At 38.2% G+C, this 131,336-nt stretch overlaps 2 protein-coding genes across 2 annotated transcripts; one reads left to right on the top strand and one right to left on the bottom strand.

The window, feature by feature from the left end:
- Window positions 1-18,275: 18,275 nt before the first annotated feature.
- Window positions 18,276-42,231, top strand: LOC145786499 (Golgi apparatus protein 1-like). Its single transcript, XM_082598164.1, has 27 exons — window positions 18,276-18,403; window positions 20,370-20,613; window positions 21,987-22,123; window positions 22,894-22,923; window positions 23,678-23,764; window positions 24,754-24,890; window positions 26,509-26,596; window positions 27,380-27,580; window positions 28,208-28,330; window positions 28,974-29,109; window positions 29,620-29,831; window positions 30,081-30,202; window positions 30,739-30,840; window positions 31,303-31,507; window positions 31,965-32,117; window positions 32,683-32,838; window positions 33,539-33,646; window positions 35,525-35,619; window positions 36,257-36,371; window positions 36,698-36,862; window positions 37,324-37,475; window positions 38,277-38,487; window positions 38,936-39,037; window positions 39,416-39,517; window positions 39,839-39,959; window positions 40,553-40,659; window positions 41,031-42,231. Exons 1-27 carry the CDS (start codon window positions 18,287-18,289, stop codon window positions 41,193-41,195), a joined length of 3,693 nt encoding a protein of 1,230 aa, XP_082454290.1. The 5' UTR covers window positions 18,276-18,286; the 3' UTR covers window positions 41,196-42,231.
- A 4,757-nt stretch (window positions 42,232-46,988) lies between these two features.
- On the bottom strand, window positions 46,989-108,563 carry LOC145786860 (sodium channel protein type 5 subunit alpha-like). Its single transcript, XM_082598600.1, has 44 exons — window positions 108,372-108,563; window positions 107,189-107,375; window positions 91,587-91,804; window positions 80,863-81,074; window positions 79,851-79,979; window positions 79,356-79,468; window positions 78,024-79,092; window positions 77,154-77,298; window positions 76,001-76,144; window positions 75,654-75,692; window positions 74,561-74,865; window positions 73,540-73,835; window positions 73,105-73,187; window positions 72,478-72,724; window positions 72,117-72,265; window positions 71,532-71,640; window positions 70,894-71,006; window positions 70,206-70,346; window positions 69,629-69,802; window positions 68,976-69,149; window positions 67,972-68,139; window positions 67,260-67,415; window positions 66,952-67,156; window positions 65,449-65,577; window positions 64,816-65,033; window positions 64,660-64,722; window positions 64,205-64,357; window positions 63,916-64,089; window positions 63,428-63,550; window positions 62,348-62,430; window positions 61,132-61,401; window positions 60,589-60,670; window positions 60,014-60,215; window positions 59,419-59,540; window positions 58,547-58,691; window positions 55,036-55,143; window positions 53,756-53,880; window positions 53,052-53,246; window positions 52,084-52,201; window positions 51,425-51,570; window positions 50,996-51,187; window positions 49,885-50,087; window positions 48,799-48,996; window positions 46,989-47,304 (listed from the first exon to the last, which is right to left on the bottom strand). Exons 1-44 carry the CDS (start codon window positions 108,561-108,563, stop codon window positions 47,256-47,258), a joined length of 7,866 nt encoding a protein of 2,621 aa, XP_082454726.1. The 3' UTR covers window positions 46,989-47,255.
- Window positions 108,564-131,336: the final 22,773 nt, after the last annotated feature.

Here is a 131,336-nt window from a genome sequence, read left to right as displayed (position 1 = left end):
GGGGCATGCCCCCGGACCCCCCTAGAAAACACGTGCCTTCGGCACTCTCTGATTCCCCACGAATTTTATTGCTTTCCTTGCTCAACCAACCAGGATACGCCACTGCATGTTACACTCTACTTTTTAACAGCCTGTGGCTATTCTTCGCTGAAATGCAATTGTGAAAGGATTTTTTCAGAAAAGTGTTTCTTTAGGTCATCGCATACAGACGAAGGATTTGGGAATTTTGTCCTACAACTTTCTTACGGAGATGACTACTGAATGACTGAAGTAGCTGGCTTTATGGCAGCGAAACCTTACTTAAAATAACTTGTTACCAAACCTGACTGTTTTTGTTCATGGATAGTCATTCTAACAAGTACAAAAAAAATCGTTTGACCTTGATAATATTAATTACAAAAATTAAATTCGGGGCAAAGCAGACATATACAAGGCCAGTGGCGTACGCAGGATTTTCTCAAGGGGGGGCCATTGACAGTAGCGTAGCCAGGAATTTTGAAAGGGAGGGGTTGACGACCGGCGGGCGAATCCCGACGGCGTTTTCTCCTAAGACGACACCCAGCAGCGGGGGATCTGGGGGGCCTCCCCCAGAAAATTTTGAAAAATTACTTTGAATTTGGTGCATTCTGAGAGCATTTTCAACAAAAATGTGGGTATGAATATTCCTGTAAAATGGTGCTGTCAGGTGGCATAGCAAAAGGATAAGATCATGTTTTCTTCGGCATTTTTCGAAAATAAAGCTAAGTCTCTATGTTTTCTTATTGCTAATTCCTGGCTGAGATGTTTGAATGTTTGGTATTGGCAAAACTCGCTCTTTTAATGCAGTTTTGTTTAAAATCAGGCAAGTGTTTTTAGACTGTAAGCATCATTCCCAAGCATAAAGAGACTGAAAGCATCATTCTCCCTATCGTGACGTCACACGCGTGCCAAGGGGGGGGGTTGTAACCCCCAAACCCCTCCTGGCTACGCCACTGGCCATTGATATCCCAGACGTCTTCATGATATCCCAGTATGGTTTTAGTTTAGACTTTATCCATTTCTTTCTCACAATAGGCTTACAGAACACCATGTTACGTTGGCACACCTGGGGTGGGGTAAGTGGATTGGGCCATGTAGGCTATTTCGTATTGGATTAGTCTATAGAACAAGATTGTTAATTGCTTTGACAGTGCAATCCAAAACATATTAAACGCCTTAATCTACGTCGTTAACTACTAAAACATTTTTAAGGGGGGGGGGGAGAGGGCATGGCCCAATGGTCCCCCTGCATACGCTAGTGTAGGGGAAGGCGGGGCAAAACGGACATGTTTATTTTAAAGTTCTTTAATTTAATTTCTGTTTACAATATTTTGCCTTTAATGCGTTAAGTACATTGAGGCACCAAACAAGAACACATTTGCAATGTTTAAAACATGATTATTTATTCAGATCAAAAATTGTTCCAGACAATTGTTCACCTAATCAAACGTCATAAAAAAAACCGTTCAAGTCTACTGAATATTACGTCATGGAAATTCCTAAAACATGAGCCAAAATTGCACCATCGTTCGTAAGACTTGTGTCAAACCTGTTGAAACCTGTTTCGGTTTGAAACCTGTTTAAACATGAAATATTGCGTCACGCTACTGCTGACGTGCCTTTGAGTTATCACAAATTTTTCTGATTCATTCTTGAAGTTGTTTGTTGGAAGTCGGTCGCACATTTAACTGGTTTATTTAGTGCTTGCTAGCTGGACAAATTCTCCGTCTTTTATCCAAGTAATCTGTATCGTAGTGACAGTTTTTAGAGGTGTAAGGCGTTGCATCTCGATTTCGATAGCCGCGGGCTAATTTTACAGGAATACACTTATTGAATAGACGTTTCAAGGAGTGTTTCTTTTTCGGTCACTACATGCAGACAAACGGATCCGGGAACTTTATGTTACAATTTTCCCACGAAGAGATTATGGTTTACCGCTGTGACCATAAAAAATAAAAGACGAGTTCTTGTTAGCTGGTAGGCCAAGAAGCACTAGAAGCACACAAAAAATAAAAGACGATTTTTGTTAGCTGGTAGGTCAAGAAGCACTTGAAGGCATAAAAATAAACGACGTGTTTGTTGTCAGCTAGTGCAGAAGAACTACTTAGAAGTACAAGAAATAATAAAAGAAGATTTGTTGGTTGGTAGTCTACACTCTTACAGAAGCAAAGAAAAGTAAAGACATTTCTTCTCAGTTTGGTACTGAAGAAAAATAACTTTGACATTCATTGGCAAGAAAGAAGATTAAAGACAATCCATCTGTGCTTGTAGATTCAAGTGGAAGAATCCAAGCAAGTTTTGTGGACTTTAGGACTTCATACTCGTACAGCTACGGTATCGTGCATTTAAATTCATTTTTGTATTTTTTACGGTCTTTGCAGTTAAGTTTTTTATAACTACTGTAGCCTAATAATTTTGTGTGTTTGTGTAACTTAATTTTTTTTTTAATTGTTAAATATAGCCCCAACATTTAATATGTCTACACTCGGTAGAGACAGGGACTCGACCGCCGTAGACTCGACTGAGTTTAAGCCTGATGATGTTCTTTGCGGTCGGGCAGGCCATTCTGGGGAGGGACCCAGTAACGATGAGGCTAAGTCAGTTCGAGAGGCCCGGCATCTTAGAAGGGATATTTTGACTGAAATTGGGGAACTTTCTGTAGCGCTAGGTTCTTTGAGTGATAAGCAGGAACTGTTAATTTTTCGATCTAAGTTATCTACTTTAGAAGAGGAATTACGGCATTTCCATGCTCTTTTGACTAAAATCTTTAACTCTGCAATCTTGGCAGAACTTCGTGATAGGGTAGATCCCGAATTTAACTCGTTAAAAAATAACTTTGAACAAAAAGAAAGTGAGTTCTCAGATATGTTGGATGCTGACATACATCCTGAGGATAGCGCCTCAAATGTAAGCACTAGGATGTCTAGGACTTCGTCTCGGATAGTGGCACAAATTAACCTGCAGCTAAGACGAGAGGAGCTCCAGATACAAGCTGAGGCCGAAGCGAGAGCTGCTGAGGCTGCCGCGAGAGCTGAGGCCATTCGAGCTGAGGCTGCCGCGAGAGCTGAGGCCGAAGCGAGAGCTGCTGAGGCTGCCGCGAGAGCTGAGGCCATACGAACTGAGGCTGCCGCGAGAGCTAAGGCCGAAGCGAGAGCTGCTGAGGCTGCCGCGAGAGCTGAGGCCATTCGAGCTGAGGCTGCCGCGAGAGCTGAGGCCGAAGCGAGAGCAGCTGAGGCCGCCGCGAGAGCTGCTGAGTTCGCACTCAAAGACGCTCAGTTGAGGGCTGAACAACGTAAAGAGGTAGTTTTAGCTGAATATCGATCAGAGGTGGGCTCTCGGCGTAGCTCTAAGAAGGGCTCTTCTAGGCATTCCAGAAATGAACATCAATCGCAGTTTAATTTACATAACCTTTTCCAAACGCCCGTTCAACCTGTGAGTGGACCAGGGCAATCCACACGTTTTCCAGCTGTTTCAGGAGGTCTCGGGGCCGCGGCTAAGGGTCTTCCGAATGCTGTAGAGCCAAGGTCTGCGAATTACAACCGAACTCCTCCCCCAGAGCGTACAGGTCACGGGGCCGCCATTAGTAGTAATGCTTTGCCCCCTTCACAGTTCTCTGCGCCGCTAGGTTTTGATCGCCCAGCTACACGTAATTTGGGTGGTTGTGAGAGGCGTATCGCGTCTGATCGGGCTGTGCATGTGACTGAGCCCACTCAGCCCCTTAAGGGATATAGCTTGTCTTCTCCCGCTAAATCAAGTTCTCAACGGCAGGATTGCTTTTTTGAATACCAAAATAGTAGGACGTTATTCGATAAGGCGGCCTTGATTGGTTGCGATGGTAATAATATGCCATTTATCTTCTTTAAAAATCGTGTTACGGCCTTAATGGCAGCTTCGCCCTTTAAGGGGACTTGTTTGACTTTGTTACAAGCAGCTTGTGTTAGAACAGCTGCGCAAACGATTGCTAATTTGGTTTCTGACACCCCTGGCTTGTCAGAGGAAGACAGAATAGAAATGTCGTTAGCACGCTTGTCCCAGCGTTTTGGGGTTCGTGGAGGTCTTTTCGCAGAACCAGAAATTAGAAAGTATCGCTATGGTAGCAAATTGACTTCTATCTATTCCAGTGATTTGAAAAAGTTTAAAGATGAATTGTCGCAGTGTTTGCTTTACGCGCAAGCTTACGGTCAGCGTGATAAATTAGAAGGACGTTTTGTTTTGGATTTGGCTAAGCGACTCCCGTTTGACGCTAAGCAGCGTTATCTTGACTTTTTAGGTGATCAGTATGGTGGCACTGATGAGCCTACTTTTCAGAGTTTGTTTGAATTTGTAGTACGGGAGGAAACGCGTAAGTCGACTGATTTTAGCATTATGCTAATGGGCGATTCTGGTGAGTCGCAGCAATTTAAAAAGTTTGGCAAAGGAAAATTGCCTTCATGTCCGGTTAGGCAGACGTCCGTAAAACCCCATGATGATGTGATTTCAGGGAGTTCGCAGTACTCGACTGTTGTTGGCGCACCGCGCGGTGGTGAGGCTAGACGTAAAGACCTGCCGGCATGTATTTGTTGTTCGTCACGTGGTCAAGTTGAATATCATTTTTTGTCTAATTGTAAAGAATTTTTGCGCTTGACACCTAAAGATCGGAGAGATGTCATTGTGAAAGCTGGCAAATGCTTGAATTGTTTGCGCCAGCATATGGTTAGGGATTGCGTTCATGCAAATAACTGTCGTAAGTGTGGGCCTAACAACGATAGGAAACACTATTTTCTTCTGCATGATTTTTATGTGACGTCACGTGATTCTCTGGATTCTGTTGGGAAAGATGATGCTCGTGCCAGAGTTCCTGTGCGTAATGTTAAGATTGGAAATGTTAAAGCAACTTTTAACTGCGTTACTGCTGCTAGTGTTTTGAATCCAATGACTGGCAAATCGAAGTTGGTGTATTGTCAGCATGATCCTGGTTCGCAGTTGACGTTTGTTTCGAGTGATTTGGTGTGTGAATTTGATCTTAAACCGTATGATAAAGCGTCGTTTAAAATGGATACCCTGGCTGGTCAGAAAGCTACTTGTGCTGACCTTGTCAAACTCAACATCCAGTAGTTAGAGACAGATGAACTGTTTTGTGATATAACTTCGGTGGTTAACCCAGCTTGGGCTGACGATGTTAAAACTTTACCGCATAAACAAGATTTAAATGGTTTCCGTCATTTTCATGACGTGAATATGTTTCGTTTGAATGATTGTAGTACTGTAGATGTACTGATTGGCAACGACAACGCTTATTTGATGTGTGCAAAAAAAGAGCGTGTTGGTGAAAATCGTAGTGAACCACATGCTTTGCTCACTCCTCTCGGTTGGTTGGCTTGTGGTGGTAAGTCACCCTTAGATGAAAGCGTTGCTAAAGTGTGCAGAGTGCAGACGTCTTCAGAGTCGGATGTCATCTCTGGCTTTCAGCGTAAAATTGAGTCTCGTGATATGGAAATAGCAGACCTGAATAAAGTCATTCAGGATTTGACCTTGCAAAATGAAACCTGTGAATTGTCTCGCAATGACATTTTGGCTAGAGAACTTGTTGAACCGAATATTGAGTTGAAAGATGGTCGATTTGAGATACCTGTTCCGTTGAAGGAAGATATTGATCTACCTAACAATTTTGTGTTGGCGTCAGATAGAGTTGCTGCTTTAAGGAAGAAGGCTTTAAAACAACCTGAACTTCGTGATTTCCTTACTGACACCATGAAAGATCTTAAATCAAATGGCTATATTGAGCGTACTGGTGAAGCAGGAAATGTCAAGGGATTTGAATGGTATTTACCATACTTTGTTACGTCACAATTAAAAAAGCGCATTGTTTACGATGGCAGGTCTGAATTTCGAGGAACTTGTGTTAATGATGTAATGTTTTCGGGTCCTGACTTGTTAAACCCTCTGGTAGATGTCTTGGCTAGATTTCGGCTTGGTAGATTTGGTCTCATGGCTGATGTGACTAAATGCTTCTTTCAAATAAAGTTACCGGAGTCGCAAAGGGATTTGTTTCGTATATTGTGGTTTGAAGATGATGACCTTGAAAATGGTAGGATGGTACCATTTCGTTTTTGTGTACACCCTTGGGGAATAAAGAGTAGCCCGTATATCGCTTGCTTGGCTATAAAGAAAATGATCGAGCAGAATCCCAGCAGTGCTGGTGAATTGACTCTCTGCAATATTGCAAATAATATGTACATGGATGATTTTATATTTTCGGCTGATAGCTTAGAGGAAGCTCAGCAAATCACTCATGAATCAATTGCTTTGTTTGATAGCCGTGGGTTTAAACTTGGTAAGTGGAGTGCTAACAAGGAGGCTATGATTGTCTTGTCAAATTTGGATAATGAGATGCTTTCACCTTTGATTCGTGACATTGACTTTCAGACTGAAAATATGACTTTGCCATCAGCGAAGACATTGGGTTGTGTGTGGCAAACCGAGTCTGACGAGATGCGTATCGCATGTTCCTTAAAGCCCTTAGCTAAACACACGCGCCGAAGTATGCTCAGTCAGCTTGGACAAAATTTTGATCCACTAGGCTTTGGAGCGCCATTTTTTCTAAAAGCACGCCTTATACTTCAGCAATTGGCGATAGACAAGTTTGATTGGGACACCGAGGTCCCTGATAGCTTTGTTAAAGAGTGGGAGTCGTGGCTTCGCTCTTTGGACCTGCTTAAGGATTTTTCGTTACCGAGATGGTATTTTGCAAACTCTGGTGTGTGCAGTCCGGATGATATTGTTTCATATCAATTGCATGGGTTTAGTGATGCTTCGAATCAAGCTTTCTCTTCTGTTGTTTACGTACGTAGACTGGTTAACGGAGTTCCGAGTGTGTCTTTCGTTCTGGGTAAATCTACCATTGTTGTAAAAAATCAGTTTTCTTGGCCGATAGCTAGGAAAGAGCTTGTTGCCGCTTTGAATACAGCAAGACTCGTGAAGCAGGCCTACGAGGCATTGAAGATGCCCGACTGCCTTAAGTATTTTTGGTGTGATTCTCGTACTGTGTTGCAGTGGGTTAAAAACCCTGATTTACGTTTGAATAAGTTTATTACGCGTCGAGTTGAGCATATTTTATTGTTGTCTGGAGCCCAGGATTGGCGTTTTTGCCCTACCGATATGAACCCAGCTGATGTTGGCACAAGGCCAAATCTTATTACAAAGAAAGAATTGCGAGAGTTGTGGTTAAATAGTTCTAGTCTTCTCTACCAGTGTGAGGAAATTCCATCTGTAGAAAATGCCACTCCAGTACCTGTCCATAGCCTATATCTTCGTGACGAAGAGGAGTCGCTTGACGTTGGACAGGGTGGTCTTCACAGATTGATCGAGGCCGCACCTTCTTTGTATGTTATGAAAAAGAGAATCGCTTATTTGGTTGCTTTTGTTGAATTTTTGTGCTGTAAAACGAGAAAGCGTAGCTTTGTGAAGCCAAAACTGGATGCATCTTATCTTAACAGTGCTTCAGAGTTGGCTGTGAAGTTTGTTCAGAAGAGCGTGTATGGCGATGTGGTACATTTAATGACCAAACGATCGCCGGATGCCCTTGAGGAAGTGATAAAGCGAGGTAGTGTTGGCGCTTCGCAACGTGAGAAGGAACGCTTGAAAGAATTACGTTCACTTAAAAAGTACAGACCTTGTGTAGATGACGCTGGTGTAATCCGCATTGAAGGGCGCTTAAGTAATTCTCCCGAGATCTCTCTTGAAGCAAAGCATCCGATTGTTTTACCTTCGAAGCACCCCTTCACTAGGCTTGTTGTAATGTCGCATCATAATGGAAATGCGCACTGTGGAGTACAGCACACTTTGTTGTCTACGCGACAGAAGTTTTGTGATCGCTAATGGTAATGCCTTCGTGAAGAGGTATCTTAATGATTGTGGTGTATGTGCGATTGAGAAAGCACGGCCTATAAGGCAGCTCATGTCTGATTTACCTTTGTCTCGCACAACTGCGCATAGGAAACCCTTTTTTGATTGCGGCTTAGACTATCTTGGACCTTTAACCTTTGTTGAAGGTAGAAGTCACAAAAAAGCTTGGGGACTCTTGTTCACATGTATGGCATCTCGCGCTATTCATGTTGAGCTGGTTACGTCATTGTCGCTGAGTGATTTTTTACTTGCCTTTACAAGGTTTACAGATTTACGTGGGCAGGTTAATGCTATCTATTCCGATAATGGAAGTACCTTTCAGGCAGCATCTAAGAAGTTACCCGAGTTGATAGAATCAGCTGAATTTCACAACGCCCTGAGACAGAGAGAGATAAACTGGGAATTTATACCTCCGTATGCTCCGGCGCAAGGTGGCGCCTGGGAGGCAATGGTTAAACAATTTAAAATTGCATTTTTTCACATTTTGGACTCTTCAATTCGTAAGCCCAATTTTATTGAACTGCTTACGTACACAGGCAGTGCCGTTCGGATCGTGAACGAACGCCCTTTGGTACCTTTGAGTGACGACCCTAGGGACTTTACTGTCATCACCCCTGCCTCACTTTTGACCCCATACTTAGACCCATACTGTGCTGTTGGGCAACCACATGATCGTGACCAATTAAGAAGGGATTATCGGTTCAATTTGTCACTTTCTCAGCAGTTTTGGAATAAATGGATCGATTTTTACTTGCCAGGTCTTCAGGGCCGGAAAAAATGGCTAAAAATGGCCGAGAATTTGGAGCCTGGTCAACTTGTAGTGGTAGGTTCTCTCCAGGACATTGGTAAACGTGGGAAGTATCAACTTGGGAGGGTGCATGAGGTAGTTCCACAAATTAGGAAAGGGAAGCCTGTGGTTCGTAGAGCTAAAGTTGCCGTCTGCAACTATGATGAGAGTACGGGGAAAGTGAAAGTAGACTATGTGTTGAGGGATATTTCGTGCCTCGCCCCCGTAAAGAACACCTAAGTGTTAGGGTTTGAGCCTGGTTTTGTCTGCGGTGGCCGACACTTGTCTGAGCCCAGAACAGTCGGTTATTATCGCAACCATTGTATATAGCGTCATTTTTTGCGTGTACCTACTACCTATGGTACCAATTTCATGTATCGTCGTGTTTATTCTTATTGCTGTTCATTCTTTGCATGCCCTTTGTATTTGCGTATTAACTTGAACGTGAGTGATTCAAACAATTTGTGTATCATGTGTTTTTATTCATTGGCTCACAATTGTCGTCAATTCTTTTTTAGTTATGCCATGTCAGACTGTCATAACTAGGGGCCGCTATGTTCCAGACAATTGTTCACCTAATCAAACGTCATAAAAAAAACCGTTCAAGTCTACTGAATATTACGTCATGGAAATTCCTAAAACATGAGCCAAAATTGCACCATCGTTCGTAAGACTTGTGTCAAACCTGTTGAAACCTGTTTCGGTTTGAAACCTGTTTAAACATGAAATATTGCGTCACGCTACTGCTGACGTGCCTTTGAGTTATCACAAATTTTTCTGATTCATTCTTGAAGTTGTTTGTTGGAAGTCGGTCGCACATTTAACTGGTTTATTTAGTGCTTGCTAGCTGGACAAATTCTCCGTCTTTTATCCAAGTAATCTGTATCGTAGTGACAGTTTTTAGAGGTGTAAGGCGTTGCATCTCGATTTCGATAGCCGCGGGCTAATTTTACAGGAATACACTTATTGAATAGACGTTTCAAGGAGTGTTTCTTTTTCGGTCACTACATGCAGACAAACGGATCCGGGAACTTTATGTTACAATTTTCCTACAAAGAGATTATGGTTTACCGCTGTGACCAATAATTATTTGCAATTCTTTTTTTTTTGCTTTGGTGACCGTTTTGCCCCATTATGTTTTTAGTATAAAAGGTTGGTTCTTAGCAAATGAATCTTACTCTTAGCATGCTTTTCTGACTAAAATTTGTTTTTACCTGTAAAGAAAAAATGCGAATGACGGCTAATTTTTATGAACCATATTTACCAAACAATAAAATTGTCAATAAGAAAAAAAACAAGGTCACCATGATGGCATGTGCATTACATACATTACATGTGCAAATTTTCGGGCTTTATTGATAAATTGTGCAATCAAACATGAGATATCATGTGTTTTAAACCGGCATTCTAAAAACCAAGAACTTGCTGAGTGTGTCCGTTTTGCCCCAAGCAGCACATGTCCGTTTTACCCCAATGAAGTCAGCAAAAAAAAATAGTTCTTCTGACAATACTAATAAACTTAAAGCAATATTTTTTTGCTACACACACGCAGAATTAATGCTAGTTTGAACAAATTAAAGAAAAAATTCAAACGGTGTACAAATCTCCTCAAAACACCTACTCAACCTAACGTACTTCTTTTTGAAAAACCAATGCAAAACGAACTTCGGACTATCAGTTGCTTAAAACTGGCAGCACTGTTGCTAAACATTTACACACGATTTATTGGACTTAATTCCAGCTGTTGCGCAAAACAAAACGGAACCATCAGTCATTTCAGTATAAAAATAACGGGGTGTCCGTTTTGCCCCGTATGTCCGTTTTGCCCCGCTTTCCCCTACAAGGCTATGTTCGTTTTTTTCCACGCCTGGGCAAAACAGACACCTACTTTAAAAATCATTTTTTGTAAGTAAGCGAAACACACATTAAGTTTCATGCTCTGGGCAGTTGTTAAGTGATAGCCTATGTTAATTCAAAAAACGCAATAGGTCCAGGCATAGCCTATCTGATTATTTGCTCAAAAAGAGCACTTAGGCTTAGCTGATTATTTGCACAAATAGAGCACTTTGAAGTTGACATGTCCGTTTTGCCCCGCCTATTCCTAGAGTTGGCCATTTTAAAAAAAAGTTTGCTCATATGCAACATCTTTATTATGTTTGCCAAAATTAACATGAAACACACAAAATTAATTCGTCTGCTTCTATACAAAACATATTAGGTTAGGCATGGGCCTTAGACCGGTTCAAAAATCAAAAGTTTTCAATTTTTTAACTTCTCTCATTGTTTACCATCATTTTGACCGTGATAAATCTGAAAATGACAACCATTTTTCTTTCAGATAATGTTACCCTGCCTCAAGTAGTAAGGTGCCTATACTGTCAACAGAGCCGTTTCCAGAGGATAATTTGGACCTATGGTGAGCTACCAATGAAAAATGCCAATCTAAAGGTCCAATGAAAAAAGCCATCTCAAAAACTTGCAATTAGGCCTACCACTTTTGAAACACAAAAATAAAAGCATGGAAAATAAAGGTGCGATGTATGTTTTAAAAAAAAAACCAAGACCCTGAATTGAAAGCAAAATCCTTCAACATAACAAGGTATAAACCGGTAGCTCTAAAAATTTTGGAACTGTGGAATTTCCTTTGGAATACAACCCCACTCCTGAAAAAGTATTTGAAAGTCATCTCGGATGCAAAACTATACTCTGGACATTCCTTGTCAACGCTAGGTTACTGGCTGCTAATATCAAATATATTCGCCATTTCACAAGCATTTATTATTGGACAAGTCTTATTGTATGATCCATTGAAAGACAACTTTCAATAAAGCCAAAGGGAAGTAGTTAGGCTACGCGACATAGCCAATGCTACTCATTAAATCCCCGGGGTAGTGTCATGTCTTCTACTATAAACTCTAACAAAGTAGCATGAATTTTCTGGTTTAGTTAATTGACATTCCAAACGATGATCGACAATCCAAATACGATTCAGTCAAAGTATCCATTGAGCCTGTGCAACAGCAATGTCACGTTGTTTTTTTATTTCAAGTAGGCTAGTCGATAAAAGCTATAATCAATGTAGGCTACCACCATTCCACCTATCAACTTTACGAAAGTTACAGGGTAACCTATTTGTTTGTGTTTGTAAGCATACACAGTAAATGTTTCATTTAGTTTCATAATACATGTTGCATGTGAGTGGATTTATTGAATTATTCTCCTACCTTCATAAGGACCGCATGGTCTAAAATAGCCTATAGCCTACGATTAATAATAGGCCTAAAGTAAAATACGTAGTTCTTGTGGTACCGATGCCCATTTCTTGATCAATTTGTGCTATGAGTAAAGTTTTTGCTTTATTTAATTTTATGTTTAGTCACTTATCACTGCATTGTGTTTGCTTTTCAGCAATGTGGTTCCAGTTGCCAACTTCTTCATTTCAGCATTGTAGCCTATGTTTCTGTGGTTGAGCAGGCAGACTTTAGGCTACTTGTCTTAGCTCTCTGATAGAGTCATTCATTCATGTTTTTCTATGTTGGTCGGCTGTGGTGCGTTATCAAGAGTGCTGACGGTGAAAGAGGGAGACCAAGCTTTTGTTGCTTTTGGTTTAGCTCCTTGTGCATCAAAGAGAGAGAGAGAGAGAACTTTTATTGCGCCTGTTGCGAGAGTAGCCTACTACGGTGAAATTATAAACAACACGAATAAGATAACATCATAATAAAAAACTAGATTCCAAAACAGACAGGAAACAGCGAAAGACTTTATCAGTCATGGAATTAGCTGGTTCCCTTAAGAGCTGTGTCCCCCAACGACTCTGTTTTCATACTCTCCGAAAAGCATTAGAAATAAAGTAATTTGTCATTTTTAACATCTTGTTATAGTCCAGACAAGACTACCCTGCAGAGGCTGCAGTCACTGGAAGTGAAGGAACGCAAGAAATTTTATAAGATTTGTATTTTTTACGTTTCAGTCCCTTGTTTTTATACAGATCAGTCGACTGCGTTTGACAGCACCGTGGGAATAAGATTTAGGAAGTGTTTATTTGTGATTTGCCAACTGATTGGCATATTAGCCTCTCAAATCAAAATCAAGTCTGAAACTTTGCAGTATGGTACACTTTTGTTTGAACTTCAAGGGGTGAAAGTGATTGATGCAAAATTGCAACTAAAAGCATGATTATTATTATTGGTTTGGTTGGTTGGTTTTGAATCTTTATTTTCGGACTGACAAAGCCTTGATAGGTTATTCCTGGTTGTTTCGCATACAGGCTTTTGATGTAGGGTCGGTTACTGAGATTGACAGAGTTAAGTTTTCGATCGTTAAAGTGTTGTTGCCGGGGAACTATTCCATCTATTAGGTGCCACTGAATGGAGAGCAGTCCCTAGAATGCGTTGGTCAAGCGCACACCCCGAGAGTTGAACCAGCGCCGCTTGATCATGAAGCTTCTTCGTCCACGAAGTCACACGCTAACCAATTGAGTTATCGGGCAGACGGGTAGGGCTTTGGTAAAATTACAAGTCCACTCATGCCAAAGACATTTGTAATTGTAGCTGCTGATCATGATCTTTTTTCTATGAAGCATGACAACTCGTTCAAGCTATGAAGTAGTCACATCATAAATGTAAAAAGTTGAAAACGTACAATCATTGATAAATATACCAAAAGTATAGTACAGTAGTGACATTAGCGTGAAACGAGATTGAATTACGCAGTGTAGCCTAGCTTACTCAAACTAGGTGTTGGTTTGTATTGAGAAAGATAATATTATGTCACTACGGTACCGTACTTCATACCGTACAATAGGCTATACAATGACCAAACATGGCTTACTGGCGCAGTAGTTTTGGAGGCCATTTAACAACTTGGTCATCGGGAGCTTAAGAGGCCTGCTATAGTGACGGATGCAACCTAATTCGTACCCTAAACAATTCATACCCTCATTTTGTACCCTGAAAAAATCGAGAAAAAAATTTAAAAAAGCCAAAATAGTACACGGATCGAAGTTTTCGCTTAACTCTAACCCTAACTTTAAAATTTTTGCGGAAAATCCGATTAGCGACTTCGGCTTTGTTGTGATCAGCGACTTCGGCTTTGTGCTATTTTTTCTCTCGATCTTTTCAGGGTACGAAATGACGGTACGAATTAGGTTGCACTCATAGTGACACCTGAAGGGATCTTTGAAAAAGTGTCACAATAACAAATGTCACTATAGGCAAATTCTATTGTACTGAATTTCTACTGCTTGTTTAGTGTCTGTGCCACTGACTTTAAATGATCAAATCCTTCTTCGTGTATCATGCCTGTTCCAGGGTTAGGCATCGTTGCATAATTCTCTCCATTTATCCCAGTATTAAAAATTGTTGTGGTTGCAGTTCATCAAGGTGATCCCTGAGGTTATTGTGAAACGTTGTTTTCCACATGCTTGTTTTCCTTTTATCTTCCACAAAAAGCAGCATTCTTCCTTCCTCATGACATGGTCAAAAAAGCTTGTCTGTCATTTGATGATGTTTTTTAAGAGAGTTCTGGTTTGATTGGTTTAAGCTAGTACATCTTGCTAGTATTACCGTAGCTTAAGCTAGTGCTAGTACAAGCAAGATGTAGTTTGATTGGCACATAATTTTAAAAAAATCAACTCAAACGTTTTCAACATGTACGATTGTACGTGTGTCCTCATCAGGAGTTTCTTAAATCTGCAATATACATATTATTTTAAAATGTTTTAAAATATTTTAAATACATATTTTAAAATGAAAATTGTAAGATAAACCTGTCTATGCACTATAACTGTAATGACGCTCCAGACTGAAAACCACAAACTGTACATTGTAGAAGTGATACAAGAATGATTACGGATTACATGCGGTGTTTAGTAGCTGATTATGATATTTGTTACATTCTTACATTCCATCTTGAACTCAGAGCATTGCGCAAAAAAAAACAAAAAAAAACATTCTACTTAGAAACTACATTTCAGCATGGTTAAAATACTTCTGCATTTCTTTATTTATACCAACCATGATGTAAACACATGCTTCCTTAATTACAGAGAGAGACTGTTTACCAAGCATTTGGTATTTAAAATGACTTTTATTTCATGAGTATATTTTTGTGTAGAGCCATTTGCTGAGAGCCTAGTGTTTACTTGTTTCTGCCCCCTTGATAAAGTCAGTCGTACGAACTGAAAAAACGTCGGAAATAAATGCTGGGTATCATTTTAGCATGTGGTAACCTAGTGTAGTCACTAGAAGAACATATGCTTTCGTGTTGTGAATTCTATATTTTATTTCAAAGAATATACGGTATGCAGTGTTGTAGAGAGCTCACATGAGAGATCCCCATGACTCATTTCCTTTGCTTACAAACATCTGGCTAAAGACAATCATACGATTAAATAAATAAATTATAATATATATGTACAAGTTATAAGTGAATCATGATACATGTATCTGATGTATTCCTAAGAGTGGAATATGTTAAACCGATGAGTTCACTTAACACCAGATAGGATTTTGTTTGGGATTTCACATTTTGATGTGATAAAACGATTGATACATAAAAGTAGTAAAAGTAGTATGTGATTATTCGGTTTCATTTGTAGTAGGTGATAAGTGAGTGTTCAGAGAAAATGGTTCAAACACACTTTGAAAGTGTCCATAAAAAAGTTATCTATCAATGTCAATTCATAAGAAGACTTAGTTGTAGAACAGGGGCGGGCAACTTCTCCAGTCGGCGGGCCTGATATGGGAAAATGAAGTAGTTGGCGGGCCGGATTCACAAATCGCTACATTAAGCGTGTATTTATCTACCTAGACAAAAAATGAATTCTATTTAATGTACCGTAATGTAAACTTTAAGTTTAAAGCATAAAGACCAAAGACAGTCCTTAATGAATTTATTAACAATTAACGTAATGTAGCTTCTGAACGTTTAATAGCTTCTGAAGTAAATAGGACATCTGTGGTCGATCAAAGTTGTCACTTTCATTGCAAAGCAAACATCTACGGTAGCCTACTGCTTTCTTGCCGACTTGTGTAAAAAAGCGCTTGAGCATATTTGTTAAATTCGCTACACACTCCTTTTCAACTTTATGTTTCTTTGCAAAATCCATAGGAAAATATTTATTGTAGGCTACATTCAAAATCTAATTCTAACTGAAAACAAAGAAACTAAAAACACAAAGAACTAAAGTTTAACCAACAATCGCTATTATTTGTATACGTTCCCTGTTTAATTATTACACTAATCAGCCAAATTTCACTTTGATCTATTTTTCCGGCTTGAGACTGAAGGAGGTTCTTACAAGAGACAAAGAAAAAGGACGAAAGGCCCGTTAATGACGGAACATAACATGCTTGTCACTTGACTAAAAACCGAAAATAAATAATCAAAGAACTAAAAAAATAACCAACAGTCACTATTATTTGATGTAGTAAGCAAGTAGTGGAGGATTGCGGTAGAGTGGCCGCGGGCCACATTATGTAAAGACCGGAAACTATCTGCGGGCCGCTCAAAATCCTGTCGTGGGCCTCATGTTGCTCGTCCCTGTTGTAGAACAACCCATATGGTGCAGCGGTACATACAGTAAGTGCAGAATTAGCAAAAAAAAAACAGGGTAAGCCTACCGTACCCAATCTGTTGTCAAAATAGAAATAAGCTACTTGACCAGTGCCCCAATCAATCATCCTTCACATATACTATTGTAAAACCTTTGCAAATCGAATTTGGAATTGATTGATCAAAGTTTATTTAAACAGAACTCAGAAGTAGTATCTCTGTATTTTATTATATTTAATTATAACTCTATTTTCATTTACTTTTTTTCTGAATCCGCACGGTCACACTAAGCTGGTTTTCTGCAATTTTTACCTTGCTGAGTCTTTTATGACATGACAACTTTTTTAAATCCGAGACTCTTTAAGTAAAAAGTTCGGGAAACTTGACACTTTTTTATTTTCTTTTGTGTTAAATTACCCTTGTTGCACTTGCAAATGTTGGTTGTGGGTCTCTTTTTACAACCGACGAAACAAAAGTTTTCTTTTTCTCCTAGGTTTGGTGGCTGTGCATTTTTAAGATAGTGTTTCCAACACTGTTTTATCGATGTATATATATTTAAACCTTTTGGTTTTGTCGTCTTTCCCTTTTGCTGCTATCAAATTTGTGTGTTTACTTTATCGTTCTCTACAGTCTACATGTTCGCATTGGTAATGAAAAATAGAACGGAATTGAATTAATATTCATCCGATAACACAGACTTCAATGGACGTATTGGTAGAGCTCGACCGATATCACTTTTTCAGGCCGATACCGATATTTATGAAATTTTTAGGCTGATACCGATATATTTCAACCGATATATATCAACTACGGAAAATTTGTTACCAACAAAGTTATTAAGCAACAAACCAGTCCAAGAGAGTTTATGCATTGGTTGCTGTAATGGAAAAATCATTCTTAACACTAATCACAAAAAACACCAAACAAAAAAGAAACATCCAAATGCAATACTGTTTTGTGTTCAATTCAATAATCAAAGTTCAACAGCTTCAAATTGTAGTTCAAAAAACATAGTTTCTCAGCATTCATGCCAAGAAGACATATTTTTTCATCGTAAATCAGTCCACGACAGGAGTTTCTGCTGGGATTCGCACACAGACCGGTGTCACCGCCATGAGCCCGATAAACAGAAGCACAACCAGGCAGCACCAATTAAATAGGCAGATAGAAGAGCGCCCTTCCACGTGCACAAAACACGGAATGGCCCATTTTGGTGAGTCCGATTCGGTGAGTCTGATTCGGTGAGTCCGATTTGGTGAGTCCGATCCCTTAACGGGAGATTTTTTCAATTTTTTTTTAAAATTATTGGGTACCGTAGCCTAATTATCATTGCCATTTTAGGGTTAGGGGTTAGAGGTTAGGAACTCACCGAATCGGACTCACCGAATCGGACTCACTGAATCGGACTCACCGAATAGTAGCAGACCCCACAAAACAAGACATTCAAAAGCATACCCACGTGCTGCGTGCAAAAATGGATTGTGTGCAGCCGCTTGCACTTGCGCATAATTAAAACGAGAGAGTTTAAATGCGCATTTGAGCAACTTCTGTTTCTTCTAAAGGCAGGTATGACTGGTTTTGAGTGTGCTTTTGCTGGCCGATGTTTATCGGCGAAAAATAGCTGATGCAATATATCGGCTACTCCTGATATCGGCTGACCGATATATTGGTTGAGCTCTATGTATTGGCCTCACTAACTAAATATCAGTGTGAAGAAAACCACCAGTCACATAATCTTTGAGTGCCTTATCCATCTACCTCCTAATGGAATATCTAACTTCTGCACAAGTTTGAGATATTAAGATGTTATGAGTGATTATTGCAGACAAGTGTACATTTGTGGTCCAATATGACGATATAAATTGAGACTGGACGGTTTTGACAAAAAATAGCTTTGCTGTTGTAGAGTGAAAAAACATTATGCACGGTGATAATAGGATTCTTGTCAGATTGCCAATATGGCATAAAGTGCATTGCTTTAATCTAAGTATTTTTATAACGTGTTTATATTGCAATCTTTGCAGATATTTTTATTGTCTAAACATGGATATCAAAATATTGTTTCTTTTTTTATTTTCAATTTTGTCCTCAAGTGTTTCATATGCTCAAGTTCCATCTAATCAGCGGGATCACCCACCTCCTGCAGGCAATATACCTAATGTATGTGGTTTGTTCCTTCAATTTCATTATGTAGACACATATTGTAGAATAAACATCTTTTAGGTGATTCTGTACAATTTTACAACTTTTTTGTTCATATGAGTATTCTGGAAATAGCAGTTAGGCCATGTAGGTTTTAAGTTTTGAAACTTGTATTTCTCGGAATGGCCCGATTCGGTGAGTTCGATCCCTTAACGGGGGATTTTTTCAATTTTTTTTTTTTAATTATCGGGTACCGTGGCCTAATTATCATTGCCGTTTTAGGGTTAGGGGTTAGGAGTTAGGGTTAGAGGTTAGGAACTCACCGAATCAGACTCACCGAATCGGACTCATCGAATAGTAGCAGACCCGTATTTCTTATGCTTTTATGTGATCATCTTAGGCGGCTGCAAACCCTTCCAAGCAGTCAAATATATTTACAGCTTACACCTGGTTGGTGAAAAAACAGGATCTGCATTCATGAAACATGTTTATAAAATTTGATGTAATCCAACTAATCTGTTCGTATTGTAGGTTAGAGCTTGATTGTGATGGTGATGACTGATGCACCATATGTCATTCATTTATACCTGAATCATTAAAATTATTTCTTGTCTCATTTTTCATGTTATCAACATTTGCTGTAATATTGTTTTTTAATTTCACACAGTTACAGTTTGCTGTTTTAATGTTGTTCAGGTGATTGCTTGCTATTGCTGCAAATAAATGTGTACCTGCGTCATTTTTTTCTTTTAAAAAAAAAAAGCGTTAATCTATTATATATATATGTGCTGAAAGCATTGTAACAGTATGCTTTTCCATAAAGATTTAAATCAAGGTTGATTGGTTTAAACCGGGGCGGTTTAAACCGCCCGGTTAAAACCTGGTTTAAACCGGGCAGTTTTGACCACCTATTACTGGTCAAAACTAGTCAAAGCCCCTTTAGTGTATGAATCAAATTGCTTTTCAATTGAATTAAAAATATTACCCTCCATGTTTAGTAATGATGTTCAACTTTATTTTGTTTTGATCAACAAAAACCTAAATGCTGGATTTGGAACAAAAAATATTCAATTTCTCTGTTTATTTTTGATATTTCAATCAGTTGGTTATTTTAATTATTGAGAAAATTCAAATTCTAAAAATACGTTTCTGATGAACCAAAAAATGCTTGGTAGAACGATGAACCATTTGCACAGCCAACTGAAGTAGGTACAAGATTTTATTCCAACAAATTTTTTTTTATGAAAAACATTTGCCATAAAATTTGCGCAACATTTGCCCTCTTGTTGCGTAGCACATAAGACGTAGCACGACATGTAATTAACGTAGTAGTCTTAACGCTGTTTGATGTCTTGTTTTTGGCAGCGCTGAACCAAGAGAAAAATCCAAGATAAATATAATCTTTTAAAGACAGGTCGGTATAGATGAAATAAAGGTATAGATAAAAGACAGGTCGGTATTGGCAGCCATTAATGAAAGTTCAGGCGGCCATGGCCGCCAGCTATTTCAAGGCCTGCATATCAAAATGGTCACAACTCACGACTGCTTTTATATTTCCTAAATATATTATTTTCATAGCCCAGGTAGCCAACCATTCACCACATAAAAATATTTTTCTGGGTTTTGACCGGTTTAAACCTACGTAGTTTTCACCAGTTAAAACCAGGTTTAAACCGCTTAGTGGTCAAAACCAGTTTTGACCACTTAGAGATCAACCCTGATTTAAATGTTTGTTTTTCAGTCCAAGGATATCTTAGTGACGTTTGAAAGGATTTTGGTTCAACTCAGCTCCAGAACATGCGATTATATTTCTGAAGGACAATGAATGGCAGGCCAAAATAATGGGAGCAGTTGACTCGATGATTGTATAATGTATATGTTCGCTACCCACTGTTATTGGTTGTGCTACATTTTTAATCGCGGTTTATCTAACGTATGTTGTCGCAATGTGTCAAAGTGAAAAAAAAGTTATTATTTGTTGCAGGCAGTTCCCCAAGGAGCAGTTAATGCTCAACATCAGAAAAACATCAATGTGGATGGTAATCGTGTTCGACCAAACATACAGCTTGCTCAGGGAGTGAACCCACATGTGCAAAGCAAACTTCAACCTGCTGCTGGGAATGTAGGCGGCAGTCAGAATTTACCACAAAACAATATCAATATTCAACAAGATGTTCAAAATGTTGCACAACATGTCCAAAATCACATCAAACAAGTTGCCCCAGATGGTAAGCATACTTTGCAGAAATTTACAAGTTTTTTCTAATGTTAAAACTTAATGTGTGATTGCACTGTATTTCTCGCATGTAAAACCACAAATGAATAGAGATATTGAAATTCCCTAAATTGATATGTATACTGTTTGGTTCATAACTTGTTGATGTGCAGTCAAGATTACTTTGTTGTTGGATAGTTACGGTATTGGTTTGCTTTGTTGTGAAATTATTTTGACATCTCTACCCAATACCCATAACCAATTAGCCATACTTTACATGATAAGCCAAAAGGATTTTCCTTATTAACTATTAGCTTAACTTTTTCAATTTTCATTTATGTTGCGTTTTTAGTATTTATTGTTCACGTAAACTTTTTGCTTATTTATCTGACTTTTTATCTTTAAACAAACTACATAAAGAAGGATTGCACCATTATACCAGTTGACTCGTTGAATTGATTGGCATTATTTTTCACATCTGCCACCATATCTAATATCTTCAATCTGTAGCTGAGATAATGTAATTAGGAAGTTTCATGAAAAACATCAAGTTTTTGAGCCATTTGTGGACCTTTTAGTTGCAGATGAGGTCACTGGTGCATGTCTTAACAAACTCCGGTCATTGAATGTTTTTTGTTTTGATATTTTAAGACTAATCAGATGAAATGATTTTTCCAAGAGCATTTCATTTTGTTGCAGTTATTTTTAAACCATGCAACCTGTCGTTTTCATGTTTTTTTTTTTCAATTAAATTATTCCATAGTGTCGCAGCCAACCTTCCATTAAAAAGTATGCTTTGAAACAATTATGACTTGACATCAAAATGACTTAATGACAAAGCAAGCAGCTCCAATCTTGTTTAATGACGTTGCAATGCCAAAATGTAATGCTTAGTGTGTGCTGTTGTTTATGTAAATATTGGTAAGAATGGCCCTATATTGTATAATAATATGTATATGTGCGATTGTGCGTGAAAGTAGCGCTGATCTTTGTGCGGATGATGAAACTTAACGGAAAGAAAGTGTGTTTGTGAATGCAATAAAAATCATGGTCTTGTTGATTCATGCCGCTGTGTACTTATACAGCGGTATGAATAGCAGCAAAGTATAAGTATTACTTATACTTTGGAAGAAAGTGAACATGTTGTTAATGTTTACTACTGTTTGCTCACAAATACAAGGATAACTGTTTTGTCAAGACACTAGCAATATATTTAAAAATTCCTTCTGCATTGTTATAGTTTGAATATCAGGTGTCAGGTCTATTCTAATTGCATCCAGTGAATCATGCTTTTCATCAAAGCATGATTTTCAGAATATTATCATATATGTAATGCACTTTATTATGCTTGTATAATCTATACCGGTAATGTATTATATCCTTCAGGCAAGACTCGCTCAAGGAATGCGTTTGGGTCTATTGCTCAAAGCACCGAGTGTTCCTCTGACGTCCAACAAATATGTAGCGGCAAGAACCCAAACAACAACTTCGACATTTTGTACTGTTTAACCAATAATCAAGATGTAAGTTTTCATTGTGTACTGGTATTCCTCATATGTATGTTAATGCTTTGTTGAATTTTATTTTTCAGCTGTCTTTCATGTTTTGAAACGTTCTTTTTTGAGAGATTATTTGTATTCCTTAGTAACTTGAGTTTTTAATATCACCATCTCCACCCATAACTTTCGTGCACTTCCGATTAGAAAAACAAATCTTCCGTTTTTGATGCTTTACTCTCCTAGGTCCTGTTGTTAATGTTCTTGTAGGCCTTGTTTAGATTTGATTAGGCCTACAAATCAAATTTTGTTCACCCTATTCAATTACAAAAGTTATTTCTTGGTCATTTGACACTTGATTGGACGCTGTAGTTGACTCACTCTTTCACAACTTCATGAAATAAAGTTCAGTTGCAACAGCTTTAAAATAAAACCAAAAAGTGGATTAGAAAAGTCAGTCAAGGCTTCCGTAAATGATGGCTATTTTAAAGTTTTGTTAATTAGACATTTTTGTGTTTTTCTTGTACAATTTAAAAAGATAAATTTACATATATAAAATCTTACTTTCACTTTGCTTGTTTCATGATATATTATAATTAGTAATTGCACAACGCAAATTTTCTACCCAGTTTGTCCAATTTTCAATCTTATTTTTTAAGTCTTTAAAATGTGATTAAAATACTGAAATAGTGGTTTTGTTGTAATGTAACAATAATTATGATGAAGAAAACTATTTGCTTCTAATTGGAAGTCTATTGTAATAAGACTTGCTTTACGTTTAACGTTTTGTGTTGCAGAATTATGAAGTTTCGGACGAATGCCATCATGTATGTAGAAAAGCCATAACATTTTTATATCTTACAATAAAATTTGTGCTTTTCTGTAAATGCCATTACCATAATAGTTATTCATCTGCTTGTCAATATCGATGTGATTTTATTCAAAATGCACTGATAGCACTTGCATTTGAGTATAATTTTGCCCTATTGGCTTTTAACAGCAATCCTGCTACCAATTATCACGTTCATACCAAACCGCAAAAATATGAAAACGAAAACCTTTGCATGTAAGGCCAGCATGGACGAGTGGAAGGAATTTCCAAGACGTTTTTATTACTTTAAGTTTTAACCTTTAATTGGTCGCTGTTCCACAGATGGGAAATGTCTTCCCTTGGAAGTTATCGATGTTTTAAGGCAGCAAGTAGTCTTATTGTTTTGGCAAAATTAAATTCTATCTCTATTTTTTGAAGCAAAGCATTTCCAAGAGTAAAGACTGTTATTGTATTATTCTATGAACATCAAATTAAAAAAAAATTAGTCTTTTTGTCGTGGTTATCGTGTGTTGCACGTAGAACAAGCATATATACCTTGGGTGCAGAGTTTATGAGGTGTTTTGTGGAGTCTTACAATGGCAATTTCAGAACAAAAATCTTTTTGAATAAATATAGTTAAATGTGATGTAATTTTATGCAAGAAGTGTCACGTTCTGGTTAACTTTATTTTACTGACATAACATATTTTACCTGTGAAAGCTTCACTAAGATATAGTTCTGTGTACTAACGCATGTTTTGTTTCTTTTAGTATATCTGGAATTTCAAGCTCAACACAACTAAAGATCCAAAGTTTCACATCATCGCTCGGGAAGTCTGCAGGCAGCCGCTTAAAGTGGTAGGTCCTTGCTTGTAATTCTGTTTTTCGTACATGTTGTCATACTTCATACAGTTGTAACAATTGCTGCTGTATTCGCCTGCCAGCTGCAATTGTTGGCTAGCTGAGTGAACACTTTGAAGGACTGTTGCAATTGTTTATTTTGAATCATTGCATTCAAGAATACTATCTTTGCAAACCTGCAAATATACAAACAATGTTTTAGTTTATTAATAAGTAGGCCTAATGATTTGTTTTGATCTTTTTAATACAAGTTGACTACTTTGTTTTTAGAAATCCAAAGTTGCTTTTTACACAATTTCCCTTTCCTGTAAAATTGTGTTTAATTAATCACTGTTTACTACAAGTCAGTACATTAACTTTAGAGACAAAGGAATTTCTTTCGGCGTTGCAACCATAGCAATACTTCTAGAAACTCAATAAATCAATTGATGTAGCTTGGCAGACAACATGGAAGATTGGCTGCAAAGAACACTGCAGTGTGTTTGGCGTATGCTTCAAAATGTATGCGACCTACACGACGAAAAAACATAAACAATACCTTTGCCGATATAGCACACTTATGGCATCTTGTCAAATGTCAATGTGTTGTGTAAGTGTATACTTAGTGCGGGTTCGTAGTTTAATTCATTTGATTTCCTTGTATGGGCACTACTTTTATATTCTATTGAGGCACTTGAGCAAGATGGTGATTAGTCGGTGCTATACTTCACATGTTGCTTTGTTGAGACTTGAATTGTTGCAAGCAGGCGCAAGGCAGCGGCTCCCTGCTGTTGTTTTCTAACCAGCAAGTCAGTTACTTTTTTACGTTTATTGAACGTTGCAGACGTTAAAATCAATGTAAAAAATGGCTGATTTGTTGCCTGGTTATGCTGTAAGTCCTAAGCAGCAAGACTTGTTGAAAAGTCGAAACCGTCGTGGCAGCCCTCTACCATAATATTGTGTAATCCACAATTACATTTTGTTGAAATGATTTATCATCTGTGCAGTTGCCAGATTGTGCGAACTATAAAGACACAGATGGAAAGCTCATCCCATGTCTGTTGGACAACAAAGCTTCCATCACCGCACCAGGGTGCAAAAACTTTCTGACCAAGATCCAGACAATAATATTCAGTGATTACAGGTAAGCGAGAAGATACGTTTGTATGCCAATGTTGTTTTGTTAGTGTCGTTCGTAATTATTTTTCACTTCCAACATAAGTAGTTTAATATTGTAACCTTGTCACTGCATTGCGCGGTTGTTGTAAATCCAAATCTGTACAAATGCGTTTCATTGGACATAAATTTTTGATATATTTCCAAGCAAAAACGTGCCATTGGGGATCAAGCTATCATTGAAATGTAAATTGTGTTGCAATACTAGGAACTGGGATTTGTGTATGACGTAAATATGCAAATTACCTTTTTTCATTTATTGGAACAACAAAAATTGACTTTGGCATGCGCTGCAAGCCCCAAGAAATAGGGGAAGAAATGCATCCATAAAAAACCCATTGAAATTTCGTTATTACGTTATTGCTATCCAAGCGTACCATAATTAAAATAATTTCCCCACAGGCTTTGTCGTCACGAAATGTCGATAAATAGTGAACAATCAACAGTGATATGTGTTCTTTGTGGATTGGCCAATAATTTGAGGCGTTTATCGCTAGCTGGTGCTTTAGGAATCGTAGTGATTTGTGCATGCATTGTGATTGTATGCGAATATGTGTTTTTCTTTTAGCACTCAAGTATGAACTTTGTTCTCTGGCTAGCGTAGTATTTTTATAGTGATGCACGTTTTATTAAACCTTTCAAGGTATTTATTGGTGTGTTGGTATTTTCCATGTTGTGGTTGATGGTTCATAGAAAATAAACCTCGCTTGAAGGAAAACAAACACTTCTTGATTGTAAGCATCCTCTCAACGATGGTTGCGACGGCTAGTTGCTCAAAGCTGGCCTTTTTTGTTTACGATTTGTGCAGCATTAATGAGTTTACTTCTTCCGGTTGTGTCTATGATTCATCTTTGACCTGCAAACATTTATGTCTTGTGAAGATATCACTCATAGACTGCTTCACTCCACTTATATGTCACACTCAGGCCAAGGATTTTTATAGACGAAAAAAAAGTTATTTTTTTAAGAATCCATATTTTTCCGCGCTGCGATACCGCTGTATCTTCATTCCGCTGTAACATATGGTCAAGCTACATACAAAGCTTAAAGAAACTGTGCAGTCTTGCCGCCGATTCATCATGGCAGAGGTTTATGGTTATTTCCACACTCAACTATTTTGCGCGATGAGAGTTTTTGCAATAAAATAATTTCTCGCTCTTTCAAATTGTAAATAGAAACTGCTATTAATAGGTCGCTAGACGTGAGATCGTGAAGCGGCTTGTCAGTTTAATTTGCAACTGGCAGCATGCACAAACGCTGTAGTACTCCGATACTGGGTTGTCAATATTGTGTGACGTGTTTTCTCTAGCTATGCTGATGGCGTGGAGAATTTTACGTCACACCAAAATCTCATGTTGTCCATTTAATTTGAAATGGAAACGTGCAGTTTTATCGATAAGATCTGATTAACTGTAGTTTCATTAATTTGAAAATGGCAAAACATGCAATGAGTTTGTTCTTACAGACTTGATGTACAGGCATATTGTTTTGCGTATTTCAACCGGGTATGTTTCGTAGTTCAATGAAACCGTTCCACTTCTCATCTGCTGCTGTATCACTAAAATCTAAATCAAGTGCTTTTGCAGGTTGATATGTAACTTTGTGGATGAGTGCAGAGCCGACATTCAGAGACTGAAGTGTGGAAAAATAGGAGATACTCTGGAGCCGGATGAGGTTTGCTCAGCTTGTTTCATTAAAATCTTTCTTTTCTTTTGTGTTCAGTACTTTCTGTTGGATAGTTTATTGCAAAAAAATTGACGGTTTTTATGGTTTGAACAACACCCAGCTGTCTTAACCATATTTATCTGAGTAATTCGCCTCCTACTTCAGGTCTGTTGATATGTACAGTTCACAACGTTGAAATTATCCGTGTACAAAGTCGCCACCTCGACTTTGTGAGTGAACATTTGGTACAAACCCTGCGTCTTGTGCTTGAAAAATTTGATATACTTACTTAAAATGGAGTGGCGTTGACCTGACATAGAACGGCGTGGGTTTGCAGGTCATGGTTTGTCTAGCCTAGTGTGCGTAGAAATCTATCTGATTTTGTTGGTTATTTCACTAGCGGCTGTACCGGGGCGTTTAAGCTTCACGGTTGAACAAACCACGCGACACAGCTTTACTAGGCAATAGTTTGTCGGTTTAGCTTCGGCAAACTCGCAACTAATTGGAAAACAACACAAAATGAGGTGCTCATTGGTCACTAGAAAATTGTTCCGTTATTTTTGAGTACTCTACCTACAAACCACTAAATACTGCACGTTTTACAGCACAGCGTGAAGCTTTTATTCCTGGAATGCCACCGCTTTTATGAAGGGTGATGGGTAATGTTAGATCTTTCGTATGTAAATTATTGAATAATAATTATTATTCAATAATAATTATCGTCGACGAGAAGTTCAAAGTGAAGAAATCATATAGATGGATTGACTTGCTGAAGTGCCTGTTATGTTTTAGGAAATGATCCATTCACAAAGCGACATTATCGATTGCTTGGAGACAGCGTTCGAAAATGAAGATAGTCCGAAAGAAAACCCATTAGCCCCGAAGTGCCGCAAGCAGATCTCCCGATTGGCTGAACTGTCAGCCGATGATTATCACCTAGACAGGCATCTCTACTTCAAGTGCAAGGGCGATCGTGAGACCTTGTGCCCTGATGTAAGTTTGTGTATTGTCTCTGTGTTGAATTACCTGTGCTTTGCAGCACTATTTGCTTCTCTTGATTTATTTGCATCACAGCCATTGTTTACTGAAGCGATCATTGTGACCGCCGTCCACGTGTGACTCCTTATGACTTGGTTTCTTTGCCAACTTATCTTTTGCTGTAAAATTGATTTAATTTTTTAAAAATTTTCATGTTTGAGTTTGAAGAGTCCAGGTGCAAAACAATCAAACTAGCAAAACCAACTTATCGAGTAAACTGAAAATGAAAGTTTGAGATTGCTCGTTTTGTGGCTGAACCCTGTTATTTTAAAGCTTTATTTTGAGAGATATTGATCGTTTTGCCGCAAAAAAGGTTGCTACATAAAACTTTCGATACTACGGGGATGGTAAAATCTAAAAATCTCAAATAATGGAGTTTGATCGTTATGCACCTGAGCTCTTCATTTGTTGTCAATCATTCCAATCGGTGTTTTAGATTATGTTGAACTATCAACACAAGTTGCAATATCTCTAGACAAAGCAGTTGAAGCGAACGCGTATTGGCTGAAACGAAACTTGTCGTTTTTTTCATAATTTCTATTGTGCGAGTTTACCATCAAAACAATGCCACTACCACTGCAGGTTGTGTCCGGGCAAGGGATGGTCTACAAGTGCTTGTTTGAACACAAGTTTGACAAGAAGATGACTCATGACTGCCGGGATGCCTTGACTTCACGCCAGAAACTTGTAGCCGAAGATTATAAGGTAAAGCGGTGGTTCTCGTTGTTTTCCTTGAGTCGTTAGACAGGAAGCGGTTATTTCCGTTTTATGCGCGCTGCAGCTTACGTAGACAATTTATGCGGAAGTTTTTATAAAACCAGCCTCGCTGCTGGAGGCATATACAACCTGACGAGATATCCTAGTAAGCAAAGTTGGTCCTTTTCACATGATTCAACGTCTGCATGCGTTGTATCAATTTAAAAAAGACTAATAATTGAGACACAGTGTCCATTGTTCAGCAAGCATGTACAACATCTTTGAACCATCCTTGGTTAAATTATTATCCACGTCATGCTTTCACTGGCGCCACGTAGTGTAGATGCCAGCACAATGAGCCTGCTCTGACTGAGCTGACAGCAAGCATGCGCATCTGGTCCCACGCATTTAGAGCCAGGATATTCAAACGTTTTAGGAAAATCAACGTTTTCGAAGCTGCGAGTGCACTCCAACCAAGAAACTTTTTTTCCAAACGACAAATCATAATACTAGTATTAAAAATGCTTGTCTAAAAAGCATTATGATTTTATTATTATTGAAGTGTTCCTGTTTCATAAACTAAACTTCAAATCAATGTAGACAGTTTAAGCGGATGGTTAAGCCCCTAACGGCCATGTTTCCATGGTCACAGGCGAGTTTCGGCTTGGCCCATCACTGCAAGGTTGAAATCGAGAAAAATCAATGTGCGAAAAAAGGAAAGGTAGATGAGGACCACATGACCTTGGCTTCCATCATGCTGTGCTTGGAAAATCAAAACTTAAATGGAGGTGCGTTTGCTTTCCAGCTTCACTAGTGTCTGGCAGAGTGTGTTTGTTTTGTGCCTTGACGGATAATGGGATACATTTGTGTTTAAAGATGTTTGGATTGTAAGAGTATCTTTATGAGTAATAAGCTATCATAATCGCAACAACTGACATTTTACAATACTTGCCACCAGACTGATATAATGTTCATGCATTTGATTGCTTGTGCTGATGAACTTCGTAAGTTTAATAAAGGTAAGCTACTTTCTCTTGGGTTGGCTTGAACCGAAAAGAAATGGCGGAGATGCCATGATGCCGCTTCGATTTGTCCGCTTAGTTCTTCAAATTAATGCAGAGGTTTTGAAGAAAATTTCTACTGGTGTAACAAATATTTTGTAATTCCACAATTGGAAGCAAGTTTGAGTTCATAATAAGTTGTTTATATTCACAGGCATTAGTTTTCTTTTGCTACTTTTCGCTGTCTATTTTTCAAGTGAAATAGAATTTAAAACCCTGTTCAATCTTCTGTGGCAGTCCCAATATCTGCAGCCTGTGATGATGAGTTGGTTGAATTTCGGAGGATGATCATGGAGGACTTCGAGCTATCCCCCGAGATTGTCCACGGATGTGCTAAAGCGATCAAGACGAGCTGCCATGGCGGGTTGGAAAAGGAAGGGAAGACACTCCATTGTCTCCTAGCCTTGGCGCAGAAGGAGGACGGCCTCGATAGCAAGTGTCAGGACGCGGTCAGTAGCCCATATTTTATTGTGTTATTGTCAGACAAAAAATGGATAATAATTTTTTTGGTGAAATGAAATGTTGACTTTGCTATCAACAATACCGTGATATTTGCAGGCGACCAACCTTATCGGCTTGTAGAGTGCGATAGTAGTACATGGTGGCTTAACGTTTGGCGCAAATTTGATTAACAATGTAAAAAATTGATGGCATGTCTCAAAATCTTAATGTATTGCTGAAAAAGCGTTATGTTTCAGCTGATGGACTTAATAAAAGAAACAGAAGTCGCACAGGATTATAGGATGGACGCAGTATTGACCAGGTCTTGTGAAGGTGTCATCCAAGCCAAATGCAGTGATCTGCAGAGCGGCGATCCAATGTAAGAGGGAGTAATTACATTTGTCATCATTTCACCTTTTCTTTCACATTTCTGTGCAACTTTTAACTTTGATGTGTAGCATTATGTTCATGTGTAGCATTATGTGGTGCAGACAATTTTGGTGCCGTATGATGCAGATATCGTCCTTGTAGCTCCATATTCGAAACTGATTAGGTTCCGTTATTAACCCAAATTCATACCGCAAAGATTGTGTGGAAAAATACTCAAGAGTAATAACAATGATTATTGATATAGACGTCACTATGCAGTATGCACCGTGACATCAAAAAGTTGTTGAAACCCTGTTTTTGTGTCTGTGTTGCAGCGTAAGCTGAAGAAGATATTGCAAAACTTGCATTAATAAAATATGCAAAACTTTAAAAAGCGTTTATAAAAAGTTAATAGGCCACATGCAAGTCACTGGGCACTTGAAGCGGACACAGTCAACCAAGAACTTACCGCTTTTGTAAAAATTTGCTTCATATATTCGCAAATGTATTCACTATAACTGTATAACGTTTGTTTATTGTGTTCAGGGTTTTATCTTGTCTTATGGATAATATACATACCAAGCAAATGAATAAAAAATGCAAAGATCGGCTTTTGGAGCTTCAGTATTTCGTTAGTCGAGATTTTCTGTGAGTGATTTTGTGCTGAATTTTGAATTTATAAACTAATTGATAATTGGGTTATTTTGAAATATTGGTCATTATTTTGGAGACAATTTTAACGTTACTGAAAACATGTGACTTGAAGTTATCAAATTGCTCCTCAGGGAAGTTAAATGCCAATCTGAATGAACAATTTTTTAGAATGATCCTTTTTAACTGGATTTCCTCCTGAAGCTTAATATTAGAAGTTTACACTAACGAGACTTTTACTTTGGCCGAGTGATCGGTACCCTAACATAAACATCCGTTCAACCTGTTGTTTTTCAGTTTTGTTTAGCAACCTGCAGTTTTGGGTTACTTTCTAAGCCTTGCCAATAACAGGCTTCTCAGCTTACATAGCTAGGGTTTGCATCATGTGACTGAAGATCGTTTGCCAACTCTGCATCATGCAGTGGAGTGATCGGTCAAACAAAAACTTGATATTTTCAGCGTCGACCCAAATTTCCGGGAACAGTGCAAAGACGACACCGTCAAGTTTTGCAATGCCCCCCTCGCACAAGGGGCAATGGGCGGCGGTGAGGGGGCCGACAATGAAGATAATGACAATGAGATTGAACCAGTTCCTTTCAGTATGGTCATGTCCTGCCTGTACCGGCACATGCATTCCTCGTTAGATGATGAGGAGCGGGCTATGGTTAGTGGTACAATTGGCAATTCTCTTCAACCTGCGGCGTGCTTGCGTCATTAGTGCATGTGGTTAACCCAACAATGGCTTGAAATGTAAAGCTGCTGCTAAAAGTAAATCTTGTTTGAGACCCTATAAACTTTTCGAATGTTTTACAACCACTTATGAAAAGTAATTGTTCTGTATCATGTTGCATGTATGCTTCATGTTTGCCGAATCGCCCTGAAGTCGTGGGTTGGATAGGAACCTACTAGTTTCTAGAAGAACCTGCTTCATCATCGAAACATTTCCTTCTTTTACGTGCCAATGTTGCACGTTTTGCTTACCCACAGTTTTAGTTTTATAATTCGAAATTGTTTGTTGAATGCGTCGATAATTGCTTTAAGACCTAAGTCAGTGCATACCGTTATTACCTTCACCTGTCAATGCGAGTGGTTGGGACTGATTGTTAAATTGCGACCATTAGGTCGATGGCGGGCTCTCGGATGGTTGCGAGAAGGAAGTCCACCGCATCATCAAGCAGCGGGCTCTCGATGTCAACCTCAACCCTGACCTGGAGAAGAACTGTCGCCAAGAACTCGGCCAGCACTGCTCTGATCAAGTCCATGAAAAGGGGACGGTATGTATGCGCAAGGCTTGCTTGGTAGCTATGCCAGTGTGTGCGTCATATTCCGTTTTGAGATGAATGCGTCAAGGAACGATTGTGGTTGGCAACCTGCAAGTTTAACTTTATTGCAAGTTTGCTCGTCGGCTGACTGGGTCTCACGATGTTCCAACACACCAGTAGATCATCCCAAGCCACCAAGACTTTTAATGGAGTTTCACCGTCGCCTGACGTTGATATGTTGCAAACACGTCACCCGTTAAGCAAGTTTCATTCAAATGAAATGTTTTAGATGTGATGTTGTTTGAAGATGTTCCAAAGTATAAAATGTACGATGCAACGAATATAAACCGAACGGGTTTGAAGTGACGTATCCCCATAACATGGCAGAGTCTATGTTTGTATGATGCTGAAGGTTTTTCAAGAGGCGTATTTCTAACACAGCCGCCGATGGAAAACTTGGTTTTCAACTAATTCAGTGTATGATCGGTGCCTGGGTTGCTTTATGGTCCATAAACTGAAAATGTTTGATTTTATGTCAATGAGTTTTGGGGAAATCATGCGTCACTTCTTATTGCAGGAATTCAGTTGTTTGCAAGATAACTTTGACAACTTGCAACCTGGCAAATGCCGCGACGAGATCAAGAAGCTCACACAGATGGAAAGCCAAAACGCCGAAGACTTTGACTCGATCCTTATAAGAGAGTGCGAGCCTATGTTGCAGAAGTATTGCTCTGTAAGTCATTGTTGTGTTGTCGTGTAGTGTCCGTAGCGGCCTCGACCATCATCTCCTGGATCGTCATATTGACCAGGTTAGATGAGGTTTAAAGGGCAGTTGTTCTCTCTTCATAGAGTATCCCTTCATTTATTTTTCCACCTGACGTAAGCTGTCCATCTTCAGTCATGGCGACCTACAATCTACATGCCATGCTAACGTCGAGGTTTAAATTTGACCGGAGGCCGATCTTCTACGTTTGAAAGCAGTCGGAATCGCCAGTATAAGTTGATATTTTGAGTAGTGAGTGATAAATACAGTCTTTGTGTATATTTCTTGTGATTGTGGGTTACTTTTGTGCCATTGTTATCATACAAAAATAGTCCAAATTTTTGCACTTGTGTTGGAATTCCTAAAGTCATTATCTTTCCCAGTCTGGCACATTTATGGATTTAACACCTTTTCCAAACCGCGCAACGTCACGTAACATGAACCGTAAGGCACGTGTTGCACCGGTGTGATATTCCATTGCTGGAGTTATTACTATATAACTTCAACATCAATCTCTTCATGGGATTTATGTTGCAAATCGTGTACTTCTGAATCATTGCAATTCTTTCACAATCGAGAATTTGCTGCTTTTCCAAAAAGCTTGGTTGATGATTCTTTCAAACATTTCTTCACCCCAACAGTTTATCTTATTGACGATTCCTCCACGCAGGACCTACTTGACCAGGATGATGAGGGGAAGATCATGGAGTGCCTGATCAGCCACAAGGAGGAGATGGAGAGCGCAGCTTGTGCCGCCGGAGTGACTCACTTCCAGCTGGTGTGTAGCCTCATTGGTGCCCAGTGCCCACTTATGTGACTTATGTGTTATTATTTAGTGACACAACGTTACTAGCAAAACCAGCAAGCCTCTTGCTTTGTGGTATCGCGTCTTTTTTTCCCTGAAGACGCGCATGGTTGAGACTTGTCATGCAAGACCATGCAGTGATAACACTGTGCAACTCAAATTAAAAAAAAAAACAAAACAACGAAATGTGTCTGGATATTTCCGGAGCGCTGAGCACGAATATGAATTCTGTTTTTCTGCATCACCCTACATTTTTTTTTTGATTTTGGTTTCAAAGTTTTTCAAAGATGTGTGCATTTGTTTATTGCAGGCACTATCATGTAACATTTGAAGTCCAAGTTATTGTGCTTAACGGAGAGTCTTGCCAATCATGCTTGCCTGTAGTAGTAACAGTGTGTTATAATCTATATTCACTTCATGTTTGCTTTGTATGTTTACAACCCATACCACTCGCACCATGGAAGTAGCGGATCTAGGAAAGAAATTTGTGGGGCACTTGATTTGTGGGGGCACTTGATTTTCAATAGTTCGTAACAATTTTAAGCGAATTGAACAAAGCAAATGAATATAACAATTTTAGTACAAAATACACATTTTTCTCAGTTTTTGAGGTTGGGGTGGATTCAGCAAGTGGTTTTAGAGAGGAGGGAGTAGTTCAACAAAAACAATGATGTGTAGGTACTACACATTAATCCGACTTTGCGAATACATCATGAATATATTTACGTATCTGTGTTTTAAGGGGGACGATCGCCCTTAAGATATACCACTGTTTTGAGGGGCACAGAAATGCACATTTTTATAAACTGCAGTATCTAGTGCTAAAAATACGCGATTCCTATCCCACTGTTTAGATAAATGAAACTGAGTGAGCGCAATGAGCGAAAAAGTGTTTTACAGAAACTAAGAAACATACATGTTTTTCTCTGTTTTTTTGGAGGGACACGTGACCAACTGCCGCCACCCCTTCTTGAATCCGCTACTGCGTACCAGAGAAGTTTTACATGTACCACATCCACAGTTTTCAGTGAAAACCATTCAACGCTTTTCTTTGTAGCAACACATGCCGGTGTGCAAAGATAACCAAGCGATTTCAGTGGTTTGGTTTGGAAGTTTGTTGATTATAGCCATGGATTTTTAAGCACAATATTGGAAAAATTGAAAAGATTTTTTGTAATAATCCTGACCTGATCGGAAAAAAACAAATCCATATTCGGAATCAGCGCCCCAGACTTTACAAAGTGCAACGTTATTAGTTCTTGAATTTTTTTGAAATTGGAAATTTGTTGCGCAGTGTAATTGTGCGCAGCTTGCATGCGTTCATGGTTTAAGCACGCAACTACATATTGCAAGCTAATTGCTTCTGGTAGCTTGCTGGTCCATCTTAGTGGAAAGCAAAGACTTGAATTAACCCCATGTCCTGAACAATTAGTTGTGTTGGTCAATGGTCAGGTCTGGTTTGTTGCTGTGCTCGTGTAAGAGCTTTTGTATCCATCAGCTTTTGTGTGAGGCCACACGCTGAATAATCGTCTGCATTTTGTGTTTCGTTATAGTTATGTTTGTCATCAAATAGTAAACATCAATCAGTGCTTTGTGTGTCTGTAGTGTACAAGCTATCACAATATCGTGATTGCCAGGTTTGAAAAGCGAAATCACTTTAACATGAATGGCTATCACTCAATGAAATATTAATGACGCATAGACAGTTCCAACCGTATATTCATGTGAAGCAATAAAATGCTAACACTTCGTTACGTGTTTTCAACGTTCAAATTATTGTCCCTCGCTGACAACATCCAATCAATTAGATCAGTCCTGAGTTTTCTGACCGAACCAATTTATTCGTTCCAGATCGAAATGAAGGACTACACTTTCAGCTACAAGTTCTTGAAGGCGTGCAAGAAAGACGTCAAGAAACATTGCACCGCTGATGATATCAAGACGAAGTAATCGACTAGTGTGGTATCTTACCAGTAACTGACATTACCGCTGTGACTGTTCTGGTTTGAGGGGGTGTCAAAAAGTACAAAAGGATATATCGCAATACTTTGTGCTGCAGTTTGTCATTTTAGTTCAATTTTTTACCAATCGCATTAAGATTTGTAAAGAAAGAAACGGTTGCTAACACCGAAATTAGAGCCTCCATGAAACTCGTGTTACACAAAAAACGAAAGGAAGAAGGCTTGCTCATTGCGTCAATTTACAAAACTTGCTCTTGCAAAGTTTGGATTGTTAATGGGAATATTATCAGAGAAAATAACTTTTTTGAATTGAAAAAATTCTTGCAAGCTTAATCCTGGACGCCATCCACTTGTAGAAGGTTTGAACTAGGCTACCAAGATTGCCAAAGTGATGTTTTCGCCTATTATTGAAGTGTTGTTGTCTTTAAACTACTTCATTCTCTAGACTTTATAGGTAGCTAATTTACTGTATAAACTCTCATTGAAATGCTTTGTCTGTAGTTGAATCCGTCGGTTCAGCTCCCATGACCAACATTTGTACATTTGGTGCTTAAGTGGCCCCTTAGTGGAATTGCATAGAATTTGTTTTCCATCACATCATGATCATGTGCTTCTTCTGTAGAGCGGACGTGGTGAAGTGCTTGAGCTTGATGATTCGTAACTCAATCATCGGTGGGACCGACTCCGTCTTGTCAGCGCAATGCGTGGATCAACTCACTGTTGAGAACCTGGAAATGGTAATGAGATGAGCTCTCAAACTTTCAGCTAACATTCTTGTTTATTTTACAAAATAAGTCTATCGTTGCTTTGCATGCTTTTGTTTACGTAATAGTAAGTGATAGAAAGAAATTAGTAAATATTTGCAAACAGTTTATTTGAAACTGTGAAATGCCAAATAAATGCCTCAAACTTTTCCACAAATCAAACCAAGAAATAACGTTGCTTGATCAGAACTAGTTGCAAGGCTTTGATGTGGCTCTTTCTAAAGGTTATAAATTTATTCAGTCACTAATGTTGGTTGGTTTAATATTCTTTGATGTTTGAAGTGTTATGTTTGTTCCAGCACAAGAATATCGAGTTGAACCCGGAACTGAAGCAACATTGTTCCGCTGACCAGCAGCGACTTTGCGCACACATCAAAAGTGGAAGGGCACAAGTTATCGAATGCCTTAGAAAGCACAAGCGCAAATTGAACCCTCAGTGTTACAAGGCCTTGTTTGCATTCGAGGTCGGTTTAACAACTTTTCATGTCACTATAACGTTGTTTAACGTCTGGTGGTTGGATACTGAAATGCCGAAAAGTCGCTTATTAACTTTTATGAATTTTGTTTGAGGCTTATATAATTTACCCACATGCCCACAATGCTCAATAATCCAGAATAGAGTAATATTCAGTAGCACAGGCAAAAATGGTATGTAGTACTTATCTAGACAACAAATCAGTCGCTTCAATGTCTATAGACATTGAATCAATGTAAAAAGCGACCGATTTGCTGTCTGGGTATAGAATGGTACCGGTATGACCGGCAGTGTTTGGGTGAAACTATAAAATTTGATCTTGTAACTGGTTTGTAGTTTTATTAAAGTCGTTTCCATCAGGTATACGGTTGAACTGATCGGTAATAAACGTTTGATCTATGTTCCATTCATCGTCATCAAAAGAGCTTAAAATGTCCATTTATCCTCCAGGAGGAGGAAGCAGACAATCCAAACCTGGACTTCCAGTTGATGAGGAGCTGCAAGAGCGACATCAAGGAGCATTGCAGGGACACGCTCGCTAACGGGGATACTCAGCTGGTGGTGGAGTGCTTGATAAAGAAGAAAAAAGACTTAATCAAGAGGTTTGTTGATCGCAACCACACAAATGAATAGGTTGATATCTGTTTGTTGTATTTTGATGGCGGATGTTGAACCCATCAGTCTACCTCTTCATGTCCTGCCATCCCAAGACGATGCTCCTGAGCAGATGCATAAACTTATTTTATAGTTTTAATTTTGTCCTGTCCTATATAGAATAAAACAAGTGGGGCCTTGGAAGTTTTACGGGCCCTAAACCCCCAATAATGAATAATGGATTTTAGAATAAAGTGACGACAAATTTGTATATTTTAATTTTGCAAAGTTTCCACCCAGACTTACTTTTAGTCGTGTAGGGTTCACAGACTTGATGATACTTTCTTGAAACTATAAAAAGGCTGGAACTCAATGAGTAAAGTATTTACATTCGTTATGATAGAAATGTGTAATCACGTACAATCTGACGTATTTTAGTTACTTAATAAGATTACCATAACAAAGGCTTCATAAAACATAGCTAAACATAAAGTTAGCACGTAAACTTTACACAACCCTCACAACACAACTGAAAAGTGGACAAAGAGAAATGTGAACAAGAGCTTCGCGAATCACGCCTGAAGCCAACACGTCGGCTGTGCACAGAGCACGCAAAATCAATTAAACACAACCAATCAGAAGAGAGAATCAATAGTTTTACAACACAATCCCTATTGTTACCGAATGATTATAGTTCCATAGTACTGTGATGACCTTTCAATGCTTTGTTTTTGTTTGCTACTGCTACATTTCACTCGAAAACCACCCAGAGGTTATGGATTCTGAGCCTGAACACTTTTCTATTTTAGTTGCCGGCTGGTGGTGATAGAGCGCGAAAAGGAGATGTTCTCAGACATTTCTCTCAACCCCGACTTGATGAGTAGTTGTGGTGACGACATCAAGAGGTTGTGTAGTGATGCCATGGAGAAGGCGAAGAAGGCGCACGCTGATGGAGAGGACCCGGAGGGAATCGTCTATAAATGTCTCAAGAAAAGATTCATTTCCAAATCGAAGAAGGATGTAAGTTCACTGACGTCATCAGCGTTCAAATAGAATGTAGATTGATTGTCTTCCAGAGCGAGCGGAATAGCGTTGGGCACATATTGTGTGTGGGCGCAACGCGAGTCTGCGGCTCTTATTTTGTCCTAGAACATTTTAGTTTTGGTTTGTTTTCCAAAAAGTTGAACAAGTGTGAATTGAAATGCTCTTCAATTGAAGTCCACAGAGGACAAACAATCCTAGTCACGATCTCAACCGCCGTCTGCTTCTCCGTCCGTGCTTCCAAGCTCATCTCGCTTACAAGTATGCGACACTTTCAGAGTTGGGCTTATAAAGAGGCGGAGGGATCGATTGCATTGTTTCAATTAATTTTCCTTCACAATAGTAGATTCTCGTTCATATTGATGTAGTTGTATTCGCACTGTTGCGTTTCATTAGCAAACTTGTAATTGATATTGATATTGTGCAGGCTCTTTCCATGGTGTGTTATCGCCATGTTGAATTTGTTATGGTCGAACAAGAACAGAACTACGCGTTGGACCCTCAGCTGACCCTGCACTGTTACAAATCAGTGAGTTGAAAAGCGAACAGTTCATGTTTGTTGTGTGATTTACAATGAAAGGACAATGTGGGTGGTTAAAGGTAGTGATTACGATCTTGTACAGCATTTGAACTTAAGCTTAAATGCGCTTCCCTTTCAGGTTTGAAAGTCGCTTTTGGCCAGTTTGTTTATGTCATTGAACGCGTCAAAGGAAATTTCAACGTTATTCGAGCATCGGTTTGTTTGACGTTTGAGCGCCGATTAATAATGTAACGTCCACGTATTAACGTCAGATTACGTTGACGTACAAACGTTCTAGTACCGACGTCAAACTCGGCTGTGTCAATATGAGTGTGAAGAATTTCCAGAATGTGTGAATTAGATTTTCAACTTTTCTTTTACTTCAAGATACAAAAACATTGCCCCCCCAAAGGCAATCAGAACGTGGTGGAATGCCTAAAGAACAAATACTTCGACGAGGTTTTATCCTCCGATCCTGAATGCATGGTGGTAAGTGAAAGACATTATTCATGTCAACCACAATGTCTGATATTGGCAAACGATGCATTGCCGTATGGGCATGCGAAATGTTCAAATCTTGTACAAGTTCTTCTCAGGACTTTGCCAACGAGCTTTTGTCGCTGAAGTATTTTATTTGAGATTTAAAACTTTTAACTGACGTCACACGCAATGTTTTGTAGATGCTGCTGCAATAGACTAAGTTGAAAAGAATTTTGCACAATAGCAGCACCTCTCACTGCTTGGTTAAACTTCATCTTTTGTTAAACTGGTTGTTGAGATAGTTTAGTGAACCCGTGATCCATACCGCAGGAAGTCGCTCGGTTGCTGGCTGAAGGGCAAAGTGACATCATGGCCGACCCAGCTCTACACGAAGCCTGCTCCAATGATCTCACTAAGTACTGCCACCTCGTGTCAGAAGGTCATGGAAGATGTAAGTCGCTTGGTGACGTTAGAGACATTTAATCTTTGGCATTGGTCACTACTTGATGACAAACTAAATACCCAAGTGTCTGTCACGATCCCGCGACACTGGATCGAATCACCTCTTTAGTAGCAATGCACAGACTTGACAGTTAATCATTCGCTACCGATATGAAGGAATTATCAACATTTGGACTCACCTTCGTTCACAATCGTCCGGTCATCAATAGCAGCGTCAAATGAATCGGACATGATTGGCGTCGCATAATCGTGTTTAGGTTCGGATCGTTATTTATTTTCTTCAGCCTCTGAAATGCAAACAAAGCGATTATTCTGAACTTTTTAAAGCTTTTCAAATTTTTTTGAGCTTTTCCCGAAATTTTTCACATTGTATAAAAAATATTCAAAACAAGGTTTCATACATTTTCGTTTCGTTGATGAAAGTTACATAAAACGAAACTATCTTGTGTGTTGTGGAAAAGAGTTCGGCTTTGTTCTGTACCAAAGAAATGATGATGACCAGGTGGCTGCCGCTTTTCATTCGTTCCATGGAACGTCTGCTAAGTTGTTTTTTCTCATCAACTTATTATTCCTCCTCTTCAGTGATCACATGCCTGGTGGATGTGGCGAGGAGAGATACGTCTGCTTTGTCCAGCGATTGCGCGGAAGAACTGCAGCTCCGTACAAAAATGTGGAAGAACGCGATTAAGGTGAGACTTGTAGGAGCTGACAAACTTGATCGATCACACCTATGTTTAACTTCTTGTAACGTAAAATCAATATATTTTTCATCAAAACACTATCAGTGCTTGTAACGTGAAGTAATCAAAACATTCCAATATGCTGCCATGCATTCAGTACTTCCTTGTACGTGGTTATCATTCTGGCACTTAATACTTTTTAATCACTTATTGCTTTCGGTGTTTTGTAATGTAGGGCTCTGTTTATAAAGTTCGTAACACGACCCGGGTGGTATCGAACCCGCGATCACTGAGGGAGCGGTGGGCGTGTCAAGGGCGTGTTTTCCTGTTCAAATAACCACCCTGCGGGATGTAACTCTGAATGCAAATTAATTTTACAGAAAAATGTCCAAGATATTGGCGACTTGTCGAATATAGTGATCGAGTCCGAGCACTCGACGTACCTCCTATCGATGCTGACAATGATCATTGTCTTCGTGCTCGTGCTTGGCACGGTGTGTGGGAGGCTGACTAAGAGAGTCACCAAGGATAGAAAAACGAGGTGATCCAATCAACTTTTCAATTTCTACCATTATGCACACAACGAATCAACCCTGTGCTACAGGCGATGTGGATGTTATGCCAATCATTTGCATGTCATCACACAAGTCTTTCTATATTTTGGAACCATTTGCTTCAACGTTTGTTTCGGAACCTTGTTTTCCTAGTTAAGATATTTTGCGCACTTGTAACCCACACAATGAAAACCCAATATGTTTCTCGCTCACACGTTTGTTGTATCAGTCCAATGTGATATTCGTCGTCATTCATCAGTCCCTTCTTCAGTAGAAAGGGACCTGGCGTTTGCCCCCGCTATCAATGTGAATTACGTAGTTTATTAACATTTACGTGTCACTGAAACGCTGTTACAAATATTTTTGACTAAATTGGCTGCAGTGTGCACCAGTGTGTAAGTAAAATCTTGAACGAACTCATCACTTTGTTTTGCTAAAACAAAATGAAATATAATTTCGAAAATATAAGTCAGTTTTTTTTCTCGTGTCTGCAAATCTTCGCTGCCTGTCCGTGCCCGAGCACTGGGTCATATGCATGGATATTAGTTACTCCACTTTTGCAGAGGCTTGCTTATTAACTTCCACGGGAGGGGCCAGGGGCATAGCTTCGATTCCTGCTGCAAGTGATTATTAACTGTATGACATCACAATGGTTTCTTGCAGCTTCTATGAAGAGCAGTGTACATATAGAAGCAGCGGTTCAACCATTAACCTCACCCCCCCTGTACCCTCCCAGGACTCCATTGTCCAATCCTTTCTCCCACGCCGCCACTCACTTTTCTAAACACACTCGTCTCCAACTTAATTTCCAAACTGCCTTGTTTAGTTTACACAATACGTCGCATCAATGTGTAGCCAAGCTTCCCTCGGCCGTTGTTTGCTTGAATGGAATCAGTGGGAAATATGACCAAGCTATATTCTTATGTCAGTTAGAGACAACACTTGTTAAAACGACAACAGTTTTAGGGAACGTTCAAATATTACGTAACCCCTTCGAGGGGGAGGGGGGTTTATGCAAAGCGTTACGTTAGCGTCACATCGGGGGGGAGGGGGTTCAAGCAAAACGTTACGTAACGCTTTCCAGTACGGAATGGTAGTTTTTTGTGCTGAATTCGTAGTGAAAAAGCGTTACATGGGGGAGGGGGATTGAAAAAAACGTTACGTTGACGTTACATGGGGGAGGGGGGGTCAAAAATTCGGAAAAAAGCGTTACATAATATTTGAACGTTCCCTTAGACTGCACGTAAGTGTGTGCAGTTTATTTGTGAAGAGCATTGTTTAAAAGCCTACTCCTGGATTTGTTTCATTCCAAGAATCCGCGTTTGCAATCTTGCTCACCTTCTATCATTGATTCGTTCGTGTTATCAAAATCATTATTTTTCATCACTTTAACGTTTAGTTGCAACCAATGCGATGTGAAAGCTGTGAAATGTTTATAGCGGAATGGGTTCCTCCCACACACAAGTGGGCCAACTACTCGGTTGACTCAGCTGTGTGCATCTATGTGTCATAAGTGTGCGTGTTGCTTGCTGTGTATATATTGCTTCGCTTTCCTATATATCTCGTGTTTTTCGTGTATTGATGGGCGGATGATGTACCGAGAATTAACGATGGGAATCAGCCACGATCGAATGGAATATTTTTTTTTATCAAGATTTATTTAGTTTTACGTTGATTTACGTTACTTAGAAGTTTCTTCGACGTCAGCACCACTAGAAGGTTAGTTGACGTTTACAAAGTGATTTGTTTAGTCCTGCATCAGCCATCATGGCAGAAAGCTCATTCCTAATAACCAGACAGCAAATCGATTGGTTTTTACATTGATTCAACGTCTGTAGACGTAGTTTTGTAGACGAAAAAATGGTTGATTTGCTGTCTGGGAAGTTAGAATTATTTGCTTTTGAGTACCAATGGTTCTGTTCCAGTCGTCTTTGCCTGTTGAGGATTCTTCACTGAATGAAGTTCCCAGGATAAGTTGAAACGTTTATATCATTCGCCAGACATTGCTGCAGAATTGACAACTCGTGTTTACTGGGTTGTCCTGTTTTATGTTGTTTCAACGTTGCCGACGTTAAAGCGATGTAAAAAGTAACTTGCTTTTGCGGAAAAGTTGTGTCATGTGGCATTGCGATATTGCAACGTTGGTTCCATATTGTATAACGTTGTGTTGATGTAAGAATATATTCTTTAACTGTGGTAGCTTATTTTTTTACTAAGCAGTTTTTGGGAAAAGATAACTTCATTGTTGCAGTAGAAGTTGAGTGTCCGAGATTTTGTAAGTTTTTTGAATTTTGTATGAAAAACTAGGTTTGGTCTCCATTGCTGTGCCAATATTGTCTCAGTTAGCAAACCAGTTCTTTTTACATGAACTCAACATCTGCAGACGTTGAATCAATGTAAGAAGTGATTGATTTGCTGGCCGGGGCTAAGGTTGTTTGTATCGTTAGTTTTGTAGAAACTTGTCATTTTTGCATCATCAGCCTGTTGCCAACCCAGACAGCAAATCAATCTTCCTTACATTGATTCAACGTCTGCAGACATTGGATCAATGTAAACAGCGGTTGCTTTGCTGTTTGGGAAGTTGCTGGACATACAATTGTCCACAGTGTGTCACTAAATTGTGCAGTTTGCATCGCAAGAAATGAGATTCAACAACATGGAGACATTGCTTTTCTAACTTCCGACGTCTTCGCACAAACAATGTAAAAGACGCTCACTCCAGACGCATCACCCGCACCTGGCGTTAGGATGCTTTCGCTGATTTGCGTTTCTATGCTTTGGCTTTATGATGTACTGTTCACTCATTTGCGTTCTGTACAGGTCAAATAACGTTGAACTTACGTAACTGTAGAAAAGAAACCCGTGTTATGTAACATACGACCTGTGACCTGTTCCAGCCATGCCAGACAGCAAACCAACCTATTCAACGACTGCAGACGTTAAATCAATGTAAAAAACGGATGATTTGCTGTCTGGGATAGCGCCTCACAGTTAAGTATCTGCCGAGTTATTTCAATATTAAAGACGGAGTTTGTTCGCAAAGATGACTTCTGTTTGGAGTGCGTTACTTGCAAGCGCAAACAACGTTAAAATGTCTTGTGTTTTTCATTGATTTGCCATTGTCGAACGTTGGATAAACACAAAACGTGAAGCTCTTGCTGTGTATCGAATCTACAATAAATGTTCCAATCAGTTACATCTGCGTAGGTTTGCGTTAGATCGATGTTAGGAAGGGATGGAGAGAAAAGTGCTACAGCTGCTCTGTTACGTCTATTTCGGCAGAATCACTTTAAACATGGGTATTGGTCATATTAATCAACACCCCACTCTCAACACCCACAGTGAGCTTTCGTTTGATCAATGTAGGCCAGTGAGATTTTGAGTGTTTACAGAATGGACATCCATAGCAAAGAAATTATCACATCAAGACTGAACATGAACAAGTTTGTCAAAAATTAGCTTTGAATTTTTGTGTCAGAAACATCAAACTAAGGCATCACTAGATTTGCAAGTTGTTACATTGATTCTACAAAAAATGAGCATGGTGTTTTTGAATTTTTTCCATTGGAAATTACAAACTGTAAACTAGTCACGTGCCTCTCCTCCCACAATCTGTAAATGACATGTAGCCTTAATTTTCTGCAACTTTCAGAATTGTTTCACGCACTCAATCCTATCTTATTAAACCGACCGGTGGCATTGAAAACACATAGTTCTGGCAGTAAATAATTTTCTGAAATCTTTTCTGGCCGTAAAAGAAAAAAACATTCAAAACGTAAATTCAATTTCAAACTAAAACTTATCACTAAGCCTCTAAAGCAGTGGTTCCCAAACTTTTTCTATTTATGTATCATTTAGCAGTTTCATACAGTGCACGCGTACCACCAACGACGCTACAACCAGAAAATCTCAAAAATGTACAATAAAAGGCAAGAAAGTTTAACAAATTTTAGCACAGCGCTTCAAGACTAAAAATTTTAATATTAGACTAAATATAATTACAGTAAGCTATTGAGCTGTCAGATTATAGTAGAATACCAATAAATAGGGTGCACTACTAGTGCCACTATCAGTAGCAACATTGAAAAGTGAAAAGTTTTGGCTTTTCTGTTAAACGACCTATCAATCAATCAATGTTTTATTTGTCAGGAACATAGGTACATGTTTGAAATATGCAATATACACAGTACAAAAGTTACACAAGTTCTCATACCGACAGGGAGACAACGAGACGAACCTACATACCGACCTAGGTCAGAGGTTCTCAAAGTGTGCGTCGCCACGCTCTTGGTGCGTAGTTTTAATTTTTCAAGGGCGTCACACAATGATTCCGCTTCGTATCTAAACTCAATTGCACAATAAAGCGCTCACAGATATTGTTATCCCCTGACATGTGCATGAGAACTCATCATTGCGAAACTGTAGCAAATGCTTCTGGTTTAACAATCACATAGCGCAATTCTAAATTCATTTCGTCGCGCGACAAATAAAGGCTAGAGAGAGACACAAATAAATAAAAATTACTGAAATTTCTATCGCTGAGTAAGTCGCAAGTCCAATAAAGATTTTCGAAAACGTCGCAACGAAAAAAGTTTAAAAACTACTGACCTAAATGTTGTGTCATAAACGCTTGAATCTCCTACGAATAACATTGATTATGACACAATAATGCACATTGAGAAATTTGAAAGTTTGAGCAAATTGTATTCAGTTATTTTACTTTAACTGCTGTCAACCGTGGACGTCCACGTGTCAACTTCAGTGAGTTTCTCGCGTACCATCTGAAAGACCTTCGCGTACCACAGTTTGGGAACCACTGCTCTAAAGTCATCCAATATTCATTTGATGAATTCGGTCAACTACAAGGTGTGTGTCTTGACAAAGAAGCACATTATTATTGGGCTTAAAAATACACAAAAAGCGAGCAAAACAAAGTTTGTTTTGTCAAAATTATCTGGGGTCAAACCCCCAGACCTCTTGCTACAATTGTTTGTTTTCTACACCTAAACTTTTCATTGCTTATTTAATCTTGCGAGTTTTGATTCTTTCAAATATTTGTTGCCTTCCCCAATTTTTTTTCTACATCCGCCACTGGTCCCACTCAGCTTGTAGTTGTTTAAATAGGGCAAGTAGTTTGGTTGAGTCTAGTCTACAAGTTAGAAGATATTGCTTGTGGCAAAGAACTGACGTTAGAGGTCACTGACCTATGCACGATATAGTTTCCACAAATGGCCTTCTTGGGTGTAAGCAAAACAAAGTGGTTCATGGAATTTTTTTCTTAAAAAAATGGTCCATGGTACAAAAAAGGTTGAGAACCACTGATGTAGGCTATACCAGTGAATTTGTTTGCTAGTTGGTCTATGCTACTGCAATGTGAAAGGTGTGCACAAATAGCCTTGACTCGGGGCTTGATCAGTGTCAGTGCAAAAAAAGCCGATTCGTAGGTCTACGCAATCTATCGTAGCGCACTGCAACACGAAAGCAAAGATGCTGTCTAATTAACTCATTTGACTCTTAGCAGATTTGCTCTTACGGCTGCAACATTCAAAACACCAGGCTTTGGCGGCACACCAGTGTGTGGCAACACAGTTTGGAAACCCCTTGTTTAGGCAACTCCAACCAAGTTTCATTCCTGACATGGCCATTAAGGCCAACAGATTTCAGGCCGGAGGCGTTGTTTGTTGTCCGAAATTAATTCTAGTCGTTTATCAGTTGCCAAGATTATCTACTGTCTCACTGCTTTATTGCCATGCGCCTGCTTTGAAGAGCTGAAACTGCTGGAGTTTGTATTGATGAGCAACCTACAGTGGAACAGATTTATGAAGCGCAAACACTTTAAACTGTTCGTATGTTGAAGCAATAACAGAAATAATGGTGAGATTCAAATCAATTGAAAAAATAAAAATACAAAGAAAACAAAAATAAACATAAACGAACTGGAGACAATCTACAGTTCAATTTTGTACAAGCAACTCTGTTCCCCTTCTCCGACAAAACGCCCTCAATTCGTGCCTTTTATTGAATATCAACATCAACTTCTGATTCTTTCCTTCAACCAGGATCTTGTTCTTGTAGTTCCTTCTTTTCTTGCTGATAAAACCTGAAAGAAAAGAAAATCAGAACGGACAGACATGTAGCAGTGTGATTATGACTTTCTAGGGCAGAAGTCACCAAAATTTTTTGAGAAAGGGCCGGGTGACTGCGAGAAGAGATGCTCTCCGGCCACATAACGATTTTCTTTAACAGTTTGCAACCTGTGGTGGTGATTCAACAGAGTGGGTGGGATGCATTCAGATGTATTCAACAATTGACGCGTTTAGTGATAGTTGCAGGCAAATGGGTTGTGGAGGAAAATATCATTATTTTGTCATAAACTCTCAAAGTCACATAAACAAAGTCAAACAGTAAATACTTTCAAAAAGTTTAACAATACATATAACAACCTGTATGTCTCTAATTTAGTTTCACATTCATCAGCTAAATGCAACTACTGTATTGTTAGAAATGAGAAAATAAAATAATCCAGATTTAATACCCAAATTATTCAGTATTTAGAAAATAAAAAGGACGAAAAGTTGAATAGGACAACTTAAGCTCAACATTTCACACAGTGTTCACTTTTAAAAGGATTTGTACTCAGCGTTATGTCACATTCCTTGCACAATGTGACGTTGGCGGGCCTTGTGGATCAACCTCGAGGGCTGCATCTGATCTGTGGGTTGTAGGCTACTTTGGTGCCCCCTGATCTAGGGTATGTTGTGCTTTCTTTCGCATCACTGACAATATTCACAATCACACTATGCATTCACATCAATGTCGTTTGGTTTCTAGTATAACTTGAGGTTACGAAGAAGATGTATTCTATGTATTCACCAGCAATCACAATTTGTTGGATGTTAGTTTGAAATAAATTCCCAACACTACTGGTCATTAGGCGATAGTTTATCAGCTTACAGCTTTACAGTTGGTTGTATTTATCATAGTTTGTGTGATACTATAGTGTAACATTTCAGGTACATGCTTCTGGGCAGCCAATTACAGGTAGAATTGACAACAATGGTGGTACGATACTGATGACCTTAACCACATGGGCAAAAGACGTGTCTATCGCTGTCAATTCTTGTTATAATCGACATATAGTTGATTGGATAGTCGTAATATCTAGCATTGAGGTTAAACCGTAATTATTAGCAAATCGAAATTACTCGCTGTTCTAGTGAGTACTCCCTAAGCTTTGTGTTGACTGCCGGGAAGAACGCTCCCTTTTCTACGGGCTAAATTCCTATGGTCTCACGGTGTAGCCTGTAGGCTAAAGTTAGGGTCAAATAAATTGTAGCCAAGACCACAATTTATCACACCATAAAACTTCAGCAGATCACATTCTATATCGACACCTTTTGTGGTTTACAATTGTTTTAATGCAAAGCAACATGTTGAAAGCAAAGTTTGTTGCTTGTTTAATGAGGTTGATTGTGCGATGGATATAAACCAGTTGTCCGTCGTCTCGTAAAGCCACATGTGACCATACGAAGTCAGATGTGTACCATGAAGGTAATCATTCGTCCTAGTGATTCTGGTGAAACATATACTTTACATTGCTTCTTTTGCAGAAACCGTATGATTTGCTGTTTCACTATCTGTTGAATTCCTTGAGTTGATGTAACTGGCACTTGAGCCAGATCCGTCACCGAACTCAGAACTGTTTCTAGACAACCTCGCTTTTGATCGCTTTCGTCGAAAAAAGTTCCGAGAGCTGTCTCCGTTCGAATTCGCTTGAGATTTTGTTTGATATCTGTGGAATGAAAGTTAGATATTCGGGGCGAAATAGCAGTTTCGTTGTGATAGAACAGTGGTTTTCAACCTTTTTGGTGGGACGAAACCCAATGAAACATTTCAAAAGCTCGAGGAACTCCTGTTCAATAATTTAATTGCCTTATGCAAAAAGCATCATTTGATTAATAAAATTAATTTAAAATACTTATGTTCAGATTTATTTATTTACAATAAAAATACAAACTGTAAACAATTATATTTATTTTCTCATAAAAAATTTAATGAGAAACTTGAGCCTGGTGTTTCTTGCACAAGTGTTTAATATTGGGTCGTGTGTTTGACAGACACACACGAAGTTCATCTTCCACAGACAGCAATTGTGCTCGCCTCTTGTGCTTGATGATTATATTTAAACAATATGCATATAATAATAAAATAGACTCTCGGATTTGAATGTAAACTTGCGGAACCTCTAGACTTACTGGCGGAACCTTACGGTTCCGCGGAACCCTGGTAGAAAACCACTGTGTTAGAATAATGTTAGAGATACCACTTAACTTTCATGATAAGTTTTTCATTACATTTAGACTGGGTATGGTATTCATTAACATGTTTATAAACTGTTTAAAGTTTTTAAATTGTTGCCAGAACTGGGGTAATCTGTCAGCATCGAGCATTGCAAACCCCAAATGGTTTATTTTGCGTGAACTATCCATTCGAATATCACACTTTCTTTCTATTTCTTTGTAGTAGCTCCAGGACAACATTTCTTGTTATAAACCTGGCCGCTGGGTGGGAAAAATTAATGATTGTTAGTTGTGATAAAAATAACAGCCTACCTTGAAGCAAGGTCATATATTCTTCTGATCAAAATTAAAATCAAGATAAAATTCACAAATAAAATCACTTTTTGTGGTGCTTTGTCTTCATGGCCAAGTGGTCCCGCAGCGCCCTTTGTATGATGACGATGGCTCGGATTCTTCGAACGAATTCTTCCGAGTCCATTGTCTCAGTGGCTTCGGCAAGCTGCTCCTTTGTCTTGCATTTCAGCATGAACGATTCCAACATCGCTTCTTTGAGGTTTTTAAGCTGTGGGGAATCCCCAAGGACCTGCGTGTTTCAGCGAAATAAGTTGCTTGTACATTTTTAGTTCTTTCGTTGCACTCATGTGCTTTTGCGTTGCGCCGTTTTGTTGAAGAGCTTCACTTTCTTGATCTAGCCAGTTGTGGTCATTAACAAAACGTTGGGAATGAAACTGATTTTTTCTTGCAAAATTTTGTAGTAACCTAACTTGCAGACATCAGGGGAATGCAAGGGGTTTTAAAAGCACTCCCAAAATTATCGGATTGCCTTCAAGTATAGTATAAAGTATTAAAAAATAAAGAATTTTGAAAGTAACCTACAGCAGTTAAAACATTGTCATTATTCTAAAGATTCGTCATAACACATGACTAGGGAACTGTGTTCTGAAAGCTAGTGTAATTTGATATTGCCAAAAAGAACCCGCAGCATCAGGCTATAACAGATCGTTTGAATCTACACTGTGAAGTATTCTAAAGTGAAGTATTCTACAACATGTAGCAACATGTTTCTCGGCAGCCGATTGTAGCAAGAATTGACAGCGATAAACACCATGTTTCGCCCATGAGGCCGGGCTTTTTTTTGACTTTTGTAGAAACATTTTAACTACTACTCTTGTGGCATGAGTTAGTGGTGCGATACTGACGAGCCCAGCCTCATGGGCGAAACACGGTGTCTATCGTTGTCAATTCTTGCTACAATCGGCTGCCGAGAAACATATAGTTGATTGGGTGGTCTAAATGGCTAGCGTGGAAGCTACACCGTTATGGTTAGCGAATCGCAACTGCTCGCTGTACTAGTGAGTGCTCAGCCTTGTGCTGATGGCTACATGATACTACCAGGCTACATGACGTCACAGAAAACCACTTTCAAAGGTGAAAAGTGGAAATTAAGCTCAAGTTGTATTTGATAATATCAAAAAGTAAAAATAAACTTGCTTTCTTGATGAGAGAGATGATAACTTCCAGGCAGTGGATTCGTCCGTCCACGGTTATTCTCATGTGGGAATAGGATATGAAGGCCGTGTTAGGGTGGACGACTTGCAGAGGGTAGTCCAAGTCATTCAGGAGACGCTTCAGCTGATCATATCGCACAAACTGCGTCAGACGATCGTCATACCGTTGCCATACCTGTCATAAACAGATCTTGAATTGAATGCGTTGGTTTTTTATAAATATACTTGAGTATTAAGAGAGTCAATTAGGTGTTTTTAAAACCAAATTATAGCTCTCTGCGAATGCCTTAGCTTCCACACAACAAGGTGGTTTGCACTAGGAAGTCATCAGCAAGAAATCAAAAGAATTTGATGCTGATGTGGAAACTATCATGCATCACACATACAATAGAATAACCCCATTGTTACTCACCTCGAAAAACTGTTCAAAGTCGTCGGCGGTGAGAGGTTCTGCGTTTTCACGTGTGGCAACCTCAAAGTTTTCAAGTATGACGGCGATGTACATATTAACAACGATAAGAAACGTTGTCATAACGTACGTAACGAAGTACAAAACTCCTGGAAATAAATTAACGCTGATTATCCAGTTTAAGACACAAAATTATTGAGATTGTTTAGAGCAATAGTTCTTAACCTTTTTTGCCACGCCTCCCTTTAACAATGATTACAAGCTCTGCGCTCCCTCACCCAGTCTCGAACAACTGCAGCACCAAAAGTAATTTTGTTTTTGTTGATTACGACACCTATGAGTGAGGTAGGCTTACTTGAAATTGATTCTAAGAAACTATAAAACTGAACTAAACTAAGCAACTAGATTTACCCCTAAGAAACTAGATTACCCCCTACCCGGTTAAAAACCACAGGTTTAATGATTAAAAGAAAAAACAATAACTGAAGAAACAACCCAGAAAAAACTCTCTTGATATAGTTTGCTTAAATTTCATATCAAAACGTTATGCTGAGAAAAATCTATGGCTGATTGAAATGAAAGCTGTGTCCAACGGATTTTGCCTAATTGCGGTGATTAATAATAAGATGAATATTTGCTGAACAAAGCAGTAGAAGTTTTACCGATGGTGCGATTTCCGCAGTTGCCAGGTGAACCATCCGCAGGCTTGTCGTCACAATATGGCGCTTTGTCTCTCAAGAGCGGCTCTATGAACCTGTCCCATCCCTCGGAGGTTGACACCTGGAAGGTACGAGCTTGTTTTTTACTTTCATGCTACTTTTGAAATTAGAACTGTCAGGCGACATCGTAGTTTGAAGGATGCGTTTATGGAACAGAGTAAAAATTACTCAACTGCAAGTTTTGCTTGAGAACACAACACATGAAGCTCAGGAAAGACTAAACACCAGGTCTGTGTCAACGATAGCCGTGCCAGCACGTCACGTACACTATGCCGCTTCTCCGGAAACATTTTTTTGTTACAACATATGACGCACAATTCTAGAGCATATACAAGGAGCTCAATGGTGGAACTCGATATTTGTTTCTTAGTTATTGACAAAATTTATATCAAGAAAAAGTAAAATGTGATCAGTAACTTTTGTAGTGTGTGGTGTCTACCTTATCAGCTTTTGTAAAGTTTACAATTACTTTGTCTATGTTCTAAGATGTTACTTATGAATAGGAACAACCCTGTGTGGACAGGCGAGGAAATGCGATGCAAATTGTTGCTCAACATAAAGTGAATACCGGTACTGTTGATATAAATAGGGAACAAGCAATAAATATTATTAATACTACAAAAAAGTGCTCAACGCCAAGCAGAGCGAATTACATCAAATGCAGTTACTCGTCTCTAAAACCCCTTACAGGCTGCTTCACCCTTCTGATGATCCCAAACAAGGATGAAACATCATGGGTTTTATAGACTAGTAACTACGCTTGATGAAGGATAAACATGGAATAATGTAGCTAGCTTTTTGCATATTTAAAACTTTTAAAAACGGTAACTTTTAAAACATTAAATAATGTTTTGCTAGCTTTTCTATATCAAGCAAAGTCATTCACACAATTGCATTGCTGGATATTTTACCTGGAAAAGAAGCAGGAAAGCATTTGGGAAGGTTTCGAAATTGAGAATGTCATCTACTCCTGCGATGTGCTGGACGTAAGGAAACTGTGACATTCCAATGATCGCGTAGATACACATCAACAGTAGGAGGAGACTTCCGATGTTAAATAGAGCGGGTAATGACATCATAAGTGCAAAGAGCAGCGTTCGAATCCCCTATGGAGAAAAATAATTATTAATACAAGAATTAGTATGAAGACAGGAAGTGATGACAGTCACCTATAAATGACAAAGTGATTAGAAACACTAAAGCAAGAGATGTTTTGGCCCATTAGACATATTTTAAAAATATTAGAGATAATTGAGACTCAGCTGAGATAAATTTACTTTGTGACGTAATACAGTAGCAACGCTCTACCGTTGAAAGCCTCTTTTAAACAGACAATTGCTCAACAAATTGCATAGACTCGTTGTGAAACAGCGGCGGTATTCCCTTTCTGGTTATTTGTTTGAACTTTATCTTGATATGACTCCATTGATATTTCCTTTCTTCCAACTGACCAAACTTTACTTTCCAATTTAAACACTCGTCAAGAAACGTTCCGCGTTTAGGAGGTAGGTTTGAGTTGGATAGTTTTGTGACATTAGTGGATGATTTCTAGTGCGTATCAAAAGTGATTTGTGACAAAGTACAACAAAAAAACATATTGATAAGTTGATATTACCTTGGCCTCTCTGATCAATCTGAGTATTCTTGTGACTCTGAAGAGCCTGACGATTCTAAAGATGGTTGGCTGCACGAAGTACTGAGACATGACGTCATTCAATCCAGTGGCTGTGGAGATGTTCACTGTAATTTGTGGTTTGCAAAATGGACGTTAGTGAGGACATGCTGCTGTCAGCCAGTGAAAGTGAAGTTAACGCATATGAGTAGCAAACAGCAGTGAAGAAGCAAATCTGTGAAGCGTGAATGGCTAAAAACAGACATAACAAACTAAGTGGAAAGTTAGTTTCCAAACAATGACCACTTCGTACTTTCAACAACAGCAAACGCTATTACTTTTTAAACGAAAAACACGCAGAGTATTTGAGCATGAAAATGTCACGCATTGAGATCTTTGGCATTGTGGCAGCACGAACTGCATCCAGTTGTTTTTACAAAAATTAAATTATTCAACTTGCGATAAACTTAGAAAGTGATTGTTATTTGTTCACTTATGCAGGTAAGTGACGTATGGGACTACAAACACATCTTGAAACTACTGGGTTTACCGTGAAGTTCTCAAATAGTTTTTTTTTGCATCAGCAAAGTGTTGTTGTTACAGCGGAACCAATTATCACGTAACAAGAATGTTAGAATGTTAAGTTGTTTTGTGAACGCAAAAAAAAAACAGAAAAAAAATTAATGGAAAAGTAACACATCGGTGTGAAGAGGCAGTTAGGTTTGGGTCCAACATTTCCAGGTGCATTTGATGTGATAATATGAAATCAAGCAACTCTTGTTGAAACATTTCTTACATGGGTAACAACTTGATGGTTTGCTTTCAAACTTCTGTACAACTGCTGTCATGCAACGCTACACAACGTTATTATGACGTTGTGTTGAACACACAAAACAATCATGCCCAGCTTGAAATTTATAAAAGTTTTTTGAAGAACTTTCAGCTTGACTGGGATGAGGGGACACAGTGGACTGACAATCAACACTGTGCACAGAAGCAAAGCAAAAACTTGACATTAATGTCTCTCCTTTAAGAAAGCTTTCCAATGTCGATTTTGTTTTTCTCTATAGGAGATTTCTAACTAGTTGTGAAGATAGAATTTGGATAAAGACTAAATTCTTCAATTTCACAACAAACAGTCTTGATATTTATGATCACTGAATCAATAAGTTCAATATTATTCAGATGGGTTTACCAATTCTCTTTTTCATCCAAGAAATGGTGTAAAACTATAAAAGTCATGTTTACGGAACAAAACATTAAATTCTCATTAAGTGGTTTACCTACTAACGATACGACCACAACCAACATGTCAAAGACATTCCACGTCACTCGGAAGTAGTGAAGGCGCAAACCGATCAACTTCAAGATGGCCTCCAGAAGAAATATACCTGGAGAGGACAAACATTGTGTGAAAGAAATTATTGACATCGTAAACCGATAGCAGGCCATAAGTTTATCAGAATCCTTTAACAAATTATCAAAAGTTTGCAAATGAATAATCGTCGAAAGTGAACAACCAGAGAAAGCGTCGTCAGAGAGCTTCATCCCAGTGTTGCTACATCTGGTTAATCCGGTAGAAACGTGACACGCAGTAGGCCTATAACTGGCTCTAAATATAACAAGAACAAACATTTTCTTCTGGTTATAATACTAACTATAAAATCCATTAAACGGCATCATCTATGAAGTCCATGGCGGGAAGCTTGCGTTAGCAAGCAAAAAGAAGAAATATTTTTGTAGAATCTAACTCTCAAACTGATTATATAACCCTGGATGCACTAGAAAAGCTGCGTTGTTGGTGTCCTTTATGGATTATAGACTCATAGTGTTGCACATGGATCATTGACCTTGGGCAACAGAGTAGTCAAATCTGGAACAACTCTGTGTACGATGACAGAAACAATTTTGTTGCAATCAAATATCTGAACTCAAAATCAGAAATAACGAAGCCAGTGGCGTAGCTAGGGAATGTGCCGCCCGGGGCGGATTCAGATTTTGCCGCCCCTTCAAGAAAAAGCATGTGAAAATGAAATGCGTTTTTTTATCAGCACTGCAATACGTAACGTGCTATTTTCAATTTGCGGTGTACAGTCAGACAAACGTACCATTATCAGTAGCGTAGCCAGGAATTGTGAAAGGGAGGGGTTTTGACGGCCGGCGGGCGAAGCCCGACGGCGTACTCGCCGAAGACGACACTTATCGGCGGGGGGTCTGGGGGGCCTCCCCCAGAAAATTTTGAAAAACTACTTTGAATTTGGTGCATTCTGAGAGCATTTTCAACAAAAATGTGGGTATGAATATTCCTGTAAAATGGTCATGTTTTCTTCGGCATTTTTCGAAAATAAAGCTGAAGTCTTTATGTTTTCTTGTTGCTAATTCCTGACTGAGATATTTGAATGTTTGGTATTGGCAAAACTAGCTCTTTTAATGCAGTTTCGTTTAAAATTAGGCAAACCTTTTTTTAGAGACATAGGTTGATTGCTTTTTTTGCGAGATTATTACAGTTTTATTATTTATCAATTTTCTCCTTAGTTGATCCAAAAAACGATCTTATTCCGGTAAGTCACTAACTTTTATGTTTTAAAGTTGACCCGAAGTTTAAAAAATGTAACGTCATAGACGTCATACATCTTAATGAGTGTCAGACAAAAAGCTTTGAGACAAAGAAGTTACTTTATTTCTGATATATTCAAGTTTTGTATAACGATTCACTGGAATAGGGTATAGGCTATAAAAGGTTAGTGCAATTTTTCACAGCTGTAGATATTGCGGTGTTTCCATCGACTGCACGAGTTAGCTGCATACCATGAATACTGAACCGTTGTAGAGCGGTCACACCCTGCTATATGAATTCTGAAAGGTCATTCGAATTATAAAGCATAATATGACACACAAGTTCTTACTCATTTTAAAAGATAAAGCACCAGAATTGCTTTAACATGTCGAATTAGTAGAATCATGCTTACAGCTAACAGCTATGAAAAAATCATCAACACATGCAATAAGAATGCAACAAATCATTGATACTGATGAAACTAAAGGGAAAAAGGAAGTCGACGAACTTTTTCACACATCTTGTTAATGACATCCTCAACAGTTGGGACCAATTTTCTATACAGATTAACCAAAGCCAAACCGTTTAATCGGTTTTCAGAGGTTGAATTTCTTAAATAAGTTTAAGTCTTCGAAGAGCAGAAAAAGATCTTTCATTGGTGCAAGTGGTAGGCTAACTGGAAGAGTAGCCAGAATGCGGAGTAAAATATTAATGTTTGGAAACGTTGACTGCGGGCAAAATGGCAATGCACTTACAGCACTTTTTGGCAAACTGGTTTGGGAAGAATTGAAAAGACATCGATACCACATATACGCAGTTCAGATATAATAGCAAGGGCGTTTATACACGGCAGATCTGCTTCGTAAAATTCAAAAAGTGATTCAGTTTTCTCCATTTAGTTTTGCTCAAAAGGGGGGGTTGAAACCCCCAACCCTCCCCCCTTTGGCTACGCCACTGACCGCTATAATCTAGTAATATACTGAATGCAAAAGCACAAAAACTGCTGCAGAATTAAAATAATCAATTTGTAACCTTTTACAAGGCTACCCAAATTTGATGAGCATGTTTCCGCCTCTGCTTAATAAAGGCTAGTATAGGAATTTTGTAACGTATTAAAAACATAACGGCAGAAAAATTCATGAAAATTTGAAACGTTTTTAGATATTTAAGATGTTTTGACAGGGCCGGATTTAGCAGTAGGCAGAGTAGGCAGTTGCTTAGGGCGGCAAACTATTGGGGGCGGCAAAATATACGAATATATTACATTGATAAATGATAATACTGTACGTGAATATAATAATTAACAACAGATATATAGGAATTAATAAATATTTTATCACATCACACACATTTATAAACAGTGCGGCAAGTCATGTAGGCTATGGCAAGTTATCGCACCTAGAGTAGGCTACTTCACGTTTGATTGGTTTTCAACAATATGTGCTGCTTAGCGCTTGTTTTATTTTTCTGTCTCGCTTAGTATGGAGGACTAGGGTTTGTCTGTGCAATTTTTATTAATCTTTGTTCGGTTTGTTTCACTGTTAATAAATTTAAAGGAGCCTAGAAAAAATGTTTTTAGTCAATGTTAGGTTGATGGAAAAGTTGCAGGCTATTTTGTGTACTTGCCTTGATGCTTAAAGTATGTAAACCATGAATGATCGCTTGAATGATCTCACATTTTTGAGGATTAACTCATCTTCACTTGTTTCTACAGACTTTGAAGAAATTAGTGATTTGTTTGCAAGAGAGAAAGCCCGCCGCAAGCGATTTTGAACAATTAGTTCATTATGCAATGACATTCATTGATGTATTCAAATAAACTGTGCAAATAACTTTTTTGTAAGGAATTGAAAATATAAATCGTAGCGCACCATCGAAATTTTTTTTTAGGGGGCGGCACTTTTCGTATCTGCCTAGGGCAGCGCTTAGGCTAAATCCGGCCCTGTGTTTTGAACGTTGCCATTCTGTTTGCTTTTATTTTTTGTGTACTTTTGCATTATAAAAAAAAAAAAACGTCCTGTCTGAAAACGTGCCGCCCGGGGCGGTCCGCCCCCCCGCCCCCCCCTAGCTACGCCACTGAACGAAGCCCGTTATACAGGTGAAATATACCAATATTTCAAGGTTTAAATATGCGAGTAATTTTTGCAGATTTCTCATGAATACCGCTAAAACTACATTTTTTTTAAAGCACATAAGAAAACACATAATAAAAACAATCAATTTCCTGTCCTACTTACATATAAAAGCAAAGTTGAGTTTTTGGAGAACATCGTTCAATTCAGGAGACATGTTATAATGCTCAATTGCCATGACAACAAGATTGACCAGTATGAGCGCCATGATGCCTATCTCGAATTTTCTGTCAGACACCAAATCATAGATCTGCCAATGTAAGTTTAACATAAACATCTATGGTTGATATATCACTCAATCGCTCCATAAAATTAAACTACATTACGCTTGTGCAAATTTATTATGGTGTTTTCCAAACACTGTTTTATCGATGGATGTTTTAAACCTTTTGGTTTTGTCATCTTTTCCTTTTGTTGGTGCCAAATTCGTGTGTTTACTTTATCGTTCTCTACATGTTCGCACCAGCAATGAAAAATAAATTTGAATTGATTCTTGTTCTACTCCCCCAACTTTTTTTCGACCAGTGGTAGCTTAAGCTTCCCATAACTTATAGAGTAAGGTACCATTGTTTTTCTCAAGCTTAACATTGTACAACTGATTGCACTGACTTCTTCATTTGAGCCTTTCAGACAGAGAATCTCTTTTGTACCACCTCAATTTTGAAAGGCTTGCTATTTTGGCAACATTCACAGATAGAGCCTATAGGTTTGTGTGATTATCTGGTGAGTAATTGTCTAATATTAAACAGGTAACTGATTATTTGAAAAGGATTTTGAAAAAGCCACCTGTTGAGGTGAAAGGTCTACGATAAATTACAGACAAGACTAAAGTTGATTAATTTTTAGCGATCTTATCAGCTGCCTCTGTTTTAAAACAACAGACATTTAATACTTTAAACATTTGTGATTACGAAATCAACAATCCTGTTTTCTTATGTTGGATGTCACCACAGTATCACGTTTGTTCATAGGATCACCTTGTTTGAAAAAGGATTGTCTGGTCTTGGTATGGGTTTGGTTGGAGTTCTCGACGCCATTTTCTTCATGGCGTTATAATATTGCCTCTGCTCTTCAGTAAGAAACACACCATCATCTCCTCCTGTGAGGAAAGATGTGTGAAGTTTATTAGCAAAAGATTTGAGCAATAAAAGGTTCTTTGCAGCAGGCAGGCTAATAACAACATAACCTAATTTGATAATGCAGGTGTAGCATGTATGTTTATTTGCATTGTATGCTCGTATTTCATAAAAACCCTCCCCGTCCGCCGCGTCAATAGCTCAACTGATTAAGCGCTCATTTAGTGCACGAAGAAGCCGCAAGATAAAGCATCGCTGGTTCGACTCTGGGGGTGTGCACTTGAGCAAAGCATTTTAAGGACTGCTAGTGGATGGAATGATTCACAGACAATGACACATTCAAGTAGCAAAAGGAAATTTTTCTCTGTCAATCTAGGTAAGTCAGTAATTCAAAGTCTCTACAAGTATTCAAAACTATTAGGAATAATCTATCAAATGCTTTGTCAGTCCGAGGATAAAGATTCAAACCAATTAACAATCAAAATATTTCACTCGCCTTTTTGCTTGATCTTCTGTTGGTTAAAGTTGTCAATGATGACTCCAATGAATAAGTTGAGTGAGAAGAATGCACCAAAAATGATGAAAACGCAGAAATAGATGTAATAGACAAAGGAGACTTCGTAGTGGGGCTGCATCTCAATGCCAGTGATGTCGACAGCTGACTCCATAATCTCCAACCAGCCGTTAAACGTCGCCACCTCAAATCAAATAGTGATTTGGTAACATAAGCTGCGCACTATACAGTGTAATGCACGTAGTCTATAGTACTAGGCAAAGTTTTGTTCATGTTTAAGGATTTCATGACCATTAAAAATATGTAAGCAATGACCGTGAACAACAAGTTTCAAATCTTATACTTTTGATTTTTACGAACATAATTTTCAAAGCATAAAAATTTCTTTAAAAATCTTTTCACTTTTTTTGACTACTGTATCCTTCTCTCAATTGACCATCTCTTGATATTTTGTTTAGAAATATTGTGGATAAAATGGTGGGCAGTTGACGTCATAGCTGACAAATTATTTGTTCTATGAATCTCCAAGCAGAATAGCTGCTATGGCATGAACTTACCTGCATCAAGGCCAGGTAAGCCTGAGGGACACTGTCGAAGTTCACGTTTGGTACGTGCCAGTTGATGTCCTCCGAATTGAGCCTGGAATTAGTTACAAAGTTCTTTTAATAAAAGTAAGAGTCGATCTACTTTAAATTTGTTAACGTTACTTCAGTTCATTTCTGACCAATGAAAGGAAGATGATGCTTATCACGACATGGCAGAGACCTAAACAAAAGGAAAAAGCGACACAAGCGACCGTTAAAGCGCGCCCGAGCCCGACGTGATATCATAATTAGGCAACAACGAATTTGGCATAATCACAACACCTTGACAATTTCACAAGTGAAAAGAGCGTAAGGTAATTATAAAAACTAATAAAAACTTATTCACATAAACTACATAAAACAATAAAAACTAGATGGATGATTGGTATGTTGATTGGCTGTAGTTCGCTATCAACGTTGCTGTGGGTAACACAACTCTTGGTGTTGATAATTTAGCTCATCAACCATAGCCGATATTGTACAATATTCCGTCGCATCTTCTAACATGGCACTTACATCTTGCCACATAACTCGCATTCAGCTTTATCTCTGACTGCAGGAAGAACGGAATTTGCAGACGCATTTAGGAGGATTTCCTTTCGAAGATATTTCATCAGCATCGTATTGTTTACTGAGCACTGTTCTTCTAAAGATTTTGTGGTCGGGGGTAAGTTCATTCGAAAACTTTCCGTTTCGTTGTAGCCAACTCGCATGGGTAAAATATCTCCAGTGGGCAAAGCAACGCATCTTCCAAAGCGACCACCGAATATATTCACTCCTAAAATGCTAAAATACATGAGAATATCTTAAATTAAAAAGATGTGAAAAGCATAAAAGCAAAAAAACGTAATGGCAACACCACACTGGAAGCGCCGTGAGTTTATCGATATAACCTTTTCATAAAGTAAAACAAAGCAACTTATCTGATTTAAGCTTTTGTCAAAAACAATATACTCAACTCGCTTTAGTAAAATTAACTTTTTGCTTGACATTGAGTACTAGTTTTTTAGGGTTGCGACAGTTGGTTTTATATGTACCAGGGCTGCCTGATTTGTGTATTTTGCCGATAAGTTGGCCATAAAAAATTACACTTTTCAAACTTGAACCAGTATGGCCACTTTTCACATTAGGTCAAACTTGGCCATTTTTTGCACTATCTGTTTCAATTTTAGGCTTAAATGCTAAGGAAATTTAGAAATAGTTTTCGTTTCGTTTCTGATAATACTGTAACTCTCAACACATTTATTCCTGAATAATTTTCTGCTGCTTCAAACAAGTAGAATTAATTTACATAAATTATGTAGATAAGATATGAGAAAAAGCCAATCAGATTTATGAAAGAATTAAAATGTCTGCGACATACACTAACTAGGCCTATCAATTTTAGATTCACCCATGGTGAAATATCTTGCAACATATACTGATGAAAAAATCATTTAACACTAGTTTGAGAAATTTGCAATAAAGTAGTTACTATAAAATGGCTTCGTTTCGGCTTACACAGTGCAAACAATCTGGCAACTCTGATGATTTTTAATGACAAGAAAAACGAATAAGCAAAAGCGAAGAAGTTTAATTTGACGAGTTGTCAAGACATGGCATCATTCCATGCCAAGTGTTCTCAGCAAATGGACGTTATTCTAAAACAGTTGGAATGCCTCTGTCAAGAAAAATCTTGTGTACGACCATTGACAACATGATTCTGGGAGGAGCCAGTTGTTAAAATGCTCACCCGAATATTAACCAGAGCACCATGCAGACGAAGAAGACGTGAAGAATAGGAGGAATAGCTCGAATTAACGCATCGACTACGACCTGCAGAGGAGGAAGAAGTGATGAGCCACAAGTTTAAAGCAGCAAATTTAATGGCAGATACCCAATGACAACATTAAATATTTGGCATTGTTTATTTTTCTAGAACAAACGTTCGATCTCTAGCAAGAGAACAATATAATATATTTGACAGCAATGTGAAAAAAATCAACAAAAGGTAACAAAGATAGCTATAATTTTCAATATCTTGTGGCAACAAACACTACAGTTGGAATATGAAAGCAAGGACTGCTTTGAAAAAGCAGCCTCCCTCATGTCAAAGATTTATTTACAAGCAATGGAACTCAGTCAACTCACTGAACGCATTGAGTCAAATTTAAAAATGAGTAAATAACAATAACGATGATCAAATAGGTTCAAACAGAGTTATGTTAATCTATAGCCTTTATTTCATAACTTGTTCCGTAGCAGTGATTTGTAGCTATATACTCATAACTTGCCCATAATACAAGCCCATCGGCATTTCAGTGTCGTGTGGCATGTCTTTCAAGTTTCATTATCAGCAAGTATTTTGAAATTATGAATAAACATTGCAACTGACTACTTCAAAACTTGGATAGGCCAATGACAATCTTGTTAGTTGTTGCAGAATAGGCAAGTTAATCGCAATCAATTAAAATGCCAATGTAATCACCTCACCCCTGCTAAGTATTTTGCAGGCTGCGATGCAAACGGCGTTTATCGTCAAGTGACATAGATAAAAAGAAAATTTTAGGGGCACAAGCAACTGTTGGAGGCGATAAACGTCATTTAACATGAATAATAATGGTATTGAAACAACATTGTAATAACATTGAAACATGATATTTTGGGAGGCAAGATAAAAAGTTTTGGGGGGCGATTGCTCTCTTAATCTCTCCTACGTTCCTGATGTCGTCTTAGAAATGAGACAAAAACAATCCAACTATTGGCCATAAAAATGCAGAAATTAATTACTTGATTTTTCTTAGGTCAAAAATAGCGAAACAATCCTTCTCACCTTCATCCCTTTGAATCGTGATAGCGCTCGCAGAGGTCGAAGAGCTCTGAAAGTTCTCAAAGCGCGAAACGCACTGAGGTTTGCTTGTTCCGCTGAGGTCATGGATAGGTTTATGATTGAAATCTAAATTTAAAAAAAGAGTTTTAAGAGCACTTTGATTTTTTAGTTTATCTCCAATACTGATCATGAATTTAATTTTCTTTAAGTTCTTCAACCAGGTTGATGAAACCGGTGCTCGACGATAAGAAGTGGAGTCCACACTGAAAGAGCAACAGGTGCTGCCCTGAGTAGCGCTAGAGATCGTGATCATCATGCAAAATATTGATATTGATTATTGATAGATATTGATATTGACAAAATATTGATTATCATGCAAAATATTGAGATGATCAGGAATTGGATCGTAGCAAGGCCATTGCCGATCGCTTGTTCATGTTTCAAGAAAGGAATGACAAACATTTTGAAGCCGACACTGCACTATAGCTTACCATGACAATAGCACAGTCAAGTATACACCACGGATTACTGAAGTAACTCTTCCATCCGTATCCAATCCATTTCATGATCATTTCCAAGGTAAAAAAGACGCAGCAGAATATATCAACGTAGTTAAAGATTCGTTCCACCGCTGGTTTTTTGTGCAAGTAAATGTCTTGCATTGCCTATGCATGAAAGAAATATTTATTATAGCTCAACAATTAAAACTGAGGAGATTCAATAGATTCCTCTCAACATTTATACTTCAATTGACAAACTTAAATTGAAGTAGATTCTTACCAAACTTATACTGCTAAGGAGGATGCCGAATATGACCAGGTAATCAAAGTATTTATGCTCAACGACTGTGTAGACGAACTGGCGGAGTTTGAAGAACAAGCCACGCTCAAAAATGGAATCCGGGAAACACGACAAGCATGGCTCAATTGATTTCTGAAAACAAACAAAACAATATTGTTTCTAGTTTGTTGATTGACATTATTGTATTAGATGTGGTTTTAATTTAGGCTGCTGCAAATGATCAAGATTGATTTTTTACAATAATTTTATCTATGATGAATAACAACAGACTTTACAACCAAAGTGACATCTATAGACACTGGTGTCAATTTAGTTTAAAGTGCACAAAGTGTGTGAACTCAATAAAGAGAATTTAAAAAATGTTGATTTAGAAAAACCTGTTGCCGATGACAATTAATTGACGACCAGATTATAAATGTTGCACATCAACCTACCTTGCTGGTCCCGTCTTGGTTTTCTTCGTTTTCACTTTTATTCGACACGTCAACATTGCTCGCCTGTAATGAATTATTATCATTATTAAATAAAGGTGGATTTTTATAACAAACATTCAAACAAGAATAAAACGATACAAGCCAAGCACCACCCACCTGACTTCCACCATCCCTCCTCCGTTCCTGACTGACTGATGCATCCGAGTGATCTCTCCTGGCATGATCTGAGCTGGAACTAATCCCTCGGTACCGTTGCCGAGCCCGCACCGCGGTGCTTCTGCTGGTACGGCGTTGACGACGACTTCTTCGGGACGATGACGAATGCAAGGAGCAGTCGGACACTGACTGCAGTGAATGACTTGTTCTGCTCGCGACTGAAAGTGGTAAAGAATGAGCTCAGTTCTTCATAGAAAAAATGATAGTTGATATGTTATCAAACATTTAAATAGAATTATATTAAATGAACATCCATTGCTTCATTTTTTGTTGGTTACTAATCAGTCACATATTGGTCCGTTACTAATCAGGTCCGTGGTAATGACATCCATCTTATACACACAGGTCTGCAATATAAGCAGGTTACCGATTCCTACAATGAGGCGTTAAGAAAATCTATCGTAAATGACAGCACCATTCTCATACCACCAAATGATAAATAAGATCCATGTGTTGATCACGAAACAAAAACTGCAACTATTCTCAAATGACCTCTCGGTGAAGTGAGACAAGATTCGACATCCTGTAAAAAAGGTCGACTCTAAGGCTAAGAAGCTCAAAGGAAAAAGTTACCTTCATGGTGTGGAAACGGTTTATGGTAAGATCCGATTGAGTTTGATTTAAAATGGCCGTTTTCAATGTTGAGAAAAATATCAGAATGTCGTTTGGAGATTAATTCTTGTTGTTCCATTGCACTTTCGTCTAAAACATTTAATTATTTTCAGTTAAAAAACGATCGGATTAATTTGTAAGTAACATTATTCAAATCATTTTCAAAACTCACAAAAGTTTGTTTTGATCTGCTTATAAAAACGTAACGCTGTTGTACCACACACACTCTGTTTACAGCTCTGTTGTGTGATCTCTACTCATTGATTTGATCCTAAGCAAGCCGTACAATAGCCAACAGCCATTGAAATCCTGAACACAACGTCACATGCTCTTTGAGTTGACTTGGACAGCAGTAGGTTGTATTTGCTAAGCATTGCTCAGCAAAGGCTACAGAAATCATAACTGGGCCTTTTTCTATATTTGAGGTTCGATGAAAATGGCTTTGAAAGAGAATTATGAATATAACTAAGCTGCAGTAAATGAAGGATTTTCTAATTTTCTGTCATCGCAGACGAAAAGTATCATAATATTTTACTTCACATAATATTTATAAGTGAAAAGATAACATAGAGGAAGGCAGGGCAAAACGGACATGTTTATTTTAAAGTTCTTTAATTTAATTTCTGTTTACAATATTTTGCGTTTCATGCGTTAGGTACATTGAGGCACCAAACAAGAACACATTTGCAATGTTTAAAACATGATTATTTATTCAGATCAATAATTATTTGCAATTCTTTTTTTTTGCTTTGGTGACCGTTTTGCCCCAGCCATGGGGCAAAACGGTCAGGGTGTGATGTTTTTAGTTTTTATTATGTTTTTAGTATAAAAGGCTGGTTCTTAGCAAATGAATCTCACTCTTAGCATGCTTTTCTGACTAAAATTTGTTTTTACCTGTAAAGAAAAAATGCGAATGACGGCTAATTTTTATGAACCATATTTACCAAACAATAAAATTGTCAATAAGAAAAAAACAAGGTCACCATGATGGCATGTGCATTACATGCATTACATGTGCAAATTTTCGGGCTTTATTGATAAAATATGCAATCAAACATGAGATATCACGTGTTTTAAACCGGCGTTCTAAAAACCAAGAACTTGCTGAGTGTGTCCGTTTTGCCCCAAGCAGCACATGTCCGTTTTGCCCCAATGAAGTCAGCAAAAAAAAAAAGGTTCTTCTGGCGTTACTAATAAACTTAAAACAATATTTTTTTGCTACACACACGCAGAATTAATGCTAGTTTGACCAAATTAAAAAAAAAATCCAAACGGTATACAAATCTCCTCAGAACACCTACTCAACCTAACGTACTTCTTTTTGAAAAACCAATGCAAAACGAGCTTCGGACTATCAGTTGCTTAAAACTGGCAGCACTGTTGCTAAACATTTACACACGATTTATTGGACTTAATTCCAGCTTGAGCTGCACTGCACTTGTTTTGAAGCTATCCATCACTAACCAGCACTTTCCTTGCCTTCCATTATCGTCAGAATGTTATTTCCATTCGGGGATAGCAGGATATCACTTCCTTCCGACTTCTTATCAATGGTGATGACAGTGAGCTCAGTGTCGGGGGTCTGCACTTCATCAGGGGATCGAACTCCGCACTTTGATATTTTCGGATAAATCATGACTCTGTCTTTTAAGAATCGGCAGCAGAAAAGCTAAAGCAAAGACATTTGTTTTAAAGATTTTGATTTTATGCAAACTTTTTTGAAGAAAATCGCAGAAAAAACTTTTTTTTTAAACAAGACAAAAGAAACTTACGTTTCTTGCAAGGCATTTAACCTTCTTTCTTTGTGCTTTCACCCACGTTTTGATTCGTTTCGAAACTTCTGAGATGCTATTTGACTCGCTTTCAGTTTGTTGAAGCACATCTCCACTAAACGAGTTCAATAAAAGTGCAAGGAACAGATTGAGAATCTGAAAAATGAATTGTAATAAATACAATGTTTGGAACAAATGATTGATAAAAAAATCATTTAATTAAAGCAAATTGATCTATTAAGCATTAGTTATTGTTTACGAAGAAAAGTCTTTCCCAGGAAAAACTCCATGCTAGATTTGAGACATCTAGTTACTGTATATTAGGATCACACAGGTGGGTGTGTGGGGAAGATGGAGGCAACATCTACGTCACTTTTCCTATAAGTAACTGCGATCATAACTAACAAGCACCAGAAGTGAAATCAATGTCTTCACGACAATCGTGACCGCTCCAGCGCGTAGACAGCCATTTTCAGAAGGTGCGCTGACGGTGGTCTCTGCTGACATCGATTGAGCACTCGAAATAAACACATTCCTGAGAAGCTATCAACTATGTTCTCTGCTTGCCAAAACCTTGCTAAAGTGCTTGACACCGCAGATCGCAAATATACAAATATATTTACAGAAAAAATCAACAAAACAATAAAGTGTTTTTAAGTAGTGAAATCCAATATTTGTTTTGTGCATTCAAATTAAATCAATACACACTCACCACAAGATTTCCAATAAAATATATGATGATGAAGAATGGGATGCACACTTCAGGCCTGGCAACGTTCACACAAACAAACATGTTTTCAACCCATTCCCCGCATTGTATCCTGAACACCACCATGAAAGCGTGGCAAAAATCACAGAAATGCCACCGGGGAAGGTTATCCTGGGTTGAACAACATCCTGGATTATTACACAGATCAACGAGATAAGTTTGCAATATACACTTCGACTGATTTAGCGTAACTTTAGTGTCTCAAATCAAGCTTTAAATTTTTTTTTCACATCATATTTTATGAGATACAATCATAGCGTACGGTGACTGTTTTTTGGGTGTTCACTGTTTTCTAGCAGACTTTAAACGCACACGATTATGTTTGCAGTTTGCTTAATATCTGTTCAGCTCACATCAAAATAAACTGATGTAGTATGATATAAAGAGTGACTGTGCAGATCAAGCATTTGTTTGAAATTTTCTAAAAAAATGTTAACACCCCAAAAAAATGGTCATTGTATGCCACTGGATATGACAGCACAGTATTGTTATTTGTACAGTTGTGATAATGTTCAAAAATGTAGTTTTTTGCTTTTTCTGCACCCATTGTAATACAGTATTTGTCAATGACACCTCTGCCACTGCACGTGTCTATCTTCCATTTGTTTTGCAGCACGTGGCATTTATTAAAGCTGATTATAAGAACTTGTGCTGAGAACTTGTACTAGAAGCTTGTGTTAAGCAAAACATAGGTTACTGTTAGCTTTAGTCACTTTTCCTAAGTTAGTTAATGCTATTGCTTCATTATTGTTTCCACTTTATATTTTAATACTGAAGATGAAGACAGTTTAGTTTTCGAAACGTTTGCTGAACATGAGTTTGGTATCTACATTTTGGGCTCTTTATTTTTTGATTAGATTAACCAGACGTTCCAACCATTTTGCTCTTAAACCTTGAAGGGTTCTTACAATTCAAAAAAGATTGTATCGAGTGATATTTCTAACAACCTGATATCTTTCTTTATAGTCTTTGTTTAACAGCTGCATACCGACCACAGCAAATATATAGAGCACCAGAAGAAAGACAAGCGTCAGATGCCAGAGCTTGCCGAGGGTCCGGCCAATAATTCGAAGTAACTTGTTCAAGGTCGGCCATTGCTTTGCCAACTTGACTATACGCATCTGTAACAAAGTTGTCAAAATGTCCCATCAAGCATCTAACAAACGATTACATGCAATGATGAAAGTGAAGTTTGTTTGCTATCAGAATGTAAGATGGCAAATCCAAGCAATTTATCAATCAATAAAGCGAGTCCATCCACCTTGTTTTGCGGTTGCTGGTCATGGAGTTGTTCACTCACTTTGCTAGGCTTCATTCAATCAAGATGTTGGTTACAATGAGTTGGTAACTCATGTAATGTAATGAGTTAATATTATAATTTAAGTTAAAATATTATTTTATATTATATCGAGAGTGCCAACCAATTGATATGCCAATTTGTTTTTGTTGTTTTGTGTTGATTGAACAGGACATTGTGTTGTGAAACACTTTATCTTGAAACGTGTTGAGGCAACCTGCAAGTATCTGACTACATTACCCCAATTGGAGTGATATATTTGTTATGCAGTTTCTTAAAAGGGTAACTCAGCAAACAACCCACCAAGCGGAAGGCTCGCAAGATAGTGAACCCCCCTGTTGACTTGATGACAATCTCCAACAGACTAAAGAGCACGACCACGGCGTCAAAGACATTCCAACGTTGCCGGAAGTAAGTGTAAGGAGATAACCCAACTATTTTAGTGATCATCTCCACAGTGAAGACAACGGTGAAGAACTGAAAAAGAAATTTATCTAGTTTACAAAAATGAAGTCGTGTATTTTTAGAAATTAAAGAATACCTACTTTCAGTTCATGCTTTTTGCTTTACTCGTTTTCTGTTTACTGTTTCTATTTGGCTTCACTTCTTTCATAAATGGTTATATTTAAAGAAAAATGTGCTTTCCTCTATGGAAATGATTAGCCTACTATTAACAAATTATCACTTCTTTTCGATAGATCACAACACTGCTGATTACTTGAGTTTGGTGAAAACCAACGTTCTTGAGCTAAGTATGAAATCTCGTAATAATCACATCAACACCAGACCACACAAGGGCTAGGATTGGCTGGCAGATTTAACGGTTTCAAGGGATGGTAAAATTACTGTAGCTACTGTTTCTATGGACCCTTTTACTCACCAAGTTAGCTTGATCGAGCATCTGTGTGAAGCCTGGTTCCATCGGGTGGTGTTCAATCGACATGAAGATCGCGTTGAGGGCGATGCACAATGTTATGATCACGTCGGCGAAGGGATTGAGAACCAAATCTCTAACTTTGTTCTGCAATAAATGAAGAGATAGTGATGATGATGGTGATGGTTGCAGATAACATGTTTTGTTGTTACTAACGTCTTTAATCATTTTTTTTTTGATATTTTACGAAATGAAGAACTTTAAATTTTACTTGAATTTTAAGTTTGCAAAACCTGCAACATGATCAACATAGAGAAGCACCCAGCATTGGAGCTTTGAAGAAGTTTTCAACGCCTTGTATTTGTCTAAAGTTTTAAGCAATTACGACACAAATAAAAAGGAACAGTCAAACACTGTTTCAAGAAACTGCAAAGCACAAAAATGGTCGTTTTCACTAACTGGTTTGGTTTTGAATCTTTACCATCAGACTGACAAAGCCTTGATAGGTTATTCTTGGTAGTTTCGCATACTTGCAGAGGCTCTTGACGCAGGGCCGAAAGGTAGGTATGTGTATCAAGAGATGTGCGTGCATTTCTTGTAATGGTTTTCAGCTAGAATATTGCACATAAACACCGAAAAATAGTGCAGATGCAGATGTTATATAAAGCAGTTTTAAGGTAGATCATCAACTTACTGTTACACTTTCTGGAATACACTTCCACCTGGCAAAGTTATTGATGAGTATAGTAGAAAAGCTTTTGTGTGTTGACTTTTTTCTCTTGCGTTGTGAATGATGATGATGATGATCTGCACGAATACACTTGATGTTAATACTTTAAATCTCAGTTTGTTTCGTTACCAATAATGATGATCATATCAAGGAGTACATCAAGTTGGATTTGGGATGATTAGAAACCGTCACAATCTAACAAAGATTCTATGCTCTCTTTCCAATACGAGAGTGTACCATTAATAACTTAAAGTAACTTGATCAAGAATACAATCAGAAAAGGTGGATAAGGAATGGAACCGCAGACTTTTCAAACACGGAATTATACTTGTCCCGCTGTGGATGTAGCTGATACCCAGGCAATGGATCAATTCTTGTCACATGGATCCAACGTTTGCAGATGTTGAACCAATGTAAAAAGGGTCGATTTATCGCTTGGATCATGACCATAATAACGAAAGTTTAATATCATTGCTGCAAACACAAAAAAGTTTTCTAGAAAGATCAAAGCAAGAACTTATTTAGGATTTGGATCAGTGACTTATTATTTGTCTTGCGTAAATACATTATGTGAGATTGTATTTTCTGAAAAATCAAAGTACTTCTCAATGATCGATATATAATAGAATCGTTGAGCGGAGTACCTCTGTGGATCAAAGGCTTCTCCGAGTCGTCGGGATTGGAAAGCGCCCTCACATCTGGAACTTTTATCTACAGTCAGAAAACAGAAATGTTTAAGCGTGATCGCCTTGAAACCAAAAGCAATGCAAGACGTAGTAAAGCAGAAAAAGTCATTACAATACACTGTGATGCAGATGAGCCGTATACTTGAAATGCGATATTTGAAGCAAAATGATTCAATTACAAACTAGAACAATCAGGAAACGAAAATCTTGTTTGTGTTCCAAATTGGGAAAATAATGAACGTTAATAGTTTGCCTCCTCCATTCCCTCTCAAACAAGAGACGATGGTTAAACGTTTAGGGTGTACACTTGGGCAAGGTACTTCAAGAAGATCTTTACGTTAAGCGACATCTATGTAAAAAAAAGTTTACAAACTTCAAATGGTCAACTACGGAGACCGGGCGTGCGAAAGAAAGACATAAAAATGTAAAACTGAGACGAAAAGTCTTCAAAAGTGGCGTTTCAGTTCGTGGTTAAACATTCAATCAGTTAATGAGTTCAACCTGTATCTCGTCCTCCCCCACGTCGGTCACGTACACTGCGTTGCTTTTCCAGCTGCAATCGTCAACGCTCAATGGAAATTCTTCTAATGGAGACTTCTCTAGAGGAAGAGACTTTAAAGTTTCTCCTGAAAGAGTAGATGACGATATATCTGAAAGATAACAACAACAGCTGCATGATTTGGTGCCATCTAACTATTCTGCGGATTTAGGTCAGGTATTAATTGAATTGATTATTTGAAATTTTGCACTTGTTAGAAATGTCATATCCTCACTAGCCTGCATGAAAATGATTCGTTTGTGTATTAAACCCAAAATACTAGAATAACTTTTACAAAAAGTTTCAAAATCAACTTTAATTTACTGTTTTGGATTGTCGCAACTTCTCCGTTCCCATTTGCCAGTTTTCCTGATCCGTTGCAAGAAAGCCGATGAATTTGTTTCCCATTGTTCAATGGTGAGGAAACAAAATCGGAAAGATAGAAGGGGCTCGGACTCTCTGACTTGCTGGAGGAGTCTGAGAGAGCGGTTTCGGGAAGAAAGATGGACATGGAGTGATCATTTTGCTTGGGATCATATTTGGTTTCTCTATTGATATCCACATGGACTATCTGCCAAACCAAAATCAAGAATGGACGAACAGTTTTGAAATGCAAGTATACCGTTTGGCAACACGGAAAGCACTAACATTTTTTTTTTGTGTTTTTAAATAATTTGTAATTAAACTTAAAATCTCATAGCACGTCATATTTTGTATAAGATCAGACCACAGTTTTGTAGTGATTTTTTATTTCAGTATGCCACCATAGTTACAGCAATCGAATACAACCAGGCGTAAATCATCAAAACAACAACATTTTATTCCATTCTAAAGCACAAGAGTTTTCGCAGCCCTACGTCTATATCAGATCGTTTCTGATAACTGCACAAAACAAAATTAGCGACACTTTTATTGCTTGCAAATTATTTTAATCGACTAGAAACAGCTCACCTTAGGAAATTCCACATCGGAAATCGTCGAAGTGTCACTGACCTTTCGCAAGAGTGGAACAAATGGAAGGGAATTGGCTGGAGCTGGAAAACAAAACAGGTCTTCAACTTCCAACAGATGGCGACAGTCATGGCACACAATGATTTCACTTTAAGTTTATGCCAAAAGTACAAAATAAAAAAACTGTGCTCATAGGTGCCTCAATGAACACAATTCTGATACATTTTCAAGTTTTTAACCATCATCATTTCATTGCTAACTTTAATTAAATTTGATTACCTTTGTTGCTTCCATGTGTATATTACGTCTTAAAATTCTATTTATGTTCACTATGCATTGTCGCAATGGATGCAGCATAAAATGTTTGATGAGACGGAATTGGAAGAATTACTTGAATCTAAATTCTAAAATCAAGTGGTTGTATGCTATCCTTACGTCTTTCAGTATCCGATTCTGTTGAAACCACTGGCATAGGGGGCTTCACCGCGAGGTGATTTCCCGATGCTGATGTGTTGACAAGGAATTCCTTTGAGGAAGTTGGAGGCGAGGTTGGAGTTGGCTCGGTGACCACCAGTTCGATAAGTGGCGTCGACGATTTGCGTTCCAACTTGGTCCCAAAGTTTCCGTTTTCTGTTCTTTTATGTCTGACTGACGAGGCCCTCTTGTGGCGAAACGAAAACCTTCGTTCATTCACTTCTTTGACGACGTCAGAGTTTGCGCGACGAACTTTGCTACAAAACATTTGGTTGTAAATCTCAAGCGTCATTTCATTATTGCACACTCACAAACCAATAATGTATTGAACAGAGAAAAGAAACCAATTTGAGAAACTTTATTTACACTTGTTCATTACCAATCTACAAGAAAATCGAAGAAGACAACCAAACATTTAGTAAAACTGTTTATACGAGCCCGACAGAAAAAGCGATCCCCTGCGTCAGTCGCGTTACTAACGAGCTGTTAGCTTTAAATTTGTAAGGCGCAAGCGACGACAGACGGTGTGGCATAATCAGATGATTGAGATGTCGCAGAGGAAGCAATCAGCTGTTTGTCAAACAATAATGAAATAGTCGACGATTGTCCACAACTTTCCTTGGGGGTATTAATGACGTTGGATGACGTAACAGTTGAAGAATACGTCAATATAGAGTTCTAACAACAGGCAACAGGCCAGTCATGGTTTATCTGCCACACGTCAATCAATTGAACGCACTCTTTGAGAGAATAAATCTTGAGTTGTGGTGCAAATGTCAAACGATTGGCCAATAAAAACGTGTCTAAATATTCCACTAATCTATAATTCATGATAGTTGCACCACAGTTTGGTCAGACACCAACTTGGCGTCGTCTAATGGCAACCTGGTGTATGGCCGAACTTATATTGTCCCTAGTTGGGAAGTTATGAACTTAAGATCGACATAATATGATTGTACATTAAAGTATGAAAACTAAATACTTCGAGCGGTTTCTTTGGAATCGATGATGTAAATCCTCTCGTCTCACTTCGTTGCATTCATCTTCATCATCGCTAAATAGATTCTCAACATCCATGGAAGACGATTTTACTCCGTGACCTCTGTGACGTAATTTTCTTCTTTTGTGACTCATACTTCCACGAGACACCCCGCCGATGGAAGGAGGTCCAAGAGATGTTGTGATGAGTCCCATTCTTCCTTCATTTTGTACTGATGATGCTCCACTTTCATCCGACTGGGTGTGATCTTCTTCCATGCAACTATCGCTGCTGTGATCTATTTCTCTCTTCAACAAAACGTATCAATGTAACCCATAAAGTAAAATTATAAATGTAACTTAAAAACATTATTTTCAAAGAACTCGAAATCAAATCGACGATTTTCTAACAAAGAAAGCTTCGTGTCTTCATATCCGTGTGTAAAACCTCTCTGCTTTGCACTGTTGGTGTGACATAGTAGTTCCACATCGTTAGTTCAGAGGAACAAAAAAAGATAATGACAAAGCCGTAATACCAACAAAGCCGTGATGCTATTGCAGCATCATCAATGGAGCCTAACAGAGACTGTTCGGATGCTATTTGCTCCTACATTTATACCAACAACCAACTCTAGGGAAATGATGATAGGTTAACATGAATATACTGTGCATATTCTGGTGTTAGCCTGCTAATACTTTCTCGATACGTTATCGAACGACAATTTATCGAAAAGGACTTCAAGGTTTATCAAAACTAAATTTTATCAAACCGACTGTTACCAGAAAGAACTGACAACAAACGTAATAATGGATCATTTATTACACGAAACGCTACCTCGGTTAACAACTGCGGGTTGACAAACTATCGCGGTGCCAACATAACTTTATAGAAGTAACGCTTCAATAGATCTAAAAGTTGTGCTGCCACAATGACATTTAATTCAATAAGTTAAACATTTCATGGAAAGGTCAGTCATCGTAAGTAAATGTTTATGTTTCTTAAGTGGCGTTTGGGAAAAAATTCAATTGCTCTTCGTGTTTGCGAGGTTGTAATTTCTGTTGTTTAGGAAGAGACAGAAATTGCCAAAAATATTCACCTCTAGTTCTCTTTCCTCCTCTTCTCTCGCTTTCGCTTCCTAAAAATGAGAAATTGCAATGGTATGGTGGTTGTGAAAACCTTCAAGCAAATGTGCACGAATATTCGCGTTCATTTGCTACGAATAGTCGCGTTCATTTGCAACGAATATTCGCGTTCATTTCGCATCTCAGAGATTGTACCTATAAGGATCTTTGTTTCAATAAAATGAATAGGCTACAAAGTTATTTTATTTTGGATTTCATATGCAAAAAAAATCTGTCAGTGATCGATTTCAGATAGAAACACCAAAATAAACAATTTCATGAGAATCGCAAAAACAAAAGCGTACAATAAACAGAACCGTACGTCTTCTTCTTCGTCCACTGCGGCTTGTTGCTCTTCGTATGCCATGTAGACCACAGCCAAGATAAGGTTCACCAGGTAGTAAGAGCCAAGGAAGACGACCACCATGTAAAATACAGCGTATCCTGGCCCAGCAGTATGGAGAGTCTGTACGAACATATTGAAGTTTAGAAGTTTTCATGAAGTGTCAGGTCTTGTAAATTAAATGAACTCTGAATGCAATAGATCCGGGTCAGCACACAATGGTCAATGGCCTGGTACCGGTTTCCAAAGCGTTTGTTATCGCAGAAAAGAAATAATTGTTCTTTTTATAGAAATTTTGATCCAAACATATGAAATTTGCACGCAACAATGTTTGTTACGTTCTTTTTTGCTTCATTCGTCTGCTGTACTTTGATGAATCACAAAGGGTGATGGGGCCTACCACCCGGAGGAAAACGGCTGCCACCTCTTGAGTAGATTATGTGAGTTCGTTATTCGTTAAACTAAGGTGGCAACAAAATAAACCCTGGTCCCTCGAGGATCAACGAAAACGAATCAAATAATAACAATTTTCGAATCTACTGACACAAGAGCTACACTTTCAGCTTTCATATCAAGATGAAGGAAAACTTCGAAAACTAGAATCTATATTTTAAGAATACACATTTGTATTGGATGAAAAGTTCAAATCGATCGCGCTTTCTTGGTTGCTTTGCTTTCTAGGTGATTGATGGCTGATGATCAAATGTATTTTTTGATAACTCTAGCTTCGGGAGCAATTTTTTAATAAATCTGTTTTTAGGACCAGTTGTCCATATTATTTTTATGGACAAGGCTAATTTGAAGCTGTCGTTGCTTTTCACTATTGACGTACGAAGTATCGACAGCTTTTGGAAAGTTAACGTGAAAACTTTGGTAGAAGGATAACTTTGTTACAGCAGACTCTCACAGTAAAGTGATGACCAGGATTGGTATAATAATTTAAACAAAATCATTCTTTAGACTTAGAATAACTTCATTGCATGAAAATAAATATGTTAAAAATCTTATGAAAAATCACACGTGGTTGTTGGATGAAAAAAACATTAATTCGTCACAACCACAATGTATGCAATGCACAATGCACATGTGTATCTTTTGTTGATTTCTATGATTAAATTAAATCATTTCTTACCAGATAATACAAACGGCTCCAAGCATCCAACGCAACAAGGCGAAATGAGGTCAGAAACGCGAAAAAGAAGTTATCAAAGCTAGTGTATCCAAAGTCCGGGTTCGATCCCGCCTCGAGGCACTTGTACCCAAGTGGACAGTTGTTGCTACAGGGAAAAAATATTAAGTCACTAAAATTGGATTTCATAGCTTTTTCTACATCATTCAAATTATTTTCTGTCAAATTGCAAAATTATGCGATTGATTTCTTCGGTTATAACAGGCAATGAGTCAGTGGGCCAGAACTACAGCCCTCTCTGGTTATAAAATTGGCCAACTGACTCATCACCTGTTGTAACCGAAATGCCCCCTTTTAAGTTGTTATCCCCTGTGGCTGTACCCCCATTAATTTTGACGGCATGGCAGAGAAATAAAATCTTCAACAGACAACAATACAATGGAGCGGTATTGCTTTTATTACAAATGCTAAAGATTTCTTTGATTGATTATCTGTTATCAAAACCACACAAAAGTTTTTGAAACTAAATTTCCCACCGTAGACGCCCTTAGCAGACAGGGATACGTTTGTCCATGGAGATGGCATGCATCAAAGTGCTATTAGCATTGTAGCGGCTATTGCTTTTGGAAATACTTCATGTCCATAATAGCACTTGTATGCAGACTACTGAATGTTAGAAACTTTTCACAATGACAAATGACATTATTCTCTAACTATAAGAATCTAATTGTTCAAAATGTTACTAACGCTTTTTGAATGTGGATTCCCACGAATCTTTCAATTAAAAAAATGCGAAATATTTCTATGAATGTCACCAGATTATCCCGTGATTAAGAGCGAGTCCCGATAACACAGCAACAAAACAGAACTCACCTTTCCTTGCTGCAGTATAGAGGCTCTGCAGGAGGTCGGTTGGAGGACTCTACGTGGAAGAAGAGTCCATTCGTTGGCTCCGCTTTGCAGTGATTATCCTCATCAAGTATCCAGGAGTTTAATAAATCCCTTTGCTTTACAAGATCCAAACTCATTTCAGTGAAATAAACAAAAGAATCCAACGATTGAAAGTTGACGTCATCTTGATGCATCGATGACGTCAAGCGAAATAATATAAGAAATTGTCGTGTCGTCCACCTGGGAACGTTACGTCTTCCAAATGTCATCAGACGATCCCATGGAGACGCCACTGAGCCATTTGAACTCATGAGGATGCTGCTATTATGAAGGCACGATATATCAGCGGCGAGAAGGGTCACAAATGCATCACACATCCTGGATGATGCAGATCCATTATTGAGTGGATAAACTGATGAGCAATTCCACCCGCCAGGGTCAAAATCAATAAAATTTCTTGATACTCCGTTCTCAATTCGGTTTGCTACTCGCAAAAGTGAGGATAAAGATGAAATTCGGATACGAAATCTTTCCGTAACGAAACATGATTGGATGGGGAAGATCTCCGATTCTACATTGAAGGAAGAAATGTTAGTGAAGTTCAGTGCAAACTTAGTCTTGCTGATAATTATTTTCATTGTATCTACGTCAGACTGGCTCCAGATAGTAGAACCGTGCTCTGGAAGACGTTGTTGAGTCGCGCAATGAAAGTCATGTCTTTGCCTTGATGCAGAATAAAGAGGTGCCAGAACATACGAGTTATTATTCTCCGTTGTCAAGCTGTCTCCAATCAAGTTCACATCTTTCAGCATTGAGGAGTTAGTCCTGTATTCATGAAGATGTAAATCCGTGTCATTAAATTGACGAACAAACATGGAGTCTGGAGGAATCTCTAGCGCCCCGCTGATGAGGACACACTTCTGTCGCAAGTTCCCATGGAAGAGTTGATAACCAATCAATCCAAACACAGAAACACAGAAGGCTGTGAGCATAACAGCATCCTTCAACGCTTTTATCGAGCGAAGAAGCGCTTTCACGATCGCTCTCAAACCTGGAAAATAAAATCAAGTCTCGTAATAGGAAAGGCGCCCTCGCGCTTTGATTGTGTTCTATTGAAAGTGACCTAATAGAAAAGCCAATCAATGACTATTCGAAGATCAGCTTCAAGATTCTTCCAACAAACCAATGACAAAGTTCTTTGAAAAGACAAGAATTAGAAGCAAGGCTCATAAACGATATCTAGCGATATTTTTTCTCAACAAATAAACTAAAAATGGAGAATTAAATTAATTAGAAACATCAGAAACATCTCACCAGGAACAATGGACATTGTTTTAAGAGCTCGTAGCACGCGAAAGGCCCTGAGAACAGCAACCTTTGTGAATGTTCCTTCTGAAATTAATGCTTTCAGAACAGCTGTGATAATCCTGAAATGACACAATCAAATGAAACCATGTCTGCTAACACACCCCACAGCTCGCACACCCCACAGCGCATTCAAATAGTGTTACAGCAAAAAAAACAAAGAGAATCAAAGTAGCCTACCTATTTCATTTTAACTTTGCAGAGCTCGTTGGAAACTGTGGTAAAAAAAGTGAACCTATTTTTTTCTGATCGTGCAAACTACAGTTGTATCTTTTCTTAATTGCATCGGCTTTACTTTCTTCAAGCTGTTGTCACTCATTAGATTTTGTATTTTACAGCCGGGGAGTAAATGATTGCATAAGCTCGCTTATTGTACGGACACATCATCTTGAGCTGTTCAAAACACAGTGATCACTGATCAACAACTGTTTATTTGGTACTCACGCGGAAACTATCACAATGAAGTCCAACCAATTCCAAGGATCTCGCAGATACGAAAACCGATGGAGAACAAAACCTCTCGCAATTATCTTCACTGACGCTTCGGCTAAGTAGATGGCGGTAAAAACGTATCTGCAACATTCACGATCATTTTGCAAATTGTGGCAACATTATCATAAATTGAACAAGCGCTATTCATGGTTCAAATACAACCAACTGGCACAACACCAACACTGCCAGGTGCAATTTTCTTCTCTAATCGCTGCTGATGATCAAACAAATGCACAACTTTACATAAAAAGAACTCTATGAACATAAAATCGCAGACATAAACGAAGTCAGAATAATTCTATTGACTGCCGGTTTTCAAAATCAGAAGTAACACCAGACAGCAAGATAAAGTTTTCTGCTAGAAGATAAAAATTTTCAGCAATAATGAATTGATTGTTTAACAAATCAATAAACTTTTCAATAAATAGTTTCATCAGTTGACACCGGTTCTTCACTTTAGTGTCGTGGTGGGTTGCGTAACATACATACTGTACTGCATGCACTCAATTATAGACAACAAAATTGGTCGTTTTTTACATTAATTCAACGTCTGTAGACGCAGTCTTATTTATAAAGGCTCAGAATCAGCTGAGAAACATCGTACGCTATCTGCTGTCAACAAATGAGAACACCGCAAGGCCCGAGCCGCAAGAACCCTAGCCAACCATCCTTCCCGTGTCCATCCTGCAGCAGAAGCTTCACCGCATAGATAGGCCTCATCATCAGTCATCTCCGCACTCATGTACACTGACCATAACCTACACTAAAGCTTGGTTCAGTCTCACTGGCCATCTTCGGCGAACATCAACATCATTATCCCCGCGGCCATGTTCTCATTTTTCGTATTCCTAATAGCAAAGTAGGTCATACTTTTAATTGTACAAACATGCTTCACGTACGTTACGAAACGTTTTTGACAAAACAGGAGGTTTTATCACAGAATTCAGAGAAATTAAATACTCACTCTAAATAATCGTCTATCCATTTTGGGGGTTCTACTAAAACCAAACAGGCGCAGTTGCACAAGATGATAAACGTAATAAAATGGGCGAACCAGGGAGTAATAAATAAGTTGACAACCGCAGAGCGGATCTTGCTGTTTTGGTCAAACAGAAACAAAGATTTTGATTTGCTGAATCGGAATATTGTCCCTTGCTTGTTCGTCACAATGTAGGTCTGGAAAATATAAGAAGATGTAAAAGCGTTAGAACTAATTTCTAGAGATGAAATGAAGAGAATATCTTCTCAGACAGCAAGTTCCATTCATTTTACATTGATTCAACGTCTGCAAACGTATGAGTATAACTTACTGTTCTCGTATGTCATGTTAGTGTTTACGCAGCAGACACTTTGCTCTATATCCAGTTATAAAATTTCGACTCTTTTTATGTTTAATTGATAAATCTGTGTTCAGTGTTGCCAACTTATATTGGGACTTATTCATTCAACTGGTTGATTCTAAATTGGACTTTAGATTTTATTTTTATCAATTAAAATAATTTGATGACGTAGTCACTCCCTTATTCTAAAACTTCTTTTATACATGTAACATATAGGTTGTATGACTTTGCACAGAAATATGAGAACACAATTGAACAGCTTAATCGAAATAACTTGTCCCATCTGTGATGTATGCTACAGCAACTTAAGTCAAAAATTGTCATAGCAAACAACAACCAAACCTAAGGAACCTTCAACTTTCCACATCCAACAACCTTTAGAGTTACGTTTTGTTATTTTGCTTTCCATTTCTAAAAGGAATTGCTTCAAGACAAATCTATTAAGAAATATCTAAAACTAAGACACAGAAGTGGATCTATAGTTATCAACGAACGTTGATTACAAGGTATGTAAACAAATGAAGATTCCACGAGCGAGTTACCTCTTCGGCAAACTGCTCGCCAAACATTGAGGTAATTCCCCCAATTAGATCCACGGTTCGAGTGAGAACCTCGCTGCCTGTCCACTTTCGTCGACGTCTTTCTAAGAACCTTTGAAACTGGCTAGCTCGCGGAGAAGGCTCTTTATAATGAGGGCACGCGCAAGCACGATCCTTCGAGAGAGCATTCCCAGAATCTTTTGCGTGCTCAGTTATCATCCTTTTCTTTGCATGTGCCGTTCGTCTCTGTCTTGCACCAGACTTACTGGACGTGGAGGGTTTCATCATACCTGAGGCTCTTTGTTTAGCAGGAGCTATCTTGCGCTTACTGCTTTCAAAGACACATTCCTTGGTTACAAAGCATTGTTCAATGGTGGTGGTAAGAAATGATTGGGAAACTGTTACGTATTGCCAGGTTACTCAATTCATCAAACACAAACTTTTACACATTGTTTTGTAGATGCAACATCTAGAGAAAACCATAAATAATCTGAAGAAATCGTAGATTTAAACAAGCAATATGAAGTGGAAAGCACAAGAACATGCTTTGCTTTGTCAATCACCAACTTTTCTGTCAAAGTTTTCGCTATTAAGCCTTTCACATTTCCTGTATGTTATTGTTGTTGTTGTTTGGTTGTCAAGTCTGTTGCTCTAATATCATCGTTTGTGCCAAGAGACATTACTTTGATAAAACCCGTGAGAGACAAACCAAACAACCTCAGCATTAACAACAATCATTTTAACAAAAACCAACAAATTGACTAAAATCAACACAGACTTAACATTTATCCTTGTGATATGATGCCAGTGACCGTCACAAGATAAACCATTCATTTCTTCATTCACAAGAGTTGTTAAGACAACTTTTTAGAAGTCTTAACTACTGTCAATCAACAGAGTAGAACTCTTTCGCTTTGTGACGTGACATTGCGCACACAACATATTTCCCATATCCGACAACAGAATACACAGCTAGCGATTCTGGGACGAAGTTTTTAATTGTAAAAAATTATTTAAAGCAAAGTGAAATGCTTCATAAAGAAAAAGAACACTTCGACATCGTGTGGAGATCGTAATCGGTGAGATCTCTTCGTGAGCCAAATGCTGAGCTCATGGATCTCGCCATCATACCCGTTGCCACGCAATTTGTTGGAGTGGGTTTAGTTCATATTTTTTATTGGAAAATTGTAGAAAAATGCAATTCAGCGTCTGCCACAACTACTGTGCAGTAATATACGATATCGGCCCTCAAGAAATGACCAATTTAATTTATTGCGTGGCCTTAGCCGCACTAGTAAGCCACGAATACATGGCTTCAATCACGCTTCAATACAAGGCGCTTGCCATAATTACTATTATTAGTAACTGAGTAACTAATGTGGCATTGTGGAGTTCAAAATCACTTCACTCTACGTTTCAAATGCTAACACTGAGTTGGGTTTATTAATTATAAAAGTTGTAAATAAGACTTGAGTAGTACTAATCTACTTTTACTAGAAAATACATGTTAGTAAGACAATTAAAATACTTGCACCAAACACAGGCAAGGCACAACAATACAACACTACAACAGGGTTGAGCATTATAACAATATATTTTACACATTTACAAATTAATAGTTTTAACAGTCGAACGTTAAATATAGTGCTATAAAGCTCAACCCTGTTGTATTCTTGTATCTTGCCTGTCTTTGATACAAAAAAGCAAACTCTCTCCCGAAACTAAATTAGGATACTTATATGTTTGTACGCTACTCGCACCGCCTCTTTAAATCAGCTGATTTTACGATGGAGGCTAACGTTTAGGTAAAACCTTGAACATAGAATTGCCTGATTGTTGAGAATAAAGACTTTGTTGAAAATAAAGCCTTCTTGTTCACAATAACTGTTTAGGTATAAACCCAGCGCCTTTTAATTGCTGTCAATAAATTTCTTGTTTGTTTCATCCGATCTCTTTCCAGGCCACTGCGGCTTTAACAGAATGCTTTCTTTCACAATGTTTCACTACTAATTAAACAATGCAAAGTTTAAGAAATAACGGAGAAAATTTTAATTAAAATAATTAATTAAAGCAAAGATTCGCCTTAATTCCAACTAGCAAAAGTTGCAGTGACAATCAGCAAAGAAGCTGCGAGAAGCCTGTGGGAGCAAAACGTGTAATTCCTCAAATGTGCTCTATCTGCTCGAAAGATAAGACCACTGGTAATTGGTGGAAAGCAGGGCGATAGGAACTTTGCGACATCTCTCCATTCTAACGTTGGAACGATGTTATCAAAACCAGCAGCGGAAGATAAGCCGTCATGATGCAGACTTTTGAACAAATTTGATTAATACGAAACGCTTACGTGACAGTGGAATCACAAAATAAAAGATTCTATCCGAATTTATTCAACTTGAACAGAAACTGACATTTATTTCATCTTTGCATCGCGATAAACAACAACCAAGACACGACAAACCTACAACAGATGACGAGGAAAGGTCATTCAATCTCGGTCAAGTTAAAAAATCAACTTGTACCTGCGTTCACCACTCAAGTTCTTATGTTTGCATTACAACAACGGATACTTAGCATACTATTTAGCGTTCATTTACAAATTATAGTGAAATGCTAATGTCAAAGAGGCAAAACCATTAACACAGTTTTTTACTTTTGTGTTCTATCCGTCATATCACTGCATCAATCTGTAATGATATTTTGAAATTCAATATGTCATGCGATTCAATGGACTAGTGATCTTAACTCTTCTGAGTGATAAAACGATGAACTTTGTTAATTTTTTGTGAATATCCGGCACACAGAAGCTTGTTGGAAGTGTCACTTTGTACCAGACAGCCAAGTCCGTCATGCTTTTGATGTAAAAATGCAAAACAAATAAGTTACAAAATATTTTTGAACCAAATGTTTTATTGCAATTCAACTATCGCGTTACAAGGGGCTTTCTTATTTATCGGCATCTTGATCAACAACACAAGCAATTCTGAGCCAAATGAACAGATCAATGAGAAAATTGTGTTAATCTCATTTGTCAGCTCATGCGTTGTTCAAATTACATTGAGCTTGATATCATTTCAATTAATTATGAGGAAAGAACAAAATTAGTAAAACTAATAAGAAAATAAAAAACATGTCCTTTCATGACGCTATATAATCGATAAGGGTTGGTGTGTAGTTTAGTAATTGCATGGGATTATAGGATTAAAATGCCAAGGCAGTGCCACCCTCCAGTAAACGAGTGGGTTTCATGAATGTTATACTGCCCGGAAAATTTATTCCCCAGCTCACAACTTACTAACACACCAATTAGTGCAAGAGTGTCCAAACTTTTTCTCAGGCGGGCCAGATTGATCAAAAAGCTGCTGGTAAAAAAGCTCCAGAGAAAAATGTAGCTGTCGATTTCGCAGAGCGTGTGAGCTGGAGCGTCATCAGGGTTCAAGTAGAAAGAAGTGAATAGCAATAAGTCCTTTATATTTGCGACAGCATCACGAAAGCAGTTGTTGAATTTGCTGCCAAGAAAATGAACGAAAAATGCTTGTCTCTACCACTCATCACCATTCTCTCAGGCAATAATAGTTGATTTTGCAATTATGACGCAACAATGATTCTAATTTTCTCGCCTGGATTTGTGACAAAACACTGTCTCCACTGTTTTTCCACAAAATGCAAGTTGCATTTGAATTTTTATGATTTCTATGTGTCTGGGAGCCCAAGGGTAACACATTGTGCAACAACAGGTGCGGGCAATACGAAAACGTCTCGCTGGCCAGAATTTGGCCCGCGGGCCGGACTTTAGACACTCCTTAGTTAGTGCAATGGTTCTCAATTTAGCTGACGTCACACTTGCAAAAATTGACAGCATCAATCTCTTTAGACTGAGAAATAGTTGTTTTGGCAAAAAAGCACTTCGCATCCTAAATACGTCGCTGCATCGCTTGTGCTTTCAGATTTGCATAATATTCATTTAGCAACAAAAGTTTTATTCCCAGTACATTGATTCACAGAATGTGCATTAGATCCCGCAACGTGAAACTATGCAAATGTAATTAGTATGGATGAAAATAAATGCTTTGAATTATTGTCTTCAGAACATATTTAGTTTATTTCTAAAATTTTAAACAACAATTCAAGTCTAGTAAAAAAATTCTTATTTTATTCTGCGTTCTTTTCGGGAATATTTGCTATCACGTATGGAAACTTTAATTAGAAGTCTATTGCAAATGTGTGGTGTGAACAATAATTGCTTGCAAATGAACTCGATAGCCTTAACTATGTTACCGCTATACCGTTGCATTCATAATTGTTTGTTTATGGCAAATTCATCTTTGCAAATTCATTTGTTAAACTGTTCATTTTTCTTTATTTGTTTTACCTGGTATGAAATTACAACCAAATTAATCTGAATTTTCCAAAATACAACAGCACACCTGTGGAGCTTGTGCAGCACTCCAAGGTGCCAAAGAAAGACAAACTAATCAGGAACAATTTAATGGCAAGGCAGAAACAATTATTCAAAGAACATAGGCTATAATGGGTGTAATTGGATTAATGATTTATCTGTGGCCGTCCATGCCTGGTTCAGACAAGGCAATTGAAGAAGATGTCAGTGTGTCTTAAAGGCACAAGTCATTGGGTTGCTCAGGTGTTCATTAAATATTTATTTCATACAACATGTACGTTCTTGTCACCGTCTCCCTATCCAATCAATAAAACAGATCAAACTTATTAATATATTAGTTTTTGAAAAAAATGTTGGCCTATCGTTATTTTCCTGCTCACCTAACATGATTAACAAAAACGTCTATCGTCAAATTCGTTTTACGCAAGAGAACTGGAATTTTAAATGCCTGAGGAATAACCACTATTCTTTCAAGGATAATAAGCTCTATTTAATAAAATTACTTTTCGGAAACAGATCGATTTAAACAGATATTGCCAACAAAACCACTCATCAGATGCAAATGACGTTGAATGAAATCTGCCAGGAGCTCAAAAAATCAGATTGCTCAGATTCGACGCTTTGTTATTGTTGATCAGAATAAATAATCTAAAACTGTGTAGACTAAAGTGTTCGCGTCTCGTTTGTGTCTCATTTGTGAGATTTAAAATTGACTAAAATTCTATTCATGCACTTCACTAGAATATTTTCCTCTATCTTCCTCCTACCAACAGTAGCCTCTTGTGCTGGAGCAAACATCATACCAGCCACACATGTGCAATACAAGGAGGTACTTTCTAAATCTGAATGAAAAAAATCCCGAAATCAATACGAAAAATAAAAGCCGGTTTGTTCGTGCTGTGGCGATCACAATGAAATGAGAGATTGATTTGTCGGTGATCCAGTAATCCTCTCTGCCGACTTGCTTTCTTAGGAAGAGACCAGGGGTCAGCATTATAATCAAAACTTTAATTAAATGTTTAACAAAGCCAGCAGCTACAGCGTTGCATTTATTGTCTTTAGTGTTTGCTAGAGCAAAGCACAACGATTGCTTGAGCTTGTCACCAAATCAATCGGAAGCTGCTGCTACTGTGATTCGTTAATCAGCATGCAAGCATATATGCAGGCACAAATCTCGTATATACAGTACAAAAATTGGAGCTGCCTCCTTTGTACGCCCAACAACTTGAAACAGTTTTAATCCAACTGCAAATGCACAACATTCTTCACTATGATGTGACATCATATTGCATTAGTTCTCTTTTTATCACTTTCTCGCTGCTTGGAAACAAAAGTCTTCACATTACAGGCATTCTAATGATTCGCGTTCGAAATCACATCTATGGCCGAAATATGACGACAGTTCAATGAAACAGTCAGTTATCCACCATGCTCAGCCCAACTTCACACTCTTTGACTCCTGTCTATCTAGCCTGTGCCGTATCTTAGAAAATGAAATGTAATCTTGCTCAATTTACAAGCTGAGTCATACAAAATGAATGAGCTCATTTGAAGATTTCATCGATATTTCTAAAATTTACTGAAATCCAAATCCAATCCATATCTGGTTTAACTGAGACAAGTAGATGAATATCCGTCCAATACTCAAAACACACCACACTCTGATCCACACACAAATCATGAGGGTCTCCGGTTGCGCATTCTATGGCTTAAAAACCTAATTGCAGCTTCGCAGGCTTCATCGGTGCGGTGTCTTATAGCCGATGCCAAAATTTGATTGAACTTTACTTTCACTCGGGAGTGTTTCCATTTTGATAATTTAATTTTCAGCCGCAATTTTCTTGTACAAAAGTAAGGATCATCCATCAAACCAACCGCATTAGCCCCAGCACACAAAAGATTATAAAAAATTAAACTTTCAGATCTTTCGTCTCTTACACCACACGCAACCACCAATGTTAGATGTCAAGCTTGAAGATTTTGTTCTAATATTATTGTGACCGTTCAGCCCTGAGAAGGCGCTTTACATTTATTGTACTTTTGTTAACTTTTCGGTCAACACGTTTGTCTATGGTTAAGCCAAAGGCCTACCTACAGTACAACAAAGGTCACAAAAATATATATTTGACTACACTCAAGAATTGTAAATTAAATTTAAAACATATTTCATTATATTTTGTGGCAAGTTATTCTATTAATTTTGAAAGCACGACGATCGGACATAACTTTAAAACCTTTCGAGATCAATCATCGATGTTGTCATACAAACTAACGTCGGTCCTAAATGAAAACTACAACCTGTCATGAACTATCATCATTCTCAACTCCATTCAAATTTGTGGGAAATTATTTTTTAAACACTTCTTTGGCTAATTCAAGTCTCTTTCGATCAGAACGCGACAAAACTTCATCTTCGTTTGTTTCATTAACTCAGATATAGAAGCAAAACAATTGAACATGTTTACGCCATTTTTTAATCTTTTTAAAGAACATTTAAACTATTTATTTGTACTCATAAAATCGTTATTCAAAACAAAATGTAAAATTAAAAAGCTTCTCAAGCACTGAACTGCTTGTCCTAATAGAAATGAGCTATATCAGCCAAGTCACATCTGTAGTCTAGCTGCTTTCAATGGTAATGCTTTCCTTATCTTAGCTGCCACAATGATACCGTCCTCTAATGGGAACTTCGCGCTGATAAGTCCATTAGTTTTAATACAGAAATGCTACGATGCGACAATGAATAGAACAATCAAATGCCAAGCCCTCTTCAGCGGACCTACAGCCTCAAATAAAATGATGCTTATGTCAGTTTGTTTTGTAATTGCATTTGGAATGAAATATAAATGTTGAGTTCACATACAACAATACAACTTTTTCAACAAAACTCGCCTCTGTTTACAAGGAAATGTCAAAGTATGAAGCCGATGACAAGATTGGTCACGCACGGGGGGAAATTAACGGGAAAGTTTTGATCCGGACTTCGGTGTCGGGCCCACACAAACATGAACTTATCACGCCCAACATTGCATGGGTCGATAATGGGTTTTTATGGCAACAAACTATGAAGGAAAGAAGTTAAAACCTTTAAAATAACCATTGCACTATTGAGTTGGTGTGGCGGTAGAAGATCGAGCTTTCAAGAAATGGAACGACACGCAAAGAAGTTGCAGAAGCCAATGCTGATGTCCGAGTGCATGATAAACAAATTCTTGCAGTGATGCAACAGCTAATTTCTTTATAGCGCGTTCATTTATCTGGTAAATGTACAAATGTACACTTCAGCAAAATACTGTACAACCGCAGACAGAAATCATTTTTTTTTCATTTATCTTCTTTTTTGAAATTTCTTAATTGCTCATGTGTTCAAAAGAATTCTCAGTGTACAGTACTTCGTATGACGTAGTAATTTCACATACAGTACTCTCATAACGTTAGGCTAAGACAAATGATAAAGCTGTTTTTGCAGAGCGCAAATTATAGCTACATCGCCTTTCTCCTCACCGGTGCATGAGAATACAGTATGTCATACAATGGCACCCATCAGTCAACGCCAAACCAAATTAGGTCGTCACTACACCAACAGCTGCAGAACATTTTTGGCAATACGTGACGTGGTTCGAGTTTCTCACGCTTTAATTTTCTTTTGTTCAACAAAAACCGACTTCTTTGCAAAAAATTTAAAAAAACGAGCCAGGAAAACAAACACCCAAGCACAGGAATGTCTCGTAGAACACTTGTTTCCATGCAAGTGGTGTGTAGCGAACACACGTCAGGACAAATCAATTAACAACAACGAGATGACATTGAATATCTCGACCATCTTGCGATGCCATCATGGCTATCGTCGCCCTAATAGTTGCTTGTAGTGACAGTGGAACGGAGGATCGATTGACCACCAGCATCAACTTTCGCCACCAGCTAGCAAGTGTAGATCAGAGTTGAGCATGGAGTCGGAGTGAAATCAAAGTTTGCCCGATTTTCAGAAAATGGAGTGGATTCGGAGCTTGGTTCAGCGACTTTGCTGTTTAGTTAGTGGAAAATTTTTTTTTTGACCTAGCGGTAGGCTAATGCTTATAAGTGCGCGCCACAAAAACATTTTCGTGTTCCTAAAGTTGACAAAAATGTATCCACCCTTGAGCTATTTCGTGTCATACGCATCGGCTAGTAGCATATCACGTTAACTCATAATTTGATTTTGGAGTGGAGTGGATTCAGAGTTAAAACGATGAAAATTTTCGGAGTCGGATTGGAGTTTGGTTTCATGGAGTAGAAGTGGGGCCGAAGTCTCAAAAATCACACTCCGCTCAACATTAGTTCACATCTTTTGGATATTTCTCTTTGAACATTTTGTCATTTCTCACTTTTACTATACTACTGTTGCTCTGAAACAAGATTTCCTCATTCCGCCAATATACTTTTCCTTAGCCTTGCACTGATCCAACGTCTGCAGACGTCGAATCAATGTAAAAAAGGGTTGATTTGGTGTCTGGTTGAACACCGCATGGCAGAAAAACACGGTGTCTATAAGGTGTAACGCATTAATATAGTTACATTCCACTTGCGTTGTCAATATTCTTTGTATCCGCATTGGAACATTGTTTTTCAAAGCAGTGCTTTTACACCTCCCTGTGTTTGCAAACTTTAAACCTTGCATCCTGGTAACAGTTTTGTAACTTTCTTGAGAAGAAAGCTGACGGGAGTAAGTTACTTAGCATTCCTTTGGAACATCGACTCATCGATAATATAATCAATAAAATCCTCTGCAGCTCAGCGTAGTAGAACCAACAACATTTGCCTTGGCTGGACAAACGTCGTTGGCAAAGGACCACATGAAAAATTTATATATTCTTAGGAGGAACTTGCCACAGACAGCAAATTGAAAAAAAAACAAGAAGGTACAACAAAGAGTTTCGAGATCCGGCAAACAAAATTTTGGGGAGTGATGTAGCAGCAGAAAACACAAATTACACCAAACACATTATCCTCGCCTCCACAATTTACATGATGAGACTTTTGACCACTACCATGCTTTTACAGAATAGTGCTTTCAATATCCCACTTTCCTTAATATCAATCACAGATTGTACTGACTGATAGACAGTTCAATGCTTGGCATTAGTAAGGAAGCTGAAACAATTGTAGTTACTGAACATTAGCCTGGCCAATATTATTAATCAGTTTTACGATTTTGTAGATTGCACACGCATCGATATCATTGAGTCAACCTCACAATCGCTAATACTGCGCATTAGATTTAAGCAAAGATCAACCATCACTGACCATTCAAGCCACATACGTCGGATTGATTGGCGCTGCTTTTATAAATCATCATATCGGTGTTTCTGCCAGTGTCGTGGTTGACAACCGATTCTTATTATTTTATTTACAAATATTGTTTCATCTCACTTACTTCATTGTTGTAGTAATCATCGGGGTCTTCTCGCGGGGTGTTGCAATTCTCCGGTTGTGAGTAATCATATTTTCCCGACTTCAGATAAACAGGGAGCTTTTTTCCCTCCTTTAAATGAGGATCGGGGGGTTTCTCCCCTCCAGTCGTCACACTGAGCATTCCCTTTATGAGGTTTTTCCGATGAGATGCATTTTCCATCGCGTTCCTTCGATCAGAGACTGTCAACAGAAAAGCAATGATGTCTAAATAAATATTTTATCGCTTACACCAGTTCATGTTCCAATTGAAAATCTGCATTTTCACGCTTGAGTGCCCAGCTGTGAATCGATTGAGTATCAAGTTTAAGAAATTCACCAAATGTTATTACTTGACTGATATTTTCATTCATTTATTATTTATTAGCGAGTAAGTCAATTTGTTTTTGTTCACATCGTATCAAATCATGCAGTCAAACAGTTTGATTTATCATGTTATTTTACTGTACAAATAGTACCGGCACGGCGGTACCCTACCTGAAAACAATGAATAGATAGCTTACCTACGTCTTACGTACATAATTTCTTACTTACTTGCTACTTATTTCTTTACTTACGTTACTTTCCTGCTCATTAACTACTTGAGAAAATCAAAAATACTGAGAATTATAAAAAGAACACATTTTTTTAAACGACAATAAAACAGCTCACGGGGTGTAGTCATCTCTAGATGTTGGCAACAGTCACAAGCAGGAATAGTTCAACACAATCCCGCAACCAAGCGCATAGTTTACTAGAAACTCTTACAATGTCATCGAAAACTTTGTAAACCTCAGGAAGAAATGTAAAGTCTTAAACTGTTGTTGTGATAAGAATAAGATCAAACTTCAGTATGTGAACGTGTTTTTTTAATGTCAGAGAAATGTTTTGTAAGAATGAAGATCTGCTGGTTTTGAACAAACAAGCTTCAGGACAAAGCAGATATTTTGCGGTGTTAGGTGCACGTTGCTCGTGTGACAAGCCAGGTTCTCAAAACTCTTCTTTCTTGAAAATAATTTCCATTAAAAATGAATGAAACTAGAAAATTTAAAAAGTTCATAATCATCGATTGAATTTTATCGTACTTGGACGATATAGATTGGATTGAACTTATGAAATCAGATTCTTCAACTCCAGTCGATGTTGCTGATTCATAAGATTTAGCTGCTCTTCATAGTTGCTGTACAGTGAGTTGTCTTTGTGTGAAAAGCGCAATGTTTATTCAGCCATATTCAACAGCATCTTTTTAAAGAAAGCAATCTGGCCAGTTTTGTGGTGCATATGAAATAATAAATACATGTCGTCAGACCAAACCGATGTTTATTGTTGACCTAAGAACACCAACACGAGTTTTTGTAGCAAATTTTGTAATAAGAAGCTTAACATCCTCTAGGTGTTGCTGTTGCTTTACAAAAAAAGAATCAATGAGGAAAATAATGTTGGAAAGTTGTACGTGAAATTAGTTTATAAAATAAGCTTATATATTCTTAACATTTAAAGGAGTATCCATACACCAGAACAAACAAGGTGTTCATGACCTAGTTAGAACTAAACGGGAAACTCGTGAGGAACTTTTTGAAGCAAAGCTACGATTTAGCCCAAACAAGAATACTATCAACGGTGCAACGGTTTGCCACATTGACACAAAGCAATTCCTCATAGGATTTGTTTGATTTTTATGCTTATCAAAGTTTGCAACAGTTATGTAATTTATTGTTTCAACAATTTTATTCTATCTGATTATTTGTTATGTGGGGCTTGGGAAACGAATAAATTGACTTGACTCATGCCAACACACAATCTAACGAAACATACAATCTACAACACAGATACACTCGTTCAAATATGGCACGGAAATTATGGAATACTTTGTTGGAAAATTAGTAACTCTGGACTTTTCTTGTGAAAGTTTTCGCTGAGTATCATTGTTGGGTTTTGGGCAAATGTTTCTACTTAAAAACATTAACCATCCAATATTTACGAAGAATTCTTTCAAGAACAACCAAGAACAACCTTTCATCATTCAAGAACAACCAGTAAAGCAACGTAATTTTAATCAATAAATGACTACATTTTTACTCAGATAAATATTTGACTTTTTCGTCAACTCACCCTGAACTATACGTAACCATTAGACCATGAGTTCGAAACCCAGCGCGTTGTAACATCAACATATCATTATACAATTTGGGTAGAGAGGTAACTCTTTTAAACCATAAACAGACATAACTCAGCAACAACACTACATTTAACATTATAAAAACAAAAAACAAAAAGCGAACGTTTTCGGCTAGTCATATAGCCCTTTTCAAGCCTATAAGAAAATACATTATTAAAAGAAATGCTAAAGAATCATATAGTATCACAGCAAAAATATGGTCAAAGCTAAACATTTGAGAAACTGCCTCGCTCACACAAAATGATAACTGAAAATTACACAGCACAACGGGTCAAGTATTTCAGAGGTAAAATTAATTGATTGTTCAGACAAGGACTCAGGCAAATTACGCAAGAAAGACAGAAGCACAAGAGATAGTGGCACAAAACAAAGTAAATGCGAGAAACACAAGACGTGATAATTCAATCAAAAAACTGCTAAAAGGTAAGAAGCTCCGCAAGCAAATAATTGCCTGTTGAGCCCTGGGTTTAAAGATTTGATGATCAATGCCTCGTGAATCTTGGTGTCGAATTCGGACAAACACTTACGAACAATTTTGAAAGACTGCAAAGACGGTTTATTGTTAGAGCACGATTGGCAGTTTCTAATATGGTCTTTAATTGCACTGTTTTTATTAAAATTAGCTAAATTCAAATGCTCTCCCACTCTCGTCACCAAATGTCGTGTGGTCATACCAACGTATGACGATCTCGCATCATGCGAGCAAGTGAACTTATACACGACGTTAGAACATAAGCGGAAAGGAGTTTTAGACTTCAACTGAAAATAATAACCAGCTTTAAATGTTTTATAAACGGGAAAAATCTTAACGTTAAACTTCAAGGCAATAAATCTGGACAAACTTGTGGCAAAACGTTTGGATTCCTTGCCAACAAACGGGATTGTTAGAAAGTTTTTGAAATCAGGTTCCTCAACTGGAGACGTAGTGGAAACCGAATTCAAAAATCCTCTAAGAACCTTGTTAAAAAACCAAGTCGGATAATGATTAGCACCAAAGTATGAGCGTAATTTATTAATTTCATTGTTGAAACAGTCATTGTTCGAGCAAATGTCGCGAGCTTGCGAGATAAGGCACTTGATCAAAGCAGATTTGTAATTAGACGGGCAAACAGCGCTGAAATTAAGGAAAAGATTAGTGTTTGTAGGTTTACGCCAGACCCAAGTATCAAATCCATTACCATTTATCTTGATTTCTACATCCAAAAAAGGTATAGTCTCCGTTGCTTTTTCTACAGTAAAATTTATGTTTTGATGTTGCGTATTGAGTACTTCAAGAAACTGTGAACAAGAATTATCGTTATCAAATATGGCAAAAATGTCGTCAATATAACGTAAGTAAAGCTTGGGAAAGAATTGGGAAGTATTTTCAGAAAAAATCTCATTTTCAAGGTGGGCTAGAAAGAAATTGGCAAGAGTGGGACCCAGAGGCGAACCCATAGCCACTCCGTCAATTTGCTTGTACAATTTATCTTTGTATAGAAACATGCCCTCTGTGGCTAAATGCATCAATTTGATAAAAATGTCTTTTTTGATGAGCGGGTGATTTGGCTGGTCTTCTGCAAATATGTAATTAGCGATAATGTCGATAGTTTCTTTTAAAGGGACGTTAGTGAATAGCGATTGTACATCAAAACTGACCATTACTTGATTGGGAGCACATTGAAAATCTTTCAGTTTGTCCAGAAAATCGTTGGTTGAGTCGAGCATGTACTTTTTTGGCATGTAAGGTTTAATAATATTGTCTAAGAATTTAGCCAGAGCATATTCCGGAGTCGAAATCATTGACACAACTGGACGGGCTGGATTGTCTTTTTTATGTACTTTTATCAAACCATACAGCTTACCTGGGCTGCTGCCCGAGGGAATCAGTTTTTGAATTACTTCTTTTCCAAATTCCTTGAGATATCTGTTTACATAATACGCGATGGACCTTTCTTTCGAAATAATTGGATGAACTTTAGTACTCTCATTGATTATAGCAAATTTTGTTTCATCGCTCACAATACTGTCTAATTTTGAAAAATAATCTGCAGTGTCCAGAATTGCCGTTCCTTTTCCTTTATCAAATTTGCATACTTTAATAGACTGATTTGAAGACAGGGACTTTAGTGTACGATGAATTGCTTGATTTCTTTTGGATGAACATACTCTTTTAGCATTACACATAAAACGTTTTACAATAAATTTAATTTCATCTTTATCATCAGAGTTGATTGAAATGTCTCCATTTCGTTATGAGACAACATATCATTATGAGACATTTAAAAGCTTGTTTGAATTTTGTAAACCAGATTTTCTTTCAAAAGAAAATGTTGACTTGAGAAATTGCGCTTGAATGCAGACATCATGTTTTCATTGAAGAAATAAGTGAAGCAACTGAAAATTAAATCGACAAAACTCAGTATCGTTTCGCATTTCAAAAGTATTTAAGCAAACTAGCGAAGATTTGTATGTTTCGTGTTGCACAGAAAGATTCATCTAACACTTGTTTTGATTTGATATCAAGTCAAAACATAACCTGATATTTCAAACTAGTGCTCTGTTGATCATTTAAGTCACCGCAGTCAGAAGCCGTCCTTCACAATTCTCGTTGAATCCCTTCAAGAAGAGAAATTTATACTTTTATAGTCAAAAAAACACCTTTTTTTCTTTAAGCACATGGAACAATAATATTCCCATATATTTGATTATAATCTTGCCAGATGCGCGTTAACAACGCGATGGGACCGACATGGCCCAGGAGGAAACAAAGTTGAGAAGAGGTGGCAAATCAACAAGACCTGCCTGATTGCTCAATCTGCCAACTCTATCATTTGTAAACATGGATGAAGTGGCCATGGTTCAATTCTCAAAGTGAGCAGTTGATCACTGACAGGTCGTCGTCTAGGGACATCTAGTGAAAACGTAATTTGAAGGAAAAGTTTCCAGGAACAAAAACCGTTTGTTTTGTTTGTATTCTTTGCGTTGTTGCATCATTGTTGTACCCATAGTCTTAAAAATGAATTGCTTCATAGTCAAAACAAACATTTTTGTCAAAACTCAAGATTAAAAATTGGCATAGGCTAACGTTGGTGTGAACCTGGTTCTACCCGTGCATAGCCATATCCTCGCAACATTTTTACTTTGCTTGGAAATGAAGGGGGTCTGACGAACCTCCACCTCACAGTTCAGTTAGTTCTACATGCATAAAAAACAAACTCAAATCAATCACCTAAACGTGTCATTGTGTAGATATTACGTTTTGAATTAACATTTGCACACAAAAACAATCTTAAAAATAACGAGCTTATCAGATCTGCGAAATTTAGATGTAATTTTGTTGGCTTGGATAATCCTTCCATCAAATACAAAAGGTCCACGTGACTTGGACAATGTGACCAAACAATGCAGCCTTTTGGTGATGTCCGGCAAACATTGCGAACCTGGGATGAAAAAGATAAACGTTCGGCCCCACAGCCTCAAGGGACAACAAGCGTGGGTGAGTCTTGTTCAAGTTAAGTCTTGGGATAACAATAAAATATTCTTTGTTTTTGAAATGAAGATCAATGCGAAACGAACGTAGGACAATATCGCAGTGTTTCTAATAGCGCCCTGCGCTTTGCACTTAACAGTTAACACTTGAGTCTTATTGCAACATCAGTTTTCGTTCAACAAAATTAACATCAAATAAGCAGCTTACTTTCATATTATACAACCTTCACATAATCAATCTTTCGATTTAAATGACGTGAAAAATTGCACTTAAATGTTTTCACAGTTGTGATGCCTATAAACATTTGCGTCAAAAAATAAATTAGACTATTGATCGATGGTCTACAAATGTACTACCAAAGGGCAAATAGTTTCTATTAAGATGGAAAAGAAAATGATTACTGTGTGCCACTGTTGCATTCATTTTGAAGGCTGAACTAATTCGCTTCATCACTTTGTACTCAACTGTGCCTGACACAGGAAGCATTTTATAAACGTTCTGCGTAGAACATTTGGATCCATAAACACTTCCTCAGTTATCCCTGTAAAAGAACAAGTCGTATTCGTGCGCAGATGCGTCGGTTTCAGAATATATAAATACTTGGGTGGTGCATGTGACGGTATGAATGTGTGAAATTTTGTATGCGTCAAAAAGTGTTTATTTCCATTGAAGAAGCTCAGTCCGTTATAAACTCCGCCATTAGTCTCATATTTTAGCACTGAACGTTTTCTGTGGTAGCACAAAGAGAAGTTTGAATTAAAAATTAATGGTGTCCAACTTCCTTTTAAAATGACTTCCAAACTTCCGTAAACTATGTGGATCATCGTGATACAAAAATATAAAATAGTAAATTTTAAATTGTCATGTTTTGTAGTTGCCTGAAAACAGAATAACAAGTACAGGTCTATTTGAGTGGGTCAGCAAGCTGAAATGTGAATTGTTTGATGATTCTATGAAAAACTGCAGCTATAGTTTTATAGTTTCTTTTGCAGTTCTTTATTATGATCAATAAAGACAACTGTTATTTGAAAAAAATCTATGAAACGATTGGGACTAATATAAAAACAAAACGTAAAAAAAACACAAACAAACGCAAAAATAGCGATTAAAAAAGACGACCAAAAAACGTTTTTAACATCCACTGAAAGGTTATAATTTTACTCCATACTTATATATCATGTTGCTACTCTGATGGATGCAAACGTCAAAAGTACCAAATTGGAAGACTAGGCCTACACGATCTAGTTGTAGAGAGGTTAGCCTTGCTGTTAATGTGAACCAAACAAAATAAAACTAACTACTTATAATTCCTACTGCACAAATCCGTCATAACGCATCAATGGATAAAACGCGCAATCCAATAATTCACATCTTCGTTTACAAAGTAGGGAACTGACTTTGACATCCAAGATCGAGGACAGAAGGCAAACACAGTAGGGGCAAATTTATACAATATACGAAATACTAGTTTGTCAACATTTTTCAAATTCAAACAATTAGAAAAAATCCCTTTCTGGTTGGACTTTGTCTAGAAATGCTTTTCGAGACTTTGCTTTGTGTGACCTTCGAAATTCAATGACATTTTATCATTGATCGGAAATGAAATTGGCAAGGCTTGAATTTGTGCAAGACGGTAAACACTTTATCCACAGACCAACTAACCGAAAACAATAAGGATATTGTACCATGAGTTCTCTGTGACAACGCAAGAGTTCAAGTTTATGCCACCTACATTATCGTTACGCTCAATCAAATTTTCATCAACATATTATAGACGCCGTAAAATCAATGATTTAATTATTGTACTTTTCATTATAAAATATTTGATTGCATTTTGTTTGATTTCTGATTTCAAATCTTTCGAAACAAATCCGCAAACAAAAAGTTTTCATATAAGAAATACTGTATGTGGAGTGGTATTGATGACACGACAAAGTGTTTTAGATTTTAAGATATTATTTTGTGTGATGAACAACCGTCTCGGGGCGTGCAATACAAACAGTGACGTCACCACTCAATTCCTCATACACGAAATAGACCTTTCACAGCCTTGTAACGTAATCTCAAGTTCAACTTGAAGTTTATCAACAGATAACCTACAAACCGGCTTGTATTGCTGGTTGGATGCGGTTTCCAAGTTGTACCTGGTGGCAGAAAGTCAATGCCAGCTAACGTTAGATTGGGTCGATGATTAAAATCATAGCGAGAAGACATTGCTCAGAGATTTTGTTAGAAAACAGTTTCGCAAACTGTCAATCAAGTTGGAACGGCGGATAGGCATTCAAAAGATTCGTGAAAACGTTTGGGGCTAATGATTAAGTTATTGACTTGATCCACTGCCACTCTCCTTGTTCAAGGGGAGCACATTACATAAATAAATGATGAACTAATGACAACCACAGTAATTTTGCAATCACTGCAAGTATGAAACTTTCTATGAAACTATCATGTATGAAACTTTCTATGAAACTATCATGTATGAAACTTTCTATGAAACTATCATGTATGAAACTTTCTATGAAACTATCATGTATGAAACTTTCTATGAAACTATCATGTATGAAACTTTCTATGAAACTATCATGTATGAAACTTTCTATGAAACTATCATGTATGAAACTTTCTATGAAACTATCATGTATGAAACTTTCTTTACAGAACACTCATTAGTTGTTGGTTGGAATACCCAATGACTTCGGAACAAATGTTCTTGTGCAAGCCACTGCTTCAGCGGAATAAAAGTGTCAATTTGAAAAGTTTGCTTACAAGGGTGACAGGCAAAAGACTTTCTTCATCAATTAGAACAAGGCACTGGAGTACAGAAACATGAACTTTCAACTTTAATGAAGGACAGGGATGTTTAGAGAAACTGTGTTGGTGGTGTCCGGTACGCCGGAATGGATGATGATGAAGATAAAACGTTACACTTTGAGACATCGCTATTTTTTGTTTTTTTGGAGGAATGTGATTAGTTCAACTTAAACACAACTTATCACAATTACGCTTCCTAAAATGCTTGTATTTTCAAAACTATTTGCACCACTTGCCAGAAACGCCAGAGTATGAAAAACATTTAAAAACAACCTGATACCAAAAGGTGTCATGTCGATCGGTACCAAGACGGGGAGCGTTGTCTGCGATTTGTTTCGGCTTTCTATGAAACAACAGATATACCTACACATGCAATAAATTTAGTTTTGCTTTAGCAGCATGATCGTTGTTTACACATGATTACCTCTACTGCTGGTCAAAGGTCTTTGTCTACAGGTGACCTTAATCACGATGGGAAGTTAATTAACAGAGACATTTGCACAAGTTGATCTCATCCGCACTCACCAAAGAAATAGTGTATGAGCACGTCAAGCTTCCACAGAGGATATTCTCTTGTTATTTCTATCTTCCCCGTCACCATGTTGCTAGTCCGTGTCTTTCGTGTTTTAAATGTAATAATCACTATTACTCAGTAGAAATTACAACTGTTGCATATGACGTAATTGCTGTTGACGTAATGTTCACGTAATACTTTTTATTTTTGTCACTTGTTTCCTAAAAACAAACTATTTTCGTTTAAGAAGAAAGTCACATCATGTACAGAATGACGAAGTCATCACCACGTCATACCTTTCTAATGCTGTTTAGACAACACATTGCATCATAAAGCACAGAAAGTTAAATTACGGGGTAGATACGTGATTATTACACTACTTTAAAAAATGTAACAAAATTCACAACTTTACTACTTGAAACTCGACCAATCTAGATTACTATTATTATCGAATCACAACCAATCTATATAGATTCTGTTTGAATAAGGACATTCTGATGATCCCCCTTTTAGGGTGAAACAGGCTGTCAAGGGTTTAGAGACTAATAACTATACCTGATTTAATTCGCTCTGCTTGGCATTGAGTAATTTTTGTAATATTAATAATATTTATTTTTTTAAATTGTTTTAATGTATTTTGACTTTGATTGAACGCTCAAGAGGAGGTCCATGAGTTAGAGTTAGCCAAACAAGCAAGCTAGTCTTGGTCAATCTTGAATAATTCCACCCAGTGATCACTGAAGAGCGTATTCCAGGTAGTCATTATAACTCCAACAAGCTACACCTTTCTGAACTGCTTCTCGGTTCAGGTAATTATCAAGCAGCAACACAATCCAAAACAAAACTTTTCGGCCACACTAAAAGATCAAAACACGGAGTCAGCAAAATTTGCATGAAAAGTAAAGTTAATGGAAACAGGCCACCAAGGCGATGGCAACATCCAGCATGGACCGCTCAATTTGACAACACTGAGCAAGCTAGCTAAAAACCGTGACTCATGGAAACAGATGACCCATGTTGATGCACAATCTGCTGCAAGCGGAGATAGAGACTGAATAATGAATATGTAAAACAATCCACTAAAAAAGTTTCGTAAAATTTGCATTGTCTAAAGGCGCTGCGCTGACTGTTGGCAACCCACAAACAGCTCTTAGATAAGGTGATTTGCTTGGGGTAGCTTTTTTGCTCCTCTCTATTTCAATATCAGAATCTAAGACGCAATGCATAACAATGCAACAAGAAAAACGAGCATTGAAAACTGATAGAAAAAGAGCAGTCGCGTTCAAACAAGACAAGATAGTGCTGCTATTGCATATCAACTCGCATTGAAATAATTCTACTGACCTTACGAACTCAATCAGTTATGATGACAGTCAGCAAAAGCGTCATTGAAAGCAATGCAGATGAAGTTGAGAAAGATTTGCTCGTCATGATTTACGAAAATCCAAGAAATTGGCGTTTAATGTTTTCAACCTCAGTTGGTGATAATTAGAGCCATTAAGATTGAGTAGCTCTGCCCGTAGCGCCGCACGTAAATATAAAGTTAGACCCAAGTTGATTGCCTGAAAACTTGGGCGCAAATTTATAATTAAAAGAGATGGAATTTTAAATTAAAAGAAATTTTAAATTAAAAGACTTAAAACAAAATTCTTTTCTTGAGAAACTCGATTCATAATTCAACATTAATAATAATTAGTAATTCAACATAACAACACAATCAAGACCAAAGCAAATGGATTTTGCATCTGCATCAAACGAAGGTTGAATCAGCTTTTATCTGAACAGTTTTATTCTTGGACGGAATTTTTGTTCTTAAAGTTGGTTTAGTTCCCGTCAAACAAATGTTGGGGACAGTGTCACGTAACAAAGAAACAACGCAAATGAATTTGCTCATAAATAACTTTCTTTAAGTCAAGCTTGACCGAAGTGAAGCCAAAACTTTTATCACTGTTCCTTTGCTAATCGATAGCGAGTTTCCACCAACACTTCAAGAATCTATTCACTTTTTCACTCTCACTTTAGTTTTTCAAATGTTGAAAATATCAAATAAAATATCAGTTAGAAAGATCCGCTGGCAAACCATCACTTTCTAGTTCTCGTGAAAGACCTGCCCTTTCCAAGAAACAAAAATGTATTTTCTTTCACAAAATGACAAAGTTAAAGTGTTCGTCATAAATCAATAACTTTTACTTTGCTTTTTATCGTTTTTGATGTTAAAATTATGGATTTTTAAAGCCATCGAACTTTTACATATCGAACATAGCGTCTGTAAGTGGATGTGCCATTGATGACGACACCTAGGTATTTACAAGGCAGAATTTCACTAATCCTTGCGATATTAATAATTTCTTCTGTCAGCTTTTATTTCGATAATTAATCATATGCTGACAGCTCCTTGTTCATAAAAGAAGTTCTCTTACCCACCAACTAAACCTGGCTAGCCGCGCAACCCACTGCGAAGTATTCTACCTACCGCTTACGTGGCCTTTCACTTCATTATTTCCAAGTGATTAGTTTAACTCGTCGTTCCATGACGAAATAACATAAGCTTTTCCGTAACCATTGGCAACAGCCGCTCTAAAAGATTTACCGCCCTCTAACTTTGTGTAAGAATCGATGGTAATGAAATAAACGGGGGTCTGATAAAAACTTCGACCAACAGTGTGTTCCGAACTTGAGATAAACAAGAGCGAGTCTTTAACCCTTGTGGGGTCTTCACGGTATTCACAATTAAAGTCGCGCCCGACCTGCGTTTAATGACAAAGATTATCAACTTCCGTTGATATTATGTAGCTACAACGTCGCCAAACGATGAAGCAGCATAGAATGAAAGCCACTATCTGTATCATTTGAAAACAACACCTATCGACCTGGATGAAGGTTTCCCGGTCTAGATGGCTCAACTATCGATCACATGTAGACAATCAACTTAAAATCAGTAATGCATTTCAAAACAAATAAAAACTAAAATGGCTTTCGTGGCTTTGCTCTTAAGCCGGCAGGGGATGTCGCTACCACAAAGTTTTATTAAATGTTGCATCAGATCTCAGTTGCTGAAGCTCGGGTTGTCCTTCAAGGTGAAAACAAGGATACAATTTTACGTTTATTCAACGTATTCTGAGGTGAATGTAATGCACAAAACATTACCTTCATTTCAGTGTGACCACATTAATGGGTTTTGTGAGTTAAAAAAAAGCTTATTTTCTTTTATCTCACGTTCTCCAACTAACCACTGTCTCGTATGTGAATTTCTTGTAGAACGTGCTTTAGTAACGTGGTAGCTTTTAAATTCCATAAACCAACAAGGAATCACATTTCTTGGAAAGAAACCATCAATTATTAAAATCTATATTTAATTATTCCAACTTTCTCCCTTTTTAACTAAATTTGTTGTCATCACCTACGTCATAATAAGATAAGTTAAATTTCGCTGCAAAATGTAAAAATTAAGTTTTGATCTCTGCTTAGTAGATTTGAGGTGATACTAATGTTATGGTTTTATTTACTGTCGCTCTACAACAGCTAAGGTCCTTTAGCAACAGGGCTCATTTTAAATTTTATATCAGGTTGATGATGTCATTACATTATTACCCGACTTAATCTCACTACAATAGATTGAGTTTCGCTTTTAGCAGCATGACCTTTGTTTGCTTCTCAATGTAGATACTGGCGACCTGTTTTAGCCTGATGCTGTGAGTTTGCTGTGGTATTCTCACTGCGTTGTGCAAGAAAGAACACAATCGGTACCGTTTTTGAAGTCTTCGATTTGACCCAACCTGGAATCGATCTCAGATCTACCAGCTCCAGAGCAGAAGGCGAAATCACTCGGCCACTGAGCTGGCGTAGATTTGAGAACATGGTGCTTAATAAAGATTCACATTTTGAAACCGTAACGGCCCAAAAATTAAACTGATTTATGGCCCAGAATGACGTGGAATACTTCTATTGGCAGCAAAGCATTTTGAAACACAAAACAGGCAAAGAAATTAGCTGTACAACCTTTTTATTTCATCAAATTGATAGCAGCAAATGCAACTATAACGTCTATAGTGCCTCTAAACAGTAATGCAATTAGTGCAAAGTGTTTTTAATCAAAAATCGCAAAAAAAAAGTTGGATGTAGGCTACATTACCCAAGGTCTAAGCACAAAACTCGCGTGAACTAACCTCAAAACACAAATTTTACTTATATTGCGTGCGTGCCAACGCATGTTCAAAGTTCAAGCATACACCCAAGACATTTGGCAACACTGCGATGCGTGCAAATTAATTATAGAGATTCACATTTTTGCTTAGTTTTATTGCAGCAAATTTTAAATAGCAATGTAACGACTAATAGTATGACTTGGTTCAACCTAAATTAAGTTGAAATATAATGACAGAAAACATTTGGTGTCTCTCCAGGCTTTCCAGTCTTTGCCATGCATTCCGTTCATCTCGTTCATTATGGTTATCTCAAGACACCTATATAACTATACGTAAGCTCAGTTGCAGATGGCGTTCAGAAACGTTGTGTGATATTGTGGTAAGTAACTTCGTTTCTGACTGGAGAAATTTTAAATGACATTCAAACTTTTTCTTTCTCCGGCTCTGAAACTGGGTCTCCTGGATTTTACACATCAATAAAAAAGGGCTGCCAACCAGTTCAAAGATTTATAAATACCGAAAGAACTTTCAGTTTCAAACAATGCTTCCAGATTAGTCATAACGTCAAGATACCACGACGACTCTTGTACACCTTGCACGAAGATTTCTGTTAACTTACGTTGAAACTACATTATGCGTGCATTGTTCACTGCCCGTTAAATGCGTCATTCGCTTATCTGAAACTGCGTAAAGTTGCCAAAAGTAATATAAATGTGAAATCTAACCCTGAAGCCAAACGATCACTCATTGCGTTTACTTCTTGCAAATATTCTCAATCGTATTTTTAAATGGTTCAGAAAGTTTTGCAGTGAAGTTAAAGAATTACAGACAAAATTTCATTCAGACTCAAACATGAATCATCTAGACAAGTTTTTAGTCCAGCTTAAAATATCACAAATTAATTATTCATAAATTAACAATTGCATTAGTTTTCATCTCGGCTTTTAACTGGGACTCATGGCTTTGGTTTAACCACATATTTCCTCTTTATCAATGTGCTTGAATTTCAAAGCTAGCTGTGAAAGAAATGAAATGTGCAAAACAATGTGTATTTTGTCACTATAAGTACGGTAGCTTATAGTAGACAAAGTACTCGTAAACTTGTGAACGATTTTTTTGGTATTCTACAACCGCTGTCCCAAGCTGCACCTCTGGTGTCTCAATGCTCCGGCAATTTGGTTATACCTGGCCCCACTCGTGGCGTGTTGTTGGCAAATCACAATTGGAAACGAACATTCAAATAATGTGAAGCTTCAACCTCATCGAATGTGACAAAGAGTGATTTATCACCAGAACAATGATTGTTTATAAATCATTTTGTTTTGGTTTAGCTCAATACTTCGATCGTTTGGTAGACTTTCACATTGCATGCAAATCGCTGCCAAGTAAGTAGCTCGGCAGAATGTACCCCAGACGGCTGATGACAACTCGGTGACGTCGGTTCACAGCCATTGAGCCAATGCCATCTCGCATAAAACTCGTGAAAAGCAAGATCTTCAACTAATCCGAAGGTATTTCGTAAATGCGGTTTTTATTTTCATTCATGAGCAAAGCGAATAGTAAGCAGACCACGCGTAGACTTGACGACAGTTTTTGTCGACAATATTGTTGTCAGGTGACTGTTCAGTCTAAAAGATCAAAATACCGGCGCTTATTTCACTAAGTATACAATACAGTAAAAAGAACAACAATCTTTTAGGTTAGTTTTGGCCAAACTGATTCTTCATGGTCACACAAACGCCTTCCGTTCATATGTGTGGCCAGTAGCGTAGCCAGGAATTTTGAAAGGGGGGGTTTTCGCCTAAGACGACACCCAGCGGCGGGGGGTCTGGGGGGCCTCCCCCAGAAAAATTACATTGAATTTGGTGCATTTTGAGAGCATTTTCAACAAAAATGTGGGTATGAATATTCCTGTAAAATGGTGCTGTCCGGTGGCATAGCAAAAGCATTAGATCATGTTTTTTTCGGCATTTTTCGGAAATAAAGCTAAGTCTCTATGTTTTCTTGTTGCTACTTCCAGGCTGAGATATTTGAGTGTTTGGTATTGGCAAAACTCGCTCTTTTAATGCAGATTTGTTTAAAATTAGGCAAATTTTTTTTAGACTGAAAGCATCATTCTCAATATCGTGACGTCACACGCGTGCCAAAGGGGGGGTTGTAACCCCCAAAACACCCCCCTCGGCTACGTCACTGTGTGTGGCTCCTGAAGAGCATGACACCCAAAGACCGAAGATTATTATGGAGGAACTTGCTATAACACAGAATCCGGCATTCGGCATTAAATGTATTAGGTTTGTAACACCGCTAGTTCAGCAGTGCTTTAACCATAAATCCTGCACAACTCGGCGGTGACTACATATCATTCAAACATGTTTTTTAAAGTTTCAACACTTGACGATTTTTTTATAGTTGGCAAAGGCGGAATCTCGCTACTAATAATAGGCATAAGGGTCACGTGTCTTCTTACCTCCAGCCGTTGTTTTAAATCTGAAATGCATTTCGTCCAATATCACTCTTGAGTGTCTGCGCAAAGGGTCAAAGGCTTCGTTTCTGTCAATGCGCTTAAGTGGAGAAATTTGTGACGAAAAATGTCCGCTAGATGGTGCAACGTATCTTGCAGTGTGCAAGCACTCGGGAGCAGAAACTTCCAGTTGCTGCAAAAATACAGCGGAAGTATCAAAGCTCTATAATGAAATATATAATCGTCTAAAATCCTAGAAACACAAAAATTTTTCCTATTTTTGTTTATCTATGCTTTGCACAACACATTGTTAAACTACCAGTAGATGCAAATCAATAAACTGATCAGACTAAAAATTGTTTCACCACCTTTTATTATTAGCTCAAGCAAAAAAGTAAATGTTGGATGGAACTATTCATGTATTGTACAGATCCACTTGAGGATATTTGCATTAACAATCAACATTGAGCATTATATACAAAGTTTGGCCTCAACCCCACCACGGAAGAAGCTGAGTCATATTCTAATCGTGAGGGGACGGGTTTGATTTCCAGCTGGCCCAATCGTTGAGTACTTGAGCAAGACTCTAGCTGAGCACCCCACCTAAATGACTTGGTATCCTGCATGACCCAACAAGGCCGTGTTATTCTAGGTACTATTATATAAGTTACGCAAAACAATGTTCTGTTGGACATGGTTTCAGTTTATCAAAATTAGCAAAATAAGTTAGTTATAATCAAAACCAACATAATAATAATAGTGCAACATAAAATAAACGTGCACGGACATTTTGCCGAAAGGACATTTTGCCGAAAGACATTTTGCCGAAAGACATTTTGCCGAAAGGACATTTTGCCGAAAGATATTTTGCCGATGGACAAATTGCCGAAAGGACTAAGGTTGTGAACGATAGACTAAAACACGTTGTAGAGAATATCGATACATATAACACAAAGATGAGTTTCGGCAAAATGTCCATTTAGCAAAATGTCTTTCGGCAAAATGTCCTTTCGGCAAAATGTCTTTCGGCAAAATGTCTTTCGGCAAAATGTCCTTTCGGCAAAATGTCCGGGTACCAAAATAAAGGGGTAACAAACATGTTAAACATTGGTTAAATGGATGAATGAATAAGAACCAACAACAGAATAACACACAGGATCTCCACAATATCACTTATAGAATTACTTACAGGATCTGCCACATGATCGCCCTCAGGAGAACCTACAGGATCACCAACAGCATCACCCTCAGGATCACCCACAGGATCACCGACGGGATCACTCACATGATCACCCACAAAATCGCCGACAGGATCACCCACAGGATTACCAACAAGATCACCTACAAGATCACCTACAGGATCACCCATAAGATTACCCATAGGATCACCCACAGGAACATCAACATGGAACATCACCCACAAGATCACTCACAAGCTCGCCTTCAAGATCATCTACAGGACCATCTACAGAACCACCTACAAGATCACCCACAGGATTACCAACAGGATCACCAACAAGATCACCGACTGGATCACCAACAGGATCACCCACAGGATCACCAACATGATCACCCACAAAATCGCCTACAAGATTACCTACAGGACCACCTACAAGATCACCCACAGGATCACCAACATGTTCAACCAGAAGATCACCCACAAGATCACCTACAGGATCACGTGTAGGTGGTCCTGTAGGTGGTCCTGCAGGTGATCCTGTAGGCGATCTTGTGGGTGATCTTGTGGGTGATCATGTCGGGGATCCTATGGGTGATCCTGTGGGTGATCATGTCGGTAATCCTGTGGGTGATCCTGTCGATGATCCTGTCGGTGATCCTGAGGGTGATCCTGTCGATGATCCTGTCGGTGATCCTGATGGTGATGTTGTAAGTGATCCTGTTGGTAATCCCATGAGTGATCCTGTAGGTGATCTTGCAGGTGGTCCTGTAGGTGATCTTGTAGGCGATCTTGAGGGTCATCATGTTGGTGATCTTGTTGGTAATCCCGTGGGTGATCATGTGGGTGATCTTGTAGGTGATCCTGTAGTAATCCTGTGGGTGATTCTGTAGGTGGTCCTGTAGGTGATCTTGTAGGCGATCTTGTGGGTAATCCTGTCGGTGATCTTGTGGGTGATCCTATGGGTGATCTTGTAGGTGATCTTGTTGGTAATCCTGTGAGTGATCCTGAAGGTGGTCCTGTTGGTAATCCTGTGAGTGATCCTGTAGTTGGTCTTGTTGGTGATCCTGTGGGTGATCCCCTGGGTGATCTTGTAGGTGATCTTGTTGGTAATCCTGTGGGTAATCCTGTAGGTGGTCCTGTAGGTGATCCTGTAGTTGATCCTGCAGGCAATTTTGTGGGTGATCTTGTAGGTGATCTTGTAGGCGATCTTGTGAGTGATCTTGTGGGTGTGTGGGTGATCCTGTTGGTAATCCTGTGGGTGATCTTGTAGGTGATCCTGTAGGCGATCTTGTGAGTGATCTTGTGGGTGATCATGTTGATAATCCTGTGGGTGATCCTGTAGATGGTCCTGTAGGTGATCCTGTCGGCGATCTTGTGGGTGATCTTGTAGGTGATCCTGTTGGTGATCCTGTGGGTGATCATGTAGGCGATCTGTGGGTGATCATGTGGGTAATCCTGTAGGTGGTCTTGTAGATGGCCCTGTAGGATCACTCACAGGATTACCCACAACATCGCCTACAAGATCACCTACAGGACCACCTACAGGACCACCTACAGGACCACCTGCAGGATCACTCACAGGATTACCAACAAGATCACCCCCAGGATCACCGACAGGATTACCCACAAGATTCCCAACAGGATCACCAACAAGATCACCCACAAGATCGCCACAGGATCACTAACAAGATCACCCACAAGATCACCTACAGGATCACCCACAGGATTACCAACAGGATCACCTACAGGATCACCCACCAGATCACCTACAGGATCACCTACAGGATCACTTACAGGATTACCAACAGGATCACCTACAGGATCACCCACAAGATCACCTACAGGACCACCTGCAAGATCACCCACAGGATTACCAACAGGATCACCTACAAGATCACCTACAAGATCACCCACAGGATCTCCCACAGGATCACCCACACGATCGCCTACAGGACTACCTACAGGATCCCCACAGGATGACCCACAAGATCTCCTACAAGATCATCCACAGGATCTCCCACAGGATCACCAACAGAGTGGACACCAGGAGATGCGAAGGAACAGAAGAGCAGATGAAGGAAAAGGTAAATGACAGATTACTGTTGAAATGAAGATTGGCAACACCTGGATGAGAACTGCAGGGGGAGATCGTCATGACCGGATAATGATGATGGCGATGATAATAATAATGTGGATTTTATATACCGCTGGACAGGGCTGTTGAGAGGATACTTTGAGTTCAGTACCAATGAGATCCTTGAGTCTCAACTCAAGACATTTATAAGAAAAATGCGCTGTATTCAAAGAATACGTTGTGGTTTCCTCGTGTTTCCAAGCCACTTGAAAAGCTCCCGGGCCCCTACAATCATCCCGGGCCCGGGTCCAAAAATCTTGAATTATCTTGTCAACGCTTCTGGTGCTGGATCTGAAGCCGATACATTTTGTTGTCAACGCTTCTGGTCCTGGATCTGAAGTCGATACATTTTGTTGTCAACGCTTCTGGTGCTGGATCTGAAGCCGATACATTTTGTTGTCAACGCTTCTGGTGCTGGATCTGAAGCCGATACATTTAGTTGTCAACGCTTCTGGTGCTGGATCTGAAGCCGATACATTTTTGTTGTCAACGCTATGCCTAAGCGAGCAGTGTCATGATCATGAACCATGGTTTATGATACGTTTGAACGTTTAAGACGATAATGAACAGCAGATGAGTGGGATCACTAACCCTGGAGCAGTACGCGTTCTCAAGAGCGTCAAGTCTTTTCCGTTCTTCAAGATAAATCTTCTGTTCGTTCCGTTGGGTGAGCTTAGGGGAATCGGTACAAAACCTCTGAACAGTGAAAAAATTGAAGTTGAAATAAAACATTTGAAATTTTAATGAATAGTCTCTTCACCGTCTTTATAACCTTCTTCACAATTCACTGTACAAGTTTGAGTACACAGAAGAACTACAGTATAGAACACGTCTGTTGCAATCATTAAACAATAAATGCTATAAATACTACAAAAAGTGCTCAATGCCAAGCGAAAAGCCAAGCAGAGCAAATTTTATTTGATTATATCAGGGATTACTTGAATAAATTCTTTCTGATGATCCTATAAAGGTGAAACAGCCTGTTAAGATTTTTAGTGATCGAGTGACTAACTTTGGTGTAGTTTATTATTAATTATTCGTTCAAATAAAACCCACTACCAGTGCCTCATGGCAACTAATGGCAACTTGCCAACTAATGCCAACTTGCCATTAGTTGCAATGGCAACTAAGGCAACTCATGGCAACTAAAAGTGGCTTCATGCTCAGCTGCGGAGCGTCTGAGCTAAAAATCTCATTACATGAGATCAACAGCGCCAATGACAGTAATATGCCACAGTTTCTTTCTTTTTATCGGTTTCGTTCGACAACCAGGATCACATCATCGACAGCAGTCTGGTTAGAAGTGCCAGTGCATCTAAGCATGCTTATTTATTTTAAAAAGTTAGGAACACTTTACCTTTGAAAAGCTTTTTCTTACAAGGAACAAAAAGCAAACAAACTGTCAATATTTGAAAACATATTACGTTTAAACAAAGGTACTTATGCGAATTTTAAAAAACAAAGCAATGTTTTTTAAGTTCAAAAGAATCTATAAACGTCTTTTTGAAAGCAGCGACGTCTTTCTGAAAGCAGCGAGTGATTTTTTTGTGGAAAACTGCAAGTTCTAAAATTCTAACCCAGTTGGTTGCAATATTTAAGCGTGTTGAAACACAAGAAAAATAATAATTTAAAAAAGCAGAGACTTTGCAGTCTGCAAACAATCCTTTGCAGCATCAGCTGCGTGCAGACAGTCAGGCTCTGACGTTGTGATAAGCACAAGGGCACCAATCAAATCTGTTCAGAATGGTAAAAATGAAATACACTGATAAATGATTTGAAAAAGACTCTTCAGCATCAGGATTGCAAATCAATGTTCCTTTGCTCTTATACAATGATCGATAGTCATGAAACTATTCCAGCTGTTTCTCAGTAATGCTTGACAATGAGGCTACAGTGTCGAAGAATCATTTTACTTGTTATATCCTTTCTATAAAGCACTTACGGTTACAAAAAAAGTAATTTTTGATATCTTGCAAACTAAATTTTTTTTTCACAACTTGTTGATTAATGAAGTACTAACTATCATGCTGCTAAAAGCGAAACTCAAGCTATCTTCATTGTGAAAGTTGTCTTGAACGCAACGTCACAGACTTGATATTGCCATGCGATATCGAGACAAATGATTTGTCGCATTGGGACGGGAATGCCTGTTCGATTTCTTGCGGTGTCATTTTACAACAAGCAAACTACAAACTTAAATTTACAAAAAGTAAATTGGAACAAGCTTATAATGACGGAGCACTATGACAGCCAGCTGAGGGAGTACCAGTAAAGCCATCTGAAGGAGCATTAGGAAAGCCAGCTGTGGAAGCACTAGGAAGGCCATCTGAGGGAACTAGGAAGGCCAGCTGAGGGAACAGTAGGAAGGCCAGCTGAGGGAGCACTAGGAAGACCAGCTGAGGGAGCACTAGGAAGGCCAGCTGGGGGAGCACTAGGAAGGCCAGCTGAAGGAGCACTAGGAAGGCCAGCTGAGAGAGCACTTGGAAGACCAGCTGAGAGAGCACTAAGAAAGCCAGCTGAGAGAGCACTAGGAAGGCCAGCTGAAGGAGCACTAGGTAGGCCAGCTGAGGGAGCACTAGGAAGGTCACCTGAGGGAGCACTAGGAAGACCAGCTGAGGGAGCATTAGGAAGACCAGCTGAGGGAGCATTAGGAAGGCCAGCTGAAGGAACAGTAGGAAGACCAGCTGAGGAAGCACTAGGAAGGCCAGCTGAAGGAGCACTAGGAAGACCAGCTGAAGGAGCACTAGGAAAGCCAGCTGAAGGAGCACTAGGAAGACCAGCTGAGAGAGCACTAGGAAGGCCAGCCGAGGGAACACTAGGAAAACCAGCTGAGGGAGCACTAGGAAGGCCAGCTGAAGAAGCACTAGGAAGGCCAGCTGAGGAAGCACTAAGATGATGGATCGCCGATTAATCACATAAATATTTTATATTTAGTGCAGGGATGGTTTAGTGGCATGCCGGTTGCAATTACATAACAATGTGAGTCCAATATCTGAGCAAATTGTTATTCTACAAGCAAAGCAAAGTTTTTTTGTTTTTTCATCATTGATGAGCTAACTTGTCGAGTATTGTAGCTGGCACCTTCCTTCTTGCCTAAAGATACGTCAAAGAAGTGAATCAAGTTTATTTTTCAAAGTATTTTTATTGTTTTCTTCAAGAAATACCGAAGGGCGACAAAATTAGTGAAATGATATTTTTACAAGTTTTATAAACTTTGGAAAAGTTGGATGGATTGAACTACGATCTAAATTAGGAAAAACTTCAAAAAAGTTGTTCAAATTTCCACATGATTGTGCTCACAAAACTTGATACACATTTTGTTGTTGTTGTGGCTCATGACAGACACTTAATCACCCGATGCTTAACACATGGATTCATAAACAGGCACAAAATCATTTTTAGTTTACGATTTGACAAAACGAGCTGGCATCAAGGTTGGTTGGGTTTGATGTGGGTGCGGATATACTCGAGTGCAAATAAATACTGGAACTGCACAATGATCGCGTGTGATTAAATGTCGGCGGTAAACTCTTCCATCGAGTCTTCTGGATTTGATGGATACTCCACTGATCGTCACATTCTTATGCGACGGAGTTGTAAATTAAATTGTCATATGAGAAAAGTCAAGTCTCAAAAGCTTTATGACAAGCGAACTGCTGAGGTCTACTAAAGTTTAGTAATAGCCAGGGGCGCCGGAACGATTTTTGACTGGGGGGCAAAATTACGAAAAAAGGGCACTTTTTTTACTAAAAGGCCAATTTTTTGTCAAGTTTTAAGATAAGATATAGCGATAATGCTAATCTATCAGCTCACTATGTATTGAGTAATGATAGCCTACAAGTGTCCGGTGTACAAAGAAGGGCATCATGCTATGTTATCATGATGTAACCTACTGTCAAGCCAGCAGCCTGCGGCCATGGCCGCTAAGTAGTGCTTGAATGACCGCCTGTGCTACCTCCTCAATCGGCCAAGTTTGGCCGCCGGTCTCTTCTAACCAATTATTTAATTTCGCAATAGAATGATCGTGGATTAACTGTCGAAAATATGTTGTATCAAAGAGTGACGCAAAATTAGGTCAGCGAGTCATAATCGCCACTGTTGCATTGTGCAGGGATATTTGTTATTGATGCAATATATCCATCTGCGATCACCAGCGCTGTCAGTCTTGTTTGTAATTTTCGACGTTTATTTTAACAAAATCTTAATCCAAAGTGCTAATTTACGTCGGCTGGCAATATTGTCGTTTTTATGTCGATTCGATGTTGTCGGACATTGAATCGTTGTTAAAAAGGAGAACTAGGTTGGTTGACGTCCAAGGGGAAAACATTTTTTGATCGAATTTTGCAAAAATTATGCTTCTTTTAGTAATGTCCTTCACATCATTGAAATACTTATTTTATTACCTCGCCGTCATCGTCAACACAATCATGTCGAGCGTTGTTTTTTGTTGCTAAAAAGAATTCTAGGGGAGTTGCAAACTTCTTTAAAATCAGCCACATTGGAGACACTCGTGCGAGTGTCGTTAGATGGTCCCGCAGTACTGGATTACAATCCCAATAAAGCAGTTATTGCGTGGTGCAACGATTCTATTGTAGGATGTCGCCCAGGCTCAGACTTCAACAACGCTAAGTGATCATTTTAGCATTGTTGCAAGTTTAATTTTATTTACTTGTGCTATCGTTATTTTTATTTTGTATTTTGGCCTCCAAGCACACAGATTTGGCCGCCGAGTAGGAGCTCCCAAAAAAAAACGAGTTTTAAGGCCTGTAGCCTACTGTGTTGCAAAATTTTCTGCCGTAAATATTATTTTGAGGCAAAAATGAAAGATTATTATTAGGCTAAAAGCAAATAGCAGAAATTGTTATATTGCAAAATGTGCAGTTGGTTACATGAATTTAAAAGAGCACCATTGCCCCCCCTGCCCCTCCATCTGCAGAAAAATTGAGGGCAGGGGGCATCCACCCCCCCTGCCCCCCCGCTTCCGGCGCCCCTGGTAATAGCATATGCTTTCAAATACAGCTAAAAATTAATTCAATTGAAGAGCATCTGGTACAAGGCATATGTGGCTGCCTCAGCCTGCCTTCAAGCTTGTTATTTTTTTTATTAATTTAATTAATAATTAATTTATGACGCATTACAAAGATACATAATTGATTGAGAGTTATGACAAGCCATAGATAATTAATTAAGATGAAGGTACGTTACATAGAAACATTAGTAAGTTAATAAATTTCTAAACAAATTTTGCAAGCACTAAATGCAGACTTGCGATCGCCATCTTGTGATTGGAACTTAATATTGTGATATTAAACTGCGCAGACAACTGTGCAATTACCACATTTTTCCGTGATCTACAACAATCAAACTAAAACGTTCAGTGGACATAACTAATTAAACGAGATTCACACCGAACATACACAACTGTCTTCAGCATACATAACCGTTGCACGAAAATGGCGCATGTTTGTTTTTTTGTACCATGGTAAAAGGAAACAATCATGCGCCATTTTTGGTGCGACGTTTTTATGTGCTGAAGACAGTTTTGTATGTTCGGTGTGAATCTCGCAATTTAAATTTATTAGTGTTGGCAATTTATAAATAGTGGGTTACATCGATATTACTACATTTTTTTAAAAGAGTTGCAAAATAAATCTAATTTTTTTTATCAATGGCAAAGGAGAATTGAAATATCTCAGAAAAAAAGTTTTCTTTTTTTAATTTGAAGGTTACCACTAATACTGCACCTTTTTTATGAATCGCACTCAAGCGCTTTTTTTGAATTTGTGTGAGAAGGTTGTTTCTTTCTAACTTGATATTATATTTTAACATGTTCTATAATTAATCAATCTGTATGGAATAGCAACTCAATCAATAACCAATTGTCCTTCAACATAGCCGTACAAGACCAAACCATTTTGGGGGGGCAGAACGTAAATTTGCCCAAATGTGCACGCTTTTATAGAAATTGCCCAAATATAATGTATGCGGTGCATGATAACAGTGAAAAACTAACATAACAAGATCACTAGCAATGGCGTAGCCAGTAATTTTGAAAGGGGGGTTTTGACGGCGTGTTTCGGTTATGGCGACATCCAGCAGCGGGGGGTCTGGGGGGCCTCCCCCAGAAAATTTTGAAAAATAACTTTGAATTTGGTGCATTCTGAGAGTATTTTCAACAAAAATGTGGTTATGAATATTCCTGTATAATGGTAGGCCTACTGTGCGGTGGCATAGCAAAAGGATAAGATCATGTTTTCTTCGGCATTTTTCGGAAATAAAGCTACAATTTTCTATGTTTTCTTGTTGTTAATTCCTGGCTGAGATATTTGAATGTTTGGTAATGGCAAAACTTGCTCTTTGCAATACCCACCCACCAGGGGCGCCGGAACGATTTTTGACTGGGGGGGCAAAATTACAGAAAAAGGGCACTTTTGTTTACTAAACGGCCAATTTTTTTTCAAGTTTTAAGATAAGATATAGCGATAATGCTAATCTATCAGCTCACTATGTATTGAGTAATGATCTACAAGCGTCCGGTATACAAAGAAGGGCATCATGCTATGTTATACTGATGTAACCTACTGTCAAGCTTTAAAGCAGCCTGCGGCCATGGCCGCTAAGTAGTGCTTGAATGACCGCCGGTGCTACCTCCTCAATCGGCCAAGTTTGGCCGCCGGTCTCTTCTAGCCAATTATTTAATTTCGCAATAGAATGATCGTGGATTAACTGTCAAAAATATGTAGTATCAAAGAGTGACGCAGAATTAGGTCAGCACGTCATAATCACCACTGTTGTATTGTGCGGGAACATTTGCTATTGTATGGAATATATCCATCTGCGATCACCAGCGCTGTAAGTCTTGTGTGAAATTCCCGACGTTTATTTTAACAAAGTCTTAATCCGAAGTGCTAACTTACATCGGCTGGCAATATTGTCGTTTTTATGTCGATTCGATGTTGTCGGACATTGATTCGTTGTTAAAAAGAAGAACTAGGTTAGTTGACATCCGAGGGGAAAACATTTTTTGATCATATTTTGCAAAAATTATGCTTCTTTTAGTAATGTAGTTTCGGGAGAGAGTTTGCTTTTTTATACCAAAGACAGGCAAGACACAACAATAACACAGGATTGAGCACTACAACAGTATGTTACATATTTACAAATAGTTCAACATTCAAACGTTTTCGGCTTGCTAAGCTGCTAACGCTGCTAAGTGCTTAGCGAAGAAACATCTAAGTGCTAAAGTGCTAACTGTGCTGTTTTGTATCCGTGGTTCGCATCGTACAGCATCTTGTCGCAATGAGCATAAAATAACAAATAATTATATTGTCATTCAAAGTACAAAGTATCACATTAAATCAGAAAAAGCAGTTTATTTGTAAGCTTTCGCCACACAAATGCGGCTTCAGTATAGTCTATTAGTATAGTATATTTTATTTGAATAAGACTATACCGAAGAAGCCACACTTGCGTGGCGAAAGCTCTATAAATAAACTAATTTTTTGATTTAGTGTGATAATGTCTACTTAGTTATTGGCATGTCTGCTTCGCATTTGAAATTTTATTTTTTGTGTTAATTTGTGAGCGAAGAACAAAGTGCCAGCATTAACGTGCGACGAACCAGCTCGCTTCTGATCAACAAAGATGAGATTGGAAACATGAAAGAAGACTTGTTTGCACACAATCAGACTCGTTTCTGTGGCTGGTACAACCATAACACCAATGTGAATAAATGAAGAAAAACGGAAAACAAGCAGTCTAACTCAAATAGCAATTTTTCACCACTAGATGACAATAAAGCAAAAACGGTGCCAGCAAAACTAACAACTTCACATTTAGTCCAAGCAATTAATGAAGCTCAGCTGTTGGAACAGATATGACATCAGAATTTTATAAAATGGTCGATTCGACGTTTGCAATCAGCTTTAATTAAATTATAAGTAGCCTACTTGTTGGCGTGTGTTATGATATGAATTTAGTCTATCGAAGAGTATTGTCCGCATGTGGCCCTTCGCTTACAAGCAAAGACAGGCTAGCCGCATCGCACAGAGCGTATAATGTGCGTGTGACTCTTCAGATAAGACGGTTTGCTTGTGCAGCTAGGGCAGGGGTCACTAAACTTTTTTCTCTGAGGGCCGGATTGCTGCGAGATTAACAGTTGCGGGCCGGATGCAAATTGTGAAAAGATATTCAGCTATTTAGAATCTCCATTGACTTGAATTGAGCACAATAAATAACATAGTCAGCGGTGGAATAGCAAAGTTGTGATGAAAATCGAAAGGTTGCAGGAAAAGTTATCCCCTGCTGTGATACACTACAGGGCATCGTGCTCTTGAAAAAACATTACATCTTTCCAAATTTGGCCTAGGCTTTCCCCATTTGTGGTGGCCTAATGATAAACAGCAACGTCAGTTCTTCACAAAAAGTTTGGTAACTTTTTTCTTTAACAGTTGTAGTGCAGCTGTTATTTCCGCAGAACGTGGCGGGCCGGATGAAATCAGTTCGCGGGCCGTAGGTTGGTGACCCCTGAGCTAGGGTTACTTTGTCATGTTGAACCCTTCGCATCGGATACGGTCTATGCGTTCGCAGACAAGACGTTTATTTAGTAAATTCTCATTTACTAAAACAGTAAAATTTCCAATTGTTGTCACTGAGGTTTTTTGCTCTTTTTCTCCTTTTTTGACGGTTTTGAACATGTGTGCTAATTTTCGGGCTTTTTCATCAACTAAAACCTCTGACTGATAGACGTGTTTGTTTTGCAATAACCTACAATGAACCCAGAAAATTCCAAAAGAATAGTCAAAATCAGATAATGGCGTCATGGTTTATGACAATGCAACTAATGAACGATTGCGTCATTTTGCAACAAGAATACCCAACAGGAAATTCCGAAGAAAAAGAATTAACCAGAAATGAAAAACTTCCCTGCAGAAGATGCACTGGGAATGCATTGTAGCTTCATTTTACCCTACTGACAAGACTGAGAATAAACTGAGCATGAAAGAAGCAGGCGATTAAAATATTCAATATCAATAGAAAGAGCGATTTATCTTGAAAACAATTCAGATTGTGTTAATAAAATATTAATTCGTTAAGTGTTAATACAATTAGAAAAAATTGTTTTGTTGTTTTCAACTGGCGGAAAACGGGCAAGGAAATCAAATTGGTATTCTAGAAAGCCCACGGACATAAACTGGCTTGAAAACGAATTTATGTTTTCCCAAACAAATGATATATTTATACAGCATTCACATAAACAACCTTGTTTTGTTTTAACATCATCTAAATCTACTGTTTCCTTGGCCACCAGGTAGCGCATGAATACAAAGGTTTGGTGCAGACGCTAAAGCAACATATTTTGTTTCAGACCAACATGATCAACTCACCGAATACCAAGGAACTTTGGTGAAACCCATGTCTCCTTTCATCGCCTTGCGTTAGGTGACTGATGAAATACGAATATGTACGTGCACTTATTTCAAACTTCTAATTGTTATTATTTTCTGGTGAAGACAGAAACAAATGTCAGAAATTGTGTCCTTTGCACTAAAACTTCTGTAAAATAACTTGATAAATCTGGTGCAAAAATCAAACTTCTCCATTTCCTTAATTTGTAGAATCCATCGATGCTGAATGGAAGTTACCACAGTTGGACAACCATTAATGCTAGTAGTGGCTGCTAATTCTGACTTGTCAAAGTTACCAATTAGAAGTGGTGCACATTGACTTTCTTGTTGTGATATTTGAAGCAATTTCTATTCAAGCTGACTTGCCATAACAACCTTATCTCTTCTTAGCGCGATGGGAGAAGTGAAAAGGAGTCTTGTAATTTGTTTTCCATCACCAACTATACAACGGTGCAATGACAACTAACTTCAACCCTTCCTGTTCCATTTAAATCATTGTACGTGACAATGCATGTACAATTTACGCACAATTAAATTAAGAGAATGACGTCACAGTAAAATAGTTTAAAAAATACAAATTCTTTGTGCTATCAGTTTCGATTCAAAGAAACCGATGGTGTTAGACAACGCATCAATTCCGTAATCAATTAGAAGGGACGCCTGTTATGCCGCGATATCTCGACTAAGCGTTAGATAAATCTAATGTCATTAATATTTTATATGACATGACAAACGTTTGCTTGTGACGCGTTCTATTAAAAAAAAAACAAGAAAATGAAACGTGCAAGAAAGCACTTAAGCAATTAAAATAGTCCAACGTTATGTTTACATCAAGGAACAAAAAACAGGCGCCATAATACCTAAAATATAGAACTTCAGCATCAAAGCAATAACAACACAATCTCATTTTTCATGAGGAAGACTTAAATGTAATGGACAATAAAGTACAAAAACTTTAAACTAGAAAATCGAAGATTAGTTTTGGCAACGAAGCTTGTAGAGACTTTTATTGCTGAGTCTGCCTCTATGATGCTGCACAACTTAATGAAACAAACGTTGGCTTACACTGCGCACTACACGTAACCGACAATTTGTAGGGATACACTGAAACTAGCTGTATTGCTCAGCTCTGGCAGTGGCCAGCCAGTGACCATAAAAAACATGCAAGAGATATGACAACTCAACGATTTTTAAACGAAGAAAATAGAGCGCAGCTGCTTTTTATGTATAAAACTTTTGAGGTTCTTGATCTTGGAAATCAATAAGTTATGCTTTATATGCTTCTTTGCAACTTTGACAGCAGCAATACACTTGTGGAGCTCTATATCTTCGCTTAACATTTTTATTTTAACATTAGAAATATTATGGCATTACTTTTTTATTTCTAAAAATCTAATTACAAATTACCAATTGCAAAAATTTCATTACAAGCATATCGTCTCAACAGAAGCTTTCACAAGAGCCTTATTGTTATCTTTATAAAATATGACGATTTAGAGACCTTCTTTAATTGGGCGTTTGCTTAGGGATGAAAATTTAGGCTTACATCTCTGCGGCTGTCGGCATGTGCACAGCTTCAAAAGATCGTTGTTGGTGACGTCATTGCATTGTGTTGACGTTTCTGGCTTCACATTTGCCGCAATTGACATATCAATGAATGTGTCGTTCTAATGAAAGGCGAAACTAATGCTCGGAATCAGTGGGACCCGACGACGACTAAAGAAAAAACACAATCGGTATTTTTTTAATACAGCATGACTTGGAATCGAACCAGTGGCGGCCAGAACCGACGATTCGGTTCATTATTATCAGTTGGTTTCCAAAGATTTCTTTCTACGACATGGTGCAGCGCAACAGGCTTCTCGATGTTGGACAAATGCTGATTCATAGCTTCATCCGATTAATAGCAAATGGCTTTTAAGCCTCATTATAACTTGATTGCTTTGACATTGTTAATCATTTTGCAGTTTTGAGAAAAGTTTTGTTGGCATTCGAACTCAACAACTCCACAAGGAAATTGAATTGTTTTATAATTTGCTTGATATGATTTGATTAAACGTCAAAATAGGTCGAAGCGATGCCACAAAGACAACAATATCCTCAGCACTATTCTCACGGGAACATGCCATTCAACCATGAGAGAGATAATTATTACCGTGATGTAGTCAAAGCTTATTCACGTACAAAGTTTGTGACAATCTCTTATCACCAACTGCTGATGGTGATTTGAAACGTTATCCGACATACCACAAACCAATCAACTGTATGCATCATGTGTAGAAGAAGCATTATTTCAAGAAGCATTTTTTGCACTGTGTTGCTTCAGTTGAAGTTGAATCTTGTGGCAAGTAAACATTAATAACAAGCACACAGTATATGCTGTACAATGGACATCATACGCTTGTTCAAAAAAATGAGCAACTTTGCGACTAAAATCATCGTCCACCAAACCAAAATGTCTGATCGGCACCGGCCAGGAGCACGACGCTGTGTCTTGGAAGATTTCTTCCTTATGTTTTGTTTCAATTCATAAAAATCTTCATCTATTAGACTGGTCAACTACACCTAGTGGAACAATAAGATCTAAGTTTCACCTTGCAGCTCTAAGGCACGCCCGAGCAACAGCTACCAGCTTTTTGGTGAAAAAAAAAATAGTTTTCAGCGTCTATAGCCAAGACAAGATATCATTGCTCACAGTCCAGGTTGTGAAGTTAGCTCAGAAATACCCTAATCTGGTTTCGACTCCATTTTGAAGAACCAACTTCGAACAAACTTCTGCCCAGAGGCGATTGCATACATTCTGCAATGCTTTCATACCACTGCTTACCAGGGCCGGATTTAGCTGATGGGGGGCCCGGGGCACTTTTAGATCGGGGGGCCCCCGTGCAAAAAAATTTTTCGTGCCTTCGGCGCGAAAAACCATTTCTACGTCTACAGTAGCATCAGTCCAGTACTGCACAGCATTTTGCAGAAACTTTAAAGGCCAAAAGGAAAAAAATAACACAAAATCACATTTTTTTCACATAGGGGGGCCCTTCAAAAGTCGGGGGGCCCGGGGCAACTGCCCCCTCTGCCCCCCCCTAAATTCGGGCCTGCTGCTTACAATGCTACATCTACATAACTTTGCTAAGTTTTTTAGATATCAGGACAACAGATGGGCTAACAAATTGAAGCAAGAACTTGGATACCCTGGGAAAACGAGGAGAGCCAAAAATGAAATGAAGAGACAAAATTGACAAAGAATGTGGAACAACAAACTGGTCTACAAAACACATGATCGACAGGATTGGCAATAAAGAGGGAAGGCCTTCGCAATGCAGTGGGCTACCATAGGCTGAAAATGGTGATGATGATTTCCCCCTTTTCGTGATTCAAATTTTTACTCAGTACTTCCTTCTTCATGTAATATTGTAATATAGTTATACATCACCATCATAACATCACAATCCAAGAAGTCATGGATGCATTCGTTCCTCCACACTCCCTGCTCCTTCATACTAGAATGACTGGATCCAATGATCTAAAGTTCGCTTCCACAATGTGCAACGCTTTGTACTTTCACAAACCGACTTTTCCTCAAGCTTGGAGGAGTGGTTTGCATGTTGCATGACATTAGCTGACTAATCTTCAATGTACTCAATAACCCGGTTAGTTCAATTTGTGCAGCGAGATCAAGTTGATTTGAAAATAATCCGGCAACCTACATTCCACATTCTACTTTCATATTCACACCGATCACCATCTTTTCCTCGTATGTTTGGTGCACGGCAATGTTGGGTAGCCATTGTGCTAATATTGATTCCCGGAACAGAGGTGGTTGCTTGATATGGAACACTAACTCCAACAGTGGACAAAGGTAAATAAAGAGAATATTATGACGTATTCCTCCTTGACTTCCTTGCTGAGGAATCATGGCCAAGAATGACAGGAAGCAACCAAGTCACTTGATCGTGTAACTTCTCTGTGAATGCACAACAATGGAAGTGGGCGATGATTACATGACAGACCCAAACGACATTGAAAGCCGACTACGTAGGCTATGTCAATATAAACAAGTTGAATTGCTCGAACTAAAGCAAAACGTGTAGAAGAAGTTTCTTTCAGGACGGAACATTGCCAGTTGATTGTTTTCCTACAACTACATACACCAAAAAATTAAAAAGCCCTCTAACCGATTAGAGAACTCTATTCCAAAGAAATTGACCAAATTATTCAAACCTTACGTTGCTAAAACATCCAGCAACACTGACACAACAAAAACGATGTTTTTAAAGTTTAAAAGAAAACCTCTTTTATCAAGCAATTGGAGTTATTTAATTGACAAAGTAATTAATTATTGATAGATATTCAAGGAATGAGTGTGTCAGCGTCGTGATGCATGGGGCAACATGTCATTCTATCACTGCTCTCAAGTTTTTGCGGAAAGTTATCATTTGATAGATGGAGCAAAATCGAATCTATTCTTATACGTTAAGATTATGTTATCGAACATAGGCTGGGAAAAATCGGACAGGTATAATGTATGCTCCATGGAAATTGATATGAAATATACATCTATATCAATGTATAAGGATGACTTATCTGGAATTTTTACAACACGTCATCACGTGCACTTACGTGCTACCGCGACAAAGAACCTTCAGCGATATCAAGCAGGCAGACGCTGTGTGTCCACATATTGTGGAAATAAAAAATATTTTTTTACGTGGGTTGTTAAGGGTAGCCTTTTTTGTATAGGAAGATGCAAAAATGGTACTGCTGAGATTTGCTTTGTTAATAAGCTAAAATATGAAAATGTAGATTCTCATTGTGCCATCCTTACTGTACTGATGAGTACATGTGGACCACCAGTACCAGTTGCTTTGTCTCGGTAGCTCTACATTCAGTAATTGCTTTCCATCGATCTGGCACACTTTGAAAATCCCTGATAAGATCAACATGCACAACTACAAACAATTTATCTTTGTCTTATTGATCATAAAACTTATATAAGCGCTGATGAAAGGTTAAATTTCACTTATCTTCACACAGCGGCCATTACACAATGCGTCCCTAAATAATATAATGGGAACCGATGACTGAAACAAAAAAGTTCGACTGACTACGATAATGCTTTTGTTCATGTTTGGCAAAGTTTTGTGCTTGGTAATTTGACACTGAAAGTCAGCAAATTTCTTTCCATGTCTTGCCATACAAACCTCCCAGCTCTGTGGCCGGGCACCTCTCAACTCTGCAACATCATATGCCACGCTCTGTATATAAACGAGCCAGCTATAAAATCAACATTTCGCCAGGTAAGTCATCAGTTCAACTATGGACGCCAACATGCGACAATAAAAATGGTAGTTTAAAACTGGTTTAACTTTGCAAAAGAAAATTACTTGGTTTCTACCTTAACTTCCTTTTACGCAAAGTGATGTGACTTGACGTTTTTATCATTCTTGTTGACTTGTTTAGAAAATATCGTTGCATAAGCACTCGAAGTGATGCAAAACTTTCAACGCGTTTCAAAATACATCCTCAATTCAATTCAGTTTAATAAACCAACTCCGTTGGCAAGATTACATAATAAACTTTCTAGAATGAAATTAATGTTTTTATTTCCTCGACGACAACATCTGCGTCACGTGACCAAAAAGCAATCCTTTCTTCTGAGCGAAGCAAAGGTTTGCCGCGGCAACTTCTCGCGGCTTGATCAATCAAAGAAAGCAATTGCCTGCTTTGATACGTCATACCAAGATGGAGCGAGCGAAAACATCGCCAGCAACATTACCTTCAAGCTGGAGATTGTCTGTCTTATCTTTACGTCAGTTGACGTATATTTGACAAAAAGTTAGTTGCATCGTAGTAACCCAGCAGATGGCGTCACTTTCCTTGGAGATTTTGTAAGTCCTCAATAAACATGATTGTTATTTCAACGTTTGATCAACGTCTCACAACGTAACAACGACTTCAGCGACCCCTCTGTTTTGTCGGACCGCCAGACATAACTGCATTTCTTCTCTTCCTGATGACGTCAAATGACCCGTTATGATGACAATGATTCGCGTGTGGACGAGATAATGGCGACCACCAAATCATTGTCCGTTCCTTTTAAAGGAATCTCGTTGACTTCGCGTCAGTTGGAATGCTCGCTCCAGCATCGAGGGACATTTGAAGCGGTTTGTTACAAGATTTGTATTTGATGGATCCCGGTTAATTGCGTTCATAATGGTCGCATAATGTATTTTGTCTATTGATGTTGTCAACGCCAAGGTATAACCAACTATTTGTTCATAAAGTAGACTTCGGTTTACCGCACATCCTCTACATCCGCTGTTTAATAATACATTGTCATGTACGACATGCAATGTATTGCGAAGTTCAGACTTTAAAGTGGCTGATACCGCATCAAGCAATCAATTGAAACAAAAAAATTATCGTTGCCAGACAATTAAAAGAGAAATGCCAAGTTGTTTGTAGATTTCAATATTTTTGAATCGTCGGTTGCGTGGGCGAGTGAGAGCGTCTGCATATTGGTCGAATGTAAACTAGTTCGATACAGCTCAAAAGCACAAGTCTTTGGCAAGACACTCAAAGGCATGTCTGAAGGTGAACAAGAAGATTGGCTTCCTTTTTGTCCACTTGTTAAATATTTGGACCACAACTGTGATTTGTGAAATCTTTATCGTTGGAATGAAAACGAGAATAGGAACAAGCATTGATATCTGCAAATATTGTATCTCCTTGTGACTGTATTCGAAGCTCTGATTGGCGTTATAGAAAAAACTACTGCGGTTACATTTGTTTTTCGGGAAATCGTAAAGGTTTCAAAAACAAAGTTTTGTTGGTTGAAGTGATTGTATTTGCATTTTTCACAATCACTGTCTTTGGTCATTTGAATGATGTTTCGTATCTTTACTAAAATGTAAACGACTTCATCCGGTACGTTACGTGAACTGCGTATCCACGCACACGCAAGTTATTGTCATAATGTTTGAATACTTCACTGTCTTTTAGTAGTTCTTAGATCCCTGAGAAGATGTTTGTGAAACTACCAAACGGGAACATGCATCCAAAATAGTAAAACTTAACATAAACATAAGCAATAAAATGCCGAACCACCCAACACAGCTAGGACAACTAGTCTACTTCAACATCGTAGCAAATGCTTTGCTGTATGTTGAACGTGCAGTAGGTCTACATGTAAACACGTATCATCATCATCATTAAGCTCCTTCCTCTCGTCGAGAGTTGGAGGCAATGAGACGCCAAGTTTCTCTGTTGTAAAATTTTTTCTACTGCAGTTTTGTAGTTAAGTCCTGACCAGTCCTCAATATCATTAGTCCAAATTCTTGGTGGTCTGCCCCTATTTCGGTTGCCGTTCATTTTTCCTTCTAGTAGTTGTCTTTGAATAGAATTATTGCGCATCATGTGGCCAAAATATTTCAATTTTCTTGATTTAATTGTTTGTAGAACTTCCATGTTGGTTTGTATTCTGGATAGTACATCTTTGTTTGTGATTTTATCCTTCCATGAAATTTTCAGCATTCTTCTATAAATCCACATTTCAAATGCCTCAAGTCGTTTAACCATCTGTGATGACAGTGTCCATGTTTCTGCATTGTAGAGTAACGTAGTCCATATATAGCATTTCGCAATTCGTTTTCGAGTGTTGATGTTAATTTTGCGTGTTGTTAATGTCTTTTTCATTTTTACGAAGTTGTTTCTTGCTATTATAAACACGTTTCTTGCTATTATAAACACGTATTATAAACAATTATAAACACGTATAAATGTTACTAATTTCTACATGACAGTTCATAATCGTACATAGTTTCATTTCGAATTCCATTACAATTCCTTTTGTTCAATGACCAAAGTTAAAACATTATGCATCAATGACTTGTTCCGTCGCTTTGTACGATCACGCTAGATGGCGCTCGAAAGAGAACGTTAACTTGGGTAACGTCACTCCTTCCAATCCTCATCACGTGACAAAAAGCAAATGATCGTGTTCGTTAAACTAGTCCACCCGATGGTTCACCTGCTGCCCCCCTTGTTGTTTCAAAACGTCGCAAATTCGGGCAAAATCTTGTAATTATTAGGGCAAAAATTGCTATATGAAAAGCTGCAAAATTGCATGAATTAAGAAAAACTATAAATTAATGTCTTTTACCTATCAAACTAAGTAGGCTATACAGCCTCTTATTTGCACAAAAAATGTGCCGAAAAAAATTTTCATTTGGCACACCCATATTGATATATTGTATTGCATGGTGATCAAACTGCAGTACGAAATGCATTTAACCAACTGCATCATGCCAATTTGGGCAGCCACCAAAATATGTCTCTAATACTTTTGTGAAACTGCCCAAATCAAAACACAAAATTTGCTATAGCCTATAGCTAATTTTATTAATTTTCACAAATGCATCGTGTTGATTTGGGCAGCTGAAAACATGAAATTATCTGATGAAACTGATTAGTCTGTTTATGCAAGTGCCCAAATTAGCGTGAGGCGGTTTCTCCAAAATGAACAAATTCATTAATTTTTCCCATTTGCATAACTGTATCGTTTAGATTTGGGCAACAAAGAAATATGAAATTATCTGATCAAAGTCTATTTATAAAACTGCCCAAATTGGCAAAATGCAGTTGCCTCGGCATCAACATTTACAAAGTCTTTAATTTTTTTCATAATATCCATAAATGCATCATCTTGATTTGGGCAACTACAAAATATGAATTTTTATAAATCTAGTGAATACTTTTATAAAACAATTCGGGTGGAGAGGTTACAGTACTTTTTCAACCATAAACGGACATAGCTAAGCAACACCACAACATTTAACAAAAAAATGTTATACAGTACCTGTTAAATGTAATGTTGTGGTGTTGCTTAGCTTTGTTTGGTTACTTTTATAAAACGACCCAAATTAAGATGATGCAGTTGCGCCCCAAAATAAAAAAAAATATATTTAATTTGTTTATGCAACTGTGTCATATTAATTTCACCAACATTTAAAATGCTACTGCTGAAATATATAATCTCAAACCAATCATAATATATTCATTTATTTCAAAGCTTTCCAAACTCAAAACCTGCCATGTAAGCTGGCAAAATATTTGCTTTGCAAGATCTTGTGTGAAACATGGCAGCTACACATTTTTTCATTAATACTTTGACTTCTGTTCTGTGGAGACAGGTCCAGTTGTTTGCATTAACTTGACCTGCTTTTTCTGGTTGCAAAAAAATGTTGGCAAGCTGCATGCATAGAAAGTGTTTCTTGTGATGATGTAGAAAGCATATTATTTTTATAGTTTTTAGCTCAAGCATTCAACAGTTACTGTTGCACGATGGCATGCATTGGTTATGTGTACCCTACTATAGTTTACCACAGATGCATAGCCCTTGGTTCTGATGTCAGCAGTTAGCAAGCGCCTGCACTACTGCAGAAATTTGACTATGACAGCAACATACCTAAAACATTATATATGGATGTGTACTGTATGCCTATCTTAATTTTGATATTACCTCATAGGCATAGATATTATACAATGGAGAATTAGTTAAAGCACTTGAATGCATACTCAATGAGGTGTTTAACACAGATAAGTTATTTTTAAGATAAGCAATGGATTCTAGAAAAAGATCGTACAGATATAAGGTAGAATGAACAGTGTGCAAAAAAAGGTTTTACTCTGATTACAAAAAAGAACACCTGAAAGAGGATACACAGTAAGGATAGTAACATTAAATTTATAAAAGTCAATGAAGATCCAAAGCAACGGAAGTTAACGTTCAGTATCGGTACATCAAGAGCTCGGAATGTTTCCAGCAGGAACACAAGCTTTAGAGCAGATAAAGAGTCAACAATAATTGCCGAGGTTGCTAATGAAGCAAACACTGATAAGGATATGAAAAATGCTGAGGCCACTCATGTATCAATTGTAAATTTGACATCTGCCAGAAATGTAGAAATAGTAGATCATGATTTGCATGTGGAAGAATTATCTGCCGAGATTATAAACAAAGAACCAATAGTTATGGATTTAAGCCAGGAAGCAGAAAATAATAATTCTATTGAAAATTGTGTGTCAAATGATCAGGAAGAAATTACAACATAACAAATACTAAAATATCAGAAGGTCCTCACCAGCCGATTTTAAGTTTGTATGACAAAAAGCAATGCCAAGGGGGAAACTGCTAAACGAGATTTTAATCCTGAACTGTTCAAAAAGTATCCCTGGACAAGTTTTAATGTTTCAACGAAAGGGATAGAATGCTATATATGTAAAAAAAATCTGGAATTTTGTTTGCCATGAATGAATTCAATTGTTCTATCTTGATTAGTTTGGTAAGAAATTTCTAGCTAGCTGGTGATCTTGTTATGTTAGTTTTTCACTGTTATCCTGCACCGCATACATTATATATGGGCAATTTCTATAAAAGCGTGCAGATTTGGGCAAATTTACGTTCTGCCCCCCCAAAATGGTTTGGTCTCGTACGGCTATGACCACCAGGTGTAAACCTGGATACAACAAACAAAAACCCAGCGGATTGAATTGTTGTAATGGCAACATTGTGTTTAGTTACAAAAGTGGCTCAGTTTCTCTGGATGAAATGTTCAGTTGCAAACTTGTCAGGACGCATGTTGTTGAGCAGCAGAAGCACATTAATGTTTACATCATTTTCCTTGCTTGCTGTCATTTAATGTTGTCAAGATCTTGACATAAAAAGCTTGTCGATAGTTTCATTGGCGGATGAATGTCTCAAAGGTTCAAAAAACTCTTGTTCCAAGTCAAACTTGATGTACTGAAATTTATGGTAGCCACTTAAACATGACAATTCCCTGTAAGACACAGCCAACCAATCAGAACATATGTTTAAGCGACTACAGTCCAACTGTGACTCCTCTAGCATTCAGCCAAAGAGTTGATCCTACTTTGAACTTTGTTTGGTAATTACAAAAGAAAACAGTTATTACATGGATGGGAATCGAACCCACGTCATCTAAATTTATTCCGTAACCCCCACTAGACCACGCTGTCTACGGAGGAACGTTGGCTGATTTTACTTTCTATCAGAAATGTTTGCGATTTTTCTCTGTTTACCTGTAACTTTCTGATTGGTTGAAACGCTGTTCCTGTAATTTCTGATTGGTCAAATGATTTACTTGTCTTACTAAAAAAAATTATTTTTAAGTGCGTGCCGAAATTTATGGTAGCCAATTTAACATAGCAACTTTTGTAAGCGCTTGTAAAGCATGAACCAATCAGAAGCTGTGTTGTCTGTGACGTCATTACTTAAATGGAAGTTAGATGTAGAACAGAGAAAAAACGCACAGTTCTGATAGAAAGTAAATTAAGTGAACGTTCCGCGGTAGCCAGCGTGTAAGTAGAGGGTTAGGGCTAAGGAATATATTTAGATGACCTAGGTTCGATTCCCAC

This window comes from Aplidium turbinatum, chromosome 17, assembly GCF_918807975.1.
Source record: "Aplidium turbinatum chromosome 17, kaAplTurb1.1, whole genome shotgun sequence".
Taxonomy (NCBI): Eukaryota; Metazoa; Chordata; class Ascidiacea; order Aplousobranchia; family Polyclinidae; genus Aplidium; species Aplidium turbinatum.
The sequence above is the reverse complement of the archived record's forward strand: the minus strand, read 5'-3'. Positions and strand labels throughout refer to the sequence as shown.

Bases quoted from the DNA above. Each gene is read 5' to 3' on its own strand.
- LOC145786499 (XM_082598164.1), top strand. From the start codon at position 18,287: ATGGATATCAAAATATTGTTTCTTTTTTTATTTTCAATTTTGTCCTCA. The intron at 20,614-21,986 runs GTAAGCATACTT...TATATCCTTCAG, and splicing joins CAAACAAGTTGCCCCAGATG to GCAAGACTCGCTCAAGGAAT. The intron at 32,839-33,538 runs GTAAGTCATTGT...TCCTCCACGCAG, and splicing joins TGTTGCAGAAGTATTGCTCT to GACCTACTTGACCAGGATGA.
- LOC145786860 (XM_082598600.1), bottom strand. From the start codon at position 108,563: ATGGGTAATCTTATGGGTGATCCTGTAGGTGATCTTGTAGGTGATCTT. The intron at 65,578-66,951 runs GTTAGTGATGGA...TAAATGTTTTAG, and splicing joins GGAAGGCAAGGAAAGTGCTG to ACGAAAGTGCAATGGAACAA. The intron at 53,247-53,755 runs GTAATATCAACT...TTTTCTCCATAG, and splicing joins GATTGATCAGAGAGGCCAAG to GGGATTCGAACGCTGCTCTT.